This window comes from Pistacia vera, unplaced genomic scaffold (genome assembly GCF_008641045.1).
Source record: "Pistacia vera cultivar Batoury unplaced genomic scaffold, PisVer_v2 Contig849, whole genome shotgun sequence".
NCBI classification, from domain to species: Eukaryota; Viridiplantae; Streptophyta; class Magnoliopsida; order Sapindales; family Anacardiaceae; genus Pistacia; species Pistacia vera.
The window spans coordinates 202,695-345,402 of NW_022196722.1; the positions used below are offsets into that span (position 1 = coordinate 202,695).

The 142,708-nt window shown below is 35.6% G+C and overlaps 12 protein-coding genes across 13 annotated transcripts; 8 read left to right on the forward strand and 4 right to left on the reverse strand.

The window, feature by feature from the left end:
- The first annotated feature begins 18,993 nt into the window (after positions 1-18,993).
- LOC116118600 (copper methylamine oxidase-like) lies at positions 18,994-25,310 on the forward strand. Of its 2 annotated transcripts, XM_031404587.1 has the most exons (12): positions 19,005-19,581; positions 19,995-20,104; positions 20,196-20,501; positions 20,901-21,013; positions 21,121-21,451; positions 21,600-21,815; positions 21,917-22,153; positions 22,436-22,621; positions 23,408-23,548; positions 24,236-24,504; positions 24,817-24,898; positions 25,026-25,310. In XM_031404587.1, the coding sequence occupies exons 1-12, from the start codon at positions 19,365-19,367 to the stop codon at positions 25,149-25,151; spliced, it is 2,334 nt and encodes a 777-aa protein (XP_031260447.1). In that variant the 5' UTR covers positions 19,005-19,364; the 3' UTR covers positions 25,152-25,310. The 2 variants fall into 2 exon arrangements, with proteins under 2 accessions (XP_031260448.1, XP_031260447.1); XM_031404588.1 differs by lacking the exons at positions 24,817-24,898; positions 25,026-25,310 and having other exon boundaries at positions 18,994-19,581; positions 24,211-24,407.
- Positions 25,311-25,933: 623 nt separating this feature from the next.
- Positions 25,934-28,070, forward strand: LOC116118609. Its single transcript, XM_031404601.1, has one exon. The coding sequence runs from the start codon at positions 26,153-26,155 to the stop codon at positions 27,983-27,985; it is 1,833 nt and encodes a 610-aa protein (XP_031260461.1). The 5' UTR covers positions 25,934-26,152; the 3' UTR covers positions 27,986-28,070.
- A 2,614-nt stretch (positions 28,071-30,684) lies between these two features.
- LOC116118567 (F-box protein At1g70590) lies at positions 30,685-33,545 on the reverse strand. Its single transcript, XM_031404546.1, has 4 exons — positions 32,912-33,545; positions 32,460-32,581; positions 31,950-32,132; positions 30,685-31,190 (listed from the first exon to the last, which is right to left on the reverse strand). The coding sequence occupies exons 1-4, from the start codon at positions 33,462-33,464 to the stop codon at positions 31,023-31,025; spliced, it is 1,026 nt and encodes a 341-aa protein (XP_031260406.1). The 5' UTR covers positions 33,465-33,545; the 3' UTR covers positions 30,685-31,022.
- An 8,343-nt stretch (positions 33,546-41,888) lies between these two features.
- Positions 41,889-42,685, reverse strand: LOC116118607 (cyclin-dependent protein kinase inhibitor SMR6-like). Its single transcript, XM_031404599.1, has one exon. It carries the CDS (start codon positions 42,392-42,394, stop codon positions 42,068-42,070), a length of 327 nt encoding a protein of 108 aa, XP_031260459.1. The 5' UTR covers positions 42,395-42,685; the 3' UTR covers positions 41,889-42,067.
- Positions 42,686-44,585: 1,900 nt separating this feature from the next.
- LOC116118556 (glutamate--glyoxylate aminotransferase 2) lies at positions 44,586-50,426 on the reverse strand. The gene is made up of 14 exons (XM_031404532.1): positions 50,148-50,426; positions 49,159-49,368; positions 48,717-48,782; positions 48,487-48,604; positions 47,923-48,004; positions 47,748-47,835; positions 47,405-47,563; positions 46,856-47,029; positions 46,628-46,759; positions 46,137-46,202; positions 45,964-46,028; positions 45,503-45,594; positions 45,241-45,397; positions 44,586-44,896 (listed from the first exon to the last, which is right to left on the reverse strand). The coding sequence occupies exons 2-14, from the start codon at positions 49,273-49,275 to the stop codon at positions 44,767-44,769; spliced, it is 1,446 nt and encodes a 481-aa protein (XP_031260392.1). The 5' UTR covers positions 49,276-49,368; positions 50,148-50,426; the 3' UTR covers positions 44,586-44,766.
- A 3,744-nt stretch (positions 50,427-54,170) lies between these two features.
- Positions 54,171-59,089, forward strand: LOC116118577 (ribose-phosphate pyrophosphokinase 3, mitochondrial-like). The gene is made up of 7 exons (XM_031404565.1): positions 54,171-54,654; positions 55,075-55,390; positions 55,505-55,600; positions 56,041-56,109; positions 56,827-56,955; positions 57,437-57,536; positions 59,064-59,089. The coding sequence occupies exons 1-7, from the start codon at positions 54,293-54,295 to the stop codon at positions 59,087-59,089; spliced, it is 1,098 nt and encodes a 365-aa protein (XP_031260425.1). The 5' UTR covers positions 54,171-54,292.
- On the forward strand, positions 59,079-62,853 carry LOC116118566 (ribose-phosphate pyrophosphokinase 4-like). Its single transcript, XM_031404545.1, has 7 exons — positions 59,079-59,562; positions 59,983-60,298; positions 60,413-60,508; positions 60,949-61,017; positions 61,735-61,863; positions 62,345-62,444; positions 62,571-62,853. The coding sequence occupies exons 1-7, from the start codon at positions 59,201-59,203 to the stop codon at positions 62,708-62,710; spliced, it is 1,212 nt and encodes a 403-aa protein (XP_031260405.1). The 5' UTR covers positions 59,079-59,200; the 3' UTR covers positions 62,711-62,853.
- A 1,472-nt stretch (positions 62,854-64,325) lies between these two features.
- Positions 64,326-69,106, reverse strand: LOC116118601 (anthranilate phosphoribosyltransferase). The gene is made up of 10 exons (XM_031404589.1): positions 68,620-69,106; positions 67,358-67,840; positions 67,090-67,247; positions 66,684-66,767; positions 66,556-66,608; positions 65,981-66,062; positions 65,498-65,605; positions 65,154-65,277; positions 64,899-64,984; positions 64,326-64,741 (listed from the first exon to the last, which is right to left on the reverse strand). Exons 1-10 carry the CDS (start codon positions 68,993-68,995, stop codon positions 64,520-64,522), a joined length of 1,776 nt encoding a protein of 591 aa, XP_031260449.1. The 5' UTR covers positions 68,996-69,106; the 3' UTR covers positions 64,326-64,519.
- A 9,737-nt stretch (positions 69,107-78,843) lies between these two features.
- On the forward strand, positions 78,844-82,719 carry LOC116118579 (protein POOR HOMOLOGOUS SYNAPSIS 1). Its single transcript, XM_031404566.1, has 8 exons — positions 78,844-79,128; positions 79,687-79,803; positions 80,887-80,952; positions 81,082-81,179; positions 81,327-81,523; positions 81,608-81,660; positions 81,830-81,857; positions 82,328-82,719. The coding sequence occupies exons 1-8, from the start codon at positions 78,844-78,846 to the stop codon at positions 82,384-82,386; spliced, it is 903 nt and encodes a 300-aa protein (XP_031260426.1). The 3' UTR covers positions 82,387-82,719.
- A 1,418-nt stretch (positions 82,720-84,137) lies between these two features.
- Positions 84,138-96,421, forward strand: LOC116118580 (lysM domain receptor-like kinase 3). Its single transcript, XM_031404567.1, is given in 11 exon segments — positions 84,138-84,803; positions 94,344-94,359; positions 94,362-94,417; positions 94,420-94,543; positions 94,787-94,926; positions 95,017-95,106; positions 95,283-95,540; positions 95,644-95,744; positions 95,853-95,991; positions 96,072-96,170; positions 96,257-96,421. Coding segments are annotated over 11 exon segments (1,854 nt in total).
- Positions 96,422-118,364: 21,943 nt separating this feature from the next.
- On the forward strand, positions 118,365-122,565 carry LOC116118559 (AP-1 complex subunit mu-2). The gene is made up of 12 exons (XM_031404535.1): positions 118,365-118,717; positions 118,928-119,074; positions 119,165-119,227; positions 119,327-119,503; positions 119,590-119,693; positions 120,566-120,673; positions 120,797-120,893; positions 120,991-121,088; positions 121,200-121,341; positions 121,465-121,587; positions 122,212-122,419; positions 122,461-122,565. The coding sequence occupies exons 1-11, from the start codon at positions 118,589-118,591 to the stop codon at positions 122,308-122,310; spliced, it is 1,287 nt and encodes a 428-aa protein (XP_031260395.1). The 5' UTR covers positions 118,365-118,588; the 3' UTR covers positions 122,311-122,419; positions 122,461-122,565.
- A 5,446-nt stretch (positions 122,566-128,011) lies between these two features.
- Positions 128,012-129,702, forward strand: LOC116118606. Its single transcript, XM_031404598.1, has 3 exons — positions 128,012-128,284; positions 128,439-129,097; positions 129,521-129,702. Exons 1-2 carry the CDS (start codon positions 128,125-128,127, stop codon positions 128,885-128,887), a joined length of 609 nt encoding a protein of 202 aa, XP_031260458.1. The 5' UTR covers positions 128,012-128,124; the 3' UTR covers positions 128,888-129,097; positions 129,521-129,702.
- Positions 129,703-142,708: the final 13,006 nt, after the last annotated feature.

A 142,708-nucleotide genomic window follows, 5' to 3' on the forward strand; every position in this document is an offset into this window, starting at 1 on the left:
ATTCAGTCTGAGTGTGCCAACACTTTAAAGAAAAAGGGTAAAGCTATGGCTACCACTCTAAGTGAGAGTGACGACAGTGAAAGTGGAGGTGATGGCTCTAATAAAGATGAAAATTACTTGGCCTTTGCGGTGAACCAAGAGGACAATGATAGTGTGTCCTCGGATGGCTCATGTGATGTCTACAAAGAGCAGTAGGAGGCTTATGACAAGATGTATGAGTCATGGTTAAAGGCTATCAAAAAGATTAAATCTCTTGAATCTGAAAAATGCAACTTGATAGAAGATAAGAAAATTTTGAATGATAAATTGAAAGTCTTATTTTCTGATTTGTCTAACAAGGAAATTTCATTAAATCAAGCTTTAAATGAACTAACTGAGGCTAAGGTCGTTGTTGAGAGGTTAAATGCAGGTTCATACAAGCTGGATGAAGTTCTTGCACAAGGGAAGACTTTTGGTGATAAAGCAGGTCTTGGTTTTTCTTCTAGTGCGAGCACCTCCAAACCCAATGTGACCACCTTGGTTAAAGCATCTGAATCAGTTCCAAAAGCTGTTGATGAACCGTGTGAGTAGATTTCAAAGGTAAAAAATTTCATACCAATATGTCATTTTTGTCACAAGAAATGACACATCAGACCAAATTGCTTTAAACTAATTTCGTATTTAAAAAGATGCATTGGAAATCATGAGTTTTCTTCTTTAAAGTCACCACATCAGAATATTTTTTCCAAAAACAATAAAGTACGGGGACCTAAGTTAAGTGCTCATTGTCTTGTTACTCATACATCATTGCTTGATTTTCAAAATGACCAATGGTACTTTGACAGTGATTGTTCAAGACACATGACAGGTAACAAATCTTTATTGACTAATCTTGAATTTGGGGAAGTTGGTCATGTAACTTATAGAGATAGCAAAAGAGGTAAGATTCTTGGAAAATGTTCTATTGTCATTCCTGGCTTCCCAATGCTAAATGATGTGTTTTATGTTGAAGGACTTAAAGCAAATCTTATAAGCATTAGTCAAATTTGTGATAAAGGTTGTATTGTGAAATTTTCAAAGAATATGTGTCAAGTTTTGAATGGTGATGGTACTTCCTTGCTTGAGGGAAAGAGATCTAATGATAATTGTTATTTATTGTCTAACAAAGTTTCTTGTTTAAGCTCCAAAATAGATTGTGTGGATCTTTGGCACAAGAAACTTGGGCATATAAACTTCAAGGATCTAGTGAAGCTCTCCAAAAAGGATGTTGTCAAAGGACTACCTAAACTTGAGTTTCCCAAAGGTAAAGTGTGTGGCCCATGCCAACAAGGTAAGCAAACTAAGAGTCCTCACAAACCTTTATCTCGGTTAACTACCTCTGGTGTTTTAAAACTTCTCCATATGAATCTAATGGGTCCTATGCAAACTGAAAGTTTAGGAGGGAAAAAATATGTTTTTGTTTATGTAGATGACTATTCTAGATTTACATGGGTTGATTTTTTAAGAGAGAAATCTGATGCATTTGAGGTTTTTAAATGTCTTGTCAAAAGGTTACAGGTGGAACAAAATTGTCAAGTGAAGAAAGTGGAAAGAATAAGGAGTGATCATAGTAAAGAGTTTGAAAATTCTATTTTTTCTAACCGCTGTGATATGTAGGGTATTTGGCATGAATTTTCTGCCCCAAAGACACATCAACGGAATGGTGTGGTGGAGAGGAAGAATAGAGTTCTTCAAGAGATGGCAAGGGCTATGTTAAATGTCAAAAAGTTGCCAATAAGACTAAGGGCCGAGGCAATTAAACCAAGTGTTCTTAAGGAAGGGTAGATCACAAACTCCATATGAGTTGTGGAAAGGTAAGAAGCCAAATCTTTCATATTTCCATGTCTTTGGTTGCAAGTGCTATGTCTTGAATGATAGAGATCATTTAGGGAGATTTGATGCAAAGAGTGATAAAGGTGTGTTCCTCGGATACTCTTCAAATAGTGAAGCCTGTAGGATCTTTAACATGAGAATTGAACGTATTATTAAGTTATTTAATGTGGTTTTCTCTGGTTTAGAAGATTACTCATAGTTCTCACACGAGGATGAAATTGAAGATATGACTGCCTCTGCTAAGGTGACCACCGATCGAGATGGTGTGTTCACTTTGAATCCGACTGGAACACAAGATCAAGCTAAGGTGATCACCCTAGAACCTTATGTGACCACCACGGGTGCCCAACAAGGATTAGTTTTTGAAAAGCCAATACCTAATTTGTTAATTGATTTGTCCGATAAGATTAGTTAGAAAAAGCCTCCAAAAACCAAAGAACCACCCTCTTGGATCAAGAAAGCTCATCCACCATCCATTGTATTAGAAATCCCGAAGAGGTAATGGTAACAAGAAGAAAAAGGTTGAATGAAATAAATAACTTGCGCTATGTTTCTCTTACAGAACCAAAGAATGCAAAACAAGCTCTGGAAGATGATTGTTGGATTGCTGCCATGCATGAGGAGCTTGAACAGTTTGAGAGAAATGATGTGTGGAGCTTGGTTCCTTAACCTGAAGGTATAAATGTTACAGGAACCAAGTGGATCTTCAAAAACAAGTCTGATGAGTTTGGGAACATTGTCATAAACAAAGTCAGACTCGTTGCACAAGGATATACCTAAGTTGAAGGAATAGATTTTGATGAGACCTTCACTCCAGTGGCCAGATTAGAATCAATTAGATTGTTACTTGATGTTGCTTGTTGTCTAAGGTTGAAGCTCTACCAAATGGATGTGAAGAGTGCCTTCTTGAATGGCATGTTAATCGAAGAAGCGTATGTGGAGCAACCTATTGGATTTCAGGATCCTCACAAGCCAGATCATGTATTCAAACTGAAGAAAGCATTATATGGGTTGAAACAGGCCCCAAGAGCATGGTATGAGAGGCTTACCTCCTTTCTCCTTGAGCGCAACTACAAGAGAGGTAATGCTGATAAAACACTTTTCATTAAGCATTGTAATGGTGAGTTTTTGTGCGCACAAATATATGTTGATGACATTATTTTTGGATCCACATCTGAAACACATTTGGATGAATTTGTAGTCTTTATGAAAAATGAATTTGAAATGAGCATGGTAGGTGAGTTAAGTATGTTTCTAGGACTTCAAATAAAACAATTTGATGAAGGTATGTTTGTTTCTCAAACTAAATATGCCAAGAACATGCTTAAAAGGTTTAGTCTTGAAAATGCCAAACATGCTAAAACACCCATGAGTTCTACAGTTAAATTGTCCAAGAATGAAAATGGGAAGAAGGTAGATAATAAACTGTTTAGAAGCATGATAGGAAGTCTTTTGTACTTAACTGCTAGCAAACCTAACTTGTGTTTTAGTGTAGGTATTTGTGCTAGATTTTAGGCTGATCCAACTTAACTTCACCTGACCGCAGTGAAGAGAATTATGAAATATGTCTCAGGTACATGTGATTTTGGATTGTGGTTTGCATATGATACTAACTCTACCTTGGTTGGTTACAGTGATGCAGATTAAGCTGGAAGTTTGGATGATAGGAAGAGTACATTAGGAGGATGTTTTTATCTTGGAAATAATCTGGTGACATGGTACAGCAAGAAGCAAACTCCATTTCACTCTCAACGGCAGAGGCTGAATACATTGCTGTAGGAAGTTGTTGTGCATAGGTTTTGTGGCTTAAACAAATGTTGTGTGATTATGGTTTTGATCAAGAGTGTATAACTGTATGCTGTGACAATACTAGTGCAATCAATATTTCTAAGAATCCAGTACAACACTCTAGGACTAAGCACATTGACATTAGGCACCATTTTATTAGAGACTTAGTTGAAGAGAAGATTATCACTCTTGCACATGTAAACACAAACTCTCAACTAGCTGACTTGTTTACAAAGGCTTTAGATTTTCAAGCATTTGTAAATTTGAGAAAGTCCATTGGACTGATTCAACTTGAGTAGAACTATGTTTTCTTTTATATTAGATCATGAGAAAATTCTCTTCTTTTAGAGTTGCAAGTGTATTTGATCTGTGGAGTGTCATTGAAAATATTTCTCTCTTGTGAAATGTATGCAATGAGTGTGGTGTCCACCTTGTTTTTCTCATCTCTTGAAGTATAATGACTTTTTTACATCCTTGAGTGCATCATACTTGATTCTTATCACCTTGTGAAAGAGCTACCTTGCTTGGAGTGTGAAAGTCATATTTGACTAATTTTCTAGGATGTAGAAACCCCTATGTCTTTGGAAAATCTACCATTTAGAGGGCTATCTACTTGTAAGTGTGAAAGCTACACTTGGTTACTTCTTGAGAGAATTTGCCCATTTAATCTCAGTTGATATGAAAAAGAATTCAATTTTTTTGAGATTATGTTTAAAAAAAAAAAAAAAGAAAAGAGAAAAGGGGAGATATATAATATATATTGTTTCAATTTGACCAATGTGTCACGATTCACCCCCTTGAGGACACAGCACACACAAATGATCAAGTTTTCTTGTTGATTGCGCTATCATGTATGTATTAAGTCATGAAACTTTGATTGTTGAACTACATGAAAGAGACTTTCCTTATGCATCTTTGTTAAAGATTGAGAGTTGTTTAAAATTTCTTATGTAAAGATGTGTATCACTTGCCTTCTTAAAATTTGATGAATTTTTTATTGATCTCATGATAAATTCTTATTTTTTTGTTGTTTTTGCTCAAAGTAGAATAAGTGTTTAAGATCTGTTGCCTTTATACGTATGTTGCCACCTTGAGAGTGAAGTTGTCACCTTGATTCATTGTGTTTGCATGAGTGTTGACGGTCACCACATATTGTCTAAATTGGTTCAGTTTGCTCAAACGATTCCTTGTGTGCTCACACAAACATTTAAGTGTCATCACATGACTGTTGAGTTGCTTAGTTCATGTTTTTGTTCTCTCGGTTTTTTTCTTCTATGTCCCCACATTGATTTTTAGAGTCCATGCACTATTCAAGTCCCTAAATTTTCTAGGATTGCTAAACATTATGAACAAAGAGGGGGAGAATTATTTGTGTTTGTTGTGCTTCCTTGGTTGGTTTCACTCAAGGAGAGTTTTCTATGTTTTTATGTAAGCCGATTTGATGATGTTTTTATTTAAGCCAATTTGACGCTGATTTTTTTATTAACTGTGGTTACTAATGCGGGTTATTTATTTTAGAGTTAGTGCCCTAGAGCCAATCAATTATTGTAAAATTGACTCTTTGTAATAATGTTTATTAATTAATAAAAGACAATTTTCTTCTATATCATGTAAATCATAATTGTGTGTATTGATATATATCTTTAGGATTGTAGAACCGTGACAAGGGTATCAAGTGTTTCAAATCTTGATAATGAAAACCCTATGATCACATATGGTGGCCATTCTAGAAATGTTCGTAGCCCTAGTATTATTCTGACCAAAGACACAGATAATACGATAAGACTATCATAGTGTTGAACAACTCTGTCGAAAGACAGTGACTGATCTCACTTGTCAAGGTTGTTTGCCGACAACCTGGTGTAACACATGGGTGCTTGCTGTAGGCAAGTTCACTGAACAGACCCACCAGAGGATTCCATATAGATGGTAACTACAGTGTCTATGTAATAAATCCTCTAACAAATGGTGGTGCATGTGATCCTTAGACTTGAGATCACCAGAGCGCCTTATGCACCGATTGGTGTAGTTTGAGACTAGCCTAACGTAGTTCTATTCAAAGCTATCAAAACAGTAGTGATTGGCTGCATTGATAAGTGTATCCAGACTATGGTGGATCAACAAAGGATTCATCACTCCCAAGTACGGGAGAAGTTATCTCACGACGTAATTCAGTGAATGACAATGACATTAAAGCTGTGGCCACAATGGGATTGAATTGTTGCTCAATCCAATTTATTATTCCGGTCATTGGTCCAATAACTGAATACAAAGATATCGAAGATGACTAAGGTTGACACTATTTTTGTACGTCAGCCTCGATGAGATAACAGATGATGAAAGGATTAGATTGCACGGTAACCATATCGTTGATAGATAAGCTGTTTCTCTGAATCCGAATCTATCGTGTGGCCATGATGCCTTGCTAGAAGCCAATCTTGGCCTGTGTTTAGTGAGACGATTGATGTGTCAATCGCGAGAGTACTCACTGTCGATATGATGAGGAGCGTTCAGGTCACACACATGGAAGACATATTAAGGATGAATTAGTGAGAAAGGGTACTTTCGTCATTTGTGATGAAATGGTATTTTTGTCATTTATGATGAAAATGATATTTTCGTCTTTTGAGATGAAATGACCAACTTAAAATTAAAATAAAATAAAAGAACACATTAATTAAATCAAAGCCACTCACCTCACTCTCTCTCATGTTTTTTCTCTTGGTGGAGAAGAGATTTTTTCTTGAAGAAAAATTATGCATCTTTTTTGCTTGTGTGTCTTGCTAGCACTTGAGACCGCAAGTCGATCGCCATCCTGTCTTTGTGTGGATACCGAGAGTTCACTCTTATCTTATAGTGGGAGCGATTCGTATCGATTGAAGGAGCCTCCAAACACTGGTATGAAATCTAAAAATTTTATATTCAATATCATTTCATATGTAAATAACGTAAATTGGGTATAAGGTTCTTAGGTTCAATGTAGTTGTTGGGGATTTTATTTTTGTTTTTCGCTGCGTAAACCCCATCAACGACTAACAATTTATTGTGTTTGCTGATCCTTATTAAACTTGCTAATGTTGTTTCTTTCATGTGCAGTGAACCAATCAGTCATTAGTTGGTTTGTGATCTGACTTTATATTGATTGAGAACTGAACTAACCCTCTTGTGCCTTTGATTATTAATCGCTTTATAGTGATTTGGTTTAGTTACTGAGGGGGAGTTATTCAGTTTAGTTATTCTTTACTTAATGCAAAACTATTTTTGATTGATGATACTGATTGTGTTTTGCTTAAGATTGTGCTTTGTTCATAAGTTTGACTAAGGGGGAGATTGTAAGTATTTTGGTTTTGTCAACTTATTCTTTCGGATTGGTGCACAATCTATTTAGTTTCACTTTAAAGGTGTTCACAACTAAATCACAGTGATCACAACACGTCTAGCAGATTTTATTTTAATATTCATGCATATCACACCTGCCTTAACTAAATGTGATTATATTTCCAATTGTGGAAAGATTTTTTGTGGACATCATATATTATGTGAGCTGAAAAAGATTTTATTTAATTATGATTTCAAGAATCCTTTTCCTAAAAGAAGATTATGATTTTAAGAATTCTTTTTTTTTTATAAGGAGATCATAGATTAAAGAATTCTTTCCTATAAAAGAGTCTAGGATCTCAAGAATCCTTAGGTTTGATTTCTTGTTTATCCTTTCAAAGTCACTCAAGTATAAATAATCCTTTTATTATTATCACTTTTTTTAAGGAAGCCATATTATTTACCTCCATTATTCTCTGAATATTTTCTTTGAGGTTGTTTAGTTTTTGTAGGTTTCCGATATGCTTTGGTAGGCTTTGAATTACCGTGTTTTATCTCTTACTGCATGAGTTGATTCTGGAACGTTGTTCCATGTTGAGATCTGGACATGTTCGAGCTGCTACTACCGAAATAATTCATCATTGTTGAAACTTGAGAGGAGCTCAAGTGCGACCTGGTGATCTCATGGAGGAGAAGCTAGACTATGAAGATTTGAGGTTCAACCAAAGAGCGAAGATTGAAGTGTTGTCCAAATAGGGAGTTTTTACAACTGATACTTATTCTTGTCTTTGTAATTGAACACATAATTATTTTATAGTGGATTAGCTTCTTCTGGACTTTGTCCATGGATGTAGGCATGTTGCCGAACCATGTAAAATTGAGTTGTGTGCTTTATTTTATGTCGTGGATGGTTTATATGTTTAATCATTAGTTTAGCAACTCATTAAGCACAACGTGAACAAGTAATCTTAATTCCGCATAAGTTTTAATCAACATGATAAGGGTTTAAAACTTTCAAAATCAATACCCCAAATATAAAAAATTTTACATACCAATATATTGTTTAAAGGCATCTCATCTTTCCTAGAAATATTACCCGTTCTTTGGCAACAATCACAAGAGGATGCATACCTTTAAGCATCCCTAAACAAAGCGGGTCAATAAAAACCTAATTCTAACACCTTTGCCGTTATGCGATTCGCCCCAAAATGCCTTCTGGCTTCTCTATCATGGCTATGACTCAAGATAGCTTCAATCTCTTCTTTTGGCACACATCTTCGAACAACTTGATCTGCACATAGTTTGTACAAGTAAGGGCCTTCCCACAAATAATACTTGACGTCAACCAAGAATTTCTTTCTTTGCTAGAATGTGAAATCTATTGGGATCCAGCCTCCTGCAAGAAAATTAGCCAAATCAGCAAACCATGGAGATTTAGGAAAAGAAGAGTTAAGAGATAGAATCTGCTCATTAGGAAATTTTGCATAATATCTCCCTCTTTAAGGATTGAATTATCTAATCAGAATAAATGATCAACAACTTGATTTTCTATCCCCTTTCGATCTCTTTAATCTCCAAATCAAACTCTTGAAGTATAAAGACCCATCTGATAAGGCGTGGTTTGGCATCCTTCTTTTAAAAGAGATGTCATAGAGCTAAGTGATCTGTGTAGACTATGGATTTCGTGCCTATGAGGTATGGTCTAAACTTCTCGAATGTGAAAACCACTACTAGTAATTCCTTCTCAATTGTTGTGTAGTTCAGTTGCAGACCATTTAAGGTATGACTGGCAAAGGATATGATCTGAAACATTTTGTCTTTCTTTGACCAAGAGCGTCACCGATGGCATAGTCACTCGCGTCACACATAATTTCAAATGGGATGCTCCAATCTGGTGCAACCACTTTTGATGATGTCACTAGCTTCTCCTTAAGCAAATACAAAGCCCATAAACATTCAAAATCAAAGTTAAATTTTACATCCTCGGCAAGAAGATTAGATAGAGGTTTTGCAATTTTTGAGAAATCCTTAATAAATCTTCTATAAATCTAACATGGCCAAGGAAACTTCTGACTACTCTAATTGTCATCGTGGGAGGTAATTTTTCAATCATTTTCACCTTTGCTTTATCAACCTCAATCCCTTGCTCAGAGATCTTGTGTCCAAGCACGATACGTTCTCGTACCATAAAATGGCACTTCTCCCAATTCAGCACAAGATTTGATTCCTCACAACGCTACAAAACTAACGAAAGATTATGCAAACAAGATTCAAAGGTTAGTTCACACAAAGTAAAATCATCCATGAAAATTTCAAGAAATTTTTCAATCATATCAGAGAAAATCGCCATCATGCAACGTTGAAAAGTAACCGGCACATTACATAAACCAAATGGCGTACGTCGATAAGCGAACGTGCCATAAGGACAAGTAAAGGTTGTTTATTCTTGGTCCTCTGGAGCAATATGAATTTGATAATAACTAGAATAACCATCAAGAAAACAATAGAATTTATTATCCATTAATCTCTCTAACATCTAATCAATAAATGGCAAGGGGAAGTAGTCTTTTCTAGTGGTAGAATTTAATTTTTTATAGTCTATACACACACGCCATCTAGTTATCATCCTAGTGGTGATAAGCTCATTATTTTCATTCTCCACTACAGTCATTCCCCTTTTCTTAGACACTACTTGCACAAGACTAACCTAATTACTATCAGAGATAGGATAAATAATACTTGCGTCAAATAGTTTTACCACTTCCTTTCGTAACACTTCTTGTATGGCAGGATTTAATCTCTTTTGTGGTTGTATCGTTGGCTTGAAATTATATTCCATAAGGATCTTATGCATGCAGATGGAAGGGCTTATTCCCTTGATATCAGCAATTGTCCATCCCATAGCCTTCTTGTGCTTTCTCAGAATGTTTAGTAGTGTCTTCTCTTCCAAATATGTCAAAGATGCAGAAATAATCACATGGTAAGCATCTTTATCTAGAAAATCATATTTTAAATGTAAAGGAAAAAGTTTAAGTTCAAGTTTAGGAGCCTCATCAGGAGTTTTATGCAAATCCTCCTTCAACTCCATATTACTCTCAATCAGAGATTCCTTCTTTAATGGTGTAGATTCTTCTCTCAAGCACAAGTCTTCATCTTCTATTGTGCTTGACTCTATTAGACATCTCTCCAAAGAATCCTTATGCAGAACTTCTTCTTTGTGATCACCTATAATCTCACCAAAACTGTCAGATTGAAAACAAGATTCAACATAAAACACAGTAGGATTTTTAATCACTTTATGGACATCAAACACTATTTGCTCGTCATTTAGTCTGAAGATTAATTTTCCTTGTTACACGTCTATCAGAGTACGAGCTGTTGCCAAAATTGGACGTCCTAAAATTAGAGGCACCTTCTGGCCCTCCTCCATATTAAGAACTACGAAGTCCACCGGAAAGATAAACTTGTCGGCCTTTAACAAAATATCTTCAACAAGGCCCTCAAGTCGGTTGATTGATCTATCAGTAAGCTAGAGTAACATGTTTGTCTCTTTCACTTCTCCAAGTCCTAGCTTCCTGAAAATTGATAAAGGCATTAAATTAATACTAGCACCTAAATCACACAATGCTTTATCAAATAATGAACCTCCTAATGCACAAGGTATAGTAAAACTCCTTAGATCTCTTAGTTTAAGAGGTAATTTGTTTTGTAGTACGACACTGCATTCTTTAGTGAACATAATTGTCCCATCCTCCTCGATCTCCCGCTTGTTAGAAATGATGTATTTTAAGAACTTCGCATAGCTAGGCATATGTGCTAAGGCTTTAGCAAATGGAATATTTATATGCAATTTCTTAAATACTTGTAAAAACTTTGAAAATTGTTGATCCAATTTATCCTTTTTATCTCTATCGGGATAAAGAAATTTAGATACATCATTTTCAACAACACATAATCAAAATTTGACGTATCTTTCCCTTTACCTCTTGCAATTTCCTTTACCTTAGTCTCTGTCTCTTTTTCTTAATTCACTTTCTTTTCTTCAATAGAAACCGGTAACTCAACTTCACTTTCCACCTTCTTTTGCGATTCTTCTTCACCAATGACCTTTACATCCCTCAAGGTTATGGGCTTACATTGCTCCTTTGGGTTCTTTCCTGTGTTACTCGATAAATGTCCTTGCTGTCTACCTAGTGGACGATTTGGTTTGTGTTGTGTTGTTGATGGTTGATGAGTAGTTTGTCGGTGTGTTTCTTTGGTTTGGCGTGTTTGTTCTACATAAATGTTTATATTATTTGTGTGTTTTTGGTTTTTATTTTGTTTTTGTTGCATGGTGGTTATTATGCTTGTGCTTTTCATACAATCCCGAACAAAACTTTGTGATATCCCCAAAGAAAAAAAAAATTGCTTTTTGTGATGAACTTTGTAATCACTTGGAGTAGTGGTAGTATCAAGTCATAGAGAGGATTCAAAGATGCTCATATCTTTAGGAATGCTGAAGAGTATGCAATTCAAGATGGTTGTGCAAATTCTGGTTTATTACTTGACTTTGTTGTGTACTAGCTGAGCCTTGTCTTCACTCCCTACACTAAANGTATCAAGTCATTGAAAGGATTTGGACATGCTCATATCTTTTCCAATGTTGAAGAGTATGTGATTCTGGATAGTCGTGTGATTTCTGGTTGATTACATGACTTTGTTGTGTACTAGCTAAGACTTGTCTTCACTTCCTAGAAAAAAAAAACTAAATATATAGTTTCTGAAATAAATTAATTATGTTTATTTGTTTGTGTTTGAATAAACTACTCTGTTGTTTCGAGCTGCTCAGTAACCAGGAGTATTCATGAGCCCCATGTTTACTTTTGCATCAAACCGTAATTATGAGTATTCAAAGCACTTTAGGTGTTGTGACATTGCTGAGTAATCGAGGGCGCCCATCACAAACGCGTAAAAAGGTGATGTGACAATCTAAAGAAACCTATTAAAAAAAAGGGTCGGCCCTGCAAGAGGGGGAGGGGGGGTGGGGGGTTTTGTATGTTTGGATGCATGAATCTTATTCAAAGCATGTTTACCTTCTTTCCTTGATTTCGAAAATGTAGCGAATGCTTGATGATTGTTGAGTTTGTTCTTTTGATATTTTCTTTACTCGAGGACGAGCAAAGGATTAAGTTTGGAGAGTTGATAAGTTGCATAATTTGAGTGTTTCTAGGGTTGTTTTTATAGTAGTTTAGTTAATTTTTCATTCTTTTTTTTTTTTTTTTTATGGTAATTTTTTGTTAAGTTTGAGATGCAAATGGTTAGCTATTGATTTGGATAGTTTTCGTGTTTTTCAAGCTTTGATTAAGTAGATTGGAGCATGGTTGTCAAATCGCTTATTGTATCGTGTATCGAAAACCTAATTTTTCAAATTGTGTATCACGTATCGTATCGTATCGTAGGATACTTTTTAAAAAAATAATAATAAAATTTTTCTAAAAACTAATATCATCCCGAAGATTAATTAACAAATTTTGTGATATTATTAGTTTTAAATTATGATATTACATAATCAAAATTAATCACAAAATTAAGAATCGATATCATTTCCTCTCAACCATTCATATCATTTCCAAGATCAATATCAATATCTATCTTTCCACTTGTGTTATTATTATCATGTAAAATGGGCAACACATCTTCCTCTTCACTTTTTCCATGCAAAAAGGGTAAATGTGGTGGGTTTTAGTGAACCGGGTTGGGTGACCCGAATCCGACCCACAAATAAAGTCATATCGATTTGTATCAATATTTTTAAGGATACAAACGGATATGTATCGTATCGTATAATACATATCAATGTATCGAAAGTTTTAAGATACACTCTCTGATACGTATCGTTGGCAACTTGTATTGAATCATATTGTAGGATACTAATAACCATAGATTGGAGTACTAGAATAAAATTGGACTTAAAGCTTGAAGAAATTAAGATTAGTTGACATTTTTTAAGGCCACGGCCATGCCTTGGTGGTTCACCACGGCAATGGTGGTTGAATGAAAACAAAACTAAGAGGATAGAGAGCCCCACGGCTTAGGCCGTGGTGACTTAAATTTGGCCATGGCCAAGGACGTGTCGGATACTATTAGGGCTTCTTTTTTTTTTTTTTAGTTATCTTTCCTTTTTCACTTAGGACTCTATTAGGTATATAAGTGGTTGAGATTCATTGAAGAGGGGGTCGAATTTTGCATATTTTGGAGAAGAGAAGACGTATTCTTGAGGCTTAAAGACTGAAGATCATATTTAAGAGTTTGATTTTGTTTCTTTTCAAGTCTGAATATGTTTTCTTTCTTCTCTGTTTATTTCTTTGTTCTTAGGATGGAGTAAATTTCTTTTGTTAGGGGAGGATGGAACCCTAATTATGTTTTGAACAATTTTTATTCTTAATACCCGGTTTATGTTTATGAATTTGTGCAAGAGTTTATGTTTAATGTTTTATGAATTGTGGATTGATTCATTTGCCTTAATGATGTTTCGAATAGAGAAGTTAGGGTTCATTGCTTAATTCATATTCATAATTGTTTTATTGGAATAACATTGCACAACGTATTAAAACTGGAAGTAATCGAATAGAGATTCTAGGATTAATTTTTGGTCCACCTAATTCATAACTGAATAGAGCGAATTAGTCATAAGGGATTAATGAATTTATGATTCTTAATTTTAAAGTAACCGAATAGGGATCTGTATTAAGTTGAATATTATGCCTGAATAAGGATAATTGGACTTAGAAGAATCCTACCAATTCATAGCATAAATGTGTGTTAAGAGTTGTTGTCGAGCATGATTAGGGAGAAATTTATACCCTAGATTCATTAATATTGCAAAGTTCTTCACATTGTTTTATTGTTTAATTTAATTATTTTTAATTCGTTAGTTTTATAATTTAAAATTTCGTTTTCTCAAATAACGTGTAGGTAATTTTATGTAATTACAAATAATTGAATTGATCTCTGTGGGACGATACTCGAACTAATCATTTTATTACTTGAACACGACTAGTATACTTGCTAGGGTTGATTTAGTTGCATTAGATGGACTTGGAACAGTAGGTGAAGGGCCAACGGCAAACGAAAACGAGGGTTGGGATGATTTTACAAACTTTCTGGACGTGGTTAAGACTGTTGAGCCAAGTAAGTCTAAGTTGTACTATAATTTGGGAGAGAGATGTCATAAGTGTGTGGGGAAACGTGATGCATTTGATGATTTATAGTGGTGGAAGGCAAATTCAACGAAGTACCTTATGTTGTCTACAATGGCTCGTGAGGTACTAGTCATCTTTATCACTACAATTGCTTCAGAATCTGCTTTGAGTGCCGAGAGTAGGGTTATTGACACTTATCGACATTCGTTGTCTCCCGACACAGTGCAAATGCTCTTATGTGAATGTGATTAGTGTTGCTCTTTGAATGGGGTGAAGAAAGGGTGCAACGTAGGTTCTATTGATTATAGTTTTGATTCAATTCAATATTTACACTTACTTTATTCTAACCTAAACTTTTTTTTTTTTTTTCTCCCTTTTTCATTTCAAAAAGAGCATGAACCGTTGGAGATTAAGCTTTCTATCCTGTCAGTTGATGGGATTTAGTAGATTGTTTGATTTCCCCATCATTCATTGGCTGTGGCAACAGGCATGCACAAGTCCGTCTTAAAAAACTTTTGTTTAGGTTTAAGTGGTGTTTGATTTATTTATGTTTTAGATTTATTTCCATTAGCTTTTATCATTAATAAACTTTAGTATTTTCATCTTTATGTATTATATACAATACATTTGTACATCGTAGCATTGCGGTATAGCAATTTGGTGCCTTCAACATCATACTTATGTGCTTGAATTGAATTTGTTTGCAGAAGTGGGAAAAGAGTGGTTTTGACAAAAAACAGCCCAACATACAACTAGCTATATTTTGATGCATGAACAATTGAAACTTTCAGCCTCAAAATCACAGCCTTGAACTATATTTTTATGTTTTGGGATGTAATTTGATGTATAGTTATTAGTTACTGCTAAGTCCACATTTTATTTTGCTTAAAGATTAATTAAGTCAAGTGAAAATTGTTAGGCCCATGGGACTGGTCCCTGGTCCTATGGGCCTAGGACTGAACCTAGGGACCGGTTTGGGCCTGAAAGTTTTTATGGGCCTAGGACCATTTGAGACTAGTCCCAACCGGACCCATACCCGGTCCTTGCCCACCTCTAGCTTTGCCTAATTTATATCCAGTCAAAGCTGGTCACTCAGGCGGAACCAAGGCCAAGGCATGAATTTAGATGCGAGAAACCAAAGAGACAACGTATGGGCCGAACCCAAATGGAAGTTAAAAAGAAACAGCACAGTATCCATAAGTGTCAATTCTCGACAATCCGCGAATGAAAGTTGGAGGATAAAAAAGGCAATCAATTGCCTAGTTAACTCACCACATTTAGTGGGTGTTTTGGTTGGACGGAATTAATATGGGAATGGGTTTAGTTTTAATTTAAAGATTTTATAAAATATTTTCAAATTAAAGAGTAATTTTTGTCTAAATAATTTTATTGTTTGTTAAAATAAACATAGAAAATAACTTAATTTAAAGGTATTTTTGTCCACATAATATCATTCCTTATTAATCCCGTCCCTCTCTTCATAATTCTCAATCCCGTCCATACTGTTTCACAAACCAAACATACCCAAAACTTAGATTGACCCCAATTTTAAATATAACATATAGGAGGGGGAAAACAAAGTACATACAAAGTTATTATATATTTTATGAGTAGTTCAAATGCGTTGCATGATTTAGTGTGATAATATTCTTATATATTGACAGTAAATATGATAATGACACCAACACATATAATAATAAAAATCAGGGTGATTTGTAGGGCATAAAAACATTAGATCATAAAGTAAATTTGTATTTAATTTGAATACCTACCTACTTGATGCCCTCGATAAAACGAAATTGCTATGGCAATTTAGTTGTCACCGGGGTCGGTGGGACTGGGAAGCAAATTTAATTAGATTCAAGCGGATGCCCACATGCATTCTCATCCTATTGTTGGCTTGATAGTGACGTTTATAATAATTTTACTTAAACAGGATTTAGTGAAATAACACAAAGCTCCCTAATTTTGAAAAGTGACACTTGGTGGACATTCTTAATAAACAATCTCAATGTATAATGGCATTAAAATTGTGCATTAATTGGGCAGCTGTGAGATCTTCTGCTTTATTTTCAGTGGAGTTTCTAATATAACGGCATGTGGCTGAACAAAATCTTGTTATTTTCTTCAACTTTATAAGTACGTCAGGTTAACGGAGGAATTGACCTAGATGATCTTAAGTAGTCAATCAATCGTTGAAAATAATCTAGACTATATTTTATATAGTTTGATCCACATAAAATTAAATGACCACATTAAATAATTTCTTTATTGGGAGAGATTTTCACATATCACTTTACAGTTGTACTTGACAAGGATGCAACTAATATGTATTTTTAAGTTTTCTAATTGTTTATTGACATAGTACTGGATCACTTACACCACTTAATTAATTTAATACACCATATGTAATAATACCATTATCTTTTCCACTAACTCTAGTATAACAACATCTTATAACACGATATTGTTGATAAATAATTAAAAATATATTTATATTTCAAAAAAAAAAAAAAAAGTAATTCTTAATTTACAGGATCCAACCACAAATTTACTTTCGATTATCTTCAAATTAATTCTGTCTACTTTTGGAACTGCAATTAACAAATATAGTGATAAACTTGCATAGCTGTCAAACACAATGTAGCCAAATTAGATACGTATTTACTATGAGTTTTAAATATTTAAATGAGATTTCCCTTTTTTTAATTCAAAATTAACATATTAGTTTATTTTAAGGGTTTTTTTTGTAATGAACCCCATGTGTTTGAACTTTTTGTAGTGACTACCCTCTTCTCCCAATTGAAAAGAGCAAAATAAAGAGGGCTGAAATGAGAAATCTTTTATTAACTCTTCTCCCAATTGAATTGTTTATAATGAAAGAAAACATGCTGAACTCTTCACCGACAACCTGCCCACAACACCCAATAAAAATTCTCCATCAAGACATAAGACGTCTTTATGCATGAAGCCTATGGATTACTTGGGGCTCTAGGGGAAAGCCCACCACTTATGACACTTCCTCTGGACTTTTACCATTTATGTGTAATTGAATTTAACATTTACGGATAATTGCATTTATTCTTATTCAGGAAAAATTCAGCAAGACAAAAACCTAAATATTGATTTAATCCTTACTAGTTAAACTTCAGTGTTTAGAACTTCGTTATAAATCCATATATTGAAATCATAACTCAAGATTTCAGGTTTTAACATTTAAAATTTCGGGTTCCAACATAAAAATTAAAATTTTAAATTCAGAACTTCAGGTTCATGAGTGGAGACTAATTCTTAGATATAATAGTTAGTAGAGAGATGAGTGGCGAGTCACACCTTTTTTACTTTATATATATATATATATATATATACATACCTCCCCTTGAAGTATCAGCCTTTTACAGGCACATAGAAAATATCATGAGGTTAATACAAACACCCTAGTTCTTAACTTCCGTTCGGGTTATTTTTTGCACTCCCACTAACACAAAAAAACTAACAAGCTGCCCCCCATTACTAGCCACTTACACTATTTGTTGTCAATTTTTGGTGTAAAATATAACTTTTGTATTAAAATATTAAATATTTGAAAATAATAATAAAAATATTTAGAAAAGCTTAAAAAACATAAAATTTAATATTATTTTTGAAAGAATTTACATTTTTTTTCTTTTAAAAAATTTTCCTAGGACGATCAAAATTTCCAAAACCATAATTCTTAAACCGTCAGAATTTTCTTAACAAACAAATCTCATTGAATTTTGTACAAACAAATATACTTTTACAAGTGAATTTTAATTTTTAATTTTTAGTTTTTATATTTTTACTTTACTAAATTTTATAATTTCTAATTTTGCCCTGCTCTCAATTAATTTAACACCAAAACTTGATAGGAAGACGTGGAATTGGCTCATTAAAGGGAGTAATTTATCAATTTTTTTTGCGAGTTAACGACTGTTTTCCACCCAAATAATAGTTTAATGACAATTTCCCACCCATAGACTTTTGAAATACTATTTCACTACACAAATTTATATTTTGATAACAAACAAAGAACAAACTCGATCCAGAGGAGACTGATGAGTCTTTTACTAGTAAAAGATTAGATCTTGATGGTTGTGATTGATTGGAATTTGACTTGGAGAGACGGTTATGCAAACCCTAATCGTTTGATTGTTAGAGATTGGTGGGGTCGATGAGAGTGGAGTTTGATGGGTTTTAGTGAGTGATAATCAGGGAAGAAATGAGGATGGTATGAGATCACAACGATACCAGAATCAGAAACGGAATATAAATTTTAGTAATAAAATGATATTTTAAAAGTTTATGGGTTAGAAAGTATCGTTAAATCATTATTTGGGTAGAGAAAGACGTTTACTCTCTTTTATGTTAAAGGGGGTGTACCCTTGTCACCCTAATTGAGTCTTAACCAAAATTAAAAGAAGGTCGAACGACTTACACATACCTAAGGTTTGTTATAACGATAAAATGGTACTCAAAAGGTTTTAAAATGATAAATAGGTATCTTCTAGTCTTTTTACTATTACCAAACGAAAATCACTAATAACACATGATGGAAAGTATCTATTTATCATTTTAAAATCTTTTGGATATCAATTTATCGTTATGACAAGTCTTGGGTATATGTAAGTCGTTTGGCCTTAAAAGGATAGGATGTTTGGTTTGAATTAACCTAATAATCTTTTCTATATACGCTTGTCAATTTTTGAAATCTGAGGTGGGTTTGTATAATTAAATATATATAGAGAAAGGCGTTCGTACAAAAAAAGCGTTATAGCGATCACTTGTATGACCTCTCTGACAAGCGGACGCTCATATCACTAGACGCGGCCTAACCGTCCATCCCTTGTTTGTCTTTTACCACTTCACTCGATAAGCCTCTTCTCTGTCCTATTTAAACTCCGAAAACCACTTTTTCATTTTCATTTTCTCTCTCTTTCACGCCGAATCCATTTATCTGACTTCTTCTTTTTATGTAAAGCCAACTCCTGATCTTCTTGTTTTTTCAATTTCTATTGCTGTCTTTCTCAACAAAGTCAAAAGAAATAACAAGACAGTGTGTGCGTTTGGTGGTGGTGGTGGTGGTGGTGGTGGTGGTGAGGGAGGAAGTGAAAGGTTTGGACACAGAGAGAATTTGCTCTGTATGTCAGTGGAATACTACTGTGATAAATACTACGGTGGATACGGTGAGCTTGCTAACCCTTTACAATGGCCACAACTCAGGAAAAGACGACGCCTAATTGTTGCATTGATACCACCGGAAGCATCAAGAACAAACCTACTGAAATCGTGCATGATTGGAAAGTCTCAGGATCCGATCCATCTCGGGATTCGATCCGTAAACAAGAGTCTATGGCGACCTTGATCCGACCTGTTGAATCTCTCCCTGATCTTCCTCCTACTAACACTACTTCCTCGACCAAAGGTTTAATAATGAATTCTTTTATATGTATTTAAGATTTTTATTTTTAATTATTGTTTTTGCAAATATTATATGGCTTCATTGATATTGATTTTTGATAAAGATTTTCTTTATTTTTTATAGATGTTGATTGTTTGGTTTTTGAGAAAATGAAAAGCTCAACGTTTTTGAGATAAATATTTGTGTCAAGAAAGTCAATTTGTAGAAGTCTTTATCCGCTTGGGCCCCAATGATTCTTACCGTCTCTCTTTGATTATTTTTTTTTTTGACACTTTCATTTTCTCTACAGCCAAACAGGAATTTTTTTTATTTCTTATCTTTGTCCGGTTATTGTTTTTTTATCACTTGCTGACTGAAGGAAACTAGTATCATTTATGTCTATTACAAGTGTACGTTTTCTTGATTTTCTTGCGAAGGTATTCTAACCATGGTGAGAGCTCAAACCAGCCATCCTTTGGACCCTTTATCTGCTGCTGAGATCTCCGTGGCAGTTGCAACTGTTAGGGCAGCGGGAGCCACCCCTGAGGTGAATTTCACTAGTTATGATTTTTAGCTTGAATTGTTGTTTACGTCATTATTTGTCAATTGATTAAGTAAAAAGGGCAATCCATTTTCAGGTCAGAGATAGCATGCGCTTTGTGGAAGTAGTACTGATGGAGCCAGATAAACATGTTGTGGCATTGGCAGATGCATATTTCTTCCCTCCTTTCCAGCCATCATTACTTCCCAGAACAAAAGGTGGGCCTGTAATTCCTACTAAACTTCCTCCAAGGCGTGCAAGACTTGTTGTTTACAATAAAAGCTCAAATGAGACAAGCATATGGATCGTTGAGCTATCAGAAGTTCATGCTGCAACTAGAGGTGGCCACCATAGGGGCAAATTCATTTCATCAAAAGTTGTTCCAAACGTCCAACCTCCGATGGTAATTAATAAACACTCGCACTTCATGATGCTAATATTAATTTAGGCTCAATGACAGTATATAGGTAGTCTTTGAAGTAACCTGATTATTTCACTTGGATTGTATGTGAGAGTTGTTGTCTGATATAAGTAACATTTACTAGCTGGACTGAGGGTGTTTTATGTGCTTTTGACATGAGTGGGAATTTCAAATGAATAAGTTAAAAAAAGTTTAGACACAACACAAAATTTTCCTCTCCTATTAAATGCTTTTGATTGATTTTTATTTGGAGAGATGATTACTTGATTATTGATCTATTATTGTTTACTTTAATCTTTTAGTGACGTGTCCTGGTGAGTGCCTTCTAACATAGTTCTATTATGTTTATCCAATGTTTGTGCCCTTGCTTTTGAATTATAGGATGCTGAGGAATATGCTGAATGTGAAGCTGTTGTCAAGGACTTTCCTCCGTTTCGGGAGGCAATGAAGAGGAGGGGTATTGAGGACATGGATCTTGTTATGGTGGATCCCTGGTTAGTTACTGTGTTGAGATTCTCTCATATTGATGTTCTGTAAGAATGTGCTTCCAGTGGTTGTCTTACTCTCTTTTTATTGTTGTGTGCGAACCCATTACTTACAGGTGTGCAGGATATCACAGTGAAGCTGATGCTCCAAGTCGCAGACTTGCTAAACCACTCATTTTCTGCAGAACTGAGAGTGATTGTCCCATGGAAAATGGTTATGCTCGTCCGGTTGAAGGAATCCATGTCCTTGTTGATATGCAAAATATGGTGGTAATTGAGTTTGAAGACCGTAAACTTGTTCATCTACCACCAGCTGATCCATTAAGAAACTACACTGCTGGTGAAACACGAGGAGGTGTTGATCGAAGTGATGTGAAACCCCTTCGGATTATTCAGCCTGAAGGTCCAAGCTTTCGTGTTAATGGACATTTTGTTGAATGGCAGAAGGTGCTTGCTTATTTGTAAAACTACACTGCTGATTCACTGATGTTCAATATAATTTTATAGCTTATAAATCCTTTTTTATTATTTTATTTTTATTATTTTATTATTATTATTATTTTTTTGTAAATTAAAACATAATTTTGGTTGGCAGTGGAACTTTCGTATTGGTTTTACTCCTAGGGAGGGTTTAGTAATCCATTCTGTTGCGTATGTTGATGGTAGTCGAGGCCGGAGGCCTGTCGCCCATAGGTTAAGATTTGTTGAGATGGTGGTCCCTTACGGAGATCCAAATGATCCACATTATAGAAAAAATGCATTTGATGCAGGGGAAGATGGGCTGGGTAAAAACGCACATTCTCTTAAGAAGGTTAAGTATCTCTTGTTTTGCTTTTCTTTTTGGTTGAAATATTTAGCATATCACTGATTCGAATAAAAATTTCTCTGCCTGACATATTTTTGGTTCTTCAGGGGTGCGATTGTTTGGGTTACATCAAGTACTTTGATGCACACTTTACAAATTTCACTGGAGGTGTTGAAACAATTGAAAACTGTGTTTGTTTGCATGAAGAGGACCATGGTATCTTATGGAAGCATCAAGACTGGAGAACAGGTTTAGCAGAAGTTCGCAGGTCTAGAAGGCTAACAGTGTCATTCATATGTACTGTGGCGAACTACGAGTATGGATTTTTCTGGCATTTTTATCAGGCAAGTGAGTTTCTGCCTTTATTTTGTCTAGCTTCTCATTTTTGTTGCAAGTATTTTTTCCTATCTTAGGTGTACTAAATCCGCTGAGTGCAGTAATGAGGCTCAGCTGAATCCCATCTCTTCTTTGAGTATTAGGAACAATTTTGGTCCTTTAAACAGTAGGTTGTTTCAAGTATGAGTATCTAAGTGCTCGGTATTTTTTTTAGTCTCTCAATATTAGTTTACTGCTATTTGTTTAAATGGTACCACTTAAATCCTAATGATGCAATACTTATGTTGTAGGATGGGAAAATTGAAGCTGAGGTCAAACTCACAGGAATTCTCAGCTTAGGAGCACTTCAACCTGGGGAAGTACGGAAATATGGTACAACTATTGCACCTGGGTTATACGCACCCGTTCATCAACATTTTTTTGTGGCTCGCATGGACATGGCAGTTGACTGTAAGCCTGGGGAAGCATTTAATCAAGTAAGTTGATGTGAATGCTGGGGATATTTTTTCTTCTTCATATATCTCCTTTGTTATACATGTATCAGTTTTAGGGTAATACATCCGATAAGATCTGTTTATTTTTTCAGTGAGCTTTCAGGTCATCAATAGGCTTGTTAGATGCATATTAGTTGTGTAGAGTTATTGTATAGTAACATTCTAAGATCATGAGAGTGTTGCATATTTCTTCATTTAATAAGACTCTGTTGGGTTCATTTCTGTGTGTGTGAATTTGATTTATATCAGAAGTTTGCTGTGCAACTTGCATTTGTGGTATTGTGGTTCTTTTAAGTATTTTATGTTACTTTAGCAGTACTTTCCCAAGTTCTTGAGGTGGTCTAATATTTATCCAGTAACCTTCAATAAAGAGGTTGCTTTTCCATGGTTTAATTGACGAGAAAATCTTCTTGGATGTTATAGGTGAACTAAAGTTGAATTCCTTGGCCCGTAAGAGTTAGGCTACATCTATATTGACATATTGTTCACATCTATTCCTGGGTCTGCTGAAAAGGTTGCATATTCTCTGACAGAACTTGGATGTACTCTGAGGAATTTATGTGATGATGTTTTTAGGAACTTAAATCTCTGATTGTTGATTTACTTATGAGTATATTATCCAATTAAGATCTCTTATTCCTTGAATGCATTTTATGGCGTTGCACTCTTCTTTAGCTTTATAGAACTGTTTTTTAAACTAGAAAACAAGAATAATTGCCGTATGTGTACTCATACTATTAAGATCTGTATGCTTTCTTGTTGGTGTAGGTTGCTGAGGTGAATGTTAAAGTTGAAGAGCCAGGAAAAAATAATGTTCATAATAATGCATTCTACGCTGAAGAGGAACTACTAAGATCAGAATTGCAAGCGATGCGTGATTGTAATCCTTTAACTGCCCGGCATTGGATTGTAAGATTTCTTACCCATGTAGTTCTTATTTTTAATATTTGCTCAGAAAAATTGTGGTGTCTAGTACAAGGATGATTATGATAATTTGAGCAGTGAAAACTCTTGTAGTTATTGGGGTAGATGATGGCTTGCTGTGGATGCAATTTTGATTGGTTTCTGATAATTTAGCCACTCAAATTATAAGTTGTATAAATAAACTGCATTGATACTACAATTGCAATCAACATGGGAATATGAAGACATCTTTTTGAGAGTGCTAATCATGAGAAAAAATAAATGCTTCTATATTAATATGATATAAATATCTTAGATAGTTCATTAATTTGTAGTTCATTATAGTTTAGCATTTATAATTCAAGAATTAGACTATGGATGCCTTTATTTGTGCTTCCATCTATAAATTCAGCTTTTTTTCAAATGTCTTTGTATCATTGGTTGAGATATAAAAAGAGGTAAATATATCTTCCACATGTTCTCCATCTTTACCGGTGTTGGTATGTAATAATGTTATAACAAGTGCTTGATGCCTTGCTTGAAAATGTAATGGGTTTCCTATCATCTTTCTTTCCATATTCTTTAAAAAAAATATATATATCAGTTTTGGATTTATTGACATGATAGTTTTCTATACTGTCTAATAAAACAGTAAACTAATTGTGTAGCTGACAATTGACATATTCTCTTCAGATAAGAAATACAAGAAATGTTAATCGGACTGGGCAGTTAACTGGATATAAGCTGGTACCTGGTTCAAACTGTTTACCATTAGCTGGTTCTGAGGCCAAATTTTTGAGAAGAGCTGCTTTCTTGAAGCATAATCTTTGGGTCACTCCTTATGCACATGATGAAATGTATCCTGGGGGAGAGTTTCCCAATCAAAATCCACGAGTTGGGGAAGGATTGGCTACTTGGGTTAAGCAAAATCGATCTCTGGAAGAAAGTGATATAGTTCTATGGTTAGTTTACCTTCCGTTTCCCTAAGAACTACAATAAACATTTTTGTGTCCATGCCTGTGTGCCAAGAATGATTTTCCTTCATCAAAAAAGTAGGGACTCTGATACATGCTGGTTTTCTGTTACCACTCATAATTTATTACTGAACTAAAGTAAACTAGCTGCAAAAACAAGTTTTATTGGATCCACTTCCCATCTTCTGAATATGGATTATAAATAATCCTGCTTGTAAACGGGTGTGCTGATTTTGTTATTTAATATTGTGAATATACTTTTAGTTGTGTGTTTTGGGATAATGTCTTGGCACTGTACAGGTATGTATTTGGAGTGACTCACATTCCTCGACTGGAAGACTGGCCTGTAATGCCAGTGGATCGCATTGGTTTTATGCTCATGGTATTTCAATCATCCTAGTAGAGAAAGTTGTTTTATTATGCTGCATAGCATAGTGAGCCACATCTTTGAACAATGTTACAAGTAACCTTGTATGTTATTGAATGAAACGTCTTTGTCTGTGATGCAGCCACATGGGTTCTTCAATTGCTCACCAGCGGTGGATGTCCCTCCCAGTTCCAGCGATTTGGATATCAAAGACAGCAATGGAATAGCTGAGAAGCCTATTCAGAACGCTCTGCTTGCTAAGCTCTGAATGGATCATTGTTAAGTGGGGCCGGTTGTGTTCAGGTGCCCCTTTATTGGTGTGTGTTAAATAATTGAGCCAATGGCCAACTTCAGACACATAATATAATATTTCGCTTTTGTTTGTAACGATTTAAACGGAAGCATGGTTTAGCCGTTTGTTATAAAAGCACTGTAGTAATTCTTTGAATCAAAGTAAAATTTGTAGACAAGGGCACATGAAATTGAGTGTTTGGTTGGCTTCCAGAAAATCCCATAAATACCCGAATCCAGTCAGCATCATAATCTGTTTAGTGGTCCGTAACTAATTTTGATTGTCACTCTTCAAACGCTGCCTGTATGTTATGATATACGAAGAAAGACGTGCCCGCGACTCAGAGTTTATCAGAATCATACTTGGAAAAGGTTCAAACCAAATTTGCGTTTGTGGTGATCATGTTGTCTTCCTCGATGCGCATTTGTGACACGTCATTATAATTGAATTTGAATGGTCTAATTTAAACAACAATATAATTAATTGGGTGGGTTAAAATAAAATAAAATATTGATAGTACCCTGTGGACCTGTGGTCTTGTACTTGAAGCAAACAATTTCTTTCTTTCTATTTTATTAGCATTAGATGGAAATGACATCAATGACCGGATTCTTAATCTACGCTCTTTCTTAGCAAGTGCACAAGACTTTCCTCTTCTTTAGTCATCAAGTCTTCATCCCATAACGTAAACGACCGTTACGCACACAAAAGGCATTGACTCGTCACTTTGACGCTTTGCAGCCCACGCTCCACGCGCCGTTGAAAGTTCTTAAAACCCAAAAAAAAAAACACAAAACAATTTCCCAGAAAGAACGAAACACACGAACATGCGAGGAAGAATGAACAGCAGTTATACACTTCTATTACAAACCCTGCCCCTGCCCGCAATCTGACCCGCCGTAGACGTACACAAACTGAAAATTGAATATCGGAGACATCGGCAGAAATCGGACAAAGTGAGTGGCCGATACTACCTTATGGCTGCGTCAATAGAAGAGAAGAAAATCCAGGATGAGTTATCGGCTATAATAATTTGGGCGGAGCGAGTTCGCGTAGCGGTTGATGAGGCAGAGTACTTCAAAGCCGACTGTCAAGAAGTAGGTAAGCAAGTGGATCGGCTCTTACAAATGCTCCGGAACGTTGCTCGGTTCGCCGGCTCATCTCAGTCACTCTACGACCGGCCGATTCGCCGCGTAATTTCCGAGGTGTCAAGACACATAGAGCGTGCCCTAACCCTAGTCCGGAAGTGCAAGCGTCGGAGCGTGCTACGACGTGTCGTCACCATTGTAACTGCCGCCGACTTTCGGAAGCTGATAAACCTGCTGGAAGCCTCCGTCGGCGACATGAGATGGCTTTTGAGTATCTTCGACACTGAAAACGGCGGCGCTTCGGGCGGTATAGTTCTTTCTTTGCCACCTATAGCTAGTAATGACCCGATTTTATCTTGGGTTTGGTCTTATATTGCTGCTATACATATGGGCCAATTAAGTGATCGTATTGAAGCCGCTAACGAATTGGCTTCGCTGGCTAAAGATAACGATCGTAACAAGAAAATTATTGTTGAAGAGGGTGGAGTCCCTCCTTTACTTAGACTTTTAAAAGAAACCTCCTCGTGGGAGGCGCAAATAGCGGCTGCCACGGCTCTGTTTAATTTAGCAAATGAACAAGAAAGAGTGAGGGTTATAGTGAATGAGCTTGGGGTTCCAATTATAGTGAATGTTTTAAGTGAGTCTTTGATGAAAGTTCAGATTCAGGTGGCGAGTTTGGTGGCCAGAATGGCGGAGCATGATAATGTGGCACAGGATGATTTTGCGAGGGAGAATGTGATTAGGCCACTCGTGACGATTTTATCTTTCGAGACATTTGTTGATGATCAAAGGACTAATTTGGGTAAGCCGAGTATTCATTCACTTGTGCAGATTAATAAAGAATTGGAGAAGAACACAATGGTTGGTTCCAAGAGTTCTCGTCCTTACATGCATTTGTATAGTGAAGGTAGTAGTAGTAGATCAGGGCAGAATAGGAAAGAGAGGGAGAATGAGAAGCCTGAGGTGAAGATAAAGTTGAAAATTGCTTGTGCTGAGGCTTTGTGGATGCTTGCAAGAGGGAGTGTGCCGAATAGTAAGAGAATAACAGAAACAAAGGGGTTGCTTTGTTTGGCAAAATTGGTTGAAAAGGAACAAGGTGAATTGCAGTCGAATTGTTTGATGACAATAATGGAGATAACTGCTGCTGCTGAACGAAATGCTGATCTTAGACGTGCTGCTTTTAAGACTAATTCTCCTGCTGCTAAAGCTGTTGTGGATCAGCTTTTGAGGGTGATTAAAGATTTAGACCCAACATTGCAAATTCCTGCTATAAAATCAATTGGCTCATTGGCCAGGACTTTCCCAGCTAGAGAAACTAGAGTACTTGGTCCTTTAGTGGATCAACTTAGTAATAAGAACCCTGAAGTGGCAACTGAAGCTGCGATTGCGTTGCAGAAGTTTGCTAGTCTTGAGAATTTTCTCTGTATGGAGCATTCAAAGGCAATTATTGAGTTCAATGGTGTTCCACCTCTGATGAAACTGCTAAGGGGTAATGATCGGACGCAGTTGCATGGATTGGTTCTGCTCTGCTACCTTGCATTACATGCTGGCAATAGCGAGGCTTTGGAACAAGCTAGGGTGTTGACCACCCTTGAGGGGGCTGACCGCACTGTGGTTTCACAGCATCCTGAGTTGAAAGATCTGCTGTCGAAGGCGATAAACCACCTAAATCTGTATCATCCTGGAGTTCATTCTCAAAGGCTGGCATATGGGCCTTTATAATTCAAATATTTCGTTTTGGTAAATTATTGTGTTGATACATTTTTATCAGATGGAAATAGGGGTACAAAAAAAACACATTGTTGGCTTACTGAGGCATAAATACTAGTTTATCAAAGTAAAGAGTTCTGTGGTAAAGGGGTGATACATTAGTTTAAAGTGAATTCAAATGGATTAAAACATTGTAATAGCTCAAGTTTAGTGGATTTCTGGGTTATATAAACAGATTTTACTTGTGATTTGCCTGTCATCGAATTTACTCTGTGTGTGTTCAATTTAACTGTAATTTTTTTTTTTTTTATATATACATGCAACTGGTCACCACTGACTGAATTTGAGATTATGTTTCTATAGACCAAGATAAGTTATGTTTAATGGCATCATGGTTAAAAGAATAAAAATTCAAAATTTGCAGTTCCCCATCCCCTATTGGTCCAGGAGTCTTGTCAAAGCAAATTCTATTGAGAATGTTTTTAATCAGCAAAAACAGTAAGAACAGATTCAATCAGAAAGGATCTAAGGAATTAAGAGGTAAAAGTGGTGACTTTAAGGGCGTCTTTGGTTAGGGGCTATGAAAAGATAACTTTCGTGATCTCTATCTTTAATTTTGGACATTTATTTGTTTAATTGTTAAGTAATAAAAGATTTCACCCAATCTTCTAATAATAGTGATTACTATACCTTAAATAAAATGTATAGGTAAAATGGCTATAAATAGTAGTTCTTGCTTTTTGATATCTCTTGGTTTGATGCCCGCCAATAATAAAAGAAGAACAAAGATTGAAAGGACTTTTGCAATTTAATTCTTCTGACTAATGTTGTATCGTTGACGGGACATGATGGATAAGGAGAAACTTCTCTGATAGGTGTTGGAACTTTCTGGGGTAGTGGGGTTCATAACTTCATAAATAGGCAGTTGAATTCCACTAAAGCATAATAAAAAAGATTGCAAATATGATGAATTAGCTAAGGTAGGTTCATTATTCTATAATAACTTGACTAGGCTTCTGATTCTCAAATAAAACTTTGTTAACGGCCTCTTATTCAATCAATCATTCGATTTTCAACAATTACCTAAAAAATTTCGTTGTCCTTCTTCAGCTAATCAGCTTTATGCTCTTATTCATCAACTGCTTTTCTTCTTCTTCTTATTATTATTATTATTTTCATTTTTATGATAAAATGAAATAACCCACTTACTTATTGATAAAAAAATAAAAAAATAAATAAATTTCTTTATTGAACTTAAAAGGAAAACAGTTCTGCATAAATATTATATCAAATAAATTGACTAAATATCTAAAAAATTTACAGGTTAAAATCTGGAACTTTAAAAGGAAAATTATGTTGCTTTTCCAGAAAGCTTTTCAATTTTTAGCTTTCCTAATTATTCCTTGTGTCCAACTCTGTTGCATTTAAGATAGAACATTTGAGGCAATGCATAAATGACAAATCTCTCTAGTGCATGAATTTATGGAAGATTGAACATAGATGTAACAACTTCAATTTGCTGGGGAATTTTTCCACTTACACCAGAATAAAACATGATACATTACAACCAAGTAACAAACCATGACCATGTAATCAACTTTCTGGTGTGATATTAAAAACTCATGGTTCCCACAGTTTATCAAGATTGCATAAATTTCCAGAGTAGTGCAGCAAAATTTTGAATGCGTCAAAGGCTATCTCCACCACAGCACAAAAAAATCCAATTCATTCAATTATCTGCCATTTCTTGTGGTCATACAAGAGAATTTCAAAAACAAACAGGGAACTACAACTCTAACCTAAGAATGGTACAAAATCAGATATCTTCTGACAGTCATAATAACTACACCTACAAATGACCTATATCCATAACCTGGAGAAATTGCAGGCAGTTATTAACATCTACTATTAGAAGTCATGGTAAACATTAGCCGGCGGGGGGAGGGGGGGTGTGGTGTTAACATAGAACTGAATGGTCCGGTAAAGGAAAATAAAGCAACAAAGCAATTAATTCTCATTGCATGGCAACTATACAAAATTTCAAGTCTTATAAGAATTGTCCTGCAATTTGATTCCCACTTAAGCAAACAAAAAATTAATCAATTGCTGAGTTCCATGGTATGGACATGTCTAGAAGAAATTTCATTAACAATCAACTTCGTTGTTTGAGGTAGATTCTGTGCAGGAAAGATTGACACATATTTTACATACCTTTGGAGCTATTTAGTGGTAATGGGCTTCACCTATGTTTACTGCAAAGTATTTCCCTATCTTATGCATGCATTTTCGCATTGCACAAGCACTGAATCCATCAGATATCTCTCCTCAAATCTGTTGATATAACATATTTGACCATTAACAGATACATGCAGTTAAATATTCTCATGTTTTCTGAGACCTTGAAGCAAAATTTTATACTTATTTACACTTTATCTGATTTCTTTTTTTTTTTTTTTTTTTTTAATTTCTTTATGTTTTAAATATCTTCTGCATTGTCCCCACTACAAACATGTCATCAACAAAAACAATAGAATCTTTGCCTGTATTCATCATCTTAGTAAAAAGTGAACAGTCTAATGCATCATACTTGAAACCAGCTCCTTTGACAGCCTCACGAACTTTTGCGGAAAAATGAAAGCCCTAAAAAACCAAATAACATAATAGGAAAACAAAACATCTTCATTTCAGCTAGTTAAGGCTAAAATCAACAAAGCACGTCATATTTGAAGGTCCTCTCAACATGTGCCCCAAGCCATAAACAAACAAATTTTTTTATAATATTTATACACATTATTTACAAAAAGAAATGCTTTGAGACAATCAAAATTTTGTTTGCTTCTATTCTTTATCATGTGCACTCAAGACAAATGTTAATATTTCCCTATTTATAATTCATCAAGACATGAGCATAAACCACAAAAGCAGCCAAGGTATCTATGCGATTTGTATTATCACCCCCACAATATATAGATTACAACCAAAGAAAATACATCCCAAAGGATTTTAGACTAGTCAGTGTCAAGATCTACAAACCCTTGTTAGGTATAACTCAGCAGGATGAAGGCAAAGCTCGCCAATTATCAGCAAGTAACATGACGTGATTACGTGAAGTTACTGAAAGTTGTTCGAGAATAACATTCTTGATATGAGCTGCTGCCATTTCACCAGCACGTGTAGCAAGTTCAAGGTAAACTACAGCTTTCATCATCTCCCCTTCCTGCCCAAGTATTGTCAAAAAGATGTCAATAAGACTTGAAAGTAAACAGTAACAAATCAAAATAAAATTAGAAAGCTCCAGCCTTATCAAATTAGATTTTTTGAAGCTCTTTGGAGGCCTATTACAAAATATATCCAAGATACGTCATTTTTTCTTCATTTACCATAACTGGATAGGGGTTTTGAGTTGATGTGTTCTGATCTTTATGGATTTGCGGGCTGTTGTAATCTCTCTCTTTTTGGTGTTCCTATTGCTCAGTTTACAAAAGATTTTTGTGATTTTTGTAAAGATCTGACTCTCTTTACAGTGGACACCGGGTCCAACTTTGTATCTTTCCTCTCTTTCAATGTCTTGGTGTTTCCTATTATTTAGAGAGAAAAAAAAAGGGACAAATCCACCCCACATCTATAGATGCATTAGATCTTTCAGTGTCAGCATTCTATTAGCATGCATGTAACTGCAAGAAAAAGGTGAACGTAGAGACATATCATGCCTGTCCAATAGGCTCCCCTAATCTCATTCACTGTGTCCAATAATCATGAATTTCCCACATTGATTTTAGGGTTGATAGTATCTCCCACGTTCACTATGCTTCAAGAAAAAAACCGTATTACTCTGCTTAACTAAAATAATTACTTTGGGTTGTCTAAGTGTACTAACAAGTAACAATCTCAAATCAAGTTACAGTGACGCATTTGTTCCTATACAAGGAAAAGAGCCACAAGTAATTTGTCAAGGTTAGTTGACAGAGTTGTTTACCGAAAATAGGGCAAGTCCATGCTCAAATTGAGCTTTTCTGTGACCACGATCAGCTGCCCTTTTCATCCATTTTCTTGCTTGTCTATGGCTTAAGGGCAACCCTTTCCCAGCCGAGTAGCAAAGTGAAGTGTTGTACATAGCACGTAGATACCCACCTTCAGCAGCTTTTAAGTACCATCTAGCCTGATTCAAGATAAATTTATCAAAATAGAAGATCTACATATCCTATGATGTACCACTCTTCAGGCACAAAAGGCCTAATCATCTCAAATCTCTGCGAACTTTAGGAATATAAATTAAGGGAAAGGTCGAAAGGACATAAATAAACAATGGCCAAGAAAACAAATAAAATAAAAATTAGGTAGGTTATGTGTTTTATCATTAAAAATCTACTAACACAACTACTCATAATTCACCAACAAAAATCAGCATAAAACTCTCATGAAAGTTTGATCCAACTAAAATTCTATCCATCCAGCACTAAAAAAGGAAAAGGAGAAAGTTGCTTACCGCCTGTTGTAGTCCACAACCTTTATGCAGGCAAAGGGCAAGTTGATACTGTGCCCGTGCATGACCCGCCAAGGCAGCTTGATACAACCACTTTTCAGCTTCCTCTGGCTTTGGAGGTTGTGCTGCACGTGATAATAATCAAAGAGGTTTGACATTGTCAACTGCCATCAAGAAACCTAAATTCTAGCGTTCAATACAGGTATAAAAAAAAAAAATTAAAGCAAATCAATTGACCAAAATAACATTACAATGCACACGGTTTAGCAAACTACTAATGCTCCTCCAAGGTATTTTAACTATCTATCACTATCAGCAAACGCTAGGATTCCATTGCTGTTTCTGGTGATGTAAATTTCGACATCATATGAATTCAAACTATTTGAGAATTTTCCCTGTTCCTTAAACACTAACAATCAAAAGCTGTAAAAAATTGAGAGAAATGATGAATTTACCTTGTAAGTAAGAAATTGCCAAATTGCACTGGCCAGCAGGATCACCAAGCTCAGCCGCTTTCTTATAAAAGCCAATAGCCGTCTCCTTCTTGCCTAATTCCCAATATATTAGACCGGCATCGACCATAGCCAAAGTGGAGCCCCGTTCCGCGCCTTTTAGGAAGGAGTCGAGAGCCTTATCCAAGTTTTTGCGAACACCGCCGCGCCCGTGCTTGAACCGCTTTCCCCACATCAGTAACACCATCGCCTCTCTCAAAGGCCGAAGCGCGTCACTCCATGATTTACACACCAGTGAAGCCGCCCGAAGTTGAGGATGCGTGAAAGAGGCCGCGATTTTTGTCAAGATATCGAACGGTAAGGTTGCAAAATCATGACCGTCCGTTGATTGTGATGATCTTGAGTAGAAGTGGTGGCTATGCCGCTTGATTTTACTCTTGTGCGTGCTGGAACTCGAATAGAGTTCTCGTCGGCGGTTGTCACCGTTGCTTTTTGTTAGCGGAAGCGCTGTGAAACGTGAGCCCTCCGATCGATCCGGCCATGTTCTTTGCTTCATCGTGTCATTTCGTAACAGTTATGTAAGTGAGAAGCATTTACAAATAATAATTACAATTTTGTTTAACTAATTAATTGGCCTCTGAAAAATATATAATAATAATAAAAATAAAAATAATTGGTTTTATTATGTCGGCGTAGTTCAAGATCCGAACATACATTTAAGGATCTGATAAACATAGCATGTTATATAAATTTTTTTTTTTTTTTTTTTTGCCGAAAATTATGTTAAATAGCACTATTTCTACGAATGAGTTGAAAAAAAAATTCGTTAGCCCCGATATAGCATTCTGATTCGGAAAAAAATTGTTTAATTATGTGGGCTTAGTTCAAGATTTTTTTTTTTTTTTTACCGAAATATTCGGACAACTTGTTTACAGCTCAACTAATCTTTGAAAGCCTAAAATTAACAATCGGATAAACTTAAAGTGATTACCCGTATTAATAATTGAGGTGAATCGAATTCAAGACCTCTTAGGTAATATCTCAAGAATCCTTATTTAACTATCGATTGGTTCATAATTCAAGATTCGAACATATATTTTATAATATTTTTTTTCTTTTATAGTAATTTTATCTAAAATTAAACTTATTAAAAAAAAAAAATGCGGGTTATAGATAAAAAGTGCAGGGACTAAAGATCACCGCCCTAAAATGAGCCTAGCTCAAACCAATAAAAGCCTAACAGGCTGGAAAAACCTCATCAACTTGTCTTTCACTCCACAAGTTAACTTTCACTACCTACAAAATAAGAGATTTACTTCTTGAAGAATCAAGATGGACCATTAAGGACCATAGTACATAACCAAATTGCAGACATAATATCTTGTAGTATCCATATCACGCTCACAAGGTGTTGATACAGAAATCTGCACTAATCAGAGAATTCTAATTGACCCTGTCGAAACCAGAATGGATGTGCGTGTGATTTAATAAAAATCAGCGATGAATAAAAAAGAAAGTCATAAATAAGAATACAAAACAATTTTTAAAGTGGTTCGACAAGTTAGAACTTGAGTCTACATCCATTGTTATCTTATTGTTTTTGAGAGCTTACAAAGAACAATATAATTCCTAGGAAAATTTGCTTAGAACCATTGTCCAGCCCCTCGAAAACAAGTTGTGATGGGTTTGTATAGCACCCATTTACAAGATAGAGTTGAGATAAGATTCAAATACGTAGAATTAGAAAGCTGCATGATCTTCAACTACCTTAGTTGCACTCTAAGTCAATTTGAATATCTTCCTTCCAAATTGAGTCAATCTAAATATCTTCTCTCCTAATAGGGAATTATCCTTTCCAGATTGACCACACAACAATAGCCCCCCAGTTTTTGGAGTGCGTAATTGTGCTTCAAAAACTCATGTCTTTATTCTGGATGGTTGTTGCACTATAGGCTGCACTCTTGAACTAAAGAACTTGAATTATGCTTGCCGTGATCTAAGAGATCTAAGAGATCTTGAACACGTGATCTGAGCGAATAAGCGAGCTTATGGGATTAATTAGAGAGCATAAAGAGCTTGATCTAAGAGAATAGGGAGCTCGATTAGAGAGCATAAGGAGCTCGATCTGAGAGTGCGAGGAGTTCGATTAGAAAGTACGAAAAGCTTGATCTGAGAGCATAGCTTGATTAGAAAGCATGGAGAGCTTGATCTGAGAGCATAGCTCGATCAGAAAGCATGTAAAGCTTGATCTGAGATCATAACCTAATAAAAAAGCATGGAGAGCTTGATTTGAGAGCATTGCTCAATTAGAAAGTATGGAGAGCTTGATCTGAGAGCATAGCTCGATCAGAAAGCATGGAGAGCTTGATCTAAGAGCATAGCTCGATCAGAAAGCATGAAGAGCTTGATCTAAAAGCATTGCTCGATGAGAAAGCATGGAAAGTTTGATCTGAGAGCATTGCTCAATCAGAAAACATGCATAACTTGATCTGAGAGCATTCCTTGATTAGAAAGCATGGAGAGCTTGATCTGAGAGCATAGCTCGATCAAAAAGCGTAGAGAGCTTGATCTGAAAGCATAGTTCGATCAGAAAGCATTAGAGTTTAATCTGAGAGCATTGCTCGATCAGAAAACATTGAGAGCTTGATTTGAGAGCATAGCTCAATCAAAAAGCATGGAGAGTTTAATCTGAGAGCATTGCTCGATCAAAAAGCTTGGAGAGCTGGATCTGAGAGCATTGCTCGATCAGAAAGCTTGGAGAGCTTAATCTGAGAGCATTGCTTGATAAAAAAGCATTGAGAGCATATCTCGATTAGAAAGCTTGGAGAGTTTGATCTGAGAGCATAGCTCGATCAGAAAGTGTGGAGAGCTTGATCTGAGACAGAGCTCGATCAGAAAGCGTGAAGAGTTTGATCTGAGAGCATAGCTCGATCAGAAAACATGAAGAGGTTGATCTGAGAGCATAACTTGATCAGAAAACATGAAAAGCTTGAGAGCTCAATAGCTTGAGAGATTGAGAGATTGAGAGCTTGAGAGCTCGACAGCTTAGGAGCTTGAGAGCTAAAGAGCTACCTTGAGAGCTAAAGAGCTACCTTGAGAGCTCGATAACTTGGAAGCTAGAGAGCTAGCTTAAAGTTCGAGAGCTTGAGAGCTAGAAAGCTAGCTTCAGAGCTTGAGAGCTTCAGAGCTTGAGAGCTAGAGAGCTTGAGAGCTAGAAAGCTAGCTTGAGAGCTCGATAGCTTGGGAGCTAAAGAGCTAGCTTAAGAGTTTGATAAGCTTGGGAGCTTGAGAGCTATAGAGCTAGCGAGCTCTTTCTAACCTGAGAGATTTGAGCAAGCAATCTGAGCGATCTGGCCACGCTATCTGAAATTGAAGATCAAAGTGATCTAAGTGCGCAATCTGAGCAATCTGACCATGTGATCTGAGAACTCTGCTTTAGAATAGGCTTTAGTATTTTGATGATAAGTTGAGTTACAGACCTCAGATTTGGATGATTCTTGGACCGTCAGAAAGCTAACTCAAAGGGCTCCAATTCTTTTGTTTATTGCTTAGCTAGATTCAGACTTTATCCTGCTCAGATTTTCATACTTGGTAACATGATTCTAGAAAAAGAAGCTGGGATTTACTGAAGAAGTTGAGACTTCTGGAAAAACATGGAAAACCAATGTGAATTAGGCCCCCATTCTAACGCCAAAATGTTGATACATAAATCTTCACCAACCAGAGACAGTCATAAATAAGAACACAAGACAATTTTTAAAGTGGTTCGACAAATAAGAATTTGAGCCTACGTCCACTGCTATCTTATTGTTTTTGAAAGCTTACAAAGAATAATATAATTCCTAGGAAAATTTGCTTGGAACAATTGCCCAGCCCCCCGAAAACAAGTTGTGATGGGTTTATATAGCACTCATTTACATAATAGAGTTGAGATAAGATTCAAATACGTAGAATTAGGAAGTTGCATGATCTTCGGCTACCTTAGTGGAGTCTAAGTCAATCTGAATATCTTTCTTCCAAATTGAGCCAATCTAAATATCTTCTTTCCTAATAGGGAATTATCCTCTCCGAATTGACTGCACAACACAAGGTATACGTGTCCTACTCTCAATGGAATGATCTCAAGAGGGGACCAATCGTAGCACACCTCACAAGGACATGTGAAGTAATCACGACATTAACCTTAATACTACATGGGGCGTTTGGATCATATAATGTTTTTTTATCTTAGTAATAAGATTAATGGAAAGAAAGATTACATTGTAGATTACCGGGTTTAAATTATTATTGTGCTTGGTTCAATTGGGATGTATTAATAATTAGTGTGTTTGGTTGACAGTAATAACAGATATCCTGAAATACCCTTTTACTAGAATGCTCTTAGGATGATTACTTGTATTACTAATTAATCTGTTTGGTTGGCTGTAAGAGCAGATGCCTTGATTACATTTACTAAATGCTCTTTAGATGATTACTGGATATAAATAATTAATGTGTTTGGTTAATAAAAGAAATAATCAATTAACAAAATTCTTTTTCTAATATTTTAGCCAATTATTTAATTGTTAAGTCATTGTCGAGAGCAAACAGATGGAGACAAAGACCCGAGGTTGCTGCGACAGAGATGGTCGACCAACGGCAGAGGAAAGAGGGAGAAGTTAGACTAACGAACACAAACAAAATAGAAAACGAAAAATACAATGGAAAGAGGGCGAGGGATTTATAGAAAATGGTGAATGGAGTGTTGTCCGAATCAAACAAATGGAGAAGAAGACTCGAGGTGCTGTAGCAAAGATGGTCAACCAACGGCAGAGGCAAGAGTGAGATCTTAGACTAATGAACGCAAAACAAACCCAAAATGAAAAATACAATGGAAAGAGGGCATTTGACTTATCGAAAAGGGTGATCAGAGTGATGAAGTCACGAACGAGATCAAGAAGAAGAAGATCAGCGGCGGCGTTGGAGGTTTAGGGCAGAGTCTTAGTCGACATGTATATTAGGGCATATTGGTCACAATATGCAAATATGTGAGGATAATATGGGTACACCAATATTTCGTGGCATTTATGAAAATATTGATATAAGCAGGGCAATTTTGTCTGAAAAATTAAAAAACTAAGGACAAATCCGTCTTCTTGTGCAAATTGGGTGTTTTGTAATTATTAACAAAGCCAAGGATATTTTTGTCCAAATTGTCCACTGTTTTGGGGCAAATTGGACAGAAATTTGGATTACTAAAGTAATATTTTAATAACACCCTCCTCCAGGTAATATTATTCCCAGCGATTTATCCCAAATTTGGCACTGTTTAACATTTTTCTTTTCCGAAAATGTTTTTTTTTACAAAACAACCAAATATAGTTATCTACCCAATTTAAAATATATTACCACCATTATATAATATCAATCTGATCCAAACGCCCCTATAAGGTACACTACAATTCATTTGGAAGTAATTTCATCTGTTTTATCTTCTTTGCCGAGGAAGTGACCAGGTTTCTTACAATAATTATAGGTCAACTGTTTAGGTCCTAAAGTACTATAATTAACTGCATGAAATAAAGTAGATGAGATAGCCATAACAACATCAGTCTAAGGTGTCTTTAGGGTGTTGAACTGGGATTCCTCTGAAATCGGATGAGCAAAAGTTGTACCAAAGGTTGGTGTTGCGGACAAATGCAATAAATAAGCATGAGTATTCTCATGGTCATGATGGAGACCCATGAGGAACTAAATCAGGCCATCTTGTTCATGTGTGTAAGTACAAGCTGAGCATCGTTTTGATTCAAAAATACATGTTCAGATTGAGCCAACTGATCCCAATAGCTAGACATTTTAACATAATAGTCACGAACCAACTGTGCAGATTCTTGCTTCATATTAACAAGCGCGTTCCAAACCTAATGCTGGTGAACAAGTACACTGATAAAATAACGAATGTATAACAAGTCCAAAACATCTTTAGCTATGTCATAGTTACCAAATTCCTAATAAAGACTTGGAACAGAGGTATTACGGAACCAAGTAATTATATGATGAATTTTGTTGTCCCAGTCCTCAAGGCGATCCTAAAAATTTAAAAATTTATATTAGTTTCATGCTCCCTTTGTTTGAGTTCTTTGATATCACCGGTAATATAATGCCACAATTTGCTTCAAGAAACTCCTCATGTCCAAAGACAACATCAATAGGTCTAACAACCTCAAAAGGAGGCACATCAGAACCCATTAACATAGGTGAATGAAACCAACACCACCAGCAAATAACACCCAATAAGCACAAATACAAATACTTCCAAAGTGCAAATAACTGCACCAGCCAAATAGCAACCAAACAGAAAATAACAACACCAACAAGCCACTCAAATTTAAACAGCCCTGAAAGTTTATAATCCTACAAAAACACCCCCAATAAAACCTTGTAGGTTTGAAAATTTTCAAACAAGCCCCTAAAATCTAAATTGATTTAAGAAAATCAGAAAGATTGGCGGCAGATCTGAGGAGATCGACGGCAAAAAGTGATCGAAACTGGCAATCTAGAGATGACTCTAATACCAAGTTATTTTTTGGTGAAAAAAGTTCACTTTATATCTCTGAAATGGTATACATAGATACCGTTCAATAGGAAAGATGATCCTATTAACTTGGTGATGTGGGACAGAAAAACAACTAGAAAACCGTGAACTATATTATGCGCTTAAACCCAAATATAATAATATAATTAACATGGCTGAAGCTTAAATAGAATAATACAATTAATATGTGACTTTCGGAGAGCCTACAACAACCTGAACCTCTAACCTCGTGTGCTGCTTCTTTTTAGGAATTCCAGCGGCTCTTGGGGGAGAAAACCACCACTGAAACACCATTCCACCAATTTAAAAATACATCCTTTACAGATCGAGTCAAAAGGGTTAACGTTTAATGACATTTTTAGGCGTAAACAATAGTATTTTGCAAATGGGACTGTTCATTGAAACTTGTTATGGCTGAATTTTATTAGTTTATACTGGATTCATATTGAATTTTCTTTCTTCTCTTCAATATTTATAGTTTTTTGAACGATTTAAGTTCTTATAATGTGGTGGCTGCTGGAATTTTTAATATGATTAATTCTGGAATTTTTTATTGAAAATACATGTCAATTGAATTTAGACTAAGAAGATTGTGAGTATACCTCCAAATCAATCTAAGTTTCTTATATAAGTGGGTTCTTTGTCCAATATTAATGAAATTGAACCATCTGAGGAAGCGATTGATGGAAACCTTTTGGAAATGGGCTCGACGAAAGATGGATGGTGAATATGATCCAGAAGTCTTGAAAATTGTTACCAGATTGTACATACATATTTAAAAAAAAAAAACGAGTGGGGTTCAGTCAAAGTTGCCAGTTGTTCAAACTTCAAAGATTGTGAAAACGGTGGTCAAGTGGAAGCCCACAAGAGATATCTGGGTCATCGTCCCCACAAACTGAACTGAATTCTTTGTTCCTTTTTGATCCTTCAAGTACCCTTCCAATTCTTCCTCACCCAGTAATGGCCGTGTTTATGGCCCCCACAAATAGACCAATCACGTTGCTTGTCATAAAAATATGACAACCGACTTTCTCTTTAAATTAAATTTATTTTTACATCCGACGGGGCAATGGACATTCGTCTCTATCAGTTTTAAGGGCGATGACTTGCCTGCTAAATTAAATTCCTCTGCTGAAATGACAGTAACTTGATTTGGTTTCCAACTCCATGAATCTATTTAAGTTAAAGAAAGTAATTAAATTCTTGATACAGTATTTTGCAGTGATTAGATAGACATCACGTGAGATATGTGTGTTGTATTCATTCGGTGAAGATATGAATCTCATTAAGTGTGGAGTAGTTCTTTCTATCAACTTCTATAAAATTTTCAATACTATAATAACATGGTTCAGGTTCAGGAACTAACACGACACTCATTTGGAACTTGATTTATTCCTTGGCAATAAAATCCCGTCTCCCTCGACAGTAAAAACGAAAATAAAAAAGAATATGCACATATAATTGCCAAAGATATGTTATGGTTATCCCTTACATGTGGTCTCCAATAATAGCACTTTTAGCAATATAATCTAATTCATCCTAACAGCCCCACTATGTGCCAAGTAAGATTTTGAGGACTTTATTATACGTGTTGAAATATAATTGCCTCAGTGACGGCTCCGATCCCTAAAAAGCTTTGTTAAATATTGTACAAAATAAACTCCAGATTAGGTGAACTTCGCTAATGGTGTAGCTTATCATGCACATTCTCACCCGATTAAACTAATGGGGGTTTTTCACCTTTTTGTTAAACATTCCATATAAAAATAACACACTTGGAAGATATATATATATAAGTGGGTTTGTCAATTATTGGTGCGCAAAGCTTGAGCTAGCTTAGCTTCAAAGTGTGTGTTAAAATAAGGTCCATTCAAAAGCACATAGGATTCTAATCCACCAAGCCACATGTTGTTTGTCTGTTTTTCTTGGGTTATCAGAAACGCATTAGGGCCGGAGAACCTTCCCTTCAAAGCAAAATTAATTAAGAGACTAAACTCTTCAAGTCTAAAGATGGGCATTGGGTGTTGGTTTATGGCTTAAGGTTTTGTGGGGTTAATTTTGTTTTAGTCAATCCAACCAACTGAGCATCCGTGCAGCATCTTCTTGCCATTGAAAAGGATTTACCTTTACTTTACGATTGACATCTTTTGGGTTCTTAGCTAGATGTTGACTTGCATGTGTCATGCCTACTCCCACGCATGAACATCAACAGTTTACACAAACAGGTGAAGAAGAAGATAATTAAGACGAAAGAAAAGAAAAATCAACCCTGATCCTCACCATAAATAACTTCAAAGACTGATTTTTTTTTTCCTTTTTGTTACTTTAAATATGAAGTGCATGCAGAGAATACATAATATATGCATACTTCAAGGAGATCACCACTGAAAAATTAAGAAAAACAAGTCATAATAAGGCAGCTAAAATGCCATTTTATTTATCTGTAAATTAACCCTGTACATAAACACCTAGCTAGCCACTGCAAAAGGCCTAAAACAAAGGAGAAAAACACTAGTTGGAGTACGCAGGAAAGAAGAAGCATGCAAAGTCATATATAGAAGTCAGATTAAAGCCTCCCAGGACGTTCAATTAGCCCTTTCAACATGGCATTTAAAAACAGTTTCTAAATCTGGAGGAGTGAAGAACTCCCTAACACCACTATAATTACACTTTAAAGTAGACTTTCTCTTCCTAGGAGCAGGTGGACACGGCAACTTCGGCGGAATTCTCGCTTCGTGACTTGTAGGAGTCGTCGAACACTCTTCATCATCACCATTATTATCCAGTTCTTTCTCCCCGGACCTCGTGTATATCGGCTTCAGAGGAGCCCGTAAAGGAATTCCAGCAATAAGCCATCTTTTGCCTTCCGCTTCTAGCCCGCCATCGACTTGTGGCTTCCCTGATAACCCCATATCTTGTAACCAACTGAAACTCAATTTCAAGTATATATTATAAGAGGAAATAAGAATAAAGACGAAAGAATAAAGATGGGTGCTTTCTATGTAGGGATTGGTAGAGAATCAAAAGAAACCAGAAGGAAAGTGTAGTTGTTTTGAGGATTAATGAAGAAGAAAAAAATTAAAAAGATCAGAAAAGATGCGAGGGAAAAAAATAAAAGAAAAGGAGATTTTTTTTGATATAGGAATTGCTGGTTCAGTGAAAGTGCTTTTAAGAAGCTATAGGTTTATGAGGAACATGGCTGAAATAGAGAAAGCAAGACAGTAATGTAAAAGGCTTTAAATACAAGGTTGAGTAATGTTCAGTGTTTCAAGGGGCTTACGTCACCCCTTGATGTTTAATTAAATAACAAACATCCCTTTTAGATTTGAAAAATAACAGAAATCCTTATGTCGTTAGTGAGGCGTTAGAATTTATAACATGGTGGATTAATAGATATTTACGAAATTGCCCCACTACCATTTATTTTAACACCAAAAATTTGACAATAGGGAGATTTCTGTTATTAGTAAAACTATAGAGGGTTACATGGAGAGTTAATTATAGCTAGGGGGGATTGTTGTTAAAATCCATGTTTCAATGTTTCAAACTTTCGATCTTTCAATTCTTATACCAATCAAAAGGAGAGAGAAAAAGGGAACCCGAGGAAGCTCGTGACATAAGATGATAGTATAATTAGTTTATTTATTTAACCACCTCAAATTAATAATAAGAATAAGAGATGGTGCCCGTGAAAAAAAATACCTGACCGCGGGCAGCAGCAAGGGATTGACTTGGATTTTGGCGCCAAAAAATTTAGGGTGGGGCCATGGGATCATGAACAGTCACTGTGATTTATTCGCTCNATTAGTAAAACTATAGATGGTTATTCAAGTAGTTAATTATAGCTGAGGGGGATTCTTGTTAAAATCCATGTTTCAATGTTTCAAACTTTCGATCTTTCAATTCTTATACCAATCAAAAGGAGAGAGAAAAAGGGAACCCGAGGAAGCTCGTGACATAAGATGATAGTATAATTAGTTTATTTATTTCAAATTAATAATAAGAATAAGAGATGGTGCCCGTGAAAAAAAATACCTGACCGCGGGCAGCAGCAAGGGATTGACTTGGATTTTGGCGCCAAAAAATTTAGGGTGGGGCCATGGGATCATGAACAGTCACTGTGATTTATTCGTTCCCTTTCCTTTTCTTTTAATTTTTTGACATCAAGGGCCGTTGGTGATAGTGATTGGCGTTTGGGATCATAGGGCTGACTCACCATCACCTCCTATTTTTAGAGTGGAACATATCCTTTATTACGTAATTAATTTTTTACCATCTACTTGACAATTCATTTATTTTTGATTCAATCCATTTATTTATTTTCAAATTTGAATTTGAAAAGAATAGAGAATTTTATTTTCTTAGATAAACAAATCCAAGTTCAAAAAAGTTTTTTCTCAAATTTAATTGTAATAATATCATTTTGAAATTTTAATTTTGTATTATGAAGAAGCAGGAATATATATACATATATATATTGAGGTGTGTAAACCCCTACAATCGAGGGGTAGTTAGAAGCAGGAATATTAGCTGATAAAGGTCTATAAGCCATATGATTATGAATGGGTGGAGAAGTCGAAAAGTAAAATGAGGATAGCAGAAGTGGCCATGCAAAAACAAAGAAAAAAAGCAGTTATACAATCCAAAAGCTACTTTTTAATATTCGAATAACATATGCTTTTAGATCTGAAAATACTTCCATTACCAATTGTCATTCCAGTTGGTAAATGTCAAATCACTGTAACATGCTGGTGTGGTGTCCCTTCTGTTTGGAGAATCTGGTCTTTCTGACGCAAAATTTAGCTCAACCCAGGATTACTTTTTAATATGTATTAACATTCTATATTTGCATTTGCCATTTGAGAAATTCTCAGGGCTGTTTATTTGAAGCAAAAACACAGATGCAACTAAATTTTTTTAACAAATTTCATCTGTCTCAGCAATTCTGTCTTTTGTCCAGGGACAACCCATGTGCTATAAACGACATGTAGCAACCCTTTAGACTAATTTAGATGATAGATCATAGATCGCCTTGGTTTTTCCTGTTTATTGTTTGCTTAGATATCTAGCTTCAAATTAAGAGTTCCAGTCACCACTGACATATTTGAGAGCCAATAAAACCATAATTTATAGTAGATGGGAACAACAAGAGGTAAAACAAATATACATAGTCAATCTTCAACTTACTGAAGTTTTAGCCAAGCAGGATTAAGGGTTTACAAGCATTTTTAATGGCTTGCTTAGCAGAAAATATAGTACTGTTTCTGGGAATATGAGACATTCCTTACATTCTTGAATAGCCCCAATGGTCTTCATATTGCTCCATGAACTCATCGTTGAACTTCTTGAAACTGGACATGATTTCAGGCATGTCTTCCTCAGCTGGTAAAATGGTTGTCCTCAAGTGGAAGACCCTGGAAGGAGAATTTACCCCATTAAAGAAAGTTAAATTTATGTACTAGTTATAAACAGAATCCTGAAGGATACACTTTCCCAACCCTCAAGGGCTTTAGAAGTATATTATTAGGAACACGTGATCTAGTTCTTGAACTACAGGGTGCAAGGCACAGATTTGTATACTTGGACTGTCAAAAATGACCAAGAGGACCATGAACCACACTATTATATAATCAAAAGTTTTGACAGAGAAGTAGTAATGACATTGTAAAAGAAAGCAATAGCAAATGACCTTTAGACTACCTTATAATTAATTATACCTAAGAAATAATTAAAAGAACAAGGCCAAAAAATCAATTACCCTTCTTTTTGTCCAAATCCTGAACCAGGGACAGTGGAAATGCCAGTAGCTTCCAAAAGCTTGAGACAGTAGAAAACATCAGGAACTTTTCCAGCTTGTTTGGCAGCCTCTATTGCTTTTGGAGGCAAGCGTATTTGAGGGAATGAATACATTGCACCTGAAACAATTTCCTCAATTTTCATACTGTAGCCACGCACTAACTATTGATAAATCTTTATCATGAATGTAGGAAAGTAAAATAGTTATGAGAGTAACTTTATACCTTCAGTGAAATTGCAAACCACATTTCTGCAGCTGTTGAATCCATCAGTCATCATCATTGCTCTCCTCCTCAGTGATTCAATGATCCCTTTACTGCAGGATTTATAATTCAGAGAGAAGAGTTCATTGCCGTCAAAAAGACCACTTATTTTATGATATAGGGGTAATCAAAATTCAGAGACTCAAGTTTTTATGGTTTCAAATCAACTTTTTGGTTCCTTAACATTTGGTTCAAATAACTGGTTTATCAACGAACATATTGAATGGTTTTTGATAATTTTTTTTTTTTTTTTTTCCCAAAAGGATGGCAATAGCAATATTGTAATTTAATGCTCAGTTTAATGGTCACAAGTATCGACCACTAAATGTTGAAAGAGGGAGAAAAAAAAACTCTTGTACAGTTCATTTCAATGAATAACTCAAGCAACAGCATTTATACATTACTAATCAAAGTATATGTACCTTTCCCTAACAAACTGTTCATATGAAATATCTCCCGGCTTGAGTGGATTGACCATCAATCCCATCTGTAAACAGAAAAAAGGAAAATATTCTCTGTAATAACAATTGATCAAAGAATTGGGAGCCCAGTTCAATCTAGAGTAACAAACATATAATATTAAAGTATGACTTACAAATATCTGTGCTGGGACATTTGGACTCAGTGATATTGATGCAATCTTATAAATCTCATCAACTGTCTGCAAGAAAAAATCATGAAAACTAAAATCAATAAGTACTGACATAATTACATTCTATGTTAAAGGACCTTGTTATGTTTCAACTAAATTGCACGTGCAAAAGATTACTACATGAAGCAGTTATTTTTCTTATTTTTCTTTGTGAATACTGTGAAATAGTATTAGTTGAAGAAGAAAAACCAAAAAGTTGGGAGGACGATTCTAGCTTAAATTTGCTTGTTTTCTATACCTTATTCTTTATGGACACAAAACTGTGTATCATCATAACATTACCTTTATTTAAGTCGAGATCCTATTTGACTATGACAACTTCATAAGATTTATAGGCCAAAATTATGGCATTCTTTTACATATCCATACATTTGTAATAAATCGCTGACAAGCAAATCAAAGCACAAGTAAACATTAGAAAATATGGCAGAGACCTTTGGAGGAATATTAGTCATCTCAAAGTATCCACCCCGCTGCCCGCATTCACCAAAATATCCTTTGGAAACAGTGTGGAAAGAAACAAGCTGAATCTCTTTGCTGAAGGGCAGCCCCATATCCATTAGCACCTTCCAATGTTAATAAGGACAATTTAGCATCAACGCAAGCTGAAATTCAAAGGCATACAATTGGGCATAATTAGACTAACAGCATAGAAAAAATACCTTCCTAGAACTGATGAAGGGGCGCTCATCCTGGTAAATATTCTGCTGATAAACCTCATCTCCAAGTAAGACTAAGTTTTCTTGGTAACAGAAGTGCAATATTTCTCTTAGATTGGCTACACTAAGACACTGGCCAGTTGGGTTGCCAGGATTAATAATAACCATTGCTATTACCTGTAAATAGTACAAGGTAAGAAATTCAGTTTGGTAGCAATAAACATTGCATGAAAGGTTTGTCAGTAGCTCAGCTACGAGAAGTGCACACCAAAGCAAGGTAGAGTTTGTGATATTTTTCAAATGGAAGACAATATGTAAATCTTGGAGAGGTGAATGGATGAACTTTGGGAGAATAAGTGTTCCAAGAACTAGCCAAGGAACTTTTGATGTGGTAACTAACTATGATGACTTAGCAACTAATCAGCCAAATTTTAACTGGCCCATCAGTTTTTATTCAGGTCCCATCCTAGTCATTTATGTAGTAAGTTTTCTAGTTCTCATGGAACAGATTTCTCAAATTCCTTAAACAAGCAAGTGGATTGGCATACTAACTGTGATTCCTCTAGAACGAGCTTGTACAACCGACTGGCGAAGGTCATTAACATCAAGTCCCCAATTTGCTGTCTCCTCTAGGTAATAAGGAACAAGAGAACCACCTAATAGAGAAATTGTAGCTGAGTATAGTGGGTACTGTGGAACTGGAACCAGAACCTGGCAAAAAACAAGTTTTCAATTCAAGAACATCGGGAAGTGGCATCATTAGACATGGACTGTTATGCAACCAAGAAGAAAGAGCAATATAGCAGGACACACAAGAACACACAAAAGAAAAAGAAACCCACACCCCACAGAATAGTATAACCATAATTTCAGTCATTAAAAAGAGGTAAATTACCCCATCCCCTTCGCCACGGATAACACAATTTAAAATCTGCATCACTCCCTTGCTAGCACCATCAGTGAGAAATATGAGTTCTGGATCACTGTCACAGGCAAAGAAATGAACAATTTCAATTTGAAACTCTGTTGTTAATAAAAAGATATGTGGAGAGAGTATCAAGCATCATTACCTTGGATAACCATCACGCCTTCCAATGAACTCTGCTACCTCCTTCCTTACTCCAGGAAGACCTCTAGAATCGCTGTAAGCACCTAGACATATGTTACAAGTACAAATTATTGATCTTTGGTTCAATAATGGAGCTTCTTGCTCCCATAATCCAGTGCCTCTATTATTTGATCAACTATAATTCAACAAATTGGTAATGTCGAAACTGTTAAACGCATGTGTGCAACAAGAGAAATTTGAGAGTGGAGACAAGAAATTGGTAAGACTTAAAAAGTAGAGAGGATCAAATAATATATAAGCGGAGGAAATCCTAGGTATGGTCATGAAAAACAGAGAAAAAGAGGGAGAGAATGAATCATGGCAAATGTAGGTTTAAACAAAGAGAGATGGTAGCTCATGCTGCTGTATCTGGCACAAAGCATGATCTTAATCAGTTGAGTATTCCCAACTCTTATAAAATAAAATAAGAAGACACACGAACTCTTGCAGAGAGATTGGAGAAAGCGTAGATTTATCTTGCCATCCATATTAAAAAGATAACACGAAAGATGGATCAAGAAGATACCTAGACCCCCTGTAGTCAGTGAAAGATAATGTTTAGCTCTTGCAATTGCATCTGCAGGGAAAAGCAATCCTACATTCGGATCATCTAGTAAAAATGGAGCCTGGCAAAGAGCAACCACCTGCAATAGAACTTACCTAGGTCAAAACACTGACTGCATGAACAATCCTAACTGTAAAAAAGAACTGAATATTTAAAGAAATTTACACTAAAAAAGACAGTAGAAATCCTACCTGCCGAGGAAAGGTCAATGGCTTCTGTCCGAGGGCATGAGGGTTGCCAACATTTGTAAAAATAATCTGTGGACATGAAATTAGAGCGAAGAGATAAATAGATGAACATTAACAGGAGACAGATAATAAAAAATTATTTTCAACTTTTAACTGTAAAATAAAAAGCAGAAACGTGTCAGAATAAAGAACACAATAATCATGATTAAAAGGCCATCCAAATTATGAGAAACATTCAGCATCTTTCTAAGAAGCAAATAGAACAATAATTATTAAAATTTCCAATATTCCTATAAATCCATGATAAACTATATTTGCTCAGTTATTGAAAACTTAAAGCAACTTCACAAAAGCTTCCAAGAAACATAGCTGACCAGTTCTTCAAAAGAGTCACATGCCATAAAAGTCCATAAGATAAAGCAAAACCTGAAGAACACATGCATACCTTTTTCCCTTCCTTCTGAAGCTCAGAAGCTCGAAGATACAACTCGCCTCTAACAGCATATTGAACTTTCTTCACGTTTTCGTTCAGTGACTCATAGTCTAATGCTTTTGGTGCCATAATGTACTAATCAGTAATCACCCTCTTACAAATATTACCCAACACAAAGAGGGCTGAAGTAGCAACTTATGGACAAAGTTCTCAAGTCTTAACCTGAAAATTTCAGAGAAAATATGGGTTTTATTACAAGCCAGAGAATATATATATATATATAATGACAAATCAAAGTAACACCTTATATACTAAAAATTTGGTTGTGAACATAATATAAGAACAAGCTACAATATTTTCAAACATGAGTTAAATTGGTACATGCAAACCATCCAAAACCACACAATCACCAATCGATTATCAGTGTTTGTAACAAAATGCATAAAAAATAATTATTACAGTAACCAGTTTCAAATACGACTTGCTATCAACCAATACACTGAGAACTGTAAACATCTAAAATTAAACCAAATCGTGGAAAAATTACAATTTATTCCAAACAATAAATGAAGCCAGCACAAATTCACTCTTGAAAATTGTAAAATTTATGCAATACCTGAAAGCTAGCAAATTTGATAAACGAAAACATCAAAAAGCAAAGCGTATCAGCTGATGCAAATTCAACCACAACCCTGTTATTCAAATGAAAAATAATCACCAGACTCAGCCTAACAAACTTCAAAACAGAGTGTTCTTTTACAATCAAAAGTACGAACCAAACAATAAATCAAGGCAAATTCAAAAAACACAAGCCAATGATCAATGAGCGATCATCCATCAAAATCATAGTAAATAGCCCCAAAAAAAAGGGGATCATAAAAATTGAAGAAAATAGTACCCCAAATTTCTCGAAGAAACTTAAATGGTTAACATAAATCATGAACCAAAATTTGTTATCTCATGTGAATTTCAAAGAGATCATCTACAGTAAAGTTAGTTACCTGGACACTTAATCGAGAGTTGTTTGAAGAAGATTTGATGGTGGGCTCCGTGGAGTTGAGCCTAAGTTTGAAATAAATGTGCCCACAGTGATACAAGTGAAGACTGTGCAATGTGTGTCAGATATAAATTCCGAGGGCTTAGTGTCAGATAATAAAATATAGATAATTATAGTATATAACCAGAGCCACTGAAAAGTGGTAGATGGATTATCCCAGTTAATGATTTAAGAGAAAGGGATAAAGTTCATGGAAGAAGTGTGGTGTAGCTTCAAGCTAAGAGTTATTGGTTGATATTGAGTCGAGGCTATGGGGGTCTGCTTCGTCTGACACATTATACATTTGTCACTCTCGAAAGTGTTGTGGTCGATATTTGTTTGTTGATTTCTCTCTGTTGGGTTGGGCAATCATTTATGTTTTATTTTCCATATTATTTTTTTTTAAGCTGGGCCGAAAAGAACAACATTATTACATAAAAGGAATAATGAAAAGGGGAGAAATGGAATGAGTGTTCAAATTATGCAGTAATCATATGTCCTGGTATGATCTCTTCTCCACCAACTCCCGTGATAATTTCTTAATTTTGAATATTGTGTTTTTCTAAAATAGTAGGTGCCACGTGATTTTTGTTTGTTCTTTTTCTTTTTCATATAGGCTTCAAAACCTGTTACATTGTTGGATGGACTTCATCTAAACATAGCCCAATAACTTTGGCGATTGCAGACCCACGGCTTCACTAAGATATATTGATACAGAGCAAAAAGGGTTGGTTAAGGGATGTTGGTCGTCTTTGATGTATCACATCGAATAGTATTTTATTGCATAAAACTATATGATATTATTATACAAATTACAGTGACATATTTGACGCTTCATTACATTATATTCGTTTATCTTCAGTTTTCAATTAAATTTTTAGCAAGTATTTATAGAAATTTATTATTCATTTGAAAATTTAATTCTTTTTACTTTAACTTAAATTTAAATTACTTCTTAAAAAAAAATTTACAAACAAAAATTTTAATTTTAAAATCAATGACAAAGACTCAGATTTTTTAACACTAAAAGAATATTAAACAAATAAAAAATATTTTTCTATTTTATTTTAAAATAATAATTATATATTTAATAAAGTAACTAATTAATTTATTAAACTTATCAAAGTAAATAAAATAGCACAATTCATCCATTAACCCACACTTTTACTTTTTATTAGTTAACACAACGTTAAATATTTGTAATTACTTTGGTTAATACAATGCAAATTTTCTATCAAACACTGTAAAGTATTATTTACTACTATAAGGTGCTCTTTATACTATACAATGTTGCGCACCAAACATGCACATATTGTATTATTCCATTTACTTTAACAATTTTAATATACTAATTAATTATTATAGAATTTTCTTTGAAATATATAGATAATTATTGATTTAAAATAAATTTTATATTTTTTATATTGTTAATAAATTGTTTTTTTCCTTCATTTTTTCTGTTATTTAAAAAAATTATAGGAAGAATAAAGTTTTTTTAATGAATTATTAAATTTGAATAAAATACTTTATTATATTTTAATTGAAAAACTAAAATAAATTAATACAACAATATTAAATATTTTACTATATTTTGTATAGTATTACATAATACTATGCAACACAAATCATACAATACATTGTTATATTATATAATAGTGGCTTAAAATATAAACACCCTTCAAGTTTAATATAAGTAAATTATACCCACAGATTTAAACAAGTGATTACAAGCACAAATGTTATAATAAATTGTTATAATCATGGTTATCAAATAGCATATCGTATCGTGTATCGAAAACTTAGGCTTCATTTATTTTGCTTTTGGGAATACTATTATTAGTATTTCCAAAAAAGTTAAACAGTAAAATGTCATTATTCCCAAAATATTATTCTATATTTTTCAATTTCTTTTAAACATTTTAAATTTGTTAATTTAACTAAACACCCCCAAATATTTTTTTTAGAAATTGCAAAAACACTCCGGCCACCCTCCAGCAATGGTGGTCGACTGTCTGTATTTAATGGGTGGGTTGGGGGTGTTTTTGTTAACTTTTAATATTTTATCATATGGGTGTTTAGTAAATAAACAAACATATGAGATATTTTTGTTAATTTTCAAATCCTATATCGTAATACCCGCCCAATTTAATTTTTTTCAAAAGATTATTCTAAAAACTTTTATAATAATAAACCAAACGGAGCCCTAATTTTTCAAATCGTGTATGGTATCCTACACCTTTTTCAACAAAAATTAATAAAATAATAAAATTTTCTAAAAATTAATATCATCTTCATGATTAATTAATGAATTTTGTGGTATTATTAGCTTTAAATTATAGTATTACATAATCAAAATTAATCACAAAATTAAGAATCTATATTTTTTCCTCTCAACTATTTATATCATTTTCAAGGTCAATGTCAATAACTACATCTTCAATTGTGTTATTATTATCATGCAAAATGGACAACACATTTTCCTTGCAAAATGGGTAAATGTGGGTAAGTTTTAGTGAACCAAGTTGAGGAACCCGAATCCGACCTAAAAAAGTTTTTAGGCCTTCGACCCAAATTAATAAAGTCATGTCAATTTATAACGATATTTTTAAAGATACCAACGGATACGTATCGTATCATATGATACATATCAATGTATCAAAAGGTTTATGATACACTCTCTGATACGTATCGTTGGCGACCCATATCAAATTATATTGTAGGATACATACAGCATATCGTAGGATACTAATAACCATGGTTATAATATAGTTATCCAAAGACTTATTGACATCCCATTAATTGACTTAAAAGTTAAAAGTCTCATTTCTTAAAGACATTCTATTTCAAAGTTTTAAAATTAGTTTTTTTTTTTTTTCCCTCATGACACCCTTAAATTTCATAAATGCCCTTAATTCTATTTTTTTAATATTTTAAAAGAGTTAACATTTTTTTTAATATACCCCCATCATCATTATTTCTAAAATAAAAGTTTAGATAATTAAATTAAAAGCTAAAAAAAAAAAAGCTAAAAAAAAATCCTCACAAATAATCCCAATAACTTAGTACAGTCAAACAACACATAAAATATATAAATTAATATTGCTACCAATACTTTGAAGAAAAAAAACAACAATAAATTTATATGTAAAGAACTGCTTGTAACATGATATATCCCATTACAAATCTTCTTCTTCCATTAAACAATCTTTTTGGTTTAAGAATAATTGAATAGCATAACGAAAACAAAAATATATATTAGGGTTTATGAGATAACAAATGGATATTAATAATAAAAATTATTAAAAAGATAATTTTAATTATTTAATATATGGATAAATTTCTCATCATACAATTTATTAAAATGTGAGGTTTCTTTAGTCCAATAATGGGGTGTCGATAAATCTACTCTCATCTAAAACCAAAAGGTAAATTGTCTGTTACTCAAATCCATTATTTAACACATAAATTCATTTAAAATGACATAAAAACCATTTTGTCTTATTTGGTTATAAACAAAATAAGCAAATTAATAATTCTATTTAATAAATATAAAATAATATTCTAAAAAAACAATTCACAAGATATGTATGTACATATGTATATATTATCCAACAAAATTAAATTAATAAGTGTTTATATAAGAAAAAAAAAATTCCTTATAATAGATTTTTTTAATGATATAATATTTAAAAATAATATACAAATTATAAAATTAATAAAATAAATGTTAAACAAAATAAACATAAATAACAAACATCTCTCCCTAAATATGATTAAACTGTTGTCAAATCTAATTAATTTTCAGTACATTTCTAACTTTGCTCTTCCAAAAGAAGAATTAGGAATGAAAAGTTACTGTATTTTAACATTTAGACTTGTAATGTTACTTTGTTTAAATTATAAAATATACGCAAAATGTTCACAACGACGTCGTAAAATGACAGTTAAAATAAGACTTTAATTGTTGAAACAGCATGGTTGACGGCAGCCATAGCATGATAACAGAACGTGTCAATAAAAGACACTGACAAATCGCATTGTCGAGATGACAGTCCGTCGACATCTCCTCCTCGAAGATCAGAGCCCAACACAATAGCACTGACTCCACTAATGGAGGCCCACGCCTTTTTCTCCCATAAACCACATTGTTCTCTTTTTACTAAACTCCGCAATCCACACCTCGTTAACCAAAATATTAAACTCCAACCCGTTAGGTGTCATTCTCAGATCAAGAGCTTCGACAATAACAATCAACCTCGTAGATGGAGCTTTGAATTTCTGCGCCAGACGGAGCCTCTTCATGTTATTCAAACCTCCAACTCTCCCGTCTCAATGGCCGCCACTTCCGCTTCCGAATCTGCTTCCAAGGCTGTGAAAAAGGTCTGCCTTTTCTTCTGTCCCGAAACTAAGGCGCTTGCCGAGAGAATTGCCGCGCAGTCCGATGCCATTGAGTTACGGAGCATCAACTGGAGGTAATTTTGCCATTTTCACACTTCTGGTATTTCGATTATGTGATGAATTGCGTAAATGTTACAAAGTCAACCAACTGATATTTTTATTATTCTGATTCTATGGGCCCGCACTCCGGCATCGGCCGCACCGTTACGAAATCAATATTCTGATTGCAATTAACCATGTTTCTTTAATAATATTTGCGTAATTGTAGTATAAATATGGTAATTATACGTAATTGACAACTGAAAAATATTTGGGGTAACTGAAGCTTGTATCCTCATGAAGTTGCAAGTCTAGCTTGTGCTTATATGTGATGCGGTTCTAGAGGAGTCTTGTACAAATTCACTTACTTAGAAGTCTTATTTGTTTGATGAAGAAACTAAATGTAGGTGTAGTTATTGTCTTTTAACATGGTTAATGCAAATTTTATGAATTAGGACATTTGAAGATGGATTTCCCAACTTATTTATACCCAATGCACATGGGATTCGTGGGCACCATGTAGCTTTTCTAGCAGCGTTTAGTTCCCCGGGAAAAATCTTTGAGCAGCTGTCAGTTATCTATGCATTGCCAAAACTGTTCATTTCTTCGTTCACACTTGTGCTTCCCTTTTTCCCTACTGGTACTTCTGAACGCATGGAGGACGAGGGAGATGTTGCAACAGCTTTTACTCTTGCTAGAATCTTGTCAAACATACCCACTTCAAGGGGAGGACCTACTAGCTTAGTCACATTTGACATACATGCATTGCAGGTTTATGGTTGTTTTTAAATACAATTTTTTCAGTCAATTAGCTGTGTGATTCTTTTTTCTTTTATTCTAACAATTTTCTAATTATCTCGCCCTGGATGTTTTGTTGTGTCTTAGGAGAGGTTCTACTTCGGTGACAATATTTTACCCTTCTTTGAGAGTGGGATACCTTTACTAAAAAATAGGCTCCAACAGCTCCCTGATTCGGATAATGTAAGATTTTTCTCTTTTCTTTAGAAGATAGATTTATAGTACAATAATATGTTGTTTTCTAATATGTGGTGAAGGTCATTTAATTCTGATTTCAGAGGCGAGAGTTGGTAAAGAATCCATACAAACAAATAGCGTAGTTTGTGTTAGATCCTAAATAAGGAATTTAAACCCGGATAGTTAGCTGTCTGCCTCTGGTTGATGGTTTTAATCATATTACAGATATTTAGACTGTTAACGATGTGAGTTTATAGTGTTAATTTTTTTTTGATGAAATTTTCCTGAAAAATGTCAAATCTGGAGAATTTCAACTAGAGAAATTTATTTTTTCATGCATAAGGCCTCTGTTTTTATATTTGGCATGTTTGTCTTGACTTTGAAGTCAGTTCTTTTAGTTATTTTTCTACATTTACTTGAAGTACTAATTTTTATTATTTTTCCAGATATCCATTGCTTTTCCTGATGATGGTGCCTGGAAACGATTTCATAAGCAGCTGCAGCATTTCCCCATGGTAATGTATATTATTTATATAAAAAGGATGTTTTAATTCACTGTAATTGTGTTTATCATAAGTCAATTCTCAAAACAGCTGTTAGAATAAATTTAAATGGTATTGAATTCTTTTGCTTCTTTGGAATATAAGTTTCTACACCTTGGAACTGGAGCAAAGGGTTTTGTGTTGCCTGACAAAATACAGGGCATTAGTTGCCGAGAATAATTAAACTTACCTGTTTCTGAGACCATAATCACCATAATTCCTACCATGATGTGACCATGTAAAGAAAGTACATGATGGAATGATGCTTCAATGCATTATTGCCCATTTTTCCTACCGTCAGGGTTTCTGGTGACCCCTGTTGTAGCACTAGCTGGAGTAGGAATATTCTGTATCAATATCTGAAATGGACAGATATGATCCTGCAGATTTCTTTATCAAGGAGAGAAAAAGTGATTGTGTTGAAGGGAACTGCATCATTGTATTTCTGATGGCACCAGATTTTCACAACCATCTGTTTTGGTTATTTTGGTCCCTAGCTTATTTTGAAACTCTTCTCTTATGGACCAGTTTCTTTAAAAATCTGCTTGTGGGGTGCTTTACGAACTGATATGTATTCCAGTTGTAGACATACTTGCATTCCTCACACTGTTCTGCAGTTCTACTGCATAACTGCTTGCTATAATTGTGAACTAGGGTTACTGTATGATTTGCCACACCATATATATGCAGATTGTTTGTAATAAAGTCCGGGAAGGTGACCAAAGATTTGTACGCATCAGGGAGGGAGACCCTCGAGGAAGGCATGTTGTGATTGTTGACGATTTGGTTCAATCAGGTGGCACTCTCATTGAATGTCAGGTATACAATTTCTTTCAGTGTTGCAAATATTTCCTTTTCAACTATATTAGTCCTTGTATAGCTGGAATCTGGATTCTTATACTCCAGATGGAGAAGAAGCATGATTGGGGCAGAGAAAGAAATTTAGCAATTGGTTTCCTATTTCTTTTGGTTAGATGCATAGATTAGAAGTTAAATTTATATCCAAGTCAGGCTGGACCTTTTCCTAGTCCTAATGCAAGACCTGCTTTGAGCTAGACCAACATTCACTCATGATTTCAGCTACTTATTGTAAGAAAACTATAGTTTGACTATAGTTTGGTACTATCCAAATGGTGTGACCATAGTGACCCGTATCATTGGGATAGCTACCATGTAAGAGTTTGTCCAAACTTCAAAACTCATAGAAGCTTATATGAATACTTTTACTTCTGATATCCTTTCCATAAGGTTTGAGATGACAGGGGTACCTCTTAATCTTACATTATCTTCTTTGTTTTAGAAAGTGTTAGCCGCCCATGGAGCAGCAAAAATAAGCGCATACGTGACACATGGGATTTTTCCTAACAGGTCGTGGCAACGATTTGAACCTGATAATGGAGGTATTGCATGCAAACACTCGGTTTGTTATTTTTTTCCTTCATTTTTTCTGTTATTTAAAAAAATTATAGGAAGAATAAAGTTTTTTTAATGAATTATTAAATTTGAATAAAATAATTTATTGTATTTTAATTGAAAAACTAAAATAAATTAATACAACACTACTAAATATTTTACTATATTTTGTACAGTATTACATAATACTATGCAATACAAATTATACAATACATTGTTATATTATATAATAGTGACTTAAAATATAAACACCCTTCAAATTTAATAAAAGTAAATTAGACCCAGAGATTTAAACAAGTGATTACAAGCACAAATGTTATCCAAGGACTTATTGACATCCCATTAATATACTTAAAAGTCTCATTTCTTAAAGACATTCTATTTCAAAGTTTTAAAATTAGTTTTTTTTTAATTTTTCTCATGTCACCCTTAAATTTCATAAATGCCGTTAATTCTATTTTTTTAATATTTTAAAAGAGTTAACATTTTTTTTTTTTAATATACCCCATCATCATTATTTCTAAAATAAAAGTTTAGATAATTAAATTAAAAGTTAAAAAAAAATAAAGCTAAAAATAAATCCTCACAAATAATCCCAATAACTTAGTACAATCAAACAACACATAAAATATATAAATTAATATTGCTACCAATACTTTGAAGAAAAAAATAACAATAAATTTATATGTAAAGTAACCTGATTTATCGCATTACAAATCTTCTTCCTTCATTAAACAATCTTTTTGTTTTAAGAATAATTTAAATAGCATAACAGAAACAAAAATATATATTAGGGTTTATGAGATAACAAATGGATATTAATAATAAAAATTATTAAAAAGATAATTTTAATAATTTAATATATGGATAAATTTGTCATTATAAAATTTATTAAAAAGTGAGGTTCCTTTAGTCCAATAAATAATAATGGGGTGTTGATAAATATATTCTCATCCAAAGCCAAAAGGTAAATTGTCTGTTACTCAAATCCATTATTTAACACATAAATTCATTTAAAATGACATAAAAACCATTTTGTCTTATTTGGTTATAAACAAAATAAGTAAATTAATAATTAGATTTAATAAATATAAAATAATATTCTAAAAAAGCAATTCACAAGATATGTATGTACATATGTATATATTATCCAACAAAATTAAATTAATAAGTGTTTATATAAGAAAAAAAATTCCTTATAATTGATTTTTTTTAATGATATAATATTTTAAAATAATATACAAATTATAAAATTAATAAAATAAATGTTAAACAAAAAAAACATAAATAACAAACATCTCTCCCCAAATATGATTAAACAGTTTTCAAATATAATTAATTTTCAGTACATTTCTAACTTTGCTCTTCCAAAAGAAGAATTAGGAATGAAAAGTTACTGTATTTTAACATTTAGACTTGTAATGTTACTTTGTTTAAATTATAAAATATACGCAAAATGTTCAGAACGACGTCGTAAAATGACAGTTAAAATAAGACTTTAATTGTTGAAACAGCATGGTTGACGGCAGCCATAGCATGATAACAGAACGTGTCAATAAAAGACACTGACAAATCGCATTGTCGAGATGACAGTCCGTCGACATCTCCTCCTCGAAGATCAGAGCCCAACACAATAGCACTGACTCCACTAATGGAGGCCCACGCCTTTTTCTCCCATAAACCACATTGTTCTCTTTTTACTAAACTCCGCAATCCACACCTCGTTAACCAAAATATTAAACTCCAACCCGTTAGGTGTCATTCTCAGATCAAGAGCTTCGACAATAACAATCAACCTCGTAGATGGAGCTTTGAATTTCTGCGCCAGACGGAGCCTCTTCATGTTATTCAAACCTCCAACTCTCCCGTCTCAATGGCCGCCACTTCCGCTTCCGAATCTGCTTCCAAGGCTGTGAAAAAGGTCTGCCTTTTCTTCTGTCCCGAAACTAAGGCGCTTGCCGAGAGAATTGCCGCGCAGTCCGATGCCATTGAGTTACGGAGCATCAACTGGAGGTAATTTTGCCATTTTCACACTTCTGGTATTTCGATTATGTGATGAATTGCGTAAATGTTACAAAGTCAACCAACTGATATTTTTATTATTCTGATTCTATGGGCCCGCACTCCGGCATCGGCCGCACCGTTACGAAATCAATATTCTGATTGCAATTAACCATGTTTCTTTAATAATATTTGCGTAATTGTAGTATAAATATGGTAATTATACGTAATTGACAACTGAAAAATATTTGGGGTAACTGAAGCTTGTATCCTCATGAAGTTGCAAGTCTAGCTTGTGCTTATATGTGATGCGGTTCTAGAGGAGTCTTGTACAAATTCACTTACTTAGAAGTCTTATTTGTTTGATGAAGAAACTAAATGTAGGTGTAGTTATTGTCTTTTAACATGGTTAATGCAAATTTTATGAATTAGGACATTTGAAGATGGATTTCCCAACTTATTTATACCCAATGCACATGGGATTCGTGGGCACCATGTAGCTTTTCTAGCAGCGTTTAGTTCCCCGGGAAAAATCTTTGAGCAGCTGTCAGTTATCTATGCATTGCCAAAACTGTTCATTTCTTCGTTCACACTTGTGCTTCCCTTTTTCCCTACTGGTACTTCTGAACGCATGGAGGACGAGGGAGATGTTGCAACAGCTTTTACTCTTGCTAGAATCTTGTCAAACATACCCACTTCAAGGGGAGGACCTACTAGCTTAGTCACATTTGACATACATGCATTGCAGGTTTATGGTTGTTTTTAAATACAATTTTTTCAGTCAATTAGCTGTGTGATTCTTTTTTCTTTTATTCTAACAATTTTCTAATTATCTCGCCCTGGATGTTTTGTTGTGTCTTAGGAGAGGTTCTACTTCGGTGACAATATTTTACCCTTCTTTGAGAGTGGGATACCTTTACTAAAAAATAGGCTCCAACAGCTCCCTGATTCGGATAATGTAAGATTTTTCTCTTTTCTTTAGAAGATAGATTTATAGTACAATAATATGTTGTTTTCTAATATGTGGTGAAGGTCATTTAATTCTGATTTCAGAGGCGAGAGTTGGTAAAGAATCCATACAAACAAATAGCGTAGTTTGTGTTAGATCCTAAATAAGGAATTTAAACCCGGATAGTTAGCTGTCTGCCTCTGGTTGATGGTTTTAATCATATTACAGATATTTAGACTGTTAACGATGTGAGTTTATAGTGTTAATTTTTTTTTGATGAAATTTTCCTGAAAAATGTCAAATCTGGAGAATTTCAACTAGAGAAATTTATTTTTTCATGCATAAGGCCTCTGTTTTTATATTTGGCATGTTTGTCTTGACTTTGAAGTCAGTTCTTTTAGTTATTTTTCTACATTTACTTGAAGTACTAATTTTTATTATTTTTCCAGATATCCATTGCTTTTCCTGATGATGGTGCCTGGAAACGATTTCATAAGCAGCTGCAGCATTTCCCCATGGTACTGTATATTATTTATATAAAAAGGATGTTTTAATTCACTGTAATTGTGTTTATCATAAGTCAATTCTCAAAACAGCTGTTAGAATAAATTTAAATGGTATTGAATTCTTTTGTTTCTTTGGAATATAAGTTTCTACACCTTGGAACTGGAGCAAGGGGTTCTGTGTTGCCTGACAAAATACAGGGCATTAGTTGCCGAGAATAATTAAATTTACCTGTTTCTGAGACCATAATCACCATAATTCCTACCATGATGTGACCATGTAAAGAAAGTACATGATGGAATGATGCTTCAATGCATTATTGCCCATTTTTCCTACCATCAGGGTTTCTGGTGACCCCTGTTGTAGCACTAGCTGGAGTAGGAATATTCTGTATCAATATCTGAAATGGACAGATATGATCCTGCAGATTTCTTTATCAAGGAGAGAAAAAGTGATTGTGTTGAAGGGAACTGCATCATTGTATTTCTGATGGCACCAGATTTTCACAACCATCTGTTTTGGTTATTTTGGTCCCTAGCTTATTTTGAAACTCTTCTCTTATGGACCAGTTTCTTTAAAAATCTGCTTGTGGGGTGCTTTACGAACTGATATGTATTCCAGTTGTAGACATACTTGCATTCCTCACACTGTTCTGCAGTTCTACTGCATAACTGCTTGCTATAATTGTGAACTAGGGTTACTGTATGATTTGCCACACCATATATATGCAGATTGTTTGTAATAAAGTCCGGGAAGGTGACCAAAGATTTGTACGCATCAGGGAGGGAGACCCTCGAGGAAGGCATGTTGTGATTGTTGACGATTTGGTTCAATCAGGTGGCACTCTCATTGAATGTCAGGTATACAATTTCTTTCAGTGTTGCAAATATTTCCTTTTCAACTATATTAGTCCTTGTATAGCTGGAATCTGGATTCTTATACTCCAGATGGAGAAGAAGCATGATTGGGGCAGAGAAAGAAATTTAGCAATTGGTTTCCTATTTCTTTTGGTTAGATGCATAGATTAGAAGTTAAATTTATATCCAAGTCAGGCTGGACCTTTTCCTAGTCCTAATGCAAGACCTGCTTTGAGCTAGACCAACATTCACTCATGATTTCAGCTACTTATTGTAAGAAAACTATAGTTTGACTATAGTTTGGTACTATCCAAATGGTGTGACCATAGTGACCCGTATCATTGGGATAGCTACCATGTAAGAGTTTGTCCAAACTTCAAAACTCATAGAAGCTTATATGAATACTTTTACTTCTGATATCCTTTCCATAAGGTTTGAGATGACAGGGGTACCTCTTAATCTTACATTATCTTCTTTGTTTTAGAAAGTGTTAGCCGCCCATGGAGCAGCAAAAATAAGCGCATACGTGACACATGGGATTTTTCCTAACAGGTCGTGGCAACGATTTGAACCTGATAATGGAGGTATTGCATGCAAACACTCGGTTGCATGTTGATCACAAGTCAATTAATTTGGTTTTTTTTTTTTTCCTTTTGCATTTCCCATTCCATTGAATAAAAGTGATATTCATCTGTGTTAATTTTATGTAGGGAACCCAGAGCTTGGACTGACCTACTTCTGGATTACAGACTCCTGCCCAGTGACAGTGAGAGAAGTGGGTGAACAAACCACATTTGAAGTTCTGGTCTTTCTGTCCATAGCAGCTGCCCTTCAGATTAAAAAGGAGTAGAAACATCTAGTAGTATAGCAGCTAATTCTTGTGTGGGGATTTTCTTCTTTACCTTTTCTACTATTAGTATCATAGAGTAATAAGAGGTAAGAAACTTTGAGGTAGCGGGAATATTTGAATTTCATTTTATGCTTTTATTTGCACCCAACTGTGGTATATGCTATGGATAAATTCATCTAATATTTTTTGCAATTTGAGATCGTGTGAGTGGCGGAGGCTCCCTACTAGGGCTTGGTGAAGCGCGGCCTGTTGTACAAAAATAAGCCCCGGTGTACTGCTGAAAGAAACCCACACGATGAAATCCAAACCATACTGATAAGATGTAGGCTGGGCTGGGTGGGCTGGGCTGGGCTGGGCTTGGACTGGTTTATACATGGTTTATAAATTTATACTTTTAAACCGCAGGATTATATGCCAAATTGAGGTGTTTTAAGTCTATCTAATCTCTTTTTAAGATAATTGTAAAAACTTTTAGAATGAATGTTTGACGAAAAGGGCTTAAATATCACTTAGACAGTGAATTTTACAGCACTCCAAATTCATTTCCGTTATGAATAAATGGAACCAACATCAATGTTTTAAAAACAATCGGGGTGAAACCTGGCGAAGTTGCTGGGTCCAGGTTGACCGGCAGGTCAAATCGGATAACAATTTCTAAAATTCAACAAATACACCCCTAAAAATTCGTTAAACCTATAGGTTTGAAATTTATCAAAGACACCGTAAATACAAATCGGTCAACGATTGGTGGTGACGATGACACCCCAATGCAATTCTAATATCACGGATGCCGACAGACAAACCCCCCCCCCCCCCCCCCCCTCGAACCTGGCGAAGTGTCGACCAGGTGACCGGCAAGTCAAATCGGGTAACAATTTCTAAAATTCAACAAATACCCCTAAAAATTTGTTAAGTACCTATAAGTTTGAAATTTATCAAAGACACCAATTACAAATCGGTCAACGATTGGTTGGTGGCGATAACACCCCAATGCAATTCCAATCTCACCCACCCTCTTGTGGGACCAAATTCACCTTGAAAGTATCCCCTCTTCCTGTCAACAAAAACCCACCTAACTCCACCCCGTAGCCTCGCCAATCATCGGTTGTTGCCGTCGCCAGTTTTTTTCAATTTTCGGTCAATTCACTCATTGGAACAACTCCGTCGCCACCATTATACTTAGCGCACTTTCTCTTCAAAAACCCCAACGTCCTGACCTTCAATTGTTCACAAATCATCCAAATTCTAGGGTTTTTGAATAGAAAAAATGTTAATTCGACCCGGTAAAGCTCTCGAGTCCCGGTTAAACTAGTTAAAACAATCGGGCTAGGTCGGGTTTTAAACAATGACTACATGTCACAAAAGCCATTTAGCTATATCAAACTCAACACTTAAGAATCGGAGCTTCTAACATTTTTCTTCTCTTTTGTTGGGCATTTAGTTACACTCCAAACCAATTTTTTCTTGGGTAAATTGTTTCTGCTCCCTAGTGATTTCTGTAACTTTTTTCTTCTATAAATTGCTAAAGCTGAAAAGGAAAAATAAACTAGGTTTCCATCTTTATTAGGCTTCAAAAATTTAATTTCCATGTCAGCTGCCACTAAAAAATCCACAATTGAGAAACAAAAACCAATTAGCTCATAGAGATTTTCCCAATGACATTATAGAAGAAACAAAGTTTAAAAACAGTAACTACCAATAAGGCGTGTAATTATTGCCCTACTCTTTCTTTTGTCACATTCATTTGTCAGACCCAAAACTTGCTACAAAAAATAAAAAACAAAAGAAGTATGAAGAAGCGACCACCACTCACTTCAACTTGTTGGAGATCTTTATGTAATTTAAGAGCCTTCTGAGAGCCTTACCACTATCAATGGCCTCTCTGGCTCTATCCATTACAACTGATACATCTTCTGCACCTTCACATCCCAGCAAGTGATCCACCATTCCGGCATTTAAAACAATTCGATCATATGTAGGTCCTTTTTCACCACCAAGAGCTGACAAACCCAACTCTATATTCTTTGAAACCTGAAATTACCGAAATGTAGTCACAAATAAAGTCACTTTTCCACGTTTTCCAATTCAACATCTCATCTTCCCTCATGAACACGAGGATAAACATTTGCCAATTTAGGAAGCAGTTAAGAGAAATAAAAATACTAGCAATGGATCAGAGAAACTTTACTGATCTATCAGTTCTCGGAGTATCAGTGGGCTCAAAACCATAGTCACTGGCATTGACCTCGAGATTGAAACTCTGGCGTGACACCCCTTCAACAACAAAATTTCACAGTTTGGTATTAGTGCCAGAGGAAAGATGCACGTACTTTCAATAGCTAATCAGATAGAATAATGAACTTAACAACATATGTACCAACAAAACCTAGTGTGTTTATCTTCTAATACACAGCATTATAATAAATTGGAGCTAAATACAAACCATCTACTTCAAATGCAGATTCCAAGCTCAGTGAACGGAACCCAGAACAGTAGTTCACAGAAAGCCCTTTCGATGCAATTACTGATCGCATCCTTGTTGTCATTGAGAGTGCACCTTCCTCACCCTGAGCTAACAACATAGTCAGAAAATAAATAACTAATTTCTTAAAGTTACTCTGTTGATGCTTTAAATTAACCTATACTAATGCAAACCATCTTAAGAATCATACATGAATTAATCACCATATATTTTGGAATTAAAGAATTTTCTTTCAAGACAGTTATTTCAAAATTGACAATTGGAAACCTCTGTGATCAATGACGTTTGAAAAACAAAGTTTCAACCTTCACCACCAAACCAGAATGAACACCTCTTCTTTTCATAAGCATCAAAAGTGGCTCTTCATAACCTTCATGATAAAATCCAGCAACAATTGCTTCTCTTCCCCTAGCCTGTTTAGAGAGCAATAGATTACGAGCAGTCAAGCTCTAGAACCAATATAAAATAGAAGTTATCTATACCAAGAACAAAAAAAATTTGGCATGTAAACAAACAACTGAATGAACCATGGCATTCTATTCTGATAATTTCTTCAGATTAAAGTAGCAACAATTGCATACAGAGAACAAAGGGTACAAAAATTTACTTCAGGAACACCTTAATCAGTTAAAGATTCTCAAAATAGTATCTGGTTAGGTATTTCAGGAACGACCACACTAGGAATGCCTCCAGTATCCAGAGATGAAATATAAAATTTCTAAAATATACTTCATACATCCAGAGGCTACGCCTAGCACACAACCCAATCAACATATAATGTGGCTCACCCGCACAAATTGCTGAACCTTTTCAGTTGTTGCCAGAGGAGGGCGTTTCTTTATGTGCTCCCTCAACCCAGTCAATGAATATCTACAGAAAATGAAAGCCATTATTCAGCCAACAGACCAATAAATGGTACAGAAAACCATTCGAAATTACCTGTAGCTATATCTAAAACAGGAATGGGGCAAGGAAAACGTGAGAATCAAATTTTAAAATTTAACTGCAGGGATAGGCATCTTAGACTTCATATACCCAGCTTCAACCTAGTGTTAGAAAGCATATCCTACAAACAACCTTTAGAAGAGGTGTTCCATTACAATAACATGGTCAGATATATAAGTTAGGCAGTCTTATTCTCAGGATAAACACATTGATTAAGATGTCATTTCCTTGTCATACTTAAGCTGAAACAATACCCATCTATTAGTGCTCTTGCATGCTTGTTCACTACTTAATATATTACTTCAAGCTGAATGAAAAAGCAAAATTTCTAGAAAATACTAACAGCTAAAAAATAAAATACTAATCATACAAAGAACGGTAAAAAAATGAAATAGATATAATTAGCTAGATTTCATACAGAGATGGACGAGCTTCACGTTGACTTACGTAGGCAAAACCAACCTCCTCGTCCTGGATTAACAGTCATGAAAGTTAGAAAACAAGCGAGAATAAAAGAGAGGAATTGCAAAGTAGAATTTTCTGAACCTCAAGAAGTTCTTTCACTTGCAACAAGGATATGTTTGTATTAGCGCCCATAAACTTCAGCATCTGCTCTTCAGTTACACCCCCCTGGAGAGAACAAGACCATTCAAAAAATCTGCACTTGAAATATTATGAGTCAAAGATGTATGGAAGCCTGGATTTTCGAAACATCAATATTTCAGTCATCTGAGAAAAATCTGCATTTGAGAAAATATTCCCACCGCAGGGATAGATAGGTCAAAACCAGCAAAATCATTAGAGTTTTTCATTGTGTCACTATCAATTTCAGATGAACTTCCCTAGGAAGCTAAAATGCATAACTGGAGATATGAAACATCCCCTTTTCCAGCACCAAAAAAAAAAAAAAAAAAAGTAAGTTGTTAATAATAAAAGATATGCAGAGGTTGACCTTAGGAGGCATCCATTCCACACCATGAAGCAAGCAGGATTCACTGTAGCAGGATCTAACAGCAGCAACAAACAATGTGCTCCTAAAGAAACGTGTGTTACCATCATAAGGTTCTCCATAATGTGTCAAAGATTTAACATCAGCAACTGGCGGAGGACCTGTGACCAATTGGCAAGTACATTAACCTGAATAAACTACATATATTGATATATAAAATGCAATTACTAATAAATTAACACGAATTCACTGATGAATGCCAAACACATACCAAGTTCATCATCAAATGCAAGGCAATATGCTTTTAGTTCACGATCTGTTTCTCTGTTCATGCGTTGACCGATTAAAAATGCTGAAAGCAATGATTTGCTAACTTCTGAAGCTTTGTTATCTTCCACTTTCAATGGAAGAACATCTCTTAGAAAACCTTGAACTTCTTCATATCCAAGGTGACCCCCTGCCAAAACTTCTCTAAGGGCACCAACCAATCTCATTTCACTAGGGGCATTGCCACAATAATGGGGCCCTATTGAGCCTCCTAACCCCATAATAGAGCCTTCAGGGTCTGCTATGAAAATTACATCAGGTGGAAGTGCTCGAACTAGGAGCGGCCAGAATGTGTTCATTGCACGCCTCTCTCCTTCACTCCATTGGGTTGCTTCAGGAAATGCGTTTGCACGGATTGTCATTCCAGCAAAAAAAGCACCGAGCTGTGCTCTGGAGACTTCCTCTTCATCCTTGAGCTCCCCCTTAGCTAAATATTCATAAGAAGAGAAGCTTACTGGTCGTTACTTGAGAGCAAGATGAATAGAAATATTCATGATTGGGTTGGTAAGGGATCATGGAAGTTTTGAGATAAATGACAAGATAATCTACGTTCATTAAGTGATTTAGTTGATATCTTAAATATTATTCAGAACTACAAGGAGGGGCCATTAAACGGCTGGAAAAAACTTGGCCATTTACAGAAAGTTGAAAGGGAGGCAGATAAGTTGTGAATGGGTAGATAGAACATAAGATATGAATTTGACTAATTCAACTAATGTGACTTTGGAACAATTAGAAAATCACAAAAATGAAACCATTGGAATGAAAACAATACTAAAGACCAATTACATAATTAATTTCAGTGGTAACTAGAAGTTCCTAATAAATTCCATAAGACTAAAAGAAAACCATAATTCTAGCAAGATAGTTAACCATTTCTCCAGTACTACTACTCATACAAAGTCATCTTACAAAGATTAATATACAAAGTGATTTGTCAAAAAATGAATGAAGAGTGAACATAACAAGTCAAACTCATTATATTTACTGTTCCATTCATTTGGTGACATGTCACTTTGTATGCATATCTTTGTAAGAGTTTTTTATATGTGTAGTATTATTGTTCTCGAAGATAAATTATAGTTACAGTACAAGATTATCATATCATGCTGGAACCAGTTATAATTTCGAAAAGCATAAATGTTAAGCCCAACAACGTAAAGCAAAGTTGATTAATAAGATTTTTTTTAGTAGAGAATAAATTACCTGATTTTAAAATAGTGTCCAAAACCTTAAAAGCCTGATCCTCAGTAAGCGGCTTGGTTTGTGTAGGCCCCGTGCAAACTCTAGTTTGAGCGTCGAGCACCGTCTGATTCGGCCTGGGCAACTTGGAGCTACGATAAGAAGAAGAAATCGCTGGATTTATGATATCAGATTCTTTAAGTCCTAATTGGTCGATTATTGCCGAGTCCAGTGCAGCTTTGACGGTCAAACGCGATCTCTGCCCAATCCAACGATGGCGGCCTGTCTGAGAAAATTGAAGAGAGGTTTGGATTTGTCTAAGAACAAGATTGCAAGGCTTGGTGATATGAAACGAAGAAATTGAAGAGAGTGAAGATTCTGGATTCAGTAGAGATTTCATGGTTGTTCCTCTCTATATCCCTAATTTCACTTGTTCTTTCTTTAATTGAGTCAGTTCGCTAAGATACGACACAAAAATGGCTCGCTTGTTTGTTGTCCCTTAAAGTCATCTTCTAGATTTCGATGGTTTTAAGATACGTTTCCAAATTTAAAAGTCAACGAAATTAAACAAATGATTACTGTTTAGATCATTTGGTCAAACTGTCAAGTAGTCATTGTTTTAGGTGGGGTCGAGCGGTTTCGGGTACCCCGTATTTTTTGGGAGAATCAGAACCGCACAGTACAGGTTTCCAAAAGAAGGAACCGGAATCAGAACCACACAGTGCAAGTTCTTAAATTCAAGGAACTGGAACCTAAAATGCAGGTTCCGGTTTCTTTCCCGGGTACCCTGTAAAAAATTAATTACCCCCTTATTAGTTTAAAAAATGACAAAAATACCTTAAAAATTTATAAATACACCCCTAACAAATTTTGATTACTCATTCATTTGTGTCAAATATAACTCATAACCTCTAATGTCTAAGCAACACTTGAATTCAATCAATTCATCACAATTTACATAAAATTCCTCAATCAAAATCAAAACACAAACAATTATTCATCACAATTCACATAAAATAACTTCACTAAAATCATTCAAACAAACAACAATATAGAAAGTTGGAAACTGTCACCAACTTCTTTGATTCTCCCACTAATTTCAATCACTACAATTATAAAACTACAAAACAACCCAAAAAGCATAACATAACTCATGTCTAATGCTCCAAATTAGGCGTGGATGTTCTTTCGTCAAGTGATTGAAGTCCAATCATTTCTACAAAATAAACATAAGAAAGTCAATTAGTAGCTTCAAAAAGTAAAAACATTGAATAAATTTATTTACTAATAATTTAAAATAAATTTAAGAGATAAGAATATAATCGTTACTTAGTTAGATACTATACCCGCTTCATAAGCCTCTGTATCCTCCAAGTCATCTTCATCCAGAGTTGGTGCACATTTCAACCAATCGCTTGTACAAATCAATGATTCAACAACCGACAGAGATAAAGAACTTTGAAATTTATCAAGTACACAACCCGATGTACTAAAGCTGACTCGAAAGCAACTGTAGACACCGAGATTACAAAGAGATCTTTGGCCATATGCGAGAGAACTGTATACTTTGATGCATTTGTTTTCCACCATTCCAATACATTCAAGTCAGACATTATGGATTCACATTTATCATCAAGGTACCTATAAACCTTGTGTTATTATTCCGATGCCCTAAGGTATGAAATTTACCTTTTCATGTAATTTTCTTTTTTTGAAAGGAAGGGTAAAATTGTAAATTTGCATGCATTTCGAGATGTGGCCATTATAAAGTGTAAGGGGTGATGTCGTTGAAGATAAATGAGGGTAGAATGGTCATAAAGTTGATTGATATGGTTAAATAGCGTAAACTGTAACCAAGGGTATAATGGTCTTTTCATACAAATCTATATGAAATAAGTATCCATAAAAGTGCACCAAGGGTAAATTAGTCATTTACCTAATGGGATTGCTTAATTACAAAGTGTTTGAAAGAATTCAAATGGCATTAAATGAGTGCTAATCATTATGTTATGGTAGAAATGACCGAAACGCCCTTATATGAAAATTCATGCCAAATGACCCTTATATCTAACTTTTATTGACCAATCATAATAGAGTAACAATGAAATAAATATCTACAAGGTTTTAAGAGAGAGGAGTAGGCCTTGTACACCCCAAATGCATCATCTTCTTCTTCATCTCTCAAATCCACCATAAAAGCCACTAATCGAAGCATTTTATTCTCAAATTTTCATAGGATTTCAAGTTGAATTTCGAAGGAGATCGTCATCCACACATTAAGAACTTCAATTTCAGGGTTTAAGGTGAGTTTCAAAACCCTAGTTGTTCTGATTTTTAGTTAAAAGAGAAATTCATAAGTGGTTATGTGTGTAAGGTAGAAAGGGTGAACCTTCGGAGCTAAGGAGGAGTGTCTTTGTGCTTTGAATACTAAGGTAAGGAAAAAATCTCCCTTATGACTACAATTGATAACACCTAGGGTTGATGAAACTTACATTTATTTATGTTAATTTGAGTGTGATGCTATGTTTTGGTTATGGATTGTTTAAATGGGTGTGTTGATTGGTGTATGTGTGCATGTGGAGGATGATTATGCCAATTAAGAGATTTGTAGTTGGACAATGTTTTGACACTTTTTGGTTCTGTAAAAAGGGAGGTTTTTATGGCCTTTTATACTTAGAATGATATGGCAAATACTATGAATGTGCAAATGAAGGTGACATGGTTAAAAATGAATAGAATTCGGATTTGGCTTTTTAAGACTTATATGTATGTGCTTCACTGAATCAGTCATAACAAGTTATAAAAGTGTGATTGAGCTGATTCTTGGAGTATTAAAAACTTAAGAAATAGACCTAAAACTTTTGTGTTTTAGCCAAAAATTAATTCGAATTGAAGATGAGGAAAAAATTGATGAATAGTGATGAACTGTGGCATCCACCTCCTCAAATAGAATTCCCTTTTTTTTTTTTTTTTTATAAATTCTAATAATCCACTAAATAACTTACTGTTTAAATTCCTTATGTTGTATGAGAAATTGAATGACTTAAATTAATGAATTTAGTAGGAATATTCATGTCATGGAGTTTTGCTAAATTGATTGATGAGTTGTGCAATTGGCCAAGGTTACATGTTAATGAATGAATGTATGATTGAGCATGGGAGATGTTATCCCATATGTTTGCAGTCATAATGATAATGCATATAGCTTATTTAGTTGACTTATGAAAACATTTATTAAATTTTAAGGAATGAATTCCATGAGTCTCTTGATGTATAAACCAAGATCAGAGGAATGGAATCTTCGTGGAAACCATGAGTCCTTTGAGGTGACGACCAAAAACAAGGTAATGGTTCAAATGAATCTGATCGGATAATAAAGACTAATGAAAACATCAAATATAAAGACAAAAGAAATAAGCATGCCATGTTTATGAATATTGCATAAGTCATATATGTTCTATGTTATATTATGTATGGTTATGTTATGACTTATGTTTATGAGAAAAGTCCAAAGTGTATGATATGTTTTATGAACGTGTTAATGTCAATGAATGATGACCATGTCTTGTAGGTAGGTAAAGTCCTAAGTAATATACTTGTATAATGAACTTGAATAGTCTTTAAATGGCCATATTCCCTTACTGAGCGATTAGCGCTTACCCCATGAAATGTTTTAAAATGTTTTGCAGGTAAGGATTAAGGCATGAAGCTAGGAGAGGATTCCGAGAGACGTTATGAGCATGAAGGGATGTTTTAATGATGACTATTGAAATCAAATTGCTAGTAAATTTTGTAAAAGTGTGTATGTTACAGTAATTATTACTATGGATTTCATAATTTACTCCAAGAATGGAAACTATATTATTTGACTTGTACAATGAACTTATTATAGTTTAGAAATTAAAAAGAAAAAATGTTGCTGAGGCTGAACTACTGAAGTTGAGGGATTTGTGTTCACTTGGTTATTTATACTCTCCAAGATAACCCTCTTAAAGGCCTCAGTAATGGCTGCCTGAATCATCCTGTTGATTGTAGCCTCATCCAAAACAGAAGCATTTTGGGTAGACGTATAGGGCGCATTGGTAGTCGGTGCTACTGGCTCACTAGTGCCTTCTTCATTGACATTCTCCTCGCCCCTCCTATTAACCTTTCGTGAACGCCTCGTAGCCATACCCTTTACTCACACAAATTTCAATCAATGTTAGCTAATTCTATTCACTAAACAAGTAAAGAAAATACTTACAGCAATCAGTTGGAGAGAGTATCTTGGGGATGCATGGGGAATGATACTTCCATTACTTACAAACACCATTACCAACATCAATTAAATATAAAATAACTATAACAATTCAATCAAAACATCATTTCACCCAAAATCACGCTCTGATACCAACTGTAAAACCCCTCCCTAGTCGGGTATTTCCTAAGTATCCCTTGGCCATTGAGAACCTAGAAAACGCACATCTAGGAAAGAAGTTTATTTTAAAATCCTATTTAAAGAATAAACCTGTAGTTTAAAAACAGATTTTCTTTTTAATTTCTAAACTATAATAAGTTCATTGTACAAGTCAAATAATATAGTTTCCATTATTGGAGTAAATTATGAAATCCATAGTAACAATTACTAGAGCATACACACTTTTACAAAATTTACTAGCAATTTGATTTCAATAGTCATCATTAAAACATTCCTTCATGCTCATAGCGTCCCTCGGAATCCTCTCCCAGCTTCATGCCTTAATCCTTACTTGCAAAACATTTTAAAACATTTCGTGGGATGAGCGCTAATCGCTCAATAAGGGAATATGGCCATTTAAAAACTATTCAGGTTCATTATACAAGTATATTACTTAGGACTTTACCTACCTACAAGACATGACCGTTATTCATTGACATTAACACGTTCATAAAACATATCATACACTTTGGACTTTTCTCATAAACATAAGTCATACCATAACCATACATAAACATAAGTCATAACATAACCATATATAATATAACATAGAACATATATGACTTATGCAATATTCATAAACATGGCATGCTTATTTCTTTTGTCCTTATACTTGATGTTTTCATTAGTCTTTATTATCCGATCGGATTCATTTGAACCATTACCTTGTTCTTGGTCGTCACCTCAGAGGACTTATGGTTTCCACAAAGATTTCATTCCTCTGATCTTGGTTTATACCTCAAGAGACTCATGAAATTCATTCTTTAACATTTCATAAATGTTTTCATAAGTAAACTAAATAAGCTATATGCATTACCATTATGAATGCAAACATATGGGATAACATCTCCCATGCTCAATCATACTATTCATTCATTTAACATGTAACCTTGACCAATTGCACAACTCATCAATCAATTTAGCAAAACTCCATGACATGAATATTCTCCTGCTAAATTCATTAATTTAAGTCATTCAATTTCTCATATAACATAAGGAATTTAAACAGTAAGTTTATTCAGTGGATTATTAGAATTTATAAAAAAAAAAAAGGGAATTCTATTTGAGGAGTTGGATGCCATATAGTTCATCACTATTCAATCAATTTTTTCCTCATCTTCCAATTTGAATTAATTTTTGGCTAAAAGACAATAAACTTCTTTCCTAGGTGTGCGTTTTCTAGGTTCTCAATGGCCAAGGGATACTTTGGAAATACTCGGCTAGGGAGGGGTTTTACAATACCGGTTTAACTCTGACTTGGCAACATCTTGTACCTCTACCTCCATCTCCTCCACATATGCCGACCTCAGAGGATTGGGGACAATACCACCACGCTGACTACTAGCAACAGTTAAAGGTTGATCATTTCTGCTTGTTGGACAAGAACTAGAAGCTTGACTTTCATCTAAATTTGGTGGAAGTCCTTTATAAAATTCAAACAATTCTTGTAACACATGTCTCACGATTCCGGACATCCTTTCAGCCTTTTCGTAGTCATCGACATATATCTTTTTCTTTTGTAGCACCAACTCACATAATTCATTTTATTTTTAGGATCTAACACTGCTGCAATCAGCACCATCACGCTCATTTTGTCAAGACTCCCAAAATACTTGTTAAATTTCTCCTTCATTTTAATTGACATTGCATTAAGACAAACATTAGAGTCTTTCTCCCAATCATTTAAAGTAGTGACAATGTTTGCAATTTCATGAAAATAATTGTTAGAAGTCACATAATTGAACCCTGACATCCTGGTTGTAGCTTCATAAAATTTCCTTAGGAACTTGGCGAACACAGTTGCATTTTCCCAATCTTCATCAAAAGGAACATTATATGTCATTTCAACCAAGTAGTTGGAGTCCTCCTCTTCCAACCTTTTAAAAGCTTTTTTGAATTTGATTGCCGATTCCAACATGAGGAAAGTCGAGTTCCATCGAGTAGCAATATCAAGATGCACCATACCTTTATAACCTATCCTTTCTTCTTTGACACATCTCTCAAAGATTTGGTTTCGACTAGTAGAACTCCTCACATACTTAACCGCATTACGAATTCGGTTAACAGATTCCTTAATCTCGCTAATACCATCTTTCACAATCAAATTCAAAATGTGAGTTGTGCATCTCATATGAAAATGTTCACCATTTAGAATCAAAGCATTCATATCCACCAATCTCTCCCTTTAGTAAGTCATTGCCACATCATTAGTAGTTGCATTATCCACCGTTATAATGGACACTTTATTTTTCAATTCCCTAGTCAATAATACACTTCTTCACCACCTTCCCAATCTCCCTACCCTTGTGACTACTAATTCTCATAAAACTCAGAATTTTCTTGTGTAGAACCCATTTCTCGTCAATGAAATGACCAGTGAGACATAAGTAACTTAAATTCTGAATAGATGTCCATATATCGTTTGTCAAAGCAATTATGGACTTCAAATGCCACAACTTGTTCTTGAGTGCAGCTTTCTCACAATTGAAGATCTTCGAACAATCCCTTGCCACTGTGAAATGGGAAACATTCTTCCATAACGGTTGCAATGCACTAAGAAAATTTCTAACCTTTGGATGCTCAACCTTCGTGAAACGATCTTCCGTACTAATTATCACTTCAACAAGTAACTTCCTACACTCCTCCTGATCAAATCTCCAAGTACCAATCTCACTAGTTTGTCGTCCATCTTTTCGTGTGGTCTTGAAAGAGAGAAGTGTCTGCGAACTGTCTACATTCTGAGGAAACTTCTTACAACTTGTAAGAAGCTTGCGCATCGAAGAAGTGCCATTAGCCACACTATATGCGAAGGTCTTCTCATAATACATGCACTTTGTCTCCTCAATCTTGTTCGTTTTGCTGTTATAAATCTTCTCAAAATGTTGCCACACCGCAGACTTGGCATTTGGCCTAGACCGTGGAGGCTTATTTGAAGTTGACTCTGCAGCAATAGTTTGTGCATTCTGACTTCCTTTCTTTTAGCTAGTTTTTGGGTGTTTTTGCCATAAAAAATCTGTGCCATCACCACCATTCGATCCCTCATCATCTTCTCTTCAAAACCCATATCACCCTATCGCTTGATCAATCACCATATGCCGGAAAAGCACACTACTTCTTTACACAAATGACCATTTTGAAATCGTTTTTCCGATCGTTTTGTGACTTGTGGTGGGGATGTGTTTTGGGTGATTTTTGGGCAAAAGGAAGGGTGATAGAAAGGGCTATTGTTGTTGTTGTTGTTTTTTTTTTTTTTTTTTTTTATGGTGTTTGTGGGGTGGTTGCGATTGGAGGAAGTGGAGGTGAGAGCTCAAAGTGCAAGTAGCCACAACAACTACTAGGGATAGTTGTGCGCGCTGGCTCTAGGCTGGACGCAGGTAGGTAGGTAGGTGGTTGAGGATTTTTAGTGAGTTGGTGGTGGGCAAGATTTTAGGCTAAAAAATATGACGATCGAGATGTCAGCAATGGCCAAAAAACACACTATCGCAAACAACAGCAAACAAAGATGCATGAGGTGTAAATGGTTGGGGTTGGTTGCTCACTGATCGGTCAGAAAAAGGTTGAGAAGTTACCCAACTTCGCAAGGTGGTAAGAGGGGTGATCGAAAACGGTGAGTGATGACTGCAAGTGGTAGTATCAGTTTTGTAGAGGAGGTTGTGGAGAGTTTAATAGTGGTCAGGTAAATGATTTTGGAGGTTGGAATTGGCTAGAAAGGCCAAAAAACCGACGGCTTTGATGATGCTAATGTGAGCTCACCTATAGCCAAAAGGATCAGCGGCTCACGTTAGTGGCACGCTACAGTTAGAAATTGGGAGAAAAAATTTTACTCTCTCTGTTCTTTGTCTCTCTAAAGTAAGCAAACGGCTAGGAAAGTGGCTGCAAAGTGGCCACTACGCTAAAAAGCAATGGGCCTTTCTGGAAAAACGGTGAGTGATCAGGCGGTAGGGTGATATGGATTTTGAAAAAAGATGATGAGGGATCGAATGATGGTGGTGGCCCAAATTTTTGATGACAAAAATGCCCAAAAACTAGCAAAGAAGAAGGGAAGTCGCCAAAAAATGCAAGTCACAAATTTGAGACGTGAGGGTTATTTTGATGTTTTAATTTAATTTGAAATGACCAACTTAACCTTTAACTATTTAAAAAAAAAAAATCGTCTATTTAAGGATGAGAATTTGGAATTTATGAAGCTAGGGGTACCAACTAGGGGTGAAATCAAGTCGAGTCGAGTATCTGGGTACTCGAACTCAACTCGGTTACTATAGTAACAAGTTCAAGTTTGAGCCTAGTCAAACCTGAGGTATCGAGTTCGAACTTGAACTCGGTTCCTAAAAGTCGAATTCGAGCTCGGTTAACAAGTTTTAATCGAACTCGGTTATTCGAGCTTTAATCGAGTTCGAGCTCGAGCTCTTAGAAAGAAAAAAAGAAATTACATGATGACAAATTTCCTTAAATAAAAAAGCTGAAATAAAGAGGGGTTGATTTGCTCTCTTTTATCCTCCAGAAAAGCAAACTGTTGTTTTTCTCTTCAACATATTTGAATAACACTTAACTGAATCAAAGGATCAGAATACACCAAACATACACCTCCTTCTTATTTCAAAGTTCAAACCAAGTGTTTTTTATACACCTCTTGCTTACTTCAAAGTTCCAATGAAGGGGAAACAAAATTTATAGAATAACTTTTATTTCCTTTTTAACTTCCCACTCCAAGAGTTACCTAAAAAAATAGAAAAATACTCATTATTTCCATTACAAAATAAGTTATTAATCTCTCTTTCACACTACCTGAGAGTTTGAGAGGCCGAGAGGAGATGAAGCAAGATGGAGACCATCGAAGGAGAGGGAGGAAAACAACGATGAGAAGGACGGCGAACGAAAGTTGCGTTTTGGTTTTCAAAGTAAAACGACGAAGAAGGAGAGGAAGATATATTTGCAATTTAGGGTTCTAATTTCTTGTTCCTGAATCATGTTTTACATTATTTGAATATGGGTGGATTTGCAAAATTTAAAACTTATAAATTTACATGACCCCTATGACCTTGAAAACTATCAAATTAACCCTCGAGCTTGGAAAAACTCGCGAGCTTTTCAAGTCGAGTTATACCTTGATCAAGCTCAACTAGAATAAGTATTCGTGTAGCTTAAACTCGAGCTCAACTCAACTATTGTTGAGCCAAGCTCAAGCCAAAACTGAGCCGAGCTCAAGCCGTTCACGAGTCGCTCGACTCGGTTTTCAGCCCTAGTACCAACCTAGGATTTTGCTAGACCTTGGCTGAGAATATGTTGTTTACTCTTTTTAAATTTATCATTGAGATGATAACTTTCATATTTTTATTAAATAGATCCTAAAAGTTTGAAAAATTAATCCTGGATACCCTTTTATCCTAACTCCTTATTTACTGTTTGTGGTCGATGGATAAAATGTTAACTTTGATTTTGAAAAAAGTGTTGGGATAAAATGGTAGCTTTGATCTTATGAAGAAGTGTTGTAATAAAATTGTTTCTTTGGTCTTATAAGAAATTATTTTGTAAACCTAATGTAACAAAGTTAGGATAAAGGAGTACGTATAATAAAGTTTTAAAGGTCCATTTGATTTTGATAAGACAAAAGGGTATCATTGCTATATTCTCCCAACTTTGAGAATTTATTTAATAAAAATTATAAAAGTTGTCATCCTATGGTAAATTCGAAACCAAGGGCAGTATGATATTCTCCCGGTTATAATATCTTTCTCTCCATTCTAATTTCAAATTATTCCGAGAAAAGTTCAAAAAAAAAAAAAAAAAAACAAATGGCGGGATTTCTCGAAATAACGGCAGCTAGCGAGCATTTGGAGAGCCATCCTGTTAACGCCAGTCGAGACCAGTGGCATCGGATCCACTTCTCTCGCTTCTTCACCTATCCCAATCCTTCTCTCTCATCCACGTGTCCCTCTCTGGTTCCTCTCCAACGCCGTTATGGGCCTATACATGGCACATGGATCTCAACTTCGTCTCCCGCCGCTTCTTTGCTCATCATCAACCACCGCTCCACCTCCGATCCCATCCTACACGTCTGTTTACAGAATAAGATCCTTGTGAGTCCTTGATTATGGATAGTTCTAGATGATTCCCGCGATCTTTTCAACTTCGTAAATATCTTCATTTTCAAGTGATTCCATGTATATGCTAAAGTTAGCTTCTATAATTGAATTACTTTATTCATGATAAACATATTAGCAGTTGATTTCTCATATGTAAGCGCGTGTCAGTGTTTACTTGAACTTCTCTTTTGAGCCATTGTAATTACAATTATAATCATCAAATTAAGTTTCTAATTTTTTCTTTCTTAATTTAATTGATATGTTACATGTATCAGTAAGTCAAACGCACCAATCCTGAAAATTTTGGGCTGTCTTTGTGTTATTTTACCTGGATAAGAAACAATTTACTGTAATTCCTGTAACGCTAAATCTCATGCTTTAAATTTTCCCTGATTATTATTGTAAACAGAATTTAGGCAACTTTGTGTATAAGACATTGCAATCTTGGTTGTTTTTCGTAATATTAATTTTATTCAAATTTGATTGTTAATAAAGCATGATGGAGAGTTTCTTTAATTGGAATGTTAAGTTATACGATCGAATATTGTGCAGGAAGAGCACTACGTTTCCAAGTTGCAGTTCTCCTGGCCTCAGGTCTCATGCATTTCGGGATTTCCTACCAGGGGTAGCAGAGCTTTATTTGTGAGCTACCGAGATTCTGCAGGCGAGGCAAGCTGCTAATACTTATTATGATTTTTGCTACCTGAATGATAACTGATTAGTCATAATTTTCAAATTAAAAATAGTATATGTTTTCAAAATGGTTAAGAGTTTTAGCAGTCTCTGTAAATGCTTTGCCTTTGTCATGTTTATCTTAAAAACCACTCGGAGAATTGTGAGAACATGAACAATTCTCTTATATTCTGGAGTTTAGATGGTTCCCTTTTAGGTGAAGCAAATTTTTGGCTTTTGACAATTTAGATTTTGCCAAGTATGAAATACTTCATACGATGGCACAGAAGAAATGTGCTATGTATTTCTTGTTGCAGTAGTTGTAATCCGCTGTTCTTCTGGTTTTATGATAAATTTGAGTTGTGTACTATTTTCTCATAAACAATTCAGTAAATTGGCCATGGTGAAACTGTGAACGTTTCAATCTAGGATTTTCAGCTTCGTTCTTTTACGTCAGATGAAGTGTATATCCTGTCTTTATTATGTTCATGCAAATTTATTATGTAAGCTTTGGTAACTGCTAATTACCGGCAAGTCAGTAATCGTTTCTGCTCTTTTTCCACCCTTGAATTCTACAGTGAAATTTGCCAGGTTCCTTTCTTTTCAACATCAAATTTATATGGATAATGAAAACATTTGATAGGCTGAAGATGATAAAGAGATATGGTTTATGCATGTTACACTACCATATTATAACAGTGATATTACTGCCCAAGAAAATTTGTTACGTTTAACTGTGACAAGAAAATTGGAATCCTTCCAAGATAGTGCTACCTCATTGTATCACTAAGCTGAGTTGTTCAGATGATAATGCATTCACTGTTATGGTCAATATGTGAAGTTCTCTTATGGCATAACTATCTACAATTTAGTGTTAATCTCAATATTCTCCTGTAAAGAATCAATAATCTAGATGATAAAGAATACACTATTACAGTCAATCTGTAAAGTTCTCCTTTGGCATAGCTATCTACAATTGAGTGGTTATCTATTAGATGGAGTTGGAGTCAAAATGTTGTCAAACTTTGGTATTTTTCTTCATTGTTGTTAGCCCAGTGAATGGTTTTCTGCGGTTTACAGATCCAGAAGTTTGCCATGCGATTTTCAACAAATTATGAAGCTGAGACATTCATCAATGCTTTGAAGGTATAAATACTTTCACAATTCCATGAGAATTATGAAATTTGTTAATGTAAGAGAGAACAGGTTATCGTTCTGAAGAACATACTCCTCTTTTCTTTATAGCAATGATGTTATGTTGTGTTTCTTTTCCAGGAAATCTTGAAGGGCGAGGAAGAAACAGAGCCTCTGAGCAGTGACTTTCGATCTGAAATTTCATCTCGTTCTGAGTTCGTGTCTTCTAATAGACCTCAGTAGGTGGAAATGGAGATCTGGCACTACCTGATTTATGTTGCATTTTTTTTCAGATGATTTATATTGGCAAAAAACGTTATAGATTATGGAATGTTTGTTGAATCAGATATCAAACAGATACTGACTTGAGGTTTTGGTGTTTGTAGAGCTTGTGAGGAATTGAGTATTGTAGGTCCTGTTGACACTTATACTCCTGAAATGCCACCAAACTTGAGTTATGAAGTTGAGCAACCCTATTGCACCCAGGAAACCATGCTTAATCACAACTTTGAAGGCATTTCTCCGGCAATGCCTCCTAGCTTCCAATCATTACTGGCTAATTGCTGCCCTGAGGTCAAGAAAGGTAGATTTCCTATCCCTTTTATAAACAGCAATATTTCCTCTTATCCCATCTGATAACACTTCTCACTTAATTGAAATGATTCAGTTGAAGCTCAACCAACTGTAACTGAAGAAGTTGATCTCAAAGCTCAAATTGCGGTATCCTTTTGTGCTCTTTGCTCAGTATTTATTGGTGTTTGATCCCAGAATGATAACCTAGTTGTGCAAGGAAAGGATTGATAGGGAAACTTTTGTAATTGCATTTTCCTACTAGCTTAGCTTCGATTTATAGCACAACTGCTTTACTAAAATATCAGTCCTTTTGCAGAGATATATGGAAGATTCCTCCTTCCAAGGTGAGTTTTTTTTTTTATAGTGAACTTCGTCTGTTTTTTTATTACTCCTTGCATGACAAAGCTAGTTGAATCTAATCATGGACATGCGGCCTTCCCATTGAAGCTTGTCAGCCACTTAAAGTTAATTGTTGTTGTCAAATATGCATGCTGTTTTTTCTCGCTGAAGTGAGAGCTCTTTTATTTTGTTAACTTGGACAAGGATGTTTTTGTGAACTGAAAAGTAAAGCACTTTGAGGAAAACCTATGAAGTGTTTTTCTTTCTTTATCTTTTTTTTTTCTTTTAAACTGAAAGAGTTCAGCCAAACACTGCAAAACCATCACCAAAGCACTTTTAAAGGTGTCAAAAGCGCTTGTTAAACACACTATAAATTCAAAAGATTCTAATGTCTAGATTCTGGTCAGTCTCTATACTAGAAATGCTAATTCGTCAATTTTTTTTTTTCTAATTTTTGTTTTATTGTCATTTCCAGATATGTTGTTTAAAGTGGACAAAATCATTAGCGAGATAGGAGGTGATTTGAATCTGTAGTTGTCTGCAGGTTTGCATTTTACTTCCAATGCACTTCACAGCTTTGGTTCTCTTTCTCTTGTCTTAAGCTTGTCTTCAGTACATACAGCTCAAGCCAAGTTTTCATATTAGGAAGTAGCAACATTCTCATCTTGGTCAAAAAAGCTTTTTAGGAAAGAACTGTAAAGTACTCGGACTCCATGGAATAAAGACATGAACAAATGACATATTAGCTGCAGGAATCCCCTTGTCCTTACAGCATATGAAGGGAAATCGTTTAGTCTTCTTACAATTTTATAAGCGTTTTATTACTCTTCTTGTTTGTCATATTAAGGAGCTTGTGTTGACATATCTGTATATCTTGTTGTTATAGGTGTAGTTATCATAATACGACATGGTACATGACATCTTTATGGACCCTAAAGGCGTAATGATCGTGTTATAATCACTTACAATTAGTTTAATATTAGATCGTGACAGTAGAATTTCATACCTTAAAATGAAAGGGCAGAGTTTAGCACGCCTGGCCGTCTGGGTATTCAGAAAAACCTTAAAATTCAGATTTTACATCAATAATATTAGTCTCATAAACATCTTTTACTAACACCTCTCATTAACCTTATATAATAGTTTACAATTAGTTTGATCATATGAGATTTACTGTTAGACAGATAAAATTTATATAAATTAATCCATTGTAATTTGATATGTGACGCTTTTGAGGGAAAAATAGTAAAAAATGTAAGATGCCAAATGTCTTATTTAATTACGACGCTTTCATCAAATACACTGCGGCACATCAACATCAGTAATAAGTAGCCGGCTGGCCCGCCTCCTGCCTGTGCAGTTGACTTCTTGTTAATGTAACACAATGAAAATGAAACCTTTTTTAATCACTCGATTTATCTAATGAAATGGACCTTTACCTTTCTTAATTTTTGTTGCTGTCTTGGACTTGGACACCCATAAAAGGATATAGCTGAAAGGGTTCCTAGACTCAATTTGAAAAATACTTACGTCTGCATAAAGGATAAATATAAACCAAATAATTCATCTACTTGAAGCTTAGAGTCTTTACATGCAATCGATAAGTGAGCAGATACCAAATATTAAGATAGGAATCCTAACTCATAACGATGCCTATATTTGTTCCAGTCTGAAGAGACAATGACTGCATTGGACGAGGAAAACATTAACAAGGACCTTTCCAATTCAATTTCTCCAGCTTCTATCCAGTAACGAATGCATTAAAATTTTATAACTTTACACTCACTTAGGCCCAATGGGCATATGACAGTAGAGTTCCGGCTGTATGGTTAAAGCTTAAGCCAACTCATAAAATTTGCAATACGACCAGTGTAGTTTATAGTTTATATTTTACATATGAATTCGACTGCAGTTTGGTAGATTATGACTTTTGACATACATGACCCGGCACTAAACTCCTGATGCCATAACAAATCAAATTGTAAGCATCGACAAGAGCCCAGTACGGATAAAATTAGCCCCGGTAATTTAAGTGACAAATATGGTGGGAAACTTTGTTAACTACAAAATCATATGTTTACAGAATGAACTCATCTCGTTGGAACCTATGCTAAAACAGAGAAATTGCACATTAAAAATGTCAAAGTAAACCGATTGCCTTTTTTAATCTCAATAAACTAACAAACATGTAATGACAAAAGAGAAATTAACAAGAATTTCTAATTCCTCCATTCCATTTCTCTTTCTTTCTTCCCTTCTTATGGAATATCCCCTTGACAACAACTATGGCTTTTGATCATGATCTTCTTCCCCGTCTTCTCATCCTTCCTTTATTGGCAACTCTACTTGATGGAGTTTCAGGCTCCCATGTGATTACCAGAATGTCAGATATGTACTCTTTTCCTTGCTCTGGTAAAATCCACACATGTAATGCTTCATTGTATTACATCAACAATAGTATGCCAAAAGAAAAAGTTGCCTTCTTTTACTCTGTAAACCCATCACAAATGAAGCCAATTTCCCATGGCAAAGCACAAGACTACCTAATAACAGTGCCTTGTACTTGCAATACTGTCAACGGCACAACAGGATACTTCTATAATACATCCTACACAGTGGAGCCAAATGACACATTTGTGGATGTTTCTGCTAAGTTTTATAGTGGTCAAGCTTGGAGAATTGGAGGGGAAGAGCATTATTTCATTGCAGGAGATGTAGTTCCCATTTATCTTTTATGTGGGTGTGTGGAAACCGAGTCTCAAATTGTGGTAACATACACAGTTCAGCCACATGATACATTAGCAAGTATTGGAACTCTTCTTTCTGCCAGCATAAGCGGCATAGAGAGCATGAACACAATGGTGGCTCAAAACCCAGCTTACATAGACGTTGGTTGGGTTTTGTTTGTGCCCATGGAGCTCAATGGAATTCCATCTCGAAAGAAAGGTGAAGTTTTATTGCTCAAAACTCAATAACATCTTTGAATTCAATAACACTTAACTATGNAACGATGGTGGTGGCCCAGATTTTTGATGACAGAAATGCCCAAAAACTGGCAAAGAAGAAGAGAAGTCGCCCAAAAATGCAAGTCACAAATTTGAGACGTGGGGTTATTTTGACCTTTTAATTTAATTTGAAATGACCAACTTAACCTTTAACTATTTAAAAAAAAAAAATCGTCTATTTAAGGATGAGAATTTGGAATTTATGAAGCTAGGGGTACCAACTAGGGGTGAAATCAAGTCGAGTCGAGTATCTGGGTACTCGAACTCAACTCGGTTACTATAGTAACAAGTTCAAGTTTGAGCCTAGTCAAACCTGAGGTATCGAGTTCGAACTTGAACTCGGTTCCTAAAAGTCGAATTCGAGCTCGGTTAACAAGTTTTAATCGAACTCGGTTATTCGAGCTTTAATCGAGTTCGAGCTCGAGCTCTTAGAAAGAAAAAAAGAAATTACATGATGACAAATTTCCTTAAATAAAAAAGCTGAAATAAAAAGGGGTTGATTTGCTCTCTTTTATCCTCCAGAAAAGCAAATTGTTGTTTTTCTCTTCAACATATTTGAATAACACTTAACTGAATCAAAGGATCAGAATACACCAAACATACACCTCCTTCTTATTTCAAAGTTCAAACCAAGTGTTTTTTATACACCTCCTGCTTACTTCAAAGTTCCAATGAAGGGGAAACAAAATTTATAGAATAACTTTTAGTTCCTTTTTAACTTCCCATTCCAAGAGTTACCTAAAAAAATAGAAAAATACTCATTATTTCCATTACAGAATAAGTTATTAATCTCTCTTTCACAGTACCTGAGAGTTTGAGAGGCCGAGAAGAGATGAAGCAAGCTGGCGACCATCGAAGGAGAGGGAGGAAAACAACGATGAGAAAGACGGCGAACGAAAGTTGCGTTTTGGTTTTCAAAGTAAAACGACGAAGAAGGAGAGGAAGATATATTTGCAATTTAGGGTTCTAATTTCTTGTTCCTAAATCACGTTTTACATTATTTAAATACGGGTGGATTTGCAAATTTTAAAACTTATAAATTTACATGACCCCTATGACCTTGAAAACTATCAAATTAACGCTCGAGCTTGGAAAAACTCGCGAGCTTTTCAAGTCAAGTTATACCTTGATCAAGCTCGACTAGAATAAGTATTCGAGTAGCTTAAACTCGAGCTCAACTCAACTATTGTTGAGCCAGGCTCAAGCCGAAACTGAGCCGAGCTCAAGCCGTTCACGAGTCGCTCGACTCAGTTTTCACCCCTAGTACCAACCTAGGATTTTGCTAGACCTTGGCTGAGAATATGTTGTTTACTCTTTTTAAATTTATCATTGAGATGATAACTTTCATATTTTTATTAAATAGATCCTAAAAGTTTGAAAAATTAATCCTCGGATTACACTTTATCTAACTCCGTTATTTATTGTTTGGGGTAGATGGATAAAATGTTAACTTTGATTTTGTAATAGCCACTTTCTACTCAAATACTCATATGAAATACATATAAAGTAATATAAAAAAATGGGCCCAAATTTTTTTTATTAAACATATATAAACATAGATATCTTTACAACATATAACTTTTTACACAAAATTATAATGTGTACAAAAGTCATCAAAACATAATAGACAGTGTAATCGCTTCTCCTCGAGTGCCGACATCCATCCGACCGTGTCCTCACCTGATCCTGCAAAACATAGGAAAACAATGGGGTGAGCACTAAAATAATGCTCAGTAAGTAAATCCTCTACTCAACTATCCCCAACTCTCTCTCTCTAATTCTTTCTTACAATCCTTATTTACTCTCTCTTATACTTCTCACTACTTGTCTTTCTCATAACTCTTTTTCTTAACTCTTCTCTAGTAGTCACGGCCTCATCTTACTAGAGGCACGGCCGGGACTCGCTCCCACTCTATGTGACTTCTACTCAGTTTATCTGATCGGACTCGGTTATGCATGGATTCGGACCCTTGGCCATGTGAGTGTTTAATCTCTCTCTCGGGTACTCGGGTATAGCCCTCATCCGCATTACTCTCACCGGCTACACCTCTTCTCTCATACTCATGCCGCTCTTCTCAATGCGGCATCATGCAGGGCTTACCCATTACTCACGGGTTCCCCATCGCACAACCTACTCTATTCTCTTTTTCTTAGCTCTTAAAGTAGCTTATACTCAATTTCTCTACTATGTCTCAAGTACTTCTTAAGTGTATAAACAAATGTGTATAGATAGCTCATGCTCACTAATGCACTTATGAAATGCCAAATACAAGATTTCCTCAAAACAGTCATTCTGCATAGGTCACACTAAAAAGGCCATAACTTGCGTTAACACCTCGGATTGCTACGATTTTGGTCTCGTTTTAAAGCTTCGAAACAGGGCTATAACTTCTATGTTTTGGTCTCAGCCTAGTCAAACCGTAAAATGCCCAAAAATCACTTATAAAATCACGGCAGTGACAGGGCAGATTTCACCTAGGCATTTCATCAAGAACTCATGTGCATAAAAATACTCTACTAAAATTACTACTATACTTATTCTCTAGCCATCCAAAATGGGGGAAAACTCCCTCATATACTCATAATCCTGCCAAGAGAAAGCACTTCCAAATAGGTTCACACAACATCTCTCAAACTTCATCTCAAATTCTATTTCTCATCAACAATCAAAGACACTTCTCATAATACATATTCATCTCAACTCAATTCACAAACTAACATAATTATACAAGCATACATCTCTATTCAATCCTACATCTACTCAAAACTTAGCAAACTCAAGTTGGTAGGATTTACTTACCTTGTGGAAAGGTACTTCTTAGCACTTTTCCTTTTCTTTGTTGTTGTCTTCCTCTCCAACTCAAAACAACAACAAGAACAACCAAATAAGACTTCACTATAACTATAAGAAAACTCACATCTAAAGCATGAATCATTACTAGGATGCTTTAGATGAAATCTCTACTTAAATTTATTCAAAAGCTCTCTTAAATCCCTTGGAGATCTTGGAAATTGGATGGAGAAATTGAGAGAAATTAGGCAAATGGAAGAGGCGGTGGAATGATGGGATAAAGGGTTTCTCTCACCTTAACCTTTTAGCTCATATTATAAGCATCCTTTCCCATTTTGCCCTTGCCTTTCCTTGAAATTCCATCTATATCCTTGATTCTTTACAACTACACCCATCCAACACAATCTCTACTAAATTTCCTTACATTTTACCCCCACTTTACTAATTAGGGGTAGAATGTCATTGTGCCCCAAAAGAAGAATTCTCTAGAAAACTCAAGAAACTTTTATTAGGCTCGTCGCCGCGGCGAAGAACTTTCCATCGCCCTGGCGAAACAGGGCAGAACCTACCGTGGGTGTGCAGCTCCTCCTCGCGCGGCGAAGCTTCTTCTCGCCCGGCGAAGATGGATTACCAAACTTCAACAAAACTCAACTAAAACAAGACAAAAATACCAATTCACATTAAAGGCTAACCACAAAAACATACAAACTCAATTGAAGCTGAACAATGAATCCTTTAAGTAATAAATACAATCTTAAGTATGGACCTCAAGTGGGGTGTTACAATTTGAAAAAAGTGTTGGGATAAAATGGTAACTTTGATCTTATGAAGAAGTGTTGTAATAAAATTGTTTCGTCTTTATAAGAAAATTTGTTAAACCTAAGTAACAAAGTTAGAAAAGGGTACGTATAATAAAGTTTTAAAGGTCCATTCGATTTTGATAAGACAAAAGGGTATCATTGCTTAGTTTCCAACTTTGAGAATTTATTTAATAAAATTATAAAAGTTGTCATCCCATGGTAAATTCGAAAACCAAGGGCAGTTAGAATTCTCCGGTTATAATATCTTATCTCTCTTCTAATTTCAAATTATTCCGAGAAAAGTTCAAAAAAAAAAAAAAAAAAACAAAGGCGGATTTCTCGAAATAACGGCAGCTAGCGAGCATTTGGAGAGCATCTGTTAAAGCAGTCGAGACCAGTGGCATCGGATCCACTTCTCTCGCTTTCACCATTCCCAATCTCTCTCTCATCCACGTGTCCCTTTGGTTCCTCTCCAACGCCGTTATGGGCCATACATGGCACTGGATCTAACTTCGTTCCCGCCGCTTCTTTGCTCATCATCAAACACCGCTCCACCTCCGATCCCACCTACACGTCTGTTTACAGAATAAGATCCTGTGAGTCCTTGATATGGTAGTTCTAGAGATTCCCGCGATCTTTTCAACTTCGTAAATTCTTCATTTCAAGTGATTCCATGTATATGCTAAAGTTAGCTTCTATAATTGAATTACTTATTCATGATAAACATATTAGCAGGTGATTTCTCATATGTAAGCGCGTGTCTGTTTACTTGAACTTCTCTTTTGAGCCATTGTAATTACAATTAAATCATCAAATTAAGTTTCTAATTTTTTCTTCTTAATTTAATTGTGTTACATGTATCAGTAAGTCAAACGCACCAATCCTGAAAATTTTGGGCTGTCTGTGTGATTTGCCTGGATACGATACTGTAATTCCGTAACGTAATCTCATGCTTAAAATTTCCCTGATTATTATTGTAAACAGAATTAGGCAACTTTGTGTATAAGACATTGCAATTTTGGTTGTTTTCGTATATTAATTTATTCAAATTTGATTGTTAATAAAGCATGATGGAGAGTTTCTTTAATTGGAAATTAAGTTATACGATCGAATATTGTGCAGGAAGAGCACACGTTTCCAAGTTGCAGTTCTCCTGGCCTCAGGTTCATGCATTCGGGATTTCCTACCAGGGGTAGCAGAGCTTTATTTGTGAGCTACCGAGATTCTGAGGCGAGGCAAGCTGCTAATACTTATTATGATTTTTGCTACCTGAATGATAACTGATTAGTCATAATTTCAAATTAAAATAGTATATGTTTTCAAAATGGTTAAGAGTTTTAGCAGTCTCTGTAAATGCTTGCCTTGTCATGTTTATCTTAAAAACCACTCGGAGAATTGTGGAGACATGAACAATTCTATATATCGGAGTTTAGATGGTCCTTTTAGGTGAAGCAAATTTTGGCTTTGACAATTTAGATTTTGCCAAGTATGAAATACTTCATACGATGGCACAGAAGAAATGTGCTATGTATTTCTTGTTGCGTAGTGTAATCCGCTGTTCTTCTGGTTTTATGATAAATTTGAGTGTGTACTATTTCTCTCTAAAACAATTCAGTAAATTGGCATGGTGAAACTGTGAGCGTTTCAATCTAGGATTTTCAGCTTCGTTCTTTACGTCAGATGAAGTGTGACTAGAAAATTGGAATATTCCCAGATAGTGCTACCTCATTGTATCACGAGTGAGTTGTTCAGTTAGAATGCATTCACTGTTAGGTCAATAGTGAAGTTCTATGGCATAGCTATCTTCAATTAAGTGTTAATCTCAATATTCTCCTGTAAAGAATCAATAATCTAGATGATAAAGAATACACTATTACAGTCAATCTGTAAAGTTCTCCTTGGCATAGTATCTACAATTGTGTTATTATTAGATGGAGTTGGGTCAAAATGTTGTCAAACTTTGGTATTTTTCTTCTTGTTGTAGCCCAGTGAATGGTCTTCTGCGGTTTACAGACAGAAGTTTGCCATGCGATTTTCAACAAATTATGAAGCTGAGACATTCATCAATGCTTTGAAGGGATAAATACTTTCACCATTCCATGAGAATTAGAAATTTGTAATGTAAGAGAGAACAGGTTATCGTTTGAAGAACATACTCCTCTTTCTTATAGCAATGATGTTATGGTGTGTTCTTTTCCAGGAAATCTTGAAGGGCGAGGGAAGAAACAGAGCCTCTGAGCAGTGACTTTCGATCTGAAATTTCATCTCGTTGCAGTTCGTGTCTTCTAATAGACTCAGTAGGTGGAAATGGAGATCTGGCATACTGATTATTGTTGCATTTTTTTTCAGATGATTATATTGGCAAAAAACGTTATAGATTATGGAATGTTTGTTGAATCAGATATCAAAAAAGATACGACTGAGGTTTTGGTTTTTGTAGAGCTTGTGAGGAATTGAGTATTATAGTCCTGTTGACACTTATACTCCTGAAAGCCACCAAACTTGAGTTTGAAGTTGAGCAACCCTATTGCACCCAGGAAACCATGCTTAATCACAACTTTGAAGGCATTTCTCCGGCAATGCCTCCTAGCTTCCAATCATTACTGGCTAATTGCTGCCCTGAGGTCAAGAAAGGTAGATTTCCTACCCTTTTATAAACACAATATTTCCTTTATCCCATCTGATAACACTTCCACTTAATTGAAATGATTCAGTTGAAGCTCAACCATCTGTAACTGAAAGTTGATCTCAAAGCTCAAATTGCGGTATCCTTTGTGCTCTTTGCTCAGTATTATTGGTGTTTGACCCAGAATGATAACCTAGTGTGCAAGGAAAGGATTGATAGGGAAACTTTTGTAATTGCATTTTCTACTAGCTTAGCTTCGATTTATAGCAAACTGCTTTACTAAAATACAGTCCTTTTGCAGAGATATATGGAAGATTCCCCTTCCAAGGTGAGTTTTTTTTTTTGTGAACTCTCGTTTTTTTTATTACTCCTTGCCTGACAAAGCTAGTTGAATCTAATCATGGACATGCGGCTTCCCATTGAAGCTTGTCAGCCACTTAAAGTTAATGTTGTTGTCAAATATGCATGCTGTTTTTTCTCGCTGAAGTGAGAGCTCTTTTATTTTGTAACTTGGACAAGGATGTTTTTGTGAGACTGAAAAGTAAAGCACTTTGAGGAAAACCTATGAAGTGTTTTTCTTCTTTTCTTTTTTTTTTTTAAACTGAAAGAGCTCAGCCAAACACTGCAAAACCAATCACCAAAGCACTTAAAGGTGTCAAAGCGCTTGTTAAACACACTATAAATTCAAAAGATTCTATGTCTAGATTCTGGTCAGTCTCTATACTGAAATGCTAATTCGTCATTTTTTTTTTTTTCTAATTTTGTTTTATTGTCATTTCCAGATATGTTGTTTAAAGTGGACAAAACATTAGCGAGATAGGGGTGATTTGAATCTGTAGTTGTCTGCAGGTTTGCATTTTACTTCCAATGCACTTCACAGCTTGGTTCTTTCTCTTGTCTTAAGCTTGTTTCCGTACATACAGCTCAAGCCAAGTTTTCATATTAGGAAGTAGCAACATTCTCATCTTGGTCAAAAAAGCTTTTTAGGAAAGAATGTAAAGTACTCGGACTCCATGGAATAAGACATGAAAAAATGACATATTAGTCAGGAATCCCCTTGTCCTTACAGCATATGAAGGGAAATCGTTTAGTCTTCTTACAATTTTATAAGCGTTTTATACTCTTCCCGTTTGTATATTAAGGAGCTTGTGTTGACATATCTGTATTCTTGTTGTTATAGGTGTAGTTATCATAAACGACATGGTCATGACATCTTTATGGACCTAAAGGCGTAATGATCGTGTTATAATCACTTACAATTAGGTTAATATTAGATCGTCACAGTAGAACATACTAAAATGAAAGGGCAGAGTTTAGCACGCCTGGCCGTCTGGGTATTCAGAAAAACCTTAAAATCCGATTTACATCAATAATATAGTCTCATAAACATCTCTCACTAACACTTCTCAATAATCTTATTGATAGTTGCAATTGGCTTGGTCAATGAGACTTATTGTTAGTAGATAAGATTTATCAATTGATCAATTGTAACATGAATATGACGTATTTGAGAGAAAGATAGTAAAAATGTTTGTAAGTTAGTATAACTTTTAGTAAGGATGCCAAATGTCTTATTAATTACTTTTAGTATAGTGTCCTGGCCTGTGTAGTTGACTTTTGTTAAGTAACACATGAAAATGTCAAAACCTTTTTTAATCACTCGATTTATCTAATGAAATGGACCTTTACCTTTCTAATTTTGTTGCTGTCTTGGACTGGACACCCATAAAAGGATATAGCTGAAAGGTCCTAGACTCAATTTGAAAAATACTTACGTCTGCATAAAGGATAAATATAAACCAAATATCATTCTACTTGAAGCTTAGAGTCTTTACATGCAATCGATAAGTGAGCAGATACCAAATATTAAGATAGGAATCAACTCATAACGATGCCTATATTTGTTCCAGTCTGAGAGACAATGACAAATAACAGGTCATGTGCATTGGACGAGGAAAACAAGGACCTTTCCAATTCAATTTCTCCAGCTCTTATCCAGTACGAATGCATTAAAATTTTATAACTTTACACTCACTTAGGCCCAATGGGCATGACAGTAGAGTTCCGGCTGTATGGTTAAAGTAAGCCAACTCATAAAAATTGCAATACGACCAGTGTAGTTATAGTTTATATTTTACATATGAATTCGACTGCAGTTGGTTTAGATTAGACTTTTGACATACATGACCGGCACTACACTCCTGATCCATAACAAATCAAATTGTAAGCATCGACAAGAGCCCAGTACGGATAAAAATTAGCCCCGGTAATTTAAGTGACAAATATGGTGGGAAACTTTGTTAACTACAAAATCATATGTTCTAGAATGAACTCATCTCGTTGGAACCTAGCTAAAACAGAGAAATGCACATTAAAATGTCAAAGTAAACCGATTGCCTTTTTTAATCTCAATAAACTACAAACATGTAATGACAAAGAGAAATAACAAGAATTTCTAATTCCATTCCATTCTCTTTCTTTCTTCCCTTCTTATGGAATATCCCCTTGACAACAACTATGGCTTTTGTGATAATCTTCTTCCCGTCTTCTCATCCTCTCTTTATTGGCAACTCTACTTGTGGAGTTTCAGGCTCCCATGTGATTACCAGAATGTCAGATATGTACTCTTTTCCTTGCTCTGGTAAAATCCACACATGTAATGCTTCATTGTATTACATCAACAATAGATGCCAAAAGAAAAAGTTGCCTTCTTTTACTCTGTAAACCCATCACAAATGAAGCCAATTTCCCATGGCAAAGCACAAGACTAACCTAATAACAGTGCCTTGTACTTGCAATACGTCAACGGACAAACAGGATACTTCTATAATACATCCTACACAGTGGAGCCAAATGACACATTTGTGGATGTTTTGCTAAGTTTTATAGTGGTCAAGCTTGGAGAATTGGAGGGGAAGAGCAGTATTTCATGCAGGAGATGTAGTTCCCATTTATCTTTTATGTGGGTGTGTGGAAACCGAGTCCAAATTGTGGTAACATCACAGTTCAGCCACATGATACATTAGCAAGTATTGGAACTCTTCTTTCGCCAGCATAAGCGGCTTAAGGAGCATGAACACAATGGTGGCTCAAAACCCAGCTTACATAGACGTTGGTTGGGTTTTGTTTGTGCCCATGGAGCTCAATGGAATTCCATCTCGAAAGAAAGGTGAAGTTTTATTGCTCAAAACTCAATAAATCTTTGAATTCAATAACACTTAACTGTTTTTTTTTTTTTTTTTTTTTTTTTTTTTTGGATCAGGATGGAGATACAATGGATAGTTATTGGCATATATCAACTGTGACATTATTTTCGGTGATTGCATTGATAGTATTCTTTTCAGGAGAAATAGACGCAGATCCCAACAAAACACCGAGGAGGGTTCCAGACCTGTGTCCACAAACTGGACTGCTGCTTCTCATAGAGCAGTTTCCTTGCCCAGCCAGTATCTAAGAGAAACTATGGAAGGTCAGTTTCACTTAAACTAACTCCCAGTTTCCGTTAAACTAACTCCATAAATTGATTATGGAATTCTGATATCTTGTGTAATAACTATTACATTGTCCTACCACAATCCTTTTTTTTTTTTTTTTTGGTCTTTTAATTTGGAAATGTGAACTTTAATCATAATCCTGATACATGGTAATTACTATAAGTAGAATATTGAAAGAGAAGGAAATTACCGATTTATAGTGAATTTGCACTGTGCAGATGTGACAGCTTTTGAAACAGAAAGAACAATTATTTTTAGCCTTGAGGAGATTGAAGAGGCAACAAATAACTTTGATGAAACTAAGATAATTGGACAGGGTGGATATGGAAGTGTGTACTTTGGGGTGTTAGGAGAGAAAGTATGGCTTATCTTTGCTACTTTTCTTTATTTCTATTGAGACACATTAATATTTAATACCCAAAATTGAACATTGCTTTACAACATTCAGGAGGTTGCTATAAAGAAGATGAGATCCAACAAATCCAAAGAGTTCTTTGCAGAGCTCAAGGTTTTATGCAAAATCCACCACATAAATGTGGTAAGTTATATTGTCAAGTTTAACTTAATTTATAGGAGGTTTTGGATTGAATCCTCTCACAGAGCAACATTAGGAGACAATTGATTTAACTTTATAAAATGGAACTTTATTTATGCCACTATCTTTGTGTATGCTTACTAATGACTAATTCACAATTTGAAATATATATGTTGAAGGTGGAGCTGTTAGGTTATGCTAGTGGAGACGATCACCTCTACTTAGTTTATGAATATGTTCAGAATGGTTCACTCAGTGATCATCTTCATGATCCATTGTTAAAAGGTCATCAACCTCTCTCTTGGACGGCAAGAACTCAGATTGCACTTGATGCTGCCAGGGGTATCGAATACATTCACGACCACACCAAAGCTCGGTATGTCCACCGTGATATAAAGACCAGCAACATTCTACTTGACCAGGGGTTGCGAGCAAAGGTACCAAAATCATAACAAATATTTAAGATTCGTTATTCAAATACTTGTTTATAACTCTTTTTCTACTGTTTATCAAAGCCTAATGTAATCATGATAACAATAGGTTGCAGATTTTGGATTGGCGAAGCTTGTGGAACGAACCAACGAAGATGATGACTTGATAGCAACAAGATTGGTAGGAACACCGGGCTATCTTCCTCCGGAGTAAGTTTAACATTTCTGAGTTGCTTTGTTTAATACAACCATTACTGGCGGATATTTCTGATACACTGTATAGACGTTTCTGAATTTGTGAACTGTTTTATTTACAAGATCTGTGAAGGAGCTACAAGTGACCACTAAAACTGATGTATTTGCATTTGGGGTGGTTCTGGCGGAGCTGATAACAGGTCAACGTGCTCTTATTCGAGATAACCGAGAACCCACCAAGATGAAATCACTAATTACTATTGTAAGTTAACTAGTTACATATATTTGTATGTAATTATAAAGGAAACAAGCTTAAGAAACCTGGAAATTTTGTTTACTCAGATTAATAAAGTGCTCCAAGATGAAGATCCGGAGACTGCTTTAGAGCAAGTGGTAGATGGAAGTCTTCGAAGCAGCTACCCAATGGATGATGTGTATAAGGTTAGTTGCATTTGTGTTCATGTGTAAAGGGCTTAAATTAAGAGAGTGATGAGATGAGATAACTTAAATACTGTTGACACTTGCAGATGGCAGAGGTGGCTGACTGGTGTTTAAGTGAATATGCAGTGAACAGACCAGAAATTAGAGAAATTGTTGTAACACTATCTCAAATTGTTATCTCCTCAACCGAGTGGGAAGCATCTTTAGGAGGGAATAGCCAAGTTTTCAGTGGCCTATTCAATGGAAGATAAATATTTCTTTTTGTGATTGATATCGACCAAGTGCATTTGCAATAACAAATTTTCATCACGTATTGCTGTTTATTTGGAGAATTTCATGTCCAGAGGTTTATGCTTGAAATGTAACTAATTTTTGGTTTCTTCGCTGCTAGATTATTTTAATAAAGAGTAATCGACATGTTTCCACCCGAGGTTCGGCAAAATCCTAAGCAAATACCCCCATTTCCATTTATTTCAAATTTTCATCCTTAAACTAATTCTGTTTTCTTTAATAGTGGAAGGCTAAAATAGTATTTACCCTATTTTGAAATTAAAAGGACAAAATAACCCTAAAAAAACCCCAAATCTCAAATTCCTTTGCACCTCCACCTTTTCATCTTCGGCTTCCTCTAATCTTTGTCGGCATCTTTGTAGGCCATTTTTCGGTCTTTTCCGGTAATGAAGCCCAGATCTAGCCGTGACTATCCATCTCCCTCTTGCATTTCTCTAGTTTTTTCTTCTTCACCGTGCGATTTTGCATTTCATGTGAGTGCAGCACCCAACCACCTGATTTCGTCATCGTCGGACACCCCCATCACCACCAATCACTTTCCCTTAACCAACACACCAAAACCCCTCTCACGCCCATCCAAGAGAACCCCTCAATTGTCGGCCACCACAAATCTAGGGTTTGCATGATTTTTCCATTTTCCCGTCGATTTCGGCAACAAAAATCCCTCCCGTCACCGTCATTCACCTCACCGACCTCCCCTCTCGAAAACCCCTTCCATCCTTGACAGTCGTTTGGTCGTCGGTCGCCGTCCATCACTTCCTCATCTCTTCACGCGATAGCTAGGTTTGGGTTGATTTGGAGCCTTTGTTTTGAGTTTGATTTGTTGTGTTTTGAGTTTGATTTGCTGCGTTTTTTCCCTGTTGCCGCTGATTTTCCTTGCCACTGCCATCACCCATCACCTGTGTTTTGGAGTGAATTTGATTTGTTGATTGATTGTAGGGTGGGCCGACTATGGTGGTAGTGGTTTGGAATGAGGGTGGTTTGGCCGGTTGTGGTGGCGGTTTGGGATGGGGTGGCTTAGAATGGACTACGGTTTGGAATGGGGTGAAGGGCAGTTTCATAATAGCTCATGTCAAAACCAAACCGTCGTTAACAACGTTCATTTAAGGGTGGGGATTTGGAATAAATGGAACTGAGGGTATCTGCTTAGGATTTCGCCAAATCTTGAGTGGGAATATGCAATGTTTTGAAAACCAGACCGGGAGTCGACTCGACCAAAGGCCCAGTTTTCGGTTTTCCCAGTTGGACCGGTGATGTCATCATGCTAACGTCAGCATGATGACGTCCGCAAAAACGAAAAAAAACTTTAAAGTTTAAATGGTAATATGCTACGCACAAATTGAAAGTATAACAAAAAGTTATCCTCTTATTTATCCTAATCCTATATCATGGTTTCAACACAAGGAAACTTACATTTTAGAGTTACATTTTACAGCCTTCAACTCTGTTACTGTAATACTGTAATGAAGCTTCACGGTGAAACTTTCACCATCAATTTCTAAATTTCCCATGAGAAATTACATTTTAGAGTTTCATAAATTCAATTGACAAATGACAGATTCACAATAAGAAATCAGTTTTAAGAGTTTCAAAATTTAAATTGACAGATTCAGTGATTCACATGACATATTCACAATAATACAATATCATGAATCATGATATGAAATAGAAGACAGAGAAAGATAGGATGACTCTTAGTCTCTTACAGTAGTGTGTTACTTGGTCGATGGCAGATGGCAGCTCGCAGACGGCGGCAGATGTGAAGGCTGAAATCTGAACTAAAGTTGAAGTAGGGACTGACAAATCTGGCAGACCAGCAACGACAAGGAAAAAGTAGGCTTTTAGATGGCGACAGTGATGATTGAAGAGTTTTAATCGTTGAAGACCTGAAGTTGAAGAATTAAGACTCTGAACTAAAGTGTTGAAGTCACGACTGACGAGTGAGTAGTAGACCAGACACGGCAAGGAAGAAGCAGAGTAGCAGACCAGCGATGATTGAAGAGGTTGAAGACTTGAAGGCTGAAGCTGAAGCTTGAAGAAGATCACGAATGGAGGAGGAGGACTGGACTGGAGGTGGCAAACCAAAAAGAAAAAGTGAAAAAGCAAATGCGCCAATCAAAGCAAAGTGTACCAAACAGCTGTGAACCGCAAAAGCAAATATAAAAAATTAAAAATGGGTTAAAAAAATTGGGGGTTTGACTTTAGGGGGTTTTGTAATTTATTAGTGGATCGGATTTGACGTTGGACCGGATTTGTGTGGTATACCGGTTGGACTGTCGGTCTGCTATAGTAAGACGGTGCAACAACGGTTTGAAACGGTCCAACGTGAAATCCCAGTTTTTTACTCCTTTTAAACTGAAAATTCCACCGAAACCCGGTCAGACCTGTTCCACCGCTTGGTCCGATCCAGGTTTCAAAACACTGGGAATATGCGTTTGATCTTTTAATAAATTACATAACAATAAGTACATGTAACAACCACCATTGGATGACTTGATGTTAAAAGAGTAAAGAAGGTTCTATGAGTTCCTGAGTTCAAGTCTCCCCAGACACTAAAAGGGGTGACATTGGGGCTTTTACCCAGCTGGCATTTCTAAGGTCTCGAGGGATTAATTGAAGTATGCACAAACTAGCTTAAACACCCCGACAATTAAAAAAAAAAGTACATGCACCACTCTAATAGAGCAATTCAAATAACAAATCATTATAACTAGTAATTTTATAATTTTCTTAAAATGTCATTGTTATGCCTAAAAAATCAGGGCTAACGTTAGCCTACGTTAGCAAGTGCCAATCATAGTTCATGAAGACTTTGCGTCGTCCAGGAGCTGCCACGTCGCTCCATGACAGGAAGAATATGGTTGTCATCAACTTGGCAAATTTAGGTTTTCTCTATGAGTGATAGAGGGCCGCACATAGGGGTGAGCACGGGTAGCGGGTAGAACCGGAACTGGGGGTAAGAACCGGAACCGGAACCTACCCAGAACCTGCACTGTGCGGGTAGGTTCCGGTTCCGGTTCTTGCATGTGGAGGAACCGGAACCTGTAAAAAGGGTACCCTATTTGGAACCTGTAGGGGGTACCCGGTTTGGAACCTGTTTTGGAACCTGTTTGGAACCTGTTTGGAAACCTGTTTTTGGAACCTGTTTAGAACCTATTTTGAAACCTGGACTATAATGAAATATTTGTGAAATGTAAATAATGGGGAAGTTTCTATTATTTTACATATAAAAAAATTTAAAATAGAAAAAGTTAAATTTTTAGAATAACCTAATTAAATAAATATACGAATACAATTATACTTATTACATATAAATTACACCATATTAAAAGCTTTAATATATTATAATACATTAATATTAAAGTTTTGATCAATTAAGTGAATAATTGGAATTATGATCCAATTAAAAGTGTTTTACATTTTTAATGTTATTAAAAGAATTATTTTTGAATAAAATAGTATTATTGATTGAATAAAATATTTAGTTATTACTTCAATTATCAAGTTCTAAGTAATCTATAATAAATTAGTAATTAATTAATTAATATGAAAATTGTTAAATATTAATAAATTTAATTACTAGTTAATATCATACTTAATCAATTATAACATTACATTATAGTTAAATGATTACTTAATTAATTATAATTTTATAATATTACTTAATTGATTTATAGTATAATTAATTATAGCATTACATAATTGATTACTAATTAATTGACTTATAAGTTATAAAATAATAAATAGTTAATAATTGGCTTATAATTAGAAATTAATAATTTATAGCATTATGTTATACATTTATAGTATAATACTTAATCAATTATAACATTTATTTAAACATTAGTACAAACTTAATTAAATGATTAAAAATTTAATTAATTATAATATTACATTAAAATTTATAGTATGATACTTAATGTTAACACTTAACATTACATTATTAGTATGATATAATTATTATAACATTAATAATTAAATAATTACTAATTGATTATGTCATTATATATAAATATTAGTAATTACAATTACTACATAACATTAGCATAATACTTAATAAATGATAAGAAATTTAATTAATTATAACATTACCTTAAACATCATTATAAACATTAATTAAGATACATTATAGTTAAATAATTACTCAATTAAATTATAATATTATTATATTCATTATATATTAGATCACTACTTAATTATAGCATTAATAGTTAAATGATTACATAATTAGTTATGAATTTATAACATACATTATAAACATTAGTAATTTACTAATTTACTTATTATTACATTACTTAATTAAACGATTAAAAATTTAATTAATTATAAATACCTAATATTAAATATGATTACTAATCAATTTAACATTCCATTATAAACATTAGTATATTAATCAAATGATTTGAAATTTAATTATTATATATAAATGATAGTTTTAGTATGATTGCTTAATTCATTATAACATTACATTATACTATTATAGATGATCATATAATTAAATTAACATTACATAATAAATGATCACTAATTAATATGAGTTATGATATATGTTTTAAACATTAGAATTACTAATTTACTACATAAAACATAGCATAATACTTAATTAAATGATAAGAAATTTAATTAATTATAACATTACCTTATAAACATATCATTAAAACATTAATTAAGCATTACATTATAGTTAAATAATTACTCAATTAAATTATAATATTATTATATACATTTATATTATGCACTTACTTAATTATAGCATTATATATTTAAATGATACATAATTACTTAATTAGTTATGATTTATAACATTATATTATAAACATTAGTAATTTACTATACTATTACAATACTTAATTAAACAATTAAAATTTAATTAATTATAATATTACTTTATATATTGTAATATGATTACTTAATCAATTATAACATTCCACTATAACATTAGTATATTAATTAAATGATTTGAAATTTAATTAATTATAATATTAAATTATAGATTTATGTATGATTACTTAATTTATTAAACATTACATTATACTATTATAGTATGATCATATAATTAATATAACATTACATAATTAAATTATTACTAATTGATTATGACATTATATTATAAACATTAGTAATTTATTAATTTACACAATACTTAATCAAATTATTATAATTTTATTAATTATAACATTATATTATAAATTATAGTATGATATTTAATTAATTATAACATTCTATTATAAACAAATTACAATTCTTAATTAAATGATTAACATTTAATTAATTATAACATTACAATTTACATTGTAGTATGATCACTTATTTAATTATAACATTACTAGTTTCTAATATTAAATTTACTAAATTATATTTGGTATATTATAAATACCCAATTGACCAATTATAACATTAAATTTATAAACATTAATAATTTATTAACTTATCAAATAGACCCTTGGCAATGTTAGAAATTAGTATAAAGAATGGGGTATCTTTGTAATTTTACATTTACAAACAAAGCAAAATGCCCAATTCGATTAGGGTATCTCAAATTGACAAATTCTCCTCTTCTCCATTCTCTCTGGCCTCTGCGACTCTGTCGTCTTCTTCTCTGTTTGTCTACTTTTCTGGTGTTTTTGTTATTTTTTAAACTAATAGGGGGGTAATTGATTTTTTACAGGGTACCCTGGAAAGGAACTGGAACCCGCATTTTAGGTTCCGGTTCCTTGAATTGAAGAACCTGCACTGTACGGTTCCGATTCTTTTTTTTGGGAACCTGCATTGTGCGGTTCCGGTTCTGGTTCCCCCGGAAAATGCAGGGTACCCGGAACCGCTCACCCCTAGCCGCACACTTGTCCATGCCCCAGATAATTTGAAGATATTTCCTAAGTTATCAACCAATGGGAGGCAAGGAAGGACTTGCACATCACCTACCCACTTGCAGATTTGTAATCATTACCTTGAATTTTTCTACAATAAACAGAAGACTTCCTCTCTCATTTTCAGGATTCTGATCTTGAAACCTCATTCTAATCGTAATCTTCATTTTCAGAGCAAAGAAAATCTACGAAAAAGAGACTGACTTGATATTCTCTCTAACTATTAAGTTATTGTACCTCTGCTCGCTGTTCGCTGTACGTGACCTCTTATAATCTCTCATATATAAAAGAAACAGTGGACGTAGGATTTGCTTTGAGTATTCAAACCACTTTAAAAATCATTTCTCATTTATTATTTAGTTTTTGCATTTGATTATCCCAATCATTCACGTGTAATTTCTAAGAACAGCTTAGGACTTTGCATGTACGAGTCGTTGGTGTCAAAATCAAGCATCAACAGTTTGACGCTAGAAGGAAGGCTTAATTTAGTATCCGTCTTTATCAAGAATCTCTTATCAATCAGCTTTACTTGCGAACAAATGGTTCGTGGTCTTGAAACCGAGCGAACTAGCACTAATAGCGAGGAGATCCCCTGAGTACAAAATGTTACTTCTCTCGAAGTACCTCCAGTCCTGCGAAATAGCGTGACAAATATCTCCTCGACCTCTCAACTTGACCTAGCTGTGATGAATTACTTGGAAAGGTTCAATAATACTCTCCAAACGGTTAGCCGAAGGCTAGATCGTTTGGATCAAGTCGTACCGCTCAATTCCCAGAGGGCAGTACCTCTACCAGAGACGCCTATAGGTCTCGCAAAAGTGCGAAAACAAGCGAAAGCCCATGTCGTGTGCACTACGGCGCGTAAAGATGAGGGAAAGCAGGTGGCAGATGTGGACCAAACGGCTCAAAGGGACTAATGAATACTGGTCAGGAAGCAGGTAGAATACCTGTGGCTTTGCGACTTGGTGGTATGTTGCATCATGAGCTGTCCCACGCCACATCACATGGGCACCCCCATAAGAGTGCAAGGCATGGAGACTCTCATTATTGTCGAAATGATGGTTCCGACCATCACTACAAGGGAAATACCCACCATCCATGGGTCAGTTTTGACCACCGTGGAGGTTAGGATAACTCCTTTAGCCATTCAATGCCTTTACATGGCTTCAACCAGTATGTGTGAAGGTATGCCAAAGGCTTTGGCCAAGGCGGGGAAGAGTCCGATCTGCGGTCTTTCCTCAATCACAATCGTGAGGGGTGAACCCACGTTGAGAAAAGTGATCCCCATGTAGCTCCACTTCCTTAGATTGAGGAGTTACAGCGAGCTTTGGATCAGATTAGAGCTCAACAAAATGAGCAAAGGCAGGTCGCTGAGGCGTCTCTTTTTTCTTCGACAATGTTGAATGCTCCTTTCTCGTTGAGGTTTAGAATGCCTGATATTCAAGCATTCGATGGGAATTCTGATCCGCAGGATCATCTCTATGAGTTTAACGACCTCATGAGCTTCACTAAGTTTCCAACTTAGCGAAACGTCGCTGTTTAGCAATGACTTTGACTGCTTACGTTAAGCGCTGGTTTAGATCGCTTCCACCAGGATCTATTAACTCGTGGTAGTAGATGAGTTCGTTATTTTTGAGACACTTCCAGGCTAAAAGGAAGTTCTCAATGCTATTGAGCTATTTGAGCAACATACGATAGGAGAGGAATGAGTCCCTCTAGTCCTATATTGATAGGTTCCACAGAGAGCTGAATAAGGTGATTAATACACCCAAAGATTCAGTTCGAACTCTTATTATCGCGAGAGTTTGCCCACAAACTGACCTGTGGAAGAAGGTGCAATTTGAGGATGATATTTCCCTCACCCGCTTCTATAACCTCACTGAGAAATATCTCAGAATTGAAAATTCAGTGGCTGCCTTGAATTTCCATGACCCCGGTCCCTTAAATAGCGCTCCCAGTTGGAAGGAGGAAAACTGGAGAGAGGGTAGTAGAAAGCTTGATCACAAATAAGCTAATGATGATCAGAGAAAGGGAAAGAAGCAGCGATTTGAGCCCAAAAAGTCTTATGCCCAGGTCCCTTGTTGCAATCACGACAAGAATCAGTATACTCCGCTAAATGCATCAATATCAGTTATTCTAGATAAATAAATAAAAAGCTAATATGCTCAGAGAGCCAGTGCTTATGAATAATCCCCTTCAGCAAGAAACAACAAGAAATATTACCATTATTATCGGGATAATGGGCACCATATTGATGAATGTCGAGCTCTTAAGCAGGAAATTGAAGACCTCATTAAAATGGGTACTTCAAAGAGTATGTTGATGGTCCAACTCCCACTCGGGAGAAAGATCAAGGAGACAAAGGGAAGAGGCATTGTGGTCGTAAGGGCCTCCATCTTGTCAAAACTATATTTGAAGGATCACATCTCGGGGGGATTCTTGGAGTGCTTAGGAGAAGAACGCTCGAGAAGTTTGCCATGACCTTGTGAGTATGATGAGTACGGCGTCGCGATCTGCTAAGGTTTGTAAAAAGAAGGAGATTACTTTCTCAGAGAAAGGCACAGTATGATTGCATCACCCTCATGAGGATGCACTTGTCATCGCAATCTAAATAGGTGGGTGCGAAGTCCACAGGATGTTGGTGGATAATGGGAGAACTGTAAATGTCATATTTCAGCGAGCATTCAAGGAAATACAATTGGACGAGGCAGATCTAAAGTCTGCCTCTATCCCCCTCTATGGTTTCACTAGGGATTATCTGATTCTCAAGGGAACGATTACACTTCCTATCACTTTGGATGAGACCCACGAAGTGACTAAGATGACAGAGTTTTTGGTGGTAAATTGTCCGTCCGCTTTCAATGGTATATTGGGACGACCTCTACTATGAAACTTCAAAGCTGTCACCACCATTTATCATATGAAGATGAAATTTCCTACTCCGACAGGGTGTAGGGAGGTCAAAGGGTCTTAGCATGAATCTCGCGACGGCTATGTAAGAGCAGTGTAGATGGAGTGTAAAGGGAAAGGGAAGCCAGTTGGTGTTCTCAAGTAGGTTGTAGCGATCAGCAGGATCAAACCACAGCCAGGTCCAATGGAAGATAGCATAGATCCCCATGTTCAGAAGGAGTGTTCCCACAGTAGGCTTATTGAGACTCTAACTATGGTATCAGTCAACCAGGGTGAGCTGACTCATGTATTGAGAATCGGAAGTAATCTCAGCTCTCAGCTCGCTACTAATTTAACGAGCTTCCTTAGAAAGAATATTGATGTCTTTGCATGGATTCATGTTGACATAGTCGGAATTAGCCTGAATGTAATATGTCATGTGCTTAACATCGATGGTGAGGTCAAGCGAGTTCGCTAGAAAAAAAAGAGCTATAGACCTAGAGTAATATGCTACTCTTAAGATTGAGGTGGATAAGCTCATTTCAATCGAATTCATTTGAGAGACTCATTACCCGAGTTGGGTCGCCAATCCTATTTTGGTAAAAAAACCTAACGGCAAACAGCAAACCTGCGTTGATTTCACGGATTTCAACAAAACTTGTCTGAAGGACAATTTCCCTTTGTCCAAAATTGATAAGCTCGTTGATGCCACTTCCGAGCACGAGCTGTTAAGCTTCATGGATGCCTACTTGAGGTATAATCAGATCCCGATGTATGCGTCTGACGAGGAGCATACCTCGTTCATTATAAATCGAGGACTATATTTCTATAAAGTCATGCCCTTCGGTCTGAAAAACGTTGGGGCAACCTATCAACGTTTAGTTAATCGTATGTTTTTTGAGCAGATTTAGGAAATCAATGGAAGTCTATATCGATGACATGCTGGTCAAGTCGCATGTCGCTTCAAATCACATAGTCAATCTCGTAGAGATGTTCGACATACTCCGAAGGTATAGAATGAAACTTAATCCTCTTAAATGTTCATTCGGTGTATCCTCAGGAAAATTCTTTAGGTATATGGTTAACCATCAAGGGATCGAGGTCAACCCTGGGAAGATCCAAGATCTCATAGATATGAAAAGTCCCGCTAATCGAAAGCAAGTTTAGAGTTTTAGTGGGAGAATAGCGGCTCTCAGTCCCTTCATATCGAGAGCAATAGATTGTTGTTTGTCGTTCTTCAATATACTCAAGGCCAACAAGAGATTTGAATAGACTTAAGAGTGTGAGCGAGCCTTCCAAAGCATAAAAGAGTATCTTAGAAAGCCACCTCTCCTGTCCAAGCCCTTTCTTAAGGAAATCTTATTTCTCTACATGTCTGTCTCTTAGTATGCAGTCAGCGTAGCTCTCACTCGAGAAGAGGAAAGAATTCAGTGGCTAGTATATTACATGAGCAAACGATTACTGGACGTCGAGACTCAGTATCCAGAGATGGAATGATTAGTGTATGCCCTGCTGATTGCTTCTAGGAAGCTGCGACCTTATTTCCATGCCCACACCGTTCATGTATTAACCAACTACCCACTCAGGCAGGTCCTTCAGAAGCTAAAAGCTTCGAGTAAGTTGCTTAAGTGGACTATGGAATTAAGTCAATTCGATTTGCTATACAGACCGAAGATAGCAATCAAAGGGTACGCTATTGCTAACTTTATCTCATCAGCCAGATCGGGAATCTGGGTAGCCAACCAATGAAGTTGTCTGGGAAACTGTTCGGAACTTATCAAGATGAAGTCTCTACGTTGATGGGTCTTCGAACAGAAGAAAAGCCAGAGTTGGTCTTTTACTCATTAGCCCTAAGAGGACTTGCATTTATAGAGCCCTCAAGTTTGGATTCAAAGCTACGAATAATGAGGCCGAATATGAAGCACTATTTGCTAGTCTGTGACTAGCAAGAGAAATGGGATCGGATATGATCGATATTAATAGCGACTCCCAACTAGTTGTTAATCAGATTTTGGGAGAATATCAAGCCAAGGAAGAGAATATAATCAGTTACTTAAAGAAAACTAAGGTCACACTCGAGCCATTCAAGCACTATACGATCAGACAAATCCCGAGGGATAGTAATTCTATCACAGATGCTTTGGCAAAGATAGTTACATCGCTAGACTCTGATGCTTCGGATAGTATTCTAATCAAGTATATCGAAGCTTCCAACATTAGCTCACCCGCAGCCTCGAATGAATCCATTTCCTGGATGACTCTGATTGTTCAATATCTTAGAGATGAGATTCTTTCTAACAGCAAGACTGAGCCAAGACTCCTGCGAACTTGAGCTGCTCGTTACACTCTTATCGGATATCAGTTGCATAAGCAAGGGTTTAGCACTCCCCTCCTCTGATGTGTAACGGATGATGAAGCAGACTATATCATGAGAGAGATACATGAAGGGATATGTGGTAATCACATTGTTGCATGATCTCTTGCCAATAAAATTATTCGCCAGGGATATTATTGGCCCCTACTTCATGAAGACGCCTTCAACTTTGTGAAGAAGTATGATAAGTGCCAGAGATTCGCGAACATCCCGCGGCTCCTTCCCACCAATTAACGACGATGACTAGTCCTTGGCCATTCTCTATATGGGAAATTGATCTCATCGGACCCATGCCAATAGGTAAAGAGGGCGTCAAGTATGCAATGGTCATAGTAGATTATTTTACGAAGTGGGTTGAAGCAGAGCCTTTGGCCACGATTACTACAAAGAAGCTTAAAGACTTCGTCTTCAAGAATATAATGTGCCATTATGGGATTTCTCGTACACTCATCTCTAATAACAGGAAGCAGTTCGATAATGAGGAACTGAAGCAGTTTTGTGAAGAGCTGAGGATTCATAAGAAATTCTCCTCAGTAGTAAGGTCGCAAGCTAATGGTCAAGTTGACATTGTCAACAGGACTATCAAGCATACATTGAAAGCTAAGCTTGGCGCAGCCAAGGGCAATTGGGTCGATGATCTTCTACAAGTTCTATGGACATATAGAACGACTCTAAGAACCTCTACTTCAGAAACATCTTTCTCACTAGAATATGATTGTGAGGCAATGCTCCTGGTAGAAGTAAAAGCTGGTTCTTTTCGGAGAGAATTTTTTAGTGAAATAGACAATGAAGCACTCCTACGTGCAAGTCTGGATTTAGTTAAAGAACACCGCAATAAGGCTCGGTTAAGGATATTTTCCTACCAGCAGCGGGCAAAAAGATTCTTTGACTCTAATGTCAAGAGAAGAGACATCCGGGTTGGTGAACTGGTGTTAAAAGAAATCTTTCTCGGAACAAGAGAACCGAGTGCAGGGATATTGGGACCTAATTGGGAAGGTCTATATTGTGTCGCTAAGGTGATACGACCTAGAATGTATCACATCAAGAGGCTTAATGGTTCTGAAGTGTCGCAAGCTTGGAATGTTGAACATCTTCACTCTTATTATCAGTAATTCCGAAGTCGCTTATAGCTTGATCATTTTTACTTGTAAAGTTTTCATTATTGTAAATTTTATGAATAAGATTATTCCAATTCCTCCCAAAGAATTACTTGTGTCATAATCTCAAGTTCTTGATAATCTTTTTATTTATAACATTTTACAAGTTTGATGATCAGATATGCTATATTTGTTTTGTGAAATGCTTAAGTTATAAAAGTATTATCACAAATGATCAAAAGTTCCTTTTTATGTATCTTAAAAATATGTACAAGAGACGGCAAAGAGCTACATTGGAAAAGAATAAGCACAGAAGACTATATTAAAGCAAAGAAGAGAACAATCACTGGTCTTCATTTCCAAGATCCCTGGCTGCGACTTCTTGGTCATCTGGCTGATCACCGACCTCCGGGTTGACTGCTTGACCTTTAGGGGCATTTGTTTCATGCTGATCATCCTTCGGGGCATGCTCTCGTTCTTCTTTATCTTCGGTCTTAGTCATGGAAGCAATAGCAACTTGATAGTCCTTGGGGAGGTCGGAGCTGTCCATGTTCGGATTATTCGATCACAAGCTGAAGATAGCTTGTAGAGCCCAATGAGTAGCCTTCCTCTCTATTTCGAGGTTATGTTGCTTCATTTGCTCGGTCAGCAAAGTGATTCACCCTTGAGCCAGCTCAAGATCTATCTGCAGTGCCTTTTTCTCCTTCTCTGTGTTTTCCCTTAACTTAGCTCGAGTCTTTTTTGCTGCTTTTTCGCGCTCTAAGCTCGCTTGTAGCTCATTTTCTCTTTGGTCCAACTTTTGGGTGAGCCTCGCCATCGTTCATTGGAGCTCCTTATTGTCGCTATCTTTCTTCTCAAGCTCGACTTTCTAAAAGTTAGTTGCTCGCATAGCAGAATTCATTTCAGTCAAGTATACGTTCGCCTGAATGTGGGCAGTTTTTGCCTCTACATTTGAAGCTGCAAGATCTTGTTTTAGTTTGGCAATTTCCTCCCTTATCTTGTGGAGTTTGCCAGCAGAATCAATCTTCATCTTCTGTTGGGTCACATTCAGGGCGAGCAAAGACTACTTGAAAAAGGAATAAAAAGTTAGTTTTTGAGAGAAAACTAAAAGGTCGACTTGTATGAAAGAAGTTCTCGAAGAGAACAAGTCATTTTACTTGACTTTGCATTTGAAGTGCGGTGGCCACCAGATCGGTAGGTTGAAAAGCCATGAACTTGTCAAAGGTCTTGGCAAGTTGGCATTCTAAAATGGTATAAACCATCGGCTATAAATGATCTGGTAGTTGGCCTAAAAGATCCAGCACGGGTAGGTCAAGCCTCGTTGAGGCATGACCCCTTTTGACCTGATGCTTGCCTGTACCCCTCTAAGCAGCCGTGGTCGCTCCCTTTTCCCTTTGTGAACTCTCGGGGTCAATCGTTGTCTTGGGAGCCTTCCTTGAGGTTGTCTTCGTAGAGAAGGCTTGGTAAGGCTAAAGCCTATCTGGCAATACCCTGAAGCCTTCTGATTCGGATTCAGTTTCCTCTTTGGTGGGTATTGTCTTTCTCTTCTTAGACTTTTGGCCATAGTCTTCTTCCTCGACGGACGAGCAGCGGTGGGCTAGGGAGCCTCCTCACGTCGCTCTATGGTTTGGTGCCTTTTGGCACTAATTTGTATCCCCCTTGTAAGGATATCGTTAGAGGTTGCTCCAACTGGTTCAGTTGGATTGATCCTAGGGAATGAGAATCCCCTAGGCTTTTTCATCGTTGTACAACCTTTAGTGGCATAGTTGTTGCATGGCATAAAGATGAATCAACAAGAAAAGTTTTCTTTTGTTAAGAAAGACTTAGAGTTCATTTGTGTAAGAGATACTTATAAGCTGAACCTTCCAAAGACGCGTCAAAAGTGAAAAACCTATACTTTCACAGGTTGGTGGTAGTCACGAGCAGCCTTGCGTCATGACTTTGGTTGGGCAATCGACCAAATACTTTGATTCGACTGTGATCAGATAGCACCGCCAATTTGGTTGTTTTGTTTTCCGCAAGAAAGCAAAAGGTTTGTTAGCCTGGTATGCTAAAGAAAAGTTAAAAGACGAGCAATTTGGAAGTTAAATGGAAAACCTACTCGGTTCATTAAATTTACAAACTTCATTGTACTTAAAAAAAAAAAAAAAAAAAAAAAAAAAAAAAAATTGGTTTCGTAAGCCCCAACGTTGCTGGGGTAACCAAATATCCCTGCCTCGATCGTTGACCGCTTGGAGAGGTAGTACGAGTCCTTGTCTTTACTCTTCTTTAAATAGTAGGCGCAGTCGAGCTCTTCTGTTGTTGGCTCACCGAAATTGTGCTCGCCAAATGCTATATACATAGTGACCGCTATCATATATGCATTTGGCATTAGTTGGAATGGCGTGATCTGTAAATGGTCAATAATCAACCTGATGTAGAGATGAAGGGGTATCCTCACCCCACATTTGAAGATTGCTCCCAAGATCACGGCCATTCCCTCGAGAGGTTCCTGAGCAGTATGTGACCTATACCGATACACATTTACATTGATCGCGTACTAGTCTATTGCTTTTTGGATTTCATCCTTCGTGACTATTAATCGTATCACCTTTCCAAGACCCTCTGTGGTGCCCGGTGGTTGCGAGCTTCCCTTTTCGACTATTCTCACCTTAGGAGTATCCATTGCTCTTTGAGTCTGTAAATGTACGACATGTAAAGGTGACTCAGTCACCATGTACATTACCTCGTATGGCGACTCAAGAGAGTAAGAGAGCCCTGGTTTCTCTTACATAGCCGCCAAAACCCGAAAAATTCTTAAGAAAGATTTTCTAAAGATTTGCACCCTAAGTTTTGACTCTTAATAGTGTTTCTTCTCAAACACTACCCGAGAATGTTCATCGTCTAAGCTTATCAGACGTCCATACTTACCATTACTGTAAAAATTAAGTTTTTGATAGAAATGAAAAAGAGAAGAAAAGAAGAAATTTTCTTTACCTCTTGATTACTAGGAATGGTTGCTCTCTCATAGCGTCGAGTGTGCATTAACCGAGAAGGGGATGAACTAATCTTTTAAGGGCAAAAACGTTGTTTTTTCTATTTAAAAGTTTCAGTTCTATGAAAAAACTTATAATGGGGTTTGCGTTTTATAGGGTGGAAGGCGACGTTTGGTTTCTTTTATAAGCGATGTTTGGGTAGGAACACGTTTCTAGCCATAGATTGTGACCACGTGTCATTAATCCACGCGAAGAGTAACCTTCATGCTTCGTGGAGATCAACCGATATCTTTCTTTATTGAAATCGCCAAGCGTCGGCGTGATTATCTCCTCCACATTAAATATGCCTTCATCCGCATTTAATGTTTCAAAAGGAAATGTCGTTTCAGAATAGCTAGCATTTAATGCTCATGGCTAACATTCATTACGCAGAGACATGTCTGTCAGATAAAGCTTATTTTATTGATCAAAACAGCTGTCAAGCGCAACGGATAACATCTGAGGAGGTCGTTCAAATAAGACAGTTTCTCCACGTGTCAAATTCGAACGAGGTGATCCTCAGTTTTCGACAGCAAAATATTCTAAGTGTTTTCAAGTCGTGAATGGTAGGTAGAGTTCGAAATACATTTTTATAACACTGAGCATGATCTGACATAGGTCGTTGAACCTTCTGGAACGATCACTTCAAGTCGCTTATGTAACTCTCAAAAAACCATGTCTTGATCTACACTCAGTCCACCAATCAAGGCAGACTATCAGCCTCACGTTGTTTGTAACAATGTGGTTAATCTCAACTGTTAGTCCAAGCAAATGCTTCTCGGGACAAGTCAGGTCGTGGCATGATCATGAAGTTCTCAAGATTCAATCTTTGAACCTTAAGAACTAGGGAGCTTCTGTTATGCCTAAAAAATTAGGGCTGATGTTAGCCTACGTCAGCAAGTACCAATCATAGTTCAGGAAAACTTTGCATCGTCCAGGAGCTGCCATGTCGCTCCATGACAGGAAGAATATGACTGTCATAGTGTCATCAACTTGGCAGATTCAGGTTTTGTCTATGAGTGATAGAGGGCCGCACACTTGTCCATGCCCCAAGTAATTTAAGGATATTTCCTAAGTTATCAGCCAATCAAAGGCAAGGAAGGACTTGCACAACACCTATCCACTTGCAGATTTGTAATCATTATCTTGCATTTCTCTACTATAAATAGAGGACTCCCCCTCTCATTTTCGGGATTCTAATCTTAAAACCTCATTCTGATTGTAATCTTTATTTTTAGAGCAAAGACAACCTACGAGAAAGAGACTGACTTGATATTCTCTCTGAATATTAAGTTATTATACCTCTGCTCGTTGTTCGTTATACGCGACCTCTTATAATATCTCATATATAAAAGAAAACAGTGTACGTAGGATTTGCTTTGACTATCCGAACCACTTTAAAAATCATCTCTTATTTATTATTTAGTCTTTGCATTCGATTATCCCAATAATTCACATGTAATTTCTAAGAACAGCTTAGCACTTTGCACTTGTGAGTCGTTGGTATCAAAATCAAACATCAACAGTCATAGAATTATGCAAAAACTATGGTTGCGTTTGGTACAACATTTTTACCCATATTCTCAACCGGATTTTACAAATAGCGTTTGGTTCAATATTTACACAATGCAATCCTGAAAATAAAATCCTGACAGCTATCCTGATAGTTTTTTTTACCATTGAAGACAGTTTGCAGTCCTGCTTTTATTTCACAGTCTCACTTTTCTTTAGTGCTTCAGTGCTTCACCATTTCACTTTCTCAATTTGCATTACTAGCTTCAGTGCTTCACGACCCTCACTTTCTCACTTTGCATTACCACTTTCAATGCTTCACCAGCGTCACTTTCTCACTTTGCATTACCACCTTTAGTGCTTCACCACCGTCACAAACCATCTTTCTTCTCCAACATAATCTTCCACCTGCAAATACAAAACAAAGCACATTAGCCAAAGGACCAGCCACTTGAATAAGAAAACCACCCCACAGCACCACCCTATCAATCTGCCAACATCATCAAAATAGAACCGCACAGCCACCACCCATCACCATCTTCCACCATCATCGCAAACCCACCACAAATACCCACCGATGTCTCAAATCCATCATTGTTAAGCTACAAACCGTCCGATCGTCACAACCCCACTACAACCACCCACAGACGACTCAAATCTATCACCATTAAGCCAAAAACCCTCTGATAGTCACAACCCCACCTCTACCATCGACGGACGACTCAGATCTATCACCGTTAAGCCACAAACCCTACGATTGTCACAACCCCAACGCAACCACCGACGGATAACTCAGAGTTGTCACTGTCAAGCCACAAACCCTCCGATCGTCACAACCCCACTGCAACCACCGACGGATGACTCAGATCTGTCACCGTCAAGCCACAAACCCTCTGATCGTCACAACCCTATCGCAACCACCCATGGACGACTCAAATCTGTCACTATTAAGCCACAAACCCGTGAAACCGTCACCAAAAATATTTGACTTCTGTGAAGGGAACACTGTGAACGGGAAAGGACTTTTTTGGAAGTTTGTAAATGTGTTGTCTGTATGATGTGCGCATGCATTTGTTTGGTGCTGGAGTTTACAAATGAGTTTAATCTGTTGATTTTTTTTGTTTTGCAGGTTTATAAATCTGTTGTACCCGTGAATTTATTCAGAGAAAGGAAAGAGACCCGTTGGCTTTTGCGAATCCAGTTAGCTTCCGTGACGTGTTTCTTTTCAAGACACCCAACGCAATTGTCCTAATTTCTATTTTAATTTTGCCATTGTGTTAGTACTTTTTTTCCTTTTATTATTCCTTTTAATTTAGACTGCAATAATACGTTTTATAGTTGGTGAAGACAAAGTGATTTTTGCACATGAGAAACTTGGATCTAGTGGATTTGTTTGTGGAGTTTAATGGTTAGAGCATGTACCATGTTGTTTATCGTGTTTAACACATGCGTCAAAAAATTGTGCAGCTTCATATGTTCTGTATGTAACATGCTGTATGTACTGGATAAATTTTGGGAGTAAAAAATTATTGGATTATTAGAAATATTTTTTTCGGATTTCACTAACTGATATATTTGTTCTGTAGATTCGACATCGTTCTTTAATCATAACAACAAATTACGCTCATATGCACAGATGTCAGTATAATTTGTCCCAATGTCGTAGGATTGATTACTACTTGCAGCAGAGGTGAAAGTTTCGATGTTTTTCCAGACTTGGAGTTCGTCATACACCTTATTGGTCGACATTGTCTGTATCTTCCCCTACATTGACGTCTTCAAGCAGTGTTGGATCGAACAAGATATAAGTTTATCTGTGTTTACTTGATTACGTTAACATGTGAGTATTATATTTTGTAATGTGATTGGTGATTCATATGGTGTCCCAATGTTGGTTGTCGTTCTCACCATACTGTCCTTAGATGAGTGATTATGTGACCTGGTATGTTGAGATGACCCATAAATTTCTGGTCCTGTTGTCTAAGCGGGCGAAAACTTCACACGGTACTTTAATAAAAATAGCAGATTACTAGGAAATGTTGGACGACTTATCATCAGTGGCTGGCAGGAGACTCAACGTTACACAACTAACCTCTAAGTTCTTTCGCCTGCGAAGAGTATATCAAGCATGGCAGAAATTGCTGCAACACACGGGGTTCGGGTGGGATCATGAGTCGCAAAGTCCAACGTGTCCCGTTGAGGTTTGGCAAGAATATGTCAGGGTAAGTTTTCATCTTTTTTAACTAATATTAATCAACGACACCGTAATTATGCGCATTTTTTTTTCGAACTGCCAAATATTAATATATTATTCTTTTAACTTACCAGCAAAACCCACTGGCGCAACAATTCTACCACAAAGGACTTCCTCACAAGGAGCTTTATGAAATCATATTTGAGAAGCAAACTGCCATTGGGAGATATGCATACACATCTACATCTCAACTGGTGGAGACCTCCACTTATTCCAATCAGGGCGCGATTCCGATGGTTGATAGTTACTTTGAACCTAATCCAGATTGGACGACAAGGGAAAAGCGACCAAACACATCTGGCCATGGAAGAGCGGGAAATAGGAGGAACAGAAGCGGCCCAGGACAATCACTTGCGGATGTCAATGGTAGATTGATGGACAAGCTTGTGGAGAAGCGGACTATGGGATCGAGGGCTAGCAATCGCAGTGCAGATGAGAGGGACGAAGAGAACACCAGTGGTCCATCTGATCTATTTTCCATGAGCAATTATATTGACATCATGACGGTCATGCAAGTATCCACAAAGTTTTACCTGCCGGTTGTCAAGTACTTATATCAAAATCCATGGTGGCGGGAGATATTTGTGAAACTCCCGCCCGAGGAAAAGGCTAATTGGATTTATAACGACTTTCACAATTTGTAGATGACACTATATGTCCTAAGTGTTTGCCAACACTTTTGTATGTGTTAGTGGGCACTTTTCATTAGAATTAGAATTTATAACGCTACTGTATGAACTTATTAATTATGCTACCGTTTTATGTGATATTACATGTTTCAACCTCGTTTTGGATTGTCATTAGGATTAAATATTGACTGTTATATTTTGCTAAGTAGTACAACAACTGTTAATTGTTGATCAATGTTTTGCAAATGTGCAGGTTCAAATGGCGTCGTCTAGCCGTACAGGAAGAAGACGACGTTCTACAGATGACAAAGAAGAAATACTGACAGATATAGCCATTGCACTTTACGGTGTTGCCACTTTAGAAACAACTGGGTGTCAACTACGACATACATCCGTATTAACTAGTCATGAGTACATGTTGGAAGTACTCAATGGTCATGCTAACAGGATCTATGACAAGTGCCGCATGGACAAAGACTGTTTTACATACTTATGTGAAATTTTGTTTGAGCAAGGCAAATTGCGACCAACCAGGAAGACAAATTTGGAAGAACAAGAACAAGTTATGATATTTCTAACAATCGTTGGTAAAAACGAGACAATCAGAATGATGATGGAGGATTTCCAACATTCAGGTGAGACGATCTCTAGACATGTTGGCGCAGTTTGCGAGGCTATATATGAGTTGAAGACAGAGTTTATCAGATCACCTGACTTCAATGATGTTTCATGGGAAATATCAACCAACCGAAAAGAAATATCAGCCAACCGAAAATGTTACCCTTTCTTTAAGGTACTAGTTCATTATGTTTTCTATTAGTGGATAGTTAAGTTCAATGTGTTATTAATTTTGATAGTCGATTAATATGAGTAAAATTCAATTTTGATGATAGGACTGTATTGGAGCCATTGATGGCACACATGTATATGCTTCGGTTCCACATGAATTTGCCGATAGGTACCGGAATCGCAAAAGAACGTTGTCATAGAATGTAATGGCTGTATGCGACTTTAGGATGATGTTCACTTATGTCGTTATTGGATGGAAAGGATCTGCGCATGATTCAAGAGTTTTAAATTCAATTTTTGATGATCCTAATTCTCGATTCCCACATCCTCCACCAGGTATAAGTATTTTCTTGACGTATTATAACGTATTTGCTCCACTGTTGAGGCCTTGTAATTCAAATAAAATGTCTGATTTTATTACAGGGAAATATTATTTGGTTTATACGGGTTATCCAAATAGAGATTGGTTCCTCGCCTCTCATAGGCAAGTGGCTTACCATATTTTTTATCATCGCCGTAACCGAAGGGGGCCACAAGAGTTGTTTAACTATAGACATGCTCCACTCCGCAATGTTGTCGAGAGAACCTTTGGTGTTTTGAAAAGACGGTTCCGTATTCTGAATAGAATGAACAATTACTCGTTGGACAAACAAGGGAAAATTGTTATGGCATTTTGTGTACTTCATAATTTTATCATAATGTACAATATGGACGACCCTATCTTCGAACAGACCAATAATAGTACGAGTAATGAGCAAGTATATTGTGATCGTCAAAACGGGGCAGAAGATGGCCGAAATGGAGAAGGACCGAGTCAACCGCAGCAAAGTATTATAGACAACATGACGACTGTATGGGATAACATAACGAATGCATTGTGGGCAGCACAGTGGACCATGTCGTAGTTGTTAATGGAGTATACGTGTAAGAACGATTGTAAGGGTTGATAATTAGTACTTTTGTCATATATGTATTAATGTGATGTTTTTAAACAGTTGGGTTTGTACTTGAAATTAATATGGGTTTTTGTTTTTTAATATTTACTGGTTACAAAATTACCAATAAAATGTTTAATATTATTAAAATATAAATTGATAAGTTTTAAGGTTATAATAATACATTATTTTAACAAAATGCACCAAAATATTATATTAATAAATCATTTATAAAAAAATATATCAATCAAATATTCAACACAAATATCAAGGTCAAAATACTCTACCAAACACATATTCTTCAAATCTTATTCTCATAATAATAACCCTACTTAATTATCCAATATTATTCTTAAAATTATATCCAAAATAATAAAACAAATGCACCATATATTATTTTTAATAGAAAATTTTTACAAAGAGTAAGGAGGGAAAGAGAGATCCGTTAAAATTTTGCCACACAAAATAGCTAATGGTTAATGAAGTTAGTTTGACCCCAAAACGGCTTCGTTTAAAAGAAAGACTTCAGTAGCTAGCAAGAAAGACAAATGCCATGCCATTGAAGGATCGATGGATCGACCTCCAGTAAACAATCACAAACATTAGCGACAATGATTTAGCAATAAAATTCTGCAATTCCTGAGTTAATGTTCTGATAAATTTTTTATTCTAAATCGGCTGACTCTGATTTTTCCTTAAGATCTCATCCATGATATTATACAACACTAGTATATCTGATTGATCTGTAGGAACCTATAAAAACGTACATGGCAGGTGCAGTCTCGGCACTGTTTCTTCTAGACATCAAGGGACGGGTTCTCGTGTGGCGCGACTACCGTGGAGATGTCTCCGCTATTCAAGCCGAGCGCTTCTTCACCAAGCTCATCGAGAAAGAGGTTATCTCATTTCTTTATTTTTTTTATTATTATTTTTTTAATTTTTATGCTCAATTGGTTGGACTCACTTTGTGCAATTCAAGTTAATTTAGCTTGATTTAGATAAATATATTTAAAATCTGGTTTGTTTACCTGGATCTGCTGTTTTTAAGCCTAGAAGCTGAAAGTGTAGTGATTGTTGTTTGTTTTTGGTTATTTGTTGTGATTTAGGGAGATGCGCAATCACAAGATCCGGTTGTGTATGATAATGGAGTCTCGTACTTGTTTATACAGCATTCCAATGTTTATCTTATGACTGCGTCGAGGCAGAACTGCAATGCTGCCAGCCTTCTTTTCTTTCTACACCGTGTAGTCGATGTAAGCGTTGCTCTCATTTGCTGTCAATCATCACATTTGTTTTGTTTTAGTCAATTAAAGTGCCTGATTATGGTCATCCATTTTACTCAGGTTTTTAAGCATTATTTTGAAGAGTTAGAAGAGGAATCACTTAGAGATAACTTTGTGGTGGTGGTGCGTTGATCTTTTAATCTTCCTTTTTTCTTATAATATTAGTTTACTCCAGCATTGAACAAATTTAGATGGTAAAGTTGTTCCTTGTACCTTTGTCAGTATGAGTTGCTTGATGAAATGATGGACTTTGGCTATCCTCAATATACTGAAGCAACCATCTTAAGTGAATTTATCAAGACTGACGCATATAGAATGGAAGTTACACAGAGGCCTCCTATGGCTGTCACAAATGCAGTATCTTGGCGGAGTGAGGGGATACTATACAAGAAGAATGAAGTGGGTGGCTTTTGCTTTTCTTCTTCTTATTAGTTGCTTATAGATACCTGCCGCAGAATTATGGAGATTTCTTATTGTTTCTTCAGGTTTTCTTGGATGTCGTGGAGAGTGTTAATATACTTGTCAACAGCAATGGACAAATAATTAGATCTGATGTTGTTGGGGCGCTGAAGATGAGAACTTATCTGAGGTGTGTTTTCCACTGAAATTTGGAACAATTTAATTCTGTGGTTTTGGTTTCTTGTTAGTTCTTGCTATTTTTTACTCTTAAATGTTACTCCTTGCAAAAAAAAAACTGATGTTACACCTACAAATTGATGTATTAGTGTTGCATGATTGTCACATAATGTATTTAGTTTTCATTCCTTCAATCCTATCATACCACAAAATTTTTTATATAAAAAAGTGTTCATATGCATTACTGGTCCAACTCATAGTTCTCTCACCAAGTTTTTTCCTTAGGATCTACACGCTTGCCAAGTCGTCATAAAAACGTATTATTATTTCAAGTTTAGAATATTTGAGTTTGTTGAATATTGCAAATCCCATGTGTTGTCCAACTCTGAGTTTTCAATGCTGTGATAAGTCAGTAAAAGTGGTTGTTTGACACTGAATCAAATTTGACAATTGTGTAAATATATCTTAAAACACTATACTTTGTGTTACCATGTAAAGAAATTATGCAGATTGAAGTGGAAGGATTTATGTTTTTATGTGAGTTGTAGTTATTGACACCTTCCATATTGATTATGCTAACTTGGCCTAGATAGTAATCTAGGTGAATTTTATTTTTTATGGGTTCAAATAAAAATTAGAACACTGGAAGGGAAAGGAAAAAGGAATCTCAATTCAACTTTGCAGATTGCTTTCTTTACATGCGTGTTGACTGGTATAGAACTTTGTATGCATGTCCACTCTATCCTATAGAATGCTTGGAAAGTTCAACCGTTACAGACTTATTTTAGAACACTTCCACGTCCAGTTTTCTTTGTTTGAGCTTGCTACTCATTTTTATCTGTTAGCCGCAGCTGGAGACTAAAGCCACTGAATTTTCTTTTCCAGTGGTATGCCTGAGTGTAAGCTTGGCCTAAATGACAGAATATTGTTGGAGGCACAAGGTCGAACAACAAAGGGGAAGGCTATTGATTTAGATGACATTAAATTTCATCAGTATGTAACTTGAAACTAGCCTACTTTTAATCTGATGTTGGCAATACAACTGTTTGTAAGCATTGGTTGTGAATCCCGATTTTTAATGATCTAATAAATTTGCCTCTCCCACTTTTTGTCTAGGTGCGTGCGCTTGGCTCGATTTGAAAATGATAGGACCATCTCCTTCATACCACCTGATGGATCTTTTGATCTCATGACATATCGACTCAATACTCAGGTTCACCCTGTGGTTTATAATTTATTTATTTATTTATTTTTGCCCCTTCCTGAATTGCATATTAAATGGCATTTGATAATTTTCTTGTTTTGATCAGGTGAAGCCTCTGATTTGGGTGGAAGCTCAAGTTGAGAAGCATTCTAGAAGTCGTGTTGAGATCCTGGTAAAAGCTAGAAGTCAGTTCAAGGAGCGGAGGTACTTTGGTTATGCAATTGTTTCTGTCGTCAGCTTTATTGCTTCAAGTTCTGAACAGGCTGTTGTTTTAATTTCTTAAATACTGATGAAAAAAATCATTGAATAACACAGTACTGCAACAAATGTTGAGATTGAGTTGCCTGTGTCAGCTGATGCTTCCAATCCAATTATTCGGACTTCAATGGGATCTGCATCATATGCACCTGAAACTGATGCATTTGTCTGGAAAATAAAATCTTTCCCTGGTGGCAAGGTATGAGCTAAGCTTGAATTTTAAATGTTTAGCCCTAAAATTTGAAGAAACTTTTATGTAATTCTTTATATGATTTCACCTCAGTCGTGGTTTTGATACTGTTGACAAATCAAAATTACTTAGGAATACATGTTGAGGGCTGAGTTCACTCTTCCCAGCATAACTGATGAAGAAGCAACTCCCGAAAGAAAAGCTCCTATACGTGTGAAATTTGAAATACCATATTTTACTGTTTCAGGAATTCAGGTACGCCTTCATAAAAATGACAGCTTGCTGTTCTTATTCTTTTGGTCGATTTCTGATTATTCCTTTGGGTGAATGCCATTAGTTTCATCGACCATCTATTTACTTGTCTCACCTCAAGAATATAATAGTTTCTCAGATCAATGTGAGAAAACTAAATTGGATTTGATCACTTGTGATATTGATGCTGTTAAAGTTTTAAAAGAATGAACAGTGCATTTAGACATAAATGCGAGAAGTCATTTGCAACATCAGTGCCTTCTAACAATATACCACATAGCACTTATTTTTTTCTTTGTTCTTTTTATGCAATAACATACTGTGTCTCTTATCTCCAAAAATAAACTGTTGATTGAAAGTTGTTTGTCCCAAAATTGGTCCTCAAAGTAAATGACCTGTGCTCCACCAGACATTGAAAGGCCTCATACTAATTTGTCTTATACATGGTTGTATCGCTTAAGTTAGAGCTTTCTAGTCGATCAGATTGTTACTGTAAATTGATATTAAGTGGTTGGTCAAATCAACTCTCTGTGATTTTAATGAATGTATGAAGCATCTTGAGAGAACCAACAATAACAGGGTTGAGACTAATAGTGAACTTTTTACATAATTGTTGGAATTTTGTAGGTTCGATACCTGAAGATTATTGAGAAAAGTGGTTACCAGGCTCTCCCTTGGGTAAGATACATAACAATGGCTGGTGAGTATGAACTGAGGCTTATCTGAAGGGCGCAAATATATGTTGAGACTTTCCCTTCACCCAAGTTGGTTTGATTCATTGATTACACGAAGAAAACTGATGAATGCATGAGGAGCAACATAAGAACTCTTATGCCCTAGGACCAATGAATTTATTTCCTGGATTCCATTCTTGACCCAGGAAATCTATTAAATATTCTTTCATTAAATGGGTTCTGTAAGAATTGGTTTGTACATCAATATTTTTCTTTTAATTTTCAAATTATTAATTAATAACTGCAAGTCAGATTTGTGCCTTTGATCTCCCGAAGCCCTTGCCTACCGTACCGTCCATCCCACCAAGGGCAAGATAGGATCTTAAAATCACCTACCCGAAAGAGAAACCTATATGGAAAAGAAAAGATAAGGGAAAATCTCCAATTAGAGGAAGAGAAAGAAATTATCATTGATTTCTGAAAATCCAGTTTTGAGACATGTTAAAAATGTGTTGAGTAATGGGAAAATTGATGAATGATATACATAAAATACTTAAATGAGTTGCAATTAAAACATCTTTCTCCTTCTAAAAGTGTTTCTTTATCTTTGTTTTCTTCATCAGTACTTCTTTCTCTCCGATTTTTGTAATGTTACTTTTACATCATTTTTATTATATCATAATTTAGCATATATCATATCTAAACAAAATTTTAATTATTTTAAATTTTTAAAATAATTAAAAATAATTATTGATAATAATAATAATAATGATGATCATGGTGTAATGAAAATAGTGTAAAAGGTGGTATAAATGTAGTATTACTCTTATTTTTAATTATTCTCTTTTTGGATTTGATACATGGCTGGTAGGTTTGTTTTTTCTACTATTTCCCCCACCTTGGTATATATTTAAGTTGGAAACGTAAGTTGTTAAAAAAATAAAAATTTATAGATAAGACATAAGTTCCAAACTCTGTCTAGTCAGATATGATTAGGCTTGGTCCGTCCAATTGACGGAACATCCAAGGAAAATGCCTACTATTTGGCAAATGGTCATTATCTTTTAAATCGGAAAAGAGATCATGTATTTTCCTATGAACAAAAAAAGTTATTGAGCAAGCATTTTAACTCGTGCGATTCTTTATTTGGAGCATCGACCTGAATTTTGATCTATATTTAGGCCAGCAAATCTGGTGGCTTCTATAGCAAAAAGATGGAGAATCAATCTAACTGGTCCCTAACTATCTTCAACTCCAATTGCGTTCTAAAGCAACATTGTAGAATATAGAAAGATCATCATAACAAGACACTCTAGAAGTCCCATGGTACAATTCTAGAATTTCCATTCAATAAACCAAAAAAATTCAAAGTCCATTTGTGTGCTATGAAGAAAATTGCCCACCCCCTTACACACGTAAGAAAAGAAAGAGACGTTGTTAAAGACAAGATTCTCCAAGGGGACTTTGGTGCCCCACTTTCACTGAAGAAGCGAATGAGGTTTTGCCACGTAAGAAAGTGTGTGTTGATTTTACCCATTTATATCTTACGTGGCGTTAAATTGGTGGTCCTCCTGGGGGCAAAACGTGGTTCGCAGTCAATCCATGTAATGAGAATCAATTCCTTCCTATTTTATTGGCGGTGTGTGAGATCATGACTTAAGTAGGACCCACATCCACCGAATTACAGGAATCAATTAGCTGCCGGCTGCGGCTTCACCGTATAAATTTTTTAGTCTGTTAGGTCTTGATTTCTTGTACTATGAGAATCATATCAGCCACTTAGTCTTAGATTCCTCATCGGACGGTCATGGAGCAACATGGGCCTGGCAGCTCCTAGAAGAACCGTTTCTGACCTTGTCTATTAAACCACTTGTAAATTCTAATATAGGGAATGATAGTGTACGGGATAAGTAACGTTATCACCTTGTGCAGCTCTTGGATCATAGATTATTAAAAAAAAAAAAAAAAAAGATAACGAAGTTTGTGCTTGTGACGTGTGACGTCAAAAGAGAGCCTTTGTTACTGTGTGAATGATAAAAGTCAATGATAATCATAAAAGTTAAGGTTTCTTTAATCAGTTAAGTCGGCAAAATTATTATCGTGTATGAATTAGTATCATGAGCCGACATGGTTCAAATGTTCAGGTATATATTATACACATTACACGCAACACAACACAATCATGATGATTGCACCACAAACAAAATGATGCATCTTGATCCGGTCACCGTCCCCTCCAAAAATGAATCAAATGATTGACATGACATGTGTGACCTCACACGCATTTTTGAAAATCCCACAAAACAACAGCCGACCCGGCCTTCAACCTGTCCCAACTTATTGGTTGCGTGTCAGATAATGAGGCTGAGACACTCCTCCTCATCCTCAATACAAGTGGCCAACTGGATTATGCCACGTTCAAACTAAATTCCATGGCCTTCATGCATATCCAATATAAGGTAAAAATTGCAATTAGAGATGACTAATTGCTTTTTGGGGTTTGAAAAAGGATCTATAGTAGTGGCAGTGGGAAATGGAAGTGACGAAGGAAGCAATGTGCATGATTCTCTCATCACAAGGATAAGGAGATGAAGGTGGATATGCTCAGCACCTTTTGAAACTTACGCTATTTTAACATTTTCAGTCGAAATTTGGTATATACGTGGACCCATTCCCAACTTCTTCGGCATTTTTTGTATTATTGATGACTTCATCCATGAAAACGACAACCAATTACTGTAATTAATTAGGGATTATGATCTTTAATTTTTGTTTTTAACCCAAGTTTAATTCTTGGGATCTAGTAACACTTTTGGATTGAAGACTCTAGAACAAAACTTTAAATAACTCACTCAGATGATTAAAATCTTATCAATCGACCACAAATTTAATGGTTTGATCTTTAAATTTTCCTTGGAGATTTCAAAAACAACAACTATTCTCATATAATTAGCGAGTCATTAATGTATTGTTAAAATGTATAATATAATTGGTAAATGGTTATTATGCTTAGTATTTATTTTAATATAAAAAAATTGACGGTAGGGAATTTATGTTATTATTATAAGGATTTTTGTTATTTAATTATTCTTGAGGGGGGTTATTGTTATAAACCCAATCAATTAATTTAATATATGAGCACTAAGCCTTCAGGAGTTATCCTAATTAAAGCAGGCATGACGAAATCTTCTAAGACGAAAACAAATCTTACATTTTGATTTTAGTTACATTTTGATTTTATTAGTCTTTGTTATCTTGAGTCAATTTTGAATACTAAAATTTGGGCCTAGAGCATTGAATATGATGTAACTGATAGTATTGACCACTAATATTTCGTGATATTATTGTTAATGAGTTAGTTCTTGGATTAATATAATAAGTATTTGCTATTTGTTCCTATTTGTGATTGCTTCATAGATGAGCATGTTATTGTTGAGAGATTAAGCTGCCTAACCCAAACAATGTTAAAGTTTAATTATTAAATAAATTGTTTATTTCAGTGTATGCAGATAGTCAATTCTTGTAATAGATGCAAGTTGTGATGTACAATAATCAATTAGTCATTCAAAAAGTCTTTGAAAATATTGATTTTGACAATGACGATTATATATAACAAAATATTGATCAATATAACTATTTCTAGATGGTCGAATGGTTCGATTAAAATTTTTAGGTGTATTATTTAAGAGGTCCTAGGTTTGAGTTCTTCTTCGATTGTTAATAGGGTTAGCCACCGGAGCTTTTATCCAATTAATAGTTCTGGGATTCTAAGGGATTAATTGAGGTACGTGTAAGCTGACTTGGACACTTCTATTCATTAAAAAAAAAAAAAAAAGTAATATAGATGAATATGAAATATTACACTGAGAACAAAAACATATATATATATATATATATTAAAAAGAGTAAATGACATATTCCCACCCAAGGTTTGACGAAATCCCAAGTTAGTACCATTGGTTCCATTTATTCCAGACCCCACCCTTAAAGTAACGGTGTTATGAATTTTTAGGGTTTAGAGGGTGCAATTACCATAATGCCCTTAACCCTAAATTAATAAATTATGTTTTAACCCCTAAATTAGTAGAATTACAAAACTTACCATTTTATTTTCAAATTATATCAAAAACACCCTCGGTCACTATAAAACCTCGACGGAAATAGCCCGATCTGGGCTGTTTCCGACAACGTCGAACCCCCTGGTCACCTCCATCACCTTCCCCGTAGTCCGTAGTCCGTCGTCCAAAACCCCTCAGGTTCCTGACTCATTTGCCCCTCCAATCGTCGGCACCGTTAGGCTTAGGGTTTCTGTGTTCTTCACCGGATTCCGATTGATTCCGGCTGTGAAAATCCAATTGGACACCACCAATGCAACCACCGTCTCCAAATCTATAAAACCCCTATGTCCCCAGCAACCGTTTCGTCGTCATTCGCCGGCCGAGAGTTCGTGTTTATCGACTATGTTTCGTTGCCGTGGCCGAAGATCGGCCAGTGATGAGGGGTTGTGAATGGTATGGTTTTGTAGAGGGGAGGATGGGGGTTTAAATGGTGGTGACAAGGGTGATTTTGGGTGGAAGTATCGCTGGAAAAGAGCGAAAAACGTCGTGAACAACGGCTGTTAATGTGCGCCGGAGGACTGTTAGAGGCGATGATCTGCTAACGTGCGTCGCCCATGTAAAATGACCAATTTACCCATTTACCGTTATATCAAACGTTTTTTCGTCACTTTAAGGGTGAGAATTTGGAATAAATGGAACCAATGGTACTAACTTGGGATTTCGTCAAACCTTGGATGGGAATATGTCGTTTACTCTATTAAAAATCTCGTCGGCAGAGGTATTTTGAATTGTTCTTAAATACAAGGATATTTGAAGGGGTCCTTTCTGTAACTTAAACCAATACTGAGTATGATGTGGAAATTGGTATAACTTTAGAAACACAAACATAGGCTTTTGGAATATCCCCAACACCAAATCTGAAGAAAACTGGATATTATTTTACTTGTAAAACACAAAAACTGTAATCACACCCGCAGGACCACGCAATATCCAGAAATTTCAAAGTAGAAAAAGTCATTTCAAACTTTAGCGTGCAGGGCATCCAATCGTAAGGGATGCAGGGCCCCGAGCATCTGAGTCTTCCTCTACAAACAAAGTAGGTGTGGATCCCAGGCCTCAATGTGACCGCGCCTGGACCATTTCTTTCCGGTTACGCTTTCAACTAATTTAGGTAGATTTAGTCAAATTTTCAAGACCTGTTACTGACCAGAGTTTTTCTTTGTTTATATAATATTTGGATGAATTTGATTGGGTGTATTTTAGCAGCCACACTTGAGAAAAATTCATTGGTTATCTCGTAATAACTTAACATCAGAGAGTGACTCCAATATAACAACTTCCCATTTACAATTCCTTGTAAATTAAAATTACGTGGAACTCATGGGGATGTGGCGTGTACCAGAATTATTAGATCAATTTCCTACCAAATAAATTTTAAAAAAGAATGGACGCTGAGATATTATGCTGATTTGTAAAGATACAAAGACTAGAAATTTTTCACATTACTTTGAAAAACATATGCTTTGATTGACCCAACATTTTTTTCCTCTTTTCAACCTAAAATTTGGACGCCTGTCCTGTCCTTTTTGTTAAATAAATAATAAAAAATTAAAAATTAAACGTCAGTGAATAATTACGTAATTTACCCACGGGAGGGAATCCCCTTCATGTAAGCCAAATAAACTCTATAAAAAACATATCAAGAGTTCAAAACCTAGGCTTGAAGACGCCACTCCCCAGCCATCTTCTAAGCTTCCCCTTTTCCAATTCCCCTCTTTCCTTCTTCAAACACAATAATACTAAACACCATGGTCGGATCTTCACTTGACACCCTCAAACCCTCCACCACCATCAAGTTCCTCTGTAGTTACGGCGGCAAGATTCTCCCCCGTTATCCTGATGGTAAACTCCGTTATCTCGGTGGCGAAACCCGCGTCCTTGCCGTTGACCGCTCCATCTCTTTTACTGGTTAGTTCTATATATATATATTTTTTTTGTAATTTTAATTCTCGACATTTTTGCGTTGATTGTTTGCTTTGTTTGTGTTGCATAAGTTTAAAGAGAGTGGTGTACATATATACGTAGTTTGATATAGGGTTAAATTATGGTGTGTGGTTTACAGAGTTGTTGTTGAAGCTTGGAGAGTTGTGTGGAACATCAGTGAGTCTTCGCTGTCAATTGCCGACGGAAGATTTAGACGCTCTGGTTTCGATCACCTCTGATGAGGATCTGGCCAATCTCGTTGAGGAATATGATCGAGTAGCATCACCTCCAGCTTCTTTAAAGATCAGAGCCTTTCTTTCACTGCCAAAATCATCCAAAAAAATCTCATCCTCACCTCCATCATCATCTTCTTCGTCGCCAAAATCATCTACTTACACAGCTTCAACTTCTACCACCAGGTTTACCGTTAACGATAACTGCCTCCGTCATATCCCAGCTCCAGTAGCCTTTCCTCTCCACTATGAAAAATCTGCCGCAAAGAGTACCACTCCTCATCATGCTTATAATTGTGCTCATGGAAACCCTAGCCAGATCTACCTCATTCATAACGGGAACTACTGGCAATAATACTCGGAACTGAGACCAGAAATATGAAGGACATTTTAATTTTTTTTTTTTCAAAAAAGAAAATAGGCAAAGTTGAAAAATATATAATATACAATATATTATATATGTAATGGCATGGGACTGTAAATCTTTAAGGATTGGTTTCTTTTGATGCGTGGCCATTAATGAATTTTCAGTCCAATTTCGTTTTGGATCCAAATTTATGTGATGGTGAGTTTTGTTTCATATATATTTTATTTATTTTGGGATGTATGTTCATTAGTTTGCTCCATTATTGATCAACAGCTTCCATGATCATTCATTTCATTCCACCGTTTAGGATTCCTTCAGGACAGTTCTTGTTCTTGTTCATTGTTGTCCGTTGTGTCAGATTGTGGTTTTATTTATGTGCCACGTTGTATTCCTTATCTCTTTGATTCCACTGTGGCGTAACACATATGAATATATATGTATGTCTTGTCCGTCATCGTTTTGATGCATTTGCGTCGCCTGTTCACCCATTACAATTCTGCGTCCGTCACGCTTTGTCAATGTCCCATATGCCTTTTATCATTTCCATATTTTATCTTTTTAAATTTTTTTTTTTTTCTTTTGATTAACTTATCGTTTAGTACTGTGATTTACATTTTGCAGGCTATGAAGTGAAACTGATTATGGAGGAGCAAGCTTGAGGCTGATGGCCAAAGAATTTCAAGGACTTGGTTTGAAATAAGTCCTTGAAATTCGGGACAGGTAAGTAATTCCTTTTTATATTTCCTCTTCTTTACTCTGTTAGCTTCTCATTATTAGCAAGCAATCCAAAATCTTTTCTTTAATCTATAAATTAATATTTCAAGATCTATATTTATATGTTTGATTGACATCTTCTTTTTGCAATGGGGCATCAATAAATGGTATGAGGTGTATAGGACTTTATTCATCTGACCAATTGCCTCGAGAAATAATGTAATGGGTAAGACTATGCTCATTTGAAGTTAAATATTGATGAGGAATTATTAATGCATAAATGATGATATTTGGTGATGATATTTTATTAAAGCTATGGGGCCATGGCTAAGTGGTTTTCATTTTGACCAGATTGTAGTGATCGAAATGGGCAAGGCAGTGGTAGCTAATTTGGGTTCAAATCTACACAAATAAATCCAAAAAACACAACAGTTGGAGATAGAGAGTGAGGGACCATGCATGTATTTGGGACGGTTTCCTTGATCTCAATATCATTACCAGCTACATCCCATTAATTGAATGTTGAACAAACATGGACTTGAACCTGAACCATAAAGGCGCCCTCCCATGGCCCATGACAGCTGGAGTATGAAGGTTCTGCACTCTATAACAATAAAATAATCCTATAAAAAACACAAAGGAAGTAGAAGCCATTATATAAGTATGATTTTAAAAATAAAAAGTAAAGGATCTCCACTCAAGTAGCATTCAAAATGAGAGGATGAAGATTCCCTTGGAGAGATATAAGTTAATAATATATATATATAGAATAGAAGCCGAAGCCAAAGCCAAAGCCAAACAAGATGATTATTGTTATTTTGTGAAATAAAGAGAAAGTGGTTTAAGGTTGTCCTACCCCACCACCATGTGCCATTTTCTTCATTTCTGTCTTTATAATAAAGAAAAGGATTTAAAGTACGAATATGCCACCCAACCCATTAGAGCATCTGAATTTAAATTAATATCATGGATCCCACGAAGCACCCCCTCCCCGTGTGACATCCGCGTCTGTAACTGGCCTAAAATTGATGGATGCAAATAACAGAATGGGCATTATGGGCAAGCCCACAATTCAGCTGATAGCCATGAAGATTTTATATGGGCTGCTGGGACTCCTTTGAAGAGGACACCTGAAAGTATCACCAACTAGTTAAGAATGTTCATTAAACCCAGATTTATGATGAGGTTTATTTCTTTTGCCCATATAAGAGATAATTAAGTTTCAAGCGTTACAGTGATGTTTGATAATTTTAGAGAGGTATTTAATGCTTTTTGAAAATCAGAGGCATATGAAAGTTAACTATTTTTTAGGGTGAATGAAATTAATCCCAAAGAGAATAATAAGAAAATTAAATATTTGATGAAGAGTTGTGGAGTTAGGGAATATTATGTAAAAGAATTATGGTAGATGGATAAGAGTGGTGATATGAGGCTTGAAATATATGGTTGATTCTTGAGCATTATCAGATGGGTATTTTAGATACATATTGTGTTTGCCCTGCCATATAAGCAATCTGTTTGTGGAGCAGTTTCACAGAGAGTAGATATTCTGAATTTGTTCAGAAGTGAGTGAGCTATTAAACTAAACCAACAAATTTGGAGATAGGGAATAAATGAGATGGAGTGGTGATTGATGTGAAATTATGCCTTTAATGGACCTACCAAGCACCAATTGGTTAATTAGTGCAATAATGTTATCTCAATGATGATTTTATATTTATTTGCCAATGGGAATGGATTATTAAACAGATAAGATTAGGATGCGGGAATACTTACAAAATTTGTCTACAAGAAACATATAAGATTTTTTAAATGCCATATTTTTGGAGTTTGCTTTAAGTTTTGACGCAGACAGCATTAAGCAGATTTTTATCGATATTAATTGTGATATATTTAGGATAATTTAGATAGAGGGCAAGCCCACCCGACATTCCTTTCTATGATTCGTTCCAAGATTCACATGGAAGATTGCGAAGCCTTCTACAGTGAGAGTTGAGATACCAACTGGAATCAAAGGGTCCGCTAACAATCAATCTTTGAAAAGCGGTGTCAATTGATGGCAGAAAACTTGAATTAAAACCATTAAATCTGTAAACTAAGCACAGACATGTCTAGCAATTGCTGTCTGCTCAACTCAAAAACATTTCATGTGCTTCAATAGTTCTATTTATTAAAGTAAGTTCAACAAGACATACTTGAGGTTGAGGCAGAGGCAGACATTAAAATCTCCTTTAAACCTGACTTCAGAAATACAGACTAGTCTAGAGAAATCCAATGCATCTTGTTACTGTGAATTAGACATTACTATTTTGGGCCAGCTTTCTAATGGACAAAAAACTGGAATAAGGGAATTTTGTTTTATTTAAAGTCACAGGGTTCAGTTTGATCTTAAAACTCGTGAGAGACTAGGGAGAGAAATTCATTTACTACCCCTTAATTTTCTGAAACTTGCCAAGCTTATTCACAAAATATGCTTCAATCATCATTTTCCTTGGTAAAAAATTGAACCAACGGACTATGGATGTTTTACCCAGGGCAGTCTCAAGAACATTTATGACCTTAGGCAAGAGTTACTTTGGGGACCTTCTAATAATATAAGCATATATTAAAAAAATTATTTCAAATTTATTTTCTTGCCTTTTGAGATGTAAAATCACTAGGAGAAGTGGACGACGATCGGCAGGCTAACGGGGTCAGGTTTGTGGGGGGTTTTGGAGAGCAAATGTTGGAGAAGCGATGGGTGGTGAAAGAGGTAATTTCCAATGCCTGGATTGGCCAGAAAAGGCTTAAGAAGTCGCAACCCAAAAGGTATCGGTGGCTGGTGATTGACGGAGTAAACAAATGAGGTATGATAGGGATTTTGGTGAGAGGGTTAGGGGGAGGAAGATGGTGATGACGGGGAAGGCCAACAACGCTGGGTACATGCTGAAAAGGCCAAAATGGCTATCGTGTGCGGTGGAGTTGGGTTATGAAATTCGTGAAAAAATGGCTAAATCGAGGGCTATCAAGGTTGAAAAAACACTTGGGAAATGATAAAGTGCTGATTTCGATCAATTTAGGTGAGAAAATTGATCGAAATCAGCTCCAAACGGCTAGCGGCGGAAGAGGGGTGGAGATGATTTATGTGAATGTCGAATTTTGGGATGGAATTGGGGTAGAGTAATTTGAGACATATAAATGACTATTTTAGCCTTTTATTGTTAAAAGAAATTCAATGTGTTAATTTAGGGGTGTAAATTAGAATATATAAAACTAAAAGTATAAACTTGCTATTTTGTCAAACTTTGGATGAAAATATATGTAAAAAGTTTATAATAAATTTAGGTCTTTTTAGGTTTTAAAATATATTAAGCTGGATAAAAAATCATACACCATTTTCGTTTTAAAATATATTAAAAAACAATTATAAAAAATTTGGGCCCCTATTTTTGGGGCCGTAGGCAGGTGCCCGTTGGAAGCATTGAACTGGCATTGACTATCGACATCATATTACCTTTAATGCTTATACAATTTTAAAAATAGTCATATAAAATTACAAAAATACTTTACTAAAGCATGCTAAAGCTTTTAATATCTTAAGGCATGTTTGACATTTCGCATTTTCTTTTAAATTTTTTTTTTTATTTTTTTACCTGTTCTCTCTTTTTCCTCTTTCCAGTATCTTTCTTTATCTTGATAAGTTGATGACAAAACCTGAAAATGGTGGCAAAAATTTATTGAGCCGTAAAAGTAGAAAAAATTTATACCATGTGGTCCAAATGAAAGTCTCTTAGTGCCAAAGTTAAGGTGGCAACCCACTTGTTTGTGAAAAGTCATAACGTTGTTTGGTTTAAGAAATATTGTTTTTCTGAAAATGTTATATTAATAAAAAATAAATTACCTTGAAGATTATTAAAAATATTTAGAGAAATATATTTAGTTGATCAGAATAAATTAATAGGTATTTTATATAAATTATTAAATTACCTTTCTTTTTAAATATTAATATAATATTATTTTTTAAATAATTTCTTTTACCCCTCTATATTTTAGATTTAGCTAAAACACCCTAACAATCAAAAAAGTTTAAAATTTAACAAAAACATCCCAACCACCTTCCCAGGACTGCCGACCACCGGTGATCACCGTTGGTTGCCACTGGCAATCGCCTAAACAGCACACGACCGGCTAACCATGGATCTGTGATCTATGGTAAAAAATTGTCAGATCTAGTTGTGAAACGACCATAGATTTGGTTGTTTTCGGCCATGGATCTGCCAAAAACAGCCTTATCAGCGCACAATCGGCCAAATTGAGCCGACCGACCATGCACTGTTCTGGTGACTGTCGACGGTGGTTAGCAGCCGACAATCCTCTTGGGTGGCTAGGGGTGGCTATGGTCTTGGGTAATTTGGTTGAAGTACAAGGGTAATTCTATCTTAAATATTTTGAGTATAAGGCTAAAATTGTCCATAAATTTATTGTAAATTGTTTAGATAACAAGGACATTATTGTCCTAAAATTTTATTAATAAAGGGTAAAATTGGAACAAAAATAAGATTACCAAGTAATCTTAAAATACCTAAGAAAATGGAGGTAATCATATTACCTCCTATATAACCAATAGTAATTACTATTGGTTTTGGAAGATTATTGGAATTTTATATTATTTGATAACCAAACGTGGTAATCAAGTAATATAAGATGACATTACCTCGATAATAGAAGATTACTCCCAACCAAACACACATTAAGTAAAAAACAGTTAACTGCGACAAGGCAACACACCAACCCCAACCCCCTTCGTCCACTCAGCTTACACCTGTTTCTATGGGTGTTCAAAAAAATGCAGAAACCAAATCGAACCGGTTTTCTAGTTATCCGAAAAATCGGTTCGGCTTTGGTTCAAGAAATACAAAAATTGATTTTCCGGTTCGGTAACCAGTTTACGAGAATATGGGAATTGATTAACCGAAACCGGTTTTATAAATCGGTTTATTATAAAAATATAAAATAAAAAAAAAAAAACCTAAATTGCCTTTTCATTCTCTCTTCTAATCCATGAATCTTCGTTCTCCACATTAGAGGCAAGCAGCTTTTAGTTCTTCGTCGTTCTTTGTTCTCACCTCCGGTAGTAGCTTCGTCATTTTTCATTCTCACTTCCGACAGTAGCTTCGTTGTTCCTTCTCTGTTCCTTCTTCGTTCTCACCTTCGGTAGCAGCTTCATCTACCTCCTTTTCCGTCTGTCCAACCATTCACCAGGTTCATCACTCTTCTTCTTCAGCTTAGTCCCCCATTTTTTTCAGCTTCATCCCTCTCCAAATTCGTCACAATCGATTAGGTAAGTTTTGGAGTTGTGTCGCTTGCTTCAAATATGTTACTCTGTATTCCTTAGTATTCTTTTTTCACTCCTAAGTACCCAAGAAACTTTGTCCTGATAGCTTTGTAGGATCAGTTTAGGTAATTATTGCCAGGACAAAATCTCCTCCAGATAATCTTGACAATAAGTGGTTTTCTAATCGAACAAAATTGCTTGGAAGTGAGACCTAAGTAGTCTTCCACTTGTTACTGATCGGCCATTTACAGTATGTAACCTGGAAATTGAAGATTTCTTCTGATATTGCTCCCTCAAAGATAAACTTAACAAGTGGAAGCAATTAACTTGTTATTGGCTAGAAAGAATGACAAAAGTAATATTTATTTCAGTTTAAATGAAGAGTGAATAAAGTGTTTTAATTAGAAGAGTTTATAATTCAATAAGTATGTTGACTCATTCTGGGAACAATAACAGCATTTGAGATTAAATAATACGTATATCAAAATTAAGGTACCTTTTCCAACTAATCCTGACCGACGTTGCTTAAAGTTTAGTTAATAAATGATATTCAGATTAGTTCAATCCTTTGACAGATAGCAGATAATTCATTAAAAATTAAAACTTTCTTGGCCAAATGGTCTTCATTTGCATTTGTTTTTGCCCTGTACAAGAATAACTTAAATCGATAAGAGTAATGGGTGTTACTTCACCTCTTGAAAAAAGTTAAATAAAAACCCTTTTGTAGTTATCATGGATAGCTCACATGGCCTTATCCAAATATGCATCAAAATCAAAAGCAAACTTGAATAACAAAACTCTTTATCAGAGAGAGAAAAAAAAAAAAAAAACTGAAGGCAGAACTTGGACTCCATCAGGGGCAAGATTCAGACTGTTAAATTTTCACCCTATTTCAAGGAATGTGGACAAAAGAGATCGGCCTCATACATTTAGTGCCTATCCCTTTTGAGTAACATGATGGCAAATTTAGAAAATTATGGTTTCATTGATTAATCTAATCTATTATCTTGGTTTCCATTTGTTGTATGGATAAAAAAGAAAGAGAAATATTTTACAATATAAGCTTTTGTTTACTTGGACCAACAGGATTTTAGATTTGAGATGATAATTTTCATTGTGTTTATTTATTTATTTATTTTTGTGGTATAGATAAGTCATTCATATATTCTTCGTGTTGAAGTTGCAGATGTCCAATTCCATGCCGTTGACCATTCTAATACTGATGATGAGAGTCTTGAGACACCGACTAGTGAGACTCCAACTTTAACCCCAATCCTAGCCCCACCCCTAGCCCCAAAGTCTTCTATGGATCTATGACCACGATCACCACGAGTCCCCAAACGTGTGAGTTCTAATACTCGAAAGAATTCTTCTGATATGTGGGATCACTTTACTATAAATCCTTGTGAGAATATGGATGATAGGACAACGACGTGTAATTATTGTGGGAATGTGCTTGCATGTCCAAATAAAAGTGGTACTAGTTGTCTACGAAATCATTTAAGTCGATGTAAAAAGTACTATTTGAATGTGATGGATAAGAAACAAAGGATCTTAGTTTTTCAACAGTCACAATCACATGACCAATCAAGCGGTACTGCTGCCACCTCCACACAATCTTCACTTACGACTTGGAAATTCAATCCAAACAAGCTTAGACGAGCTGTAGCTAGAATGATCATTATTGATGAGTTGCTTTTTAGGTATATAGAGCATAAGGGGTTCCACAAAATGATGAGGGAGACACAACCTCTATTTCAAGTTCCCTCTCATATTACCTGTGGCTAGAGATTGTTTTAATATTTATGTTACGAAAAGACAGAAGTTGAAGACCTTTTTTAGTGAGTTTAGTTAGAGAGTGAGTCTTACCACGGATACATGGATATCTTGCCAAAATCTTAACTGTATGTGTCTGACGACTCACTTCATTGATGATTGGAAACTACACAAAAGGATCTTAAACTTTTGTCCAATTACTAGTCACAAAGGTTTACTGATTGACAAGGAAATTGAGAGGTGTTTGCTTGATTGGGTTATTTCTAAGATTTTCACCGTTAATGTGGACAATAAAAGTTCTAATGATGTTGGAATAAGATATCTCTACAATCAATTAGAAAGTTGGAAGGGAAGTGTCTTGAATGGTGACTTTCTGAACATGAGATATTGTGCACATTTATTGAGTCTCACTGTAAAAGAGGGGTTAAAAGACATTGATGACTCCATTTTTAGAATTTGATCTGCAGTGAGGTATGTGAGGTCTTGTCTAGCGAGGTTACAAAAGTTTAAAGAGTGTGTAGAGCATGAAAAGATTGAACAAAAAAATCTTTCGGTCCTTGATGTAGAAACAAGGTGGAACTTTACGTACTTAATATTGGATGTGGCTTTAAAATTTCAAAAAGTATTTGAATTGTTGGAAATCCAAGACATTAAATATAAAGATAAACTCACTAAAGGGGAAAAATCAAGGGGTTTGCCTATGCCTAGTGATTGGGAGTATGCCCATTACTTGTTACCTTTTTTGAAAGTTTTTTATAATGCTACTTTACATGTGTCGAGCTCACTTTTTGTTATCGGTAATGCATACATGCGCGAGATATGTGGCATTGGAATGAAGATTTCAACATGGTGTAGAAGTAATGATGTTGGCTTAAGTACCATGGCTAGGAAAATGAAAGGAAAACATGATAAATATTGGTCAAATATTGATAACATCAACTTAATGTTATTCATTACAGTGGTGTTGGATCCTAGATTCATCTTAGAATATGTGAATTGGGTTATTACTAATTCCTATGATGATGTTAATGTTGAACTTTTTAAGACAAAAGTGCATACAACTTTGTACTTTTTATTTGACCAATACAAGCTCATTTATGCTTCTTCTAGTGGGAAATCAAGTCAACAATCTTAACTTGCAAGTCAATTGATGTTGATGATGTAAATGTTGATCCTAAAGAATTAATGTATTCTATGTACAATGAGGTAAGAGCTGGACAACAAGTTTCGGTGACCAAATATGAGATGGATAAATATTTAGAGGATGAATGTAAGCAGCGTCACAAGGACAAGATGTTTGATATCTTGAGTTGGTGGAAGGTAAATTCAAATAGATATCCAGTTCTCTCTTCGATAGCAAGAGAGGTATTAGCTATGTCAGTTTCTATTATTGCATTTAAGTCAGTGTTTAGCACTGGGGGTCATGTATTAGATCCATTTCATAGCTCCCTCACTCCTAAGATGGTGGAGGCTCTTATTTATACACAAGATTGGATTCGGGCTACGTGTGAACCATTCATGTTTGAGAAGAGCTTAGATGAGATATCACAGCTTGAGTCAAGTAAATTTTTTGCTTTAGTTTCAATTATTAGTTATTATGTTGTATTTGTTGGATTTGGTGACTGTATTTTGAATTTGACCATAATTTATATGACTTGCTTTTTTGTAGAATTTGTGTCTTTGGCAATGAGAAATACTACTCATTTTCATCTGGAAGATTAAAGGTTTTGCAACATTTAATTGAGTTATGATTTCTTTAACAGTTTTGTTATTATAGGCAATGAAAAAAATATGATTCAATTTTTATTAACTTCTAAATTCAATTTTTATTTAGGCAAAAATTGGGAGAGCTACTCGTACTGCCTTAATGTTGGTTTCCACTCTCCACTTGTGGAGTTGTGGTTGGTTGGTTTTCGTGGACTTGTGTAGTTGTGTTGATTGTTGTAAACTTATAGAGTTGTAGTTGGTTGCACTTATAGCATGCTTTTTTTGTGTGTTGAACAATGAACATTTTTATTGTCTTTTCCATTAGGACTTATTTTGTTGTTTTATTATGGATGTTTCCTTGCTGACTTTTATTTGTATTAATTTTTAATGTATTGTTTGTTGTGGTCAATGGATATTTATGAATGTTTAAGTTATTGGATTGCAAAAAAGAATATAACAATTAAGCACTTTTATAGTTTAAATTAAGGAAAAATCAAAATATAAAGTAAGTTAAAGGGAAAACCGGTTCAAAACCGATTAACTAGTTTTTTTACTAACCGGTTTTTCAGTTAATTGAAAAAACCGATTTTCTTCTCAATCGATTCGGTTTCAGTTCAGGGAAATTCCTGAACCGAAAAATCGATGTGGTTCACAAAATCGGTGAACCGGTTTTGAACACCCCTACCTGTCTCTTTGAAAACACTCACTAAAACGAAACCCCTTAACCTTAAGACTAAAGATGGAGAATTGAACCACCAATACCAATGATTATGAGATTAATGAAGTATGTTCAAACAACAAGGTTCAAAAAGCTCTAGATTTCAATTCCTCTTTCGTACCAAATCATTTAGAGACAAATGATGATAATTTTTGGGCTAAATCTAATTATCGTGATGCTTTCATTACTGTCACGACCGGGGACTATCCTATATCTCGCCACCTTCGGGCTCAAGGGCTTTCCCCGCACGTCGAACACGTCTAAAGTATTGTCCGCTATGGGTCCTTCTGGCCACGCCTCCTTCGGACCCTCACAGCTTTGCTTCGCTTCGTGGTCTTTTTTCGACCTTGCAAACGCCAATGGTACTCATGTTACTTGGCCAAGGTATAAGTCCAAGGTTCAAGTCATGGGGGAGGCGTTCGCAAGGTGGAAAAAAGACCACAAAGCGAAGCAAAGCCGTGAGGGTCCGAAGGAGGCGTGGCCAGAAGGACCCATAGTGGACAATACCTTGGACGTGTCTAGTGCACAGGGAAAGCTCTTGAGCCCAATGGTGGCGAGATAGAGGATAGCCCCCGGTCGTGACAATAAAAAGGCCCAATGGTACTCATGTTACTTGGCCAAGGTATAAGTCCAAGGTTCAATTCATAGGGGAGGCGTTCGCAAGGTGGAAAAAAGACCACGAAGCGAAGCAAAGCCGTGAGGGTTCGAATGAGGCGTGGGCAGAAAGAACCATAACGGACAATACCTTGGAAGTGTCCGGTGCGTGAGGAAAGCCATTAAGCTCGAAGGTGGCAAGATAGAGGATAGCCCCCAGTCGTGACAATTACACCTAGAGATCCTGAACCCAAACATCTCTATAATCTTAATGAACTGGATGCCATATTGAAAAACAAGATGAAGATGCAAAGATAGATGTCGAAGTGACAGATGGGCTCACTCATTGTCAAGCTCTTAGGGAAGCAATGTTCGTATAATTTCTTGGTCTCCAAACTTGTGGCCAAATGGCAACCTAAAAGTGGATGAAGCTTAATTGACCTTGATAATGGATTTTATGTGGCTCGATTTGAACTTTGTGAAGATAGGCAAAACGTGTTGGAAAATGGCCCTTGGATTATTACTGGTAGATGGAGCTTAATTGACCTTCATCTCCTTCTTAAATTATTATTTTCTGGAATTGTATAGTTATTGTAAGCTCCAATTTTATCTCCGCTACTAGAGATATTGTTTCTACATATAAACCTTATATTTTGGTGATGGCTGAACCTAAAGTTAGTGTTAATAAAGTTATAACGATCATCAAGAAACTCAACTTTCAGAACTAGGATCTGGTGGATGCAATAAAATTCTCAAGAGGGATATGGGTACTTTGGAGCAATGTTTCTCTCAATGTGGTGAGTTCTAAAGATCATGCAATTATAGTCTTAATTCAACAGTTGTCTAATACCAATTAAATGACCTCTTTTGTTTATACTAATTCTTGCCCCACTAGGAGACAATCCCTTTGGAGCTATCTTTCTATAATTAACTCATAAGCCAACCTCCATTGGCTCGTCATTGGTGATTTCAATGAGATTGCTAGCCTAGAAGACCGGCTAAAAGGTAATTTTTGGTGAAGAAGACGAGGTCTTGCTAATTGGGTTGATGATAATAACATGGTTGATATTGGTTTTATTGGCTACAAGTTTACTTGGTCAAGTAATAAAGAAGCTTGAGGCCTTATCATGAGAAGAATTGATAAAGGATTTTGCAATATAGATTGGAGACATCCCTTTCCTGAGGCAATTATCAAGCATTTGCCCAAATATATCTGTAATCACTACCCTTCATTCCTCAATCTCTTAACCAATAAAAACCTTTGTAATAGTTAAAACCTTTTAGTTTCAAATTATGTGGATGCAATATAAAAACTTTGATAGGTTTGTTAAGCAAACTTAGAGTGGTACTATGGTACTGAAGGTGACATTACTAGGAAATCCTCATTCCTCGTTGAAAAAACTAAACATTAGAATAAAAATACTTTTGGAAATGTCTTTCAAAGAAAAACAGTTCTCCGTGCTTAGCTAGCAGGTGTTTAGAAGGCCACATGCAATGGTTGGAACCCCTTTTTAGTTCATCTGAATAAGAATTTACTGCAGAACTAAAAGAAGTCATGATCAAGGGCTACATTCTAGAAGCAAAAATCCAGGAAGAATTGGCTTGATTATGTAAATAGAAATACCAAATTCTTTCATTAGAACAAGGAAAAATAAAATTGAGGGCCTTTAAAACTAGTAGGGCACTTGGGTGGATGACAAAGATTCTCTTATAATCTTATCAAGCAAACACTTTTTTCTTGCTTGTTACTCATTCTCCTATGTCTTTTGATGTTACTAATGATAGCTCGATTCCCAATTTCTTCCCCACTCTATCAAATGATGATTGGAGGCTTATGTATGTGTCTATCTCAATAGAGGAAATTCATATGAATCTTTCTAGCATTACCAATTGGAAACCTCTTGGCTTCAATGGATTCCCAACTAGTTTCTTTAAAAAAAAATTGGGACACTTGCAAGGTAGAGATCATTGATATCGTTTTAGAAAGCTTCAACTCATGTTCGATTTCCTCTACTATTAATGAAACCCTAATCTCCCATATTCCCAAAATCCCTAACCCTACAACTGTGAACCACATCCACCCTATAAGCCTCTGCACCATCATCTACAAAATAATCCAAAATCATTGTCTCAAGACCTAAAGGAAATATGAATAGCTTTGTTTGTCCTAATCAAGCTTCTTCATCCCATGCAGAATGATTTTTGACAATATTATTGTTGCTCAAGAGATCACACATAACCTCAAGAAGAAGAAAGGTAAAAAAAGATTTTATGATTTAGAAGATAGATTACGATTGTCATTGACCATGGCACATTTTGTTTCTGCATGGTTAAGTTGACATCAATACAATTCAATTGAATCTTGATATCTCAAATTAAAATTTTTCAAGTTGAGCTAGAAGATCCAGATGAGAGACAAAAAGTTGTCAATTGAGAGTGTCAAGTGTATTGCTTAAATTTGATTTCTTAATGAGTAACAATGTCAATTTTACAGTCATAAGATATAACTGTAGATATTGGTAGTGAGAGGAAGCACAATTATTGTATTGTTGAGCTACGATAGTATGCAAAATTTTGACCTAGTGTTTTGAGAGATACTTTCTTACTTACCATTCACTTGTGTTTCTTTTTTCTAATATTTGTATTGGATCTGAGTTAAAGAGCTGAATTCTTTATTACTTATAGCCAGTTCTTGCTTCACTTTTTCAATTATCTTGTAGGTTAGTAGAAACGCCCTGGATCATGTGAATGTATTATAATTATTGATATATATGTGTGAGGGGAAACTACCATGGACAAATATTTCCTTCTTGGTAGTTGATTTTACATTTACCTTACCTACTTTGCATTGATGAATGAACTAATACAATACCGGGGAAAATATTATTTGGAGACAACTATTTGAAACTTGAGTATGTGTGTTTTTAAAAATGTTGAACGACATGCACCCACCTATAGTTTGCCGTAAAGACAAATTGGTACCCAA

Excerpts from the sequence above, each read along its gene's own strand:
- LOC116118600 (XM_031404587.1), top strand. The coding sequence starts at position 19,365 with ATGGCCACAACTCAGGAAAAGACGACGCCTAATTGTTGCATTGATACC. Across the intron at positions 20,502-20,900 it reads CAAACGTCCAACCTCCGATG|GATGCTGAGGAATATGCTGA; the intron begins GTAATTAATAAA and ends TTTGAATTATAG. Across the intron at positions 21,452-21,599 it reads ATTTTGTTGAATGGCAGAAG|TGGAACTTTCGTATTGGTTT; the intron begins GTGCTTGCTTAT and ends TTTGGTTGGCAG.
- LOC116118609 (XM_031404601.1), top strand. The coding sequence starts at position 26,153 with ATGGCTGCGTCAATAGAAGAGAAGAAAATCCAGGATGAGTTATCGGCT.
- LOC116118567 (XM_031404546.1), bottom strand. The coding sequence starts at position 33,464 with ATGAAGCAAAGAACATGGCCGGATCGATCGGAGGGCTCACGTTTCACA. Across the intron at positions 32,582-32,911 it reads GGCAATTTCTTACTTACAAG|CACAACCTCCAAAGCCAGAG; the intron begins GTAAATTCATCA and ends TATCACGTGCAG. Across the intron at positions 31,191-31,949 it reads ATGGACTTGCCCTATTTTCG|GAAGGGGAGATGATGAAAGC; the intron begins GTAAACAACTCT and ends ATACTTGGGCAG.
- LOC116118607 (XM_031404599.1), bottom strand. The coding sequence starts at position 42,394 with ATGGGGTTATCAGGGAAGCCACAAGTCGATGGCGGGCTAGAAGCGGAA.
- LOC116118556 (XM_031404532.1), bottom strand. The coding sequence starts at position 49,275 with ATGGCACCAAAAGCATTAGACTATGAGTCACTGAACGAAAACGTGAAG. Across the intron at positions 48,005-48,486 it reads ACTGACTACAGGGGGTCTAG|GTGCTTACAGCGATTCTAGA; the intron begins GTATCTTCTTGA and ends ACATATGTCTAG. Across the intron at positions 47,836-47,922 it reads AGGCGTGATGGTTATCCAAG|TGATCCAGAACTCATATTTC; the intron begins GTAATGATGCTT and ends TGCCTGTGACAG.
- LOC116118577 (XM_031404565.1), top strand. The coding sequence starts at position 54,293 with ATGGAGGCCCACGCCTTTTTCTCCCATAAACCACATTGTTCTCTTTTT. Across the intron at positions 55,391-55,504 it reads TTGACATACATGCATTGCAG|GAGAGGTTCTACTTCGGTGA; the intron begins GTTTATGGTTGT and ends GTTGTGTCTTAG. Across the intron at positions 56,110-56,826 it reads AGCTGCAGCATTTCCCCATG|ATTGTTTGTAATAAAGTCCG; the intron begins GTAATGTATATT and ends ATATATATGCAG.
- LOC116118566 (XM_031404545.1), top strand. The coding sequence starts at position 59,201 with ATGGAGGCCCACGCCTTTTTCTCCCATAAACCACATTGTTCTCTTTTT. Across the intron at positions 60,299-60,412 it reads TTGACATACATGCATTGCAG|GAGAGGTTCTACTTCGGTGA; the intron begins GTTTATGGTTGT and ends GTTGTGTCTTAG. Across the intron at positions 61,864-62,344 it reads GCACTCTCATTGAATGTCAG|AAAGTGTTAGCCGCCCATGG; the intron begins GTATACAATTTC and ends TCTTTGTTTTAG.
- LOC116118601 (XM_031404589.1), bottom strand. The coding sequence starts at position 68,995 with ATGAAATCTCTACTGAATCCAGAATCTTCACTCTCTTCAATTTCTTCG. Across the intron at positions 66,609-66,683 it reads AAGTGAAAGAACTTCTTGAG|GACGAGGAGGTTGGTTTTGC; the intron begins GTTCAGAAAATT and ends CTGTTAATCCAG. Across the intron at positions 66,063-66,555 it reads CGTGAAGCTCGTCCATCTCT|ATATTCATTGACTGGGTTGA; the intron begins GTATGAAATCTA and ends CATTTTCTGTAG.
- LOC116118579 (XM_031404566.1), top strand. The coding sequence starts at position 78,844 with ATGGCGGGATTTCTCGAAATAACGGCAGCTAGCGAGCATTTGGAGAGC. Across the intron at positions 79,129-79,686 it reads GTTTACAGAATAAGATCCTT|GAAGAGCACTACGTTTCCAA; the intron begins GTGAGTCCTTGA and ends AATATTGTGCAG. Across the intron at positions 81,661-81,829 it reads ATCTCAAAGCTCAAATTGCG|AGATATATGGAAGATTCCTC; the intron begins GTATCCTTTTGT and ends GTCCTTTTGCAG.
- LOC116118559 (XM_031404535.1), top strand. The coding sequence starts at position 118,589 with ATGGCAGGTGCAGTCTCGGCACTGTTTCTTCTAGACATCAAGGGACGG. Across the intron at positions 118,718-118,927 it reads CCAAGCTCATCGAGAAAGAG|GGAGATGCGCAATCACAAGA; the intron begins GTTATCTCATTT and ends GTTGTGATTTAG. Across the intron at positions 121,588-122,211 it reads TTACTGTTTCAGGAATTCAG|GTTCGATACCTGAAGATTAT; the intron begins GTACGCCTTCAT and ends GGAATTTTGTAG.
- LOC116118606 (XM_031404598.1), top strand. The coding sequence starts at position 128,125 with ATGGTCGGATCTTCACTTGACACCCTCAAACCCTCCACCACCATCAAG. Across the intron at positions 128,285-128,438 it reads CCGCTCCATCTCTTTTACTG|AGTTGTTGTTGAAGCTTGGA; the intron begins GTTAGTTCTATA and ends TGTGGTTTACAG.